The sequence below is a fragment of the Plectropomus leopardus genome, chromosome 8, assembly GCF_008729295.1.
Source record: "Plectropomus leopardus isolate mb chromosome 8, YSFRI_Pleo_2.0, whole genome shotgun sequence".
Lineage (NCBI taxonomy): Eukaryota > Metazoa > Chordata > Actinopteri > Perciformes > Serranidae > Plectropomus > Plectropomus leopardus.
In genome coordinates this window covers 3,202,632-3,324,910 of record NC_056470.1, presented here as the reverse complement: position 1 = coordinate 3,324,910, position 122,279 = coordinate 3,202,632, and the positions used below count along the sequence as shown (strand labels likewise).

Below are 122,279 nucleotides of genomic sequence, written 5' to 3'. Positions count from 1 at the left end.
GGGACCCTTTTTGAAAATTTGCATTCTGGAACAATTTACAGAATTTTCCACTTGTCTGAGCTCCAAACATGATATCACTTTATAAATATCAAACCCTTTACTACAATAGGCAAAAGAAAAAATGAAGAATAATAAAACACAGAATCAATTATTTCATCTCAAGCTAAATATGTCCTGAGACAACTTTTTTACAGGCACCACTGGCAAAATGGGACACCTTCAATGCTAAAATGGGAAAACTTATACAATGATATAGAAGTCAGAGATACTGAAGAAGAGAAGTAATTTAAAACGGTATTGTCTTCAAATAACACATATAATAACCCTTCACCCTTCTTTGCAATGTACTTTTAGGTCACTTCCATGCTTGAGCCAGCAGATGTAGCTTTGGTACTCGCCCTGCCTCTGACTGTTCTTGATACTCCAAAACTGTCCCTGTCATCTTGTCTTCAGTCCACTGGTTGTACGTCTTCTCTTGCCTTATCCTGGCTGTTGCTTCTCTTTTCCTGTCTTTAAACTATATTCTTATTTGTTTACTTATTTAACAAGTTATTTAAAACATTTCTATATGTAATATTCATTAACAATGCTATACATCTTAGTTCTGCACTCTAAGATTATGTCTCTCTCCTTTGTAGGGAAGAATAGCTAGCTAGAGCTTTTTGATTAAGGCTTGTAAAACATGGCAGTGCTAACTCTTCTTCGCTTAGTTCCAGCAAGCTAGCTGACATATTTAGAAAAAATATATTTGATAAAACTGATAAAAAATGATTTATCTGAATATAGCAAGTGTTTTATGATCCTCAGTAAACAAGTTTTTCCCTCTCAAAATGACAAAGACTAGTGTCCCATCCTGACAATAAAAGCATGTCCCATTTTAACAGTAGACAACTGGAAAAATGGGACACTATAAAAGTAGGCATTTTACAAAAAGGTAAAAGGATTTTGGAATTGATTCATGGTAATTTTGATACACAGTTATATACCATTCAACATATATTGGAATGAGAAAGTGAGTATTTGTTTTTATAATTTTAAAAGCTTAACAGGTTTTAGGTCAGAACTATGTCATGTCAATTACCAATGAGATTCTTGTATCAGGTGTCACTGCATGTGAAACCACGCCTACAAATATGATGTCATATCCGGGTGACCTTTTTCCTGATCATATACCAGTCAAGCAATGCATAGATACTGGTATTGGGTAATTTTGGGTACTCCTTGAAAATATAAATCATTGCAAAGCTTAACTGTCCCTTTTTGCCAGTATCCCATTTTGACTATAGTCACCCTACATATGATTTCATTATTGTGTCATGCATAAACAATATGCCCAGCCCATACAGGCTTACAAGACACCATTATTAAAACAAAGAGACCAGAAACCATATTAGAACAATAATATGATAACGAAACAAACCATCCTTTTCTTCCAGGTTTTTGCTACAAAAGTGACCAACTAATAAACATTAAAAGTGAAAACCATTTCATTCTGTCATCATCAGTACTCCAGGGGTGTGTCTAGAGTGGCCTGGGGTGTGCCGTGCCACCCTTGAAATCTGATTGGCCACCCCAGGTGCCATCGCATTATGATTGGCTATCTGCTCAGTCAGTTTGAAATGTTGACAAGTAAACTGAATTTTTGTTTATCAGTGCAATTCAGTCTTAAACCTGAGAGGCAGTAATGTACCAGAGTAATGTATAACTTGACTAATTTTACAAACAAATAAACTGATACAACTATTAAAAAGTTTGTTCTCACAGGGTTTTTTTTGGCACTTTATACTTTCTACCATACTATTTACTTTTGAAAGAAACAATTTCTTTCAAAAAGTATGGAAGCATTTGAATATGTGTGGTGTCACTCTGTAATGTTGTATTGGTAGTCTATTTATCTTTTAACATAAATTCTAAACAGGAATGTAAGACACCACAATGTTAGTAATTAAAGTAGGCATGGATAGTGGAGACAAAAATGATTAAATTAAAATCATGTTAAAGCCATGTTGATGCGGGTGCCCGCAGCAGCGCTCACACTTCATGCCACCCCTCCATACATCAGAGCTCCACTTGCGCCACCCTGGTAATAAACAGCTGGACACGCCACTGTGGTACTCCAAAACATTTCAGGGTTTTTAACACACACTTCATACATCAAAGGTACTCTTAACTCATCATAGAAGGGACGATGTACAAGAAAATCAGATTCATTCTCTGCTTCACCTAAATCACAAAGTTCACACAGTCTGTTTTCCTCCCAGATGTTTTTTAATCTGACAACTTCAAGAGCCAAAGGAAGGATTCCTGTTCTTAACTGAGCAATTAAGATCTCTGACTTCTTGTTAAGTTTGCTCTAAAATAAAATTCAGTTAGTTCACATAATTATGCTTGATTTAAATATACATTCTTAATTTGGGTTTTTAACAAGATGTCATTTAACCTTTTTTTTCAAATACAGCAAGTAACTTCTCTGTTATTGTGTCCACACTGCACAGTAAATTATTTTTTATAAATGTGCTGTACTTCAGCTTCTTCAAAGACAGCATGAAGCTCTGCAGCCCATTGAGAATCCTGCACTTTATTCCAAAGAAAAACTTTCTTATTGATCCTATTCTCCGACATATTGATGAAACGATTCCACAGTCTTATCATTTTACATGTCCTCCTTATCACTCCAGGAATCCAACCCATGTCACCCTGAGCAGCCAGTGAAGGAGCAAATTTATGAATGCCTAGAATGTTTTCTCGGCATTTACATAATGCTCTGCTTTGTATAGAATCTGAAATTGTGCTTTGTTTAAATCCCCATTTCCCAGCAGCATAATTCAAAATAGGAGAAACACCTGCTTCATAGAGTTGAGAGTAAGTGGAATATCCAGTCTTCACATATTTTTACATATTTTCACTTCCCTTCACTTGTTGAGGTTTTGTAATTTTATTTATTTATTTATTAGCATGTAATTATTTGGGGTTTCTTGTGTGGTTTTTTTTTTTTTTTTTTTTTTTAAATAATTTGACTTTGGGGTGATTTCTCTATTTTTTTTTAAAAAACAATTTTGAGTTTATTTTTTCTTTTTTAAATAATTTACTTTTGCTTTTAATACTTAAAGTGCACATTTTTCAGAGTAGGCCTGTACTTACTTTCACTGAAGTACTATTTTCAATGCAGGACCTTTACTTGTACTTTAGTATTTTCACAGGGTCGTATTAGTTCTTTTGCCTAATTAAGGATCTGGATACTTCTTCCACCACTGATAATGACTGAAAAAAACAGAAATACACTAGTATATGGAATATAGGAGGCTACGTGCAAGTGCTCATGTCCACAGAACAGCTGGATCTTCATTTTCAAGCAGTTTTTTTTCTCCCATTTTTGGAAGTGGGCGTTGCGGATGCAACATGACTACTGCAATACTAAACTTTCAGTGTTAGGAATCAATAAGTTACATGGAAACTAAAAAAAAAACAGTTTTTCTGATGTTATCCTTGTTTCTCAGACCGTTTATTCAACAGAAACAGAGAATGGTACACACAGACACACACACACACACACACACACACACACACACACACACAGGGGGGCAGAGGGGGCAGGCGGTGCTGGGAGACTTAACAGAGTCAGGAGAAGTGAGAAGTTGGCTTTCTCGCAGGGAAACGTCTGGAAAAGTGCACCGCTGGATTTACACCGGGACTCGCGACACGATTTTAACTTTAACTCGCTAAAATGAAACTTTCGTCCTTGCTGTTATTTTCTGGGATTTTAGTCTGTGCACTTTTTTCTCTAACAAACTGTAAAGAGCAGCGAATCCGCGAAGGTAAGTCAGGAACGAGACGGTGGTTGTGTGTGAAGTCCTTCAGTCTGCGTTGTCTGCACATGCGGGAGCTAATAATGCGGTAATAAAGTCTTGGTGTGTAGCCGTGAAGTTTGGGACAGTCCGGCTACTGTGGACTGAGGGAGACTCCCAACTCGGGGTCTCTGGTTGAGCTAAACCCTCTACCGCTGATATGGCCCTGCCTACCGACAGACAGAAATGTCAGTTAGAACCGTGAAAGAACGTTCTAGCAGGTTTAACGTTGGCAGCAAATAAACCATGAAGGCAAAATAACGTCCCTCTGTGTATTTAGTGTTAGCTACAGTAACAGGCTAGCTGATATACAAGCTGAGATTAAGTTAGTGCACGCGTTGTGTTTGGCGCTCGATATTTGCCGATAGAATGCAGATACAATTTGCAAAGGACATTAACTGCGCTATGCTATGACTTTTCTGTCGCTTTTCTTGGTTATAAAAAGAGTTTAAAGATGGAGTTTAACACTATGTCCCCTCTTTCCACGAGAGAGGCTGCGCTGTGTACTGAGGACTCCATGCCGCTGACGTGGACGGGCTGCGCGCTGCGCAGTTGGCTGTTAGAGCTGCTCTCATAGCCTACATGAATATTAGCTGGAGCCTATAGTTACTTTAATAGTAGAGAGATGGTGTTGAATGAAGCCTTTTTTAGCCCAATAAAGAACAACAATTTGACTTGTCTTTGTTTCAAAGACTTTGGAAATTTCCCCGAAACCATTCATGCTTTCAGGGAGTTACGCAGTCTAATTAATCATTAAAAAAATCAAGTATTGAAAATTTTCTTAAGAAAAAAATCAACCTGATTTAATAACAAAGCCCGTTGTTTCTTCTGCCTTAGAAATGTCATAGAAATTAGTACAGGGCAGAATACAGGGTAAACTAAAAGAGAGCGAAATGAATCTAATAGTTTGATAGATTTTATTGATAAAATCTGTTAAACTATCAGATTTATTTTATGGAGATACTTGAGGCCTAAATGAATGACAGTAGATATATCTTCCAGTGTTTCCCTACTACAAATGCACTGTTGTTATGACAGTTATGTTAAGTTATTGTTATGGATATGTTTATTAGGGGTGGGAATAAGTGATGAAGGGAACTGCTTGTGATTTGCAACCCTAGTCACAATACAATATTACTGTGATTTTAAATGTCTTGTGATATTCTTTATATAGCAACAGCATAGATTAAAGTATATTGCAAATTAAGGAAAATCTCTGTCAACATCTGATTTTGCTAGCAAGATAAAGTTTTCAGTCAGTTCATCTTACTTTATTTTTATTGCAGCACAATGTACGTATCAACTGTTGACCTGCAAAACACACACACACACACACACACACAAACACACTGGACAAAAATAAATGTATGTGTGTCGTAGAGGATAAAGGCCAAAAAAGAAGTCTCCATATTTCCTGTCTGAATTCCTCTGTAATGCTTTGTCTTCCAGAGAAACTCCTAGTTGTGACAGTTGCAACCGAAGAGACTGACGGCTTCAAGCGTTTCTTGAAGTCAGCTAAACATTTTAACTACACTGTAAAGGTAGGAACCCTGCTGCAATCAAAGTTACTCTGCTGCTGTCTAGCCTGTTTCCCCAGCTTCCATTTAATGTAATCATTGTTTTTTAATTTTTCTATGCATTTAAGTCTCAGAAATAAACCCCTGTTTTTATTTAATACAAAGTAAAACTTGGTAGATGAGATGTTTGTATTTTAGTTGCATAAAATAAGAATTTTAGGATGAACATCTTTAAATCCATCTCATGAAATTGCAGTAATGTGTGTGTTTGCTTTAAGGTTCTTGGTGAGGGTGAGAAATGGAGTGGAGGCAACTACATGTCAGCTCCAGGTGGGGGCCAGAAAGTTCGACTTCTCAAAGCGGCTCTGGAGGAGATGAAGAATAAGGACCAAATCATCCTTTTCATTGAAAGGTGGAGTGTCTTGACTAACATGCTGGTATTAGAAGAACTTTTCGCTGAACACTTTCTAAATAATACCAAAAAGATTTAGATTTGACAGTGTTTTTCAGCAGCGTGACTGTTGTGTGGTTGTGCGCTCATCAAGTCTCCACTGCATTGCTATGCAACAGCACAATAAGTCATCTTTATTTACTGTAAGGAGGAATGCTTGCAAAAGTATTGAGAGATGAGTATGTATTATCCTATCTTAAATGTAGCTGTTTGCCTCTTTCTGTCCCTAAGTGGGCAAGAGAAAACTTCAATACTTTGTGAAATATTCTTCTTCTTCTCTTCTTTCCTCTAAGGATGAGCTATATAATGGATTTTAATGTCATGTCTGTGTGTTAAATGCAGAGCAGAGTCGGGATGTGGTTAGCCAAGATTAACATAAATACTGGATTTAGGGGAAATAGCTAGCTTGGTTCTGTGTTAAGTTTAAAAAATACACCTACTAACAGCTCTGATTAATACATTTTGTCTGTTTGATTAAAGCTGTGGTAGGCAGAAATCTGGAAAAGGCAATAAGGCTGAATTTGAAAATACACCCTCCTTATGCAGCTCCCACGTCTGTAGTGTATGCAGACACTTTTTACAACAACCCAGTGTTTCCCTTATACCCCATTTCCACCAAAATCAACACCTGTACACAGGGTTTCTAAACAAAACCTGCTTAAAATAGGCTATAGACTGCTTTCCCATTGCCAGTGTAGCAGAGCTGTGTACATGGCTCTGCAGCAGTATGCTTGTCTGTGTGTATAGAGGTTGTATTTTTTGTGTGTGTTATTCAATGTCACAGACAGGCCAGAGAAAAGGTAAACAATAGAAAGCAGCATGAAGGCCAGTGAAAACATTTTGGCAGTTACTTCTCTTTATATATCTCTCAATAATATCTCTGTCTTTTAAACTTGTCCGAGTGCTGCTTGGGTGGAGATGCATGATATTCAGAGGTGAAGCATCATTACAACTCCTAGGTTAGGGAGCTTAAATTAGCATGCTTATTTGGGTATTGTGTTTATATCAATGCTGATCGAGCCGGAGGTGGTAAATTCACGTGATTACTGTAGTGTTGTTGTAATTGTATTTTCTTGTAGAGTCACAAAGATCACATTTTCTCAGCCCCTTCTAGCCACTCTCTGTGTTTATCAAACCCCAAATAAGAAAGGAATTAGTGAGATAGCCACCCCACTGTCCCTCTGCATAGCGTCCTGCTGCTGTTGACTGCTTCTCCAGGAGGAGAGGGGGCAGCGGATGGTTGGTCGGTGGCTATAGCAGACCAAACGTTATGTCGGCATCTGTAGCAGCTGGAATTCAACCAGTGCAAATCCCCCACTGCCGGGTCACAGCAGGGTGCTGGCCAGCTGCCCACTCTCCTCCCTTTGGGTGGTCTGTAACTCTGAAAAGTTAGACTGAGGGACACACTCAGCGTGTTTAAATGCACGATCAGGTCATTTAATTGGACCACCATCCTTGTACCAGTATACAAGCACTGTGAAAAAACTGATTTATGGACAGAGTATGTAAGTATGCCAGACTCCGCCACTTAAGAGGAGATATGCTGCCTTTCAGCAAGTTGCTGTAGAATGAATCACAATGTTTATTTACAATAACTTCAGGGTATAAAATCAGCGCAGAGCAAACTCTGCCTTCAAGAATTAGTTCTAAGCCACCTAAAAAAATCAATATCAGTTTTAAGTGTACGCTATATTTAGAATATTTTCAGTGCTTTACCTTACTGTAAGCCCTTACCGACAGGGATGTGAAGCTGTCCACTGAGAAAAACAGTCATTTATCCCCCTGAGAATGGCAGAACTGCTTCTCTACTGCTGCCTCCATCAGCTGTTGTGGAAGCTAAAGAGGAGACAATATTCAGATATAGTCAACACTTACACTGATATTTTTTTAGGTGGCTACAATATATTTTGTTGTCCACAGCAGGACATCATTTAAAAAAGTGTATTTTTTATTTTGGAGGGAACTGTCCCTTTAATTACTGTAATAATAGGAATATATGTGACTTGTATCAAAAGGCTGAAATCTGCAAACCCACTGCTGTGGTACTTAAACACAAACTTGTACACACACTGAAATGAAGAGATCATTCAAACACCGGTAAACACAACCACTGGCAACTTAACTCTCCAAATAAAGCCTGCTGGCATCTTATATTCCAACCCTTTCATTTGTCTTAACGATGTCACCGGCTTCACACACTGCTGAGCCAAACAGCGCAGTAAAGTTTGCTATTTTGACTCCCTGTTTCACACAGTTACGATGTGGTTTTCGCCTCGGGCCCCAAAGAGCTGCTCAAGAAGTTCCAGCAGGCTAAACACAAGGTGGTGTTCTCCTCGGAGATTCTGATTTGGCCCGACAGACACCTGGAGGACAAACACCCCCACGTCATCGAGGGCAACAGGTTTCTAGGCTCAGGAGGTATGTCCAGCCATGCTGTCAGTCACACAGCCGGAGAGGGCCACATGGCTCTGACACTGGGATGAAATTCATCTTTTCATACTATGTAAGTTTTTGCCCTGAATTATTCCTGCCAGGAGGTGCCTACTCACAGTATCTAGTCAAGGCAGTTCAATTTATATAGCCCAATTTAGTATACAAATACAAAATTTTCCAAAAAGAGCTCTATGGTCTGTACTGCTTACAACACCCTCTGCCCTCAGACTTTCCACATACAGTAGTATGTGTAGTATTTCCATAAAGCTCTAGGAATCAGAAAGGTTGGCTTGAGGTTGTAGCTTGGAGGTTAAAAATGGTTGGTGATGCTGAGTTTGATTTTGCCCCGGGCTAGAAACAATGGATCCAGCAGTTATGAATTAGCAGTTTTTATTTAACAGCAGTGATCTACAGTACATGCAGCCAAACTTTTGGTCTGCTCCGTGATGCTCTGTCACAGGTTGAGAAAATGTCTACTTTTACCCAGAAAGATGTTTGGATTGATGTGTGAAACAGTAATGTGTGTGTATAGACTCTGGATGTGGCAGCAGCAGAGAGACACCTCTCATGTGAGACTCACACACTAAGCTGACCTTTTTTTGGTGGTGTGTCCTGGACTCTTGGCATTAGTCGATGCGTGTTGGCTTTTTTGAATGATTCAGCATGTTGAATCAGCAGCGGCAGATTGGAAGTTCAGCTCAGAGCACAAGAACAGTAAGGGAAGTGAGGAAAGCAAACAGTCAACTTAAGTTAAGAAGGAGTGGCTTTGTAATTGTTTCTGTTATTGTTTAATCAGATACAGTATCATTGTGAATTTAAATGGATTGCGATAGGCTGAGTATTGCGATAACATATATTGAAAATTATTACCTTTAGTCAATTGAAATTATGTCCCCAATGGAAAACTTTGTAAACAACTGTTTCATCTAATAAGATAAAGTCTTTTTATTGCAGCAAATTGTATCTAGTGGACTGAAAAAAGCTGTTTATTTTATCACTTTACTTGTATCTAGAATATTTATAAGTCATATATTAAAAAATTGGTACTTGGCGTCTGTGCAATGATACATTATTGCCACACAAAAATAAAGCAATACTATGCTGTATCAATTTTCCACCCTCCCATTGTAGCTGCATGCTGTTGTTTCAACTTTAAGTTGAAACTGGCTAACTTGTGCCCTAAAGTCCTGTTGGTCTTCTGGTTTACCTCTTCCAGTGACAAATACAGATGACCGCCGCCTGCTGCTGTAGAGTTATTTCCTCTGCTGCAGATGCAGACCCTACATCAGTGATTCTCTGCTTACGGTCTGCAGGCCAAATCTGGTCCCTGATCGAGTGCTTTGTGGCCCTCAGTCATTTTCTAATTCACAATAAAAACAAAGTGATTCACAAATTGTTTTTGTACTTTTATTATACATAAGGTGCCAGAGTGTATAAAACAGCACCAAAACAGAGCTTGTTTATCAAAGAAAGGGCCAGTGGAGGATCCCCCACAGCCACTGACAGAGGTCCTAGCTAAGACCTTAATGTCCTAACAACCTAGAAATGTCCTGAAATTCTAGAAATGTCTTGAAATCCTAGAAACCTCCTAAAACCGTAGAATTGTCCAAAAATCCCCAAAAACGACCCAAAATCCTAGAAATGTCCTAATGTCCTACAAATTTTCTAAAATCGTAAAAGGTCCTAAAATCCAAGAAATGACCCAAAATCCTAGAAACCTCCTAAAATGCGAGATACCTCTGAAAAACTTTAAAATGTCCTACAATCATAGAAAAATCCTAAAGTCCTAGATATGTCCTAAATACCTAGAATTGTCCTTAAATCCTAAGAAGATCAAAATCCTGCAAATGTGGCCTGGCCTCCTGTCATTTTATCAAAAGTGGCCCCCAAGCAAAGCATGTTGAGTATCTCTGCCCTACATGCTTGTTAGCTGTTGGCTATAATCTTTGTGTTGTGTTCAAGGTCAACTTTTTGGCCTAGACAGGCAGTTCATTGGTCAGCCACACCAGTTCTTTGATGATGGTTTGATGCGTGTGGGCCTTTAGCAGAGCAGCGCCTTTGCTTGCACAGAGAGACAGTCAGGCTGACCATGGGAACTGTTGGGGGCATCGGGGCTGACTAGAGGGATACATGGGTTGCTCTGGTGTGACATTAGGGCACAAATATACTGCATCATGGTTAAACAACCCTTTCAAATAACAGGGCACATTGACAGAGCACCAGTGCCTGAAGGAGTAAGGCCATTTCTTTTTATAGCAGACAAACAGCAGGTCTTTAGTCAGCAGTTAGCTCTGAGCTGAGGCCATGGAAAGTGAACCTGGCAGCAGTCAGTAGTCATGGCAGTTAGAAACAGTAAACTTCACTTTTGCTTGATGTGCTAAACATAAACACAATAGTACAGAGCTCATAGGCATGGATATGGAAATAAAAATGTGTTTGATGAACAGATTTAGACCTCATTTCCTGGCTGTTTCCTGTGGGTTTGTTTGTCCCGTCAGGTTTCATTGGATACCTTCCCAACATCAAAGAAATGGTTGCTGACTGGACAGGAGAAGACAGTGACAGTGACCAGCTGTTCTTCACCAAGATTTACATTGATCCAGTTAAAAGGGTAAGATTTGTTACACCTCGCTGTTTACTTTAATGATCTGTCCTTTGTTTTATTTTGTGCCAAGGTCACATTAAATAGTAGGACTATCAATAATAACATTAACAATAGCAGTTTGTTGTAAAATTGTTATAGATACAGTCAGTATTTACGGGAACACCCACAAAACATCCCACCCTTTTGAGAACAAATGTAGAAAAATCCAGACTTAAAGAGTCTTTTTTAACCTAGATCCCATTTTTCCATTTGTTGTGTCTAAGTGACCAACAGGAACAACATCTTTTTAAAAATTGGTCCAGTATTGAGCGAGAGCAGTGGTTAGGCTGCAGTGTTAACACTAAGGGTATGTCTGCACTGTCAGTGTACGTTCACTAAAAGTGTTGGTTTTTGCCATTGACAGGCTCAGATTGTTAGTGTCGGGCAAGATGACTGAAAGGATCCCTATAGATGTCAATGTATTTCTTAAAGAGTAAAATCATTTTTGTTTAACCAAAAGCAGCCGTTGCTGTTGTCAAACCTACCAGACTCCATTCAAATAAACAGCAGTTTTGTTATTGTAAACACACACTTAATGTTGAGTCAAAAGAAAAAAAAAACTGACTCACTGACTTTGGTTTGGGTGAAATAAACCCTTAATTCTGCCTGTTGGATGTGAAAGTACACAGGTTCTATACATGCTAAAATTATTGTTTATTTAAATGGAAGTGGGTTTGATGATGGCGACTTCTGGTAAAACAAAATGGACCTAATACTTTATCCAAATAGTGTTAGATTGTTTAGCCACTGCTTAAAAAAGTAGTGAGCCCCCAAGGACCTACAACTCGCACAGGCTAATGGCTCTGAGTAACACCAGTGCTGCTATACAGTCTCGAAGTGAACATTCATTTATTCATTGTCCATTACCACCTGTCCTCGTAAGGGTCACTGTGTGGCTGGAGCCTATCCCAGCTGTCATTGGGCGAGAGGTGGGGCACGCCCTGGACAGGTCGCCAGACTATCACTGGGAAACAAACATATAATTATTTATAACATGCTAATCTGTTCCATCCTATCATTAGTGGCTATAGGGAACTCATATCATGGTAAATTTAATGAATAATATCTATAATGAATGTAATAGTGTCTGTTATGTGACTTTAAAAACCACAACATTTATTCAATTACAACCCGGCACCGGCACCGACTGTACCTATATGATTACTCTGTGATATTTTATTATATACCATAAGATTCTCAAATAGTGGCCTCATTTTCAGAGAGAACCAGGCTCATGTTTGAGACAGCCTGTCCTTGTTTTATTGGTATGTTGCATTGTATTTTTACCAAGAAGCCTCCCTTTTTCCTGATCTGTTCCTGTTTTCATTTACCATAGATGCAAACATAACACTTCCTCCCAGTTTACCTGATTTTATAAGTTTAGTTTAATGTAAATTTACTGATTAGGACAGCAATACTATTTCTTGTTAGTCTCATCTTGCAGTTTTTTTAGCTCTGTTAAGAGGCTGTCAGTGAGACTCAGCACTTTCTGCGCAGATGTTTCACACTTAAGGCCCTCCAGTAGCTCAGTTGGCGTATTCAGCTCTGTACCTGATAGGCTTTTAATTTGACACATCTGTAGGAAGTTTTTTTAGAAATTTATTTATTGATAGTAGTTTTAACAGTGGACAAAAAAAATATATAGCCTCATTTCCACTGCACAAAAAACTGCTAACAACAGCTAACATCTGGCTTTTTAATGCAATGAGACTGTTTACTGTCGACATTTACACCTGGGTCACATGACTAGTCATTGGTATTTATTGCCTCTGGCTCCAATAGCAAGTGATGGAAATGCAACACCCGGATGAACGCACTAATTTCAGCTCCTTAACCGGAAAGATGCAATGATGTGCCGCCGCACAATACTGTCTATCTCCACCTGAGCAATGCTCAAACATGGATCCAAATTAGTCAACACTGAGTTTGAAAGAGAGTCTGAGTTAGCAAGAGATATATGAAGGGAAGTAACCTTCGCAAAGTTTCCGTAGACATCTGTCCATGCTGCTTTCTAATGTTTCTAATGTTCTTTGGTCTGTCCGTGATGTTGAACGGATACATCAGAATAACCCACACACTCAAAGGCACACTCCTCTGCTACAGAGCCATGTATACAGCTCTGCTCTATTGGTAATGGGAAAGCAGTCTATAGCCTATTTTAAGCGGGTTTACCTGTGTTTGAAGTGCATTCACACGTTAATTTTCCTGGGAAAGGAGTATTAGTGTAATATACATTTCCAAAGTAGTCATTCTGACGGCAATACTATTTCTCATTAGTCTAATTTTGTAGTTTTTTGTTTGCTGTTAAATGGCTGTAAATGAGACTCAGCCCTGTCTGTACAGATGTTTCACATGAAAAGCCTTCCAGTAGCCCAGGGGGCATACTCACCCCTGTGCCTGGTAGGCTTTTAATTTGAAACAGCTGAAGGAAGTTTTTTGAGAAATTTAAGAATTTTATTGATGGTAGCTTAACATATAAAAAAGTGACTGGAATTAATTAGTGAATGAGAACAGTATAAGTTTAAAAGAGAATGTGTATTTAGCATATTATAAAGGATGACATGATTCTGTTGTTTTATTGATAGAAATAGTGCTGACAATGCTTGTACTGAATTTACCTTTTGAGTTAAATTCAAGTTATTTAATCCATTTCAGTTGTTGTTGACCCTCTTATTGACTTTCGAAATACACTGTATGTGGCCCAACACATAAAATTGGTTAAACAAGCAATATCACTTTGTATTTTCACTTCAAAATGGCAGGACGATCATACAGTTTGTAGACATGCATTAACTAGAAACTATCCCAGCACAACTTATTTCATGTATAGATGGTAAACAAGCAAACAGAATGGTTACCTAACAGCAGACGTTTCCCTTGTTTCCTGCAGACATGGCTACAGCGTAAAGCCAGAGGCGTAAAGTCAACAGTGAGCACCACCACTTTCAGAAGTGGTGGAATGTTTAATACTTTTACACAGATTTACATGATGAAAAAGTTGCATTTAACACATTTTTTTCTAAAATAACCGACTTGATGTGAGAAACAGCTGGCACCCAGCTATTTTTCACATGAACTAATCTGACCCCTTTTAAAAAGATTTTGGACACCCCTAACTCAGGGTCACTGTGACCTGGATGGCTGAGAATATTCTCTAAAATGTGTTTCCCTGTTTCAGAAATCCATCAACATCACACTGGACAGCAAATGCAGATTGTTCCAGAACCTCCATGGAGCCCTTGGTGAGTGTCTTGAGTGAGTGTATGAAGCCAACACATTGCTACAACTGAAGCATCCCCCAACACACCACGCCTATTTTATTGGCTACAGAGGTCCCACAATTCCATTCATAACCCAATGTAGGAGTCACAAATCTGTGCTTAGTACAGTACAAAAAAATGCATACAGATCAGTTACCAAACTACAGTGGCCAACCAAATCACCATGCAGAAAGAAGCATGCATCTACTGCCAGTTGCACTACTGTGCTAGCTGAGGTTACAGCTCAGCTGAGGAGGGCGCCATTAATGTTTGCACTGCAGACACAAGCACAAGCCTCTCATCCTTCAGCAGATGCAGTTCAAACATGAAACTGCTCCCAGCAGGGTCTGTGGATTATCTTAAGTAACCGAGTCAGGATTCTGGAAGGAGACATTGCTGTTGAGTTTATTAAATTTATTTATTTTCGGTGTTTTGAGCACCACAAGCTGAGTGCTTCTAGTCCATTGTATTGGAGAGAAGGCAGACATCTCTACAGGCGATATCTCCAACACTCTGCAGCTTACACCAAAACTTTATAGTTGATAAAAAGCACTAGAGGTAGAATGAAAAATTGATATGGGTTGAACTGTGCCTTTTAAAATGGGCAATGGTTGTTCCTATTGAATAAGTGGGTGCACAGTTTAACAATAAAAGTAGCTACAAGTCTTTCAGAAAATGTGCTGGTAACCAGTGGCTAACTTCCTCTCTGTCTGATCAGCATGGTGGATTATATGCTGTATCTCTGATACTCGATCACCTTGGAGGTTCCAGAGTTTACAGTGGCAGAGATTTAGCTGAGGCTGCATGTCTAGACATGAGCTGAACTCTCAGAGCTGTCTGCAGCATTTTTTTCTTCTGAGGCTGAGGAAGGAATTTGTTAGTTTACTGAGAGACAGATGTGACAACACCAGGAGTCTGGGGGCATGATTGGACTCCAGTCTGCTCCCATTAATCCTCACTATGTCTCTTTTATGAAAGGTAAAAAATGAAACAAAATGCCAATAACAAAATGGATGATAACCTATACAAAAATTTCATTCAATAGATTCAAATAAGCAACAAGAAATTGCGTCTTACATGTTCAAAAAGGAGCAGGAGGAAGTATCAACTTATTATTTTCTACCCCTTCTCAGCTAATCAGTTAATTAGTTTGTGGTCTTCATCTCTAACATATATACATACACTTACATATTTACACACACTGACTCGGTGTCAGACACTGATTTCCAATTAAGAAAATGAAGCCATAATTTTTCTCTCTTTAAGCCAGACTCCACTGAGAAAAACTGATTTAAGACCTCTGAACACAGGAGCTGCTGGTCTACCGCTGCTTCCATCAGTTTAGTTTGTTTGTCCTGACCTCACCTGCAGACTGTTATTGGCTTTGGGCCACAGACCACTGCCCAAAGGTTGCAGCACAGAACATCCAGTGCACAGTTATATGAGAAGAAAATCAGAAAATCCAGGCAGAGTGACTGCAGATAAACACACCGCAAGCGAGGGATTACTGCTGGATAAGTCCAGACTTGTTTTTGGAATATATTAGACACAACTACCATGGCCAAATACTTAACATGGTAGCCAGCCCCAGGGCAATAATCGGTGTGTGTGTGTTACCAGATGAGGTGGTGCTGAAGTTTGAGGATGGACGTGTACGAGCCAGAAATGTGTTGTATGACACCCTGCCTGTGATCATTCATGGGAATGGACCAACCAAGGTACTGACCTGTCAAACCAATCACATTGACCAATCACATTCTAAGCACGGTAGCCTCATAAAGCTAACCATCAGAGCCACTGTGGGCGAGATCAGCAGCTGATGTCTTCATTCGGTAAGTCCATTCGCTCAGTGTAAGTCTGAAACCAACAAGACACTTGTCTTTGTGTTTTGTTGTTCCTCATGCAAACAAGTTATTGTCAGCACATCATCCAACAGAGAGCAGCTGAATGAGGCTCTCATCAGATTGAAAACTTCAGAGAGGAAAGAATGATTAATTTACAGCTTTTAATAGTCCATATAGTAAGTTAGTGTGCTCCTGGGGCCTCATTACAGACGGGTATTCTGGCTGCTGCTCCTATCTCAGCTTAAGTTTCAAAAATAGGAAAATCCCTTTGCTTAACTCTGGGCTGTGTCCTCTCCTATCTCAGACCTCTTGTCTGAAACTGAAACCCAACTGGAACTGTAAATTTGATCCTTCAATCGGTTCTTGTCTCGTTGGACCTGTATCTGTCATGAATGTACACCAACTCTGTGTTTGATTAGAAAGTACTGGTAGGCGTGTATATAAACATTTTTCTTTTCTTTGTCTTGAGTGAGTGCTGGCAGTCTGTTTGTTTATTGTCTTTTTGTTTTTGTTTTCTGTTGATTTGTTTTTCTTTTTTGGTATTCTGTCCATTGTATTTAATAGTTGTAATTTTGTTTATTGAATATTGTATGAATTAAATTTACAAAAAACAGAAAGTACTTGTAGGCTACTCGGCATGAACAAGTTATCATATCAACAGCTCTCATTGGCCAGCTAGCTAACTATCATGGACAAGAAAAGACAGGCACGCAGTTTTAGCTATGAGGAGTTGGAGGCACTAATTGTGTCTGTGGTGTAGAGGAAAGCCCATCTTTTCAGGAAGTTTTTTAGTGATTTTTTTTGTGAATAACATGAAAACATATGGAGCAAAAACAAGTGATGAACAACTAGTCAGTACAAGTGACCAGGAAGGTTGGTTTTTTTAAGCATCACCCAGCTTGAGAAGCCGTTCAGTTAAAAATATTTTGGTGTTCATGTTGTTCTTTATCTTTAATATTATTGAGATACAGACCTAACAACAGTGCTGCTTCCATTTTAGGGAGTTCTGAATTTTAGGACAAAGTTGCCACCCTAACTTGGGAACTCCCTAACTCTCTAATACCCTTTCTCCAAAAAATTAGCTCTTGTTCTTGAATTGGATTGGTTCAGTATTTTTGGAACCTTGGTGCTATCTAGCAAACCAGCCCTCGTTTCCACCAGTTTTGTGTGTTGCACAGTGCACAAAGAAAGCAAAAAGTTGTGGCAAAATCACAGATCACATTGATCACGTGCGAACTTCTGTTCTGTTATTACAGATATTTGTTTTTACTCTACAAAAGCATAGACTAACCATTAAAGAGACCACTGTATGCCCCCCTCAACTTTTTCTTATTTGACTTCTCCAGCCTCTCTTTCCAAACTGTGGAATTTAACAAGCCCTCTGATGTCGTTATAGTTCCCACTTCAGGTCAAGGAAAACCTGCTACTGTTTGGTTTCAGCTGAGAACCAACTTTTTTTTGGTTTTGAACCAGTTTATTTTTGGTCAAAATGCTCTTAGCGATCCAAAATTAGGTGCATGAACCTGAACAGAACCACCTTTATGTTGGTGGACAAGGGTTGTTGTAGTAGTTAACTTCCTATCCTTAGATAAAGACAGGATATTTCCCTGAATGCAGTTTCAAACATGTTTCTGTAATAGCAAAAATCCTGAATGTCATCCTGAATTGAGAAAAAACAGGATTTCAGACTTATGTAGTTTGTGTAATGAGGTCTTTCTGTAATATATTTACAAAAAAGTACACAAAATTCAGAGTAGTTACTACTTGTCCTATGAAAAATTTGACTTCATTCAAATGAAATCAAACAGCGTATTTCACTACATGTCCTGTAAAAATGCCTTCTGTCAGGGCATCCAGTGGCTGAGTAGATAAAGCAGGCGCCCCATGAAAGAAGGCAAATGCCCAAAAAATAATCTTTAAAAAAAAAAGAAAAGTGAACTACTCACATTAGCTGTATAGTCTTGTAGTAGATCTTAGCTCGCTGAATGAGTGATCAAACAGGCTAATAAGTCTGCTGTAACACACCAGCCCGCCTACCCAGAGGGCTAGAGGAGCATTCACGATCCATCTGTTATTCTTCTTGCTAATAGTTATTAAAAAGAACATTGGTGTACAGTAGGCATTAACAGATTATCAGCCTGGCCAATTATCGAGGCCCTTATTTGGCATTTTGCTTACTATCTTTATCAGCGTTTTATTTTAATGATGGCTGATAAAGTTAATAAATGAAAAAGTGTGCGTAGTACACTCAACCAACAGCAGGATAGGCAGTCTCCAATACATGTCAAGAAAGTGTCACCATGGAAATAACTCTTATTTTGTAAAACCTCAAGAAGCTATTTTTATTCCTTATTTTTTTAATTTAAATTTTCACTGAACTTTAAAAAAAAAAGTTGCAGGGAACTTGCAGTATATAATGTTGAATGTTTCAGTTTTTATTAAAAATTTGCTAAAGGCATTTAAACAAAGTTTTGTGTTGGAGTTTTTTATATTCCAAATTCTAAATTGACAGAAACATTTCAATTTTATTGTAAATGCATATCATTTCCAAAAATCGGTTATAACTCTGATTAACCTCCAATAATCGGTATCAGTATTGGCCCTGAAAAACCAATATTGGTCAACCCCTTATCTTGTCTTGTCTTTTCTTGTCTTGTCTTGTCTCGTAAGTGCTGGAAGTCGGAGTCAACATGAACACATATTTGTTTTTCAGCTCCAGATCAACTACCTGGGTAACTACATCCCCAACACATGGACATTTGAGACAGGATGCACAGTGTGTCAGGAGGATCTGCACCCACTGACAGCTCTGAAGGTCTGTCATCACATCTCCTGACTGGATTGTCTTTGTTCCTTTATCGTTCCTTTATTTGTCTTAGTTCCCTTATCGACATTTAATCAATACTGAGAACTGATTTTAACTGTTTGAGGTGTTTTGTTCTGTTGAGGTTTGGTGCCAGTAGCAGTGATAATCCCTCTCTCCTGGATGTTATATGATGCTTGTGTTTTTCCAACAGGAGAGTGAGTACCCACTGGTGGTGATTGGCATCTTCATTCAGCAGCCAACCCCTTTTGTGACGGTGTTCTTTGAACGTCTACTGAAGCTCCAGTATCCCAAGAACAGACTCAAACTCTTCATCTACAACCAGGTAACAGCAGCAGCATAGCCACGCATACTCCTGTAGTTTGGTCTGTGGGATATGATGTGTGCAGGAACCAAAGTGATCTGTAGACAAGCCAGAACCGTGACAGTTTTTTTTGTACCTCTGTGCCTGTGTACAGTGCTACTTAGAGTCAACGGTGAGCTTAGATTTTGATGGTCGAAGGTCATTGCGACCATAATTTAAGAATTCATACACTAATTAAGACACTATCACATATTTTACCCAAATGTCTGATAGGGTAAAATGATGAAGTAATGACATTTTACATACAGAAGGTCAAAGGTCAACCTCAATGTGACATCTTAATGTTTTACAAACACTTTTCTGAACGTCATACTCAACCTCATATCTCAGGAAGGGTTAGGGTTTTGGATATGGATATATAGATATATTTGGATATGTATACAGGCATGTATACATATATATGCACAGCACATGAATGGGCCAGTGGTCCTCTGGAATTTGCCCCCTCTCACTGTATATATAGTCAGTTTTTTTTTCCTTTGTATCCTCTGTGTGTGTGTGTGTGTGTGTGTGTGTGTGTGTGTGTGTGTGTGTGACACTCTGCCTGCAACGTCCTGGAATGTATGATATTTGCCCTGTAAAGGGGTGCTTCTATGAATTGGCCGGTTGTCCATTAGTGTCCCTCTCAAGTCTTGTAAACTTGTAAATGATTAAAACAACAGACAACATAAAAACAGACTGAAAACAAAAGTTTATTAACCCCCTTGAAACTCATTCACTTGTACCCCTTTTTCTAAGAACCATTACTGAGTCATATCTGAGCACACGTTCACACACACACACCGCTGGAATCAATTTTAACAATTTGATACTGATGTCAATAGGAAGTATTAACTCACGTACTTGCAGGCAATGCAGCTTAACTTTTCATGGTGCAAATTTACCAAAATGTAAAAAAATAAAAATTTTTTTTTTTTTTAATTAAATGAAATATTTATTCTGACATTAAGGCTTTCCACTCTCACACACACATTTCGTCATACCTAGCTAAGACATTAGTGACCGTGTCAAAAGCCTGTAAATAAAGAAAGAGAAAAGCAAGCACAAAAAGGCAAGCATTTAAAGTGTTAATGCACCGAGGTGAACTTGATGATTTTGAGAGTCAAAATACACGCCTTTTGCAATGACACCATTGAAAAGCAAACAGAGCTGACAGTCATGTCTATAAAAAAGCTACTGGGTGTACAAACGTGCTGTAATGACGGGTTTTTAACTGTCATATCTGCTTATTTAGTGCTATTTTCAGTGTCTTAAGTGACTCACACTCCTGCTCTGCACTCTCTATCTGTTTATTCCTCTTTCCCTTCAGGAAGCTCATCATGAGCGTCAGGTCAGCTCCTTCCTGAAGGAGCATGGAAGCCTATATCAGGAGGTCAAGTTCATTGGGCCTGAAGAGGCGATGGACGAAGATGCCTCCCGCAACCTGGGCTTGTGAGTTACACTCAGTGATCAGCTGTATGATTAAATATTTTGAGAGAAACCGTGTTGCACAAAATCATATGTGCTCTCCTTTGAAATTCTGGTCATGAGAAAAAAAATGCCTGTGTTGAAGAATCAGAAAAAGCTCCATTAACACAGCCATAAAGAAGTTATGTGTGTTACTTTCAAATTGATTTGGTTTAATGTGCAAATCCTGTAGTGTTTTTTTCTTTCGAAGAGACACTGAGAAGCTGTCTGGTGATTTACTGAAGTACTAAGTACAGGGACACTGCTCTCACTTTAGTTGTACAAGGACCGGATGGCTCATAGCAACGACCCACAGCACCCCATATTCTTGCAAAAAACCCCACCCAGAAGACATAGTCATGGGCCATCTCTAGGTCCAAAAATCACACGTAGACCAGATGAGCACACTCCCAGGACTCCTCCAGCAGCCCTGCAAGGGTAAAGAGTTGGTCCACTGTTCCATGACCAGGACAGAATCAGCGTTACTTCCCTTAAATCTGAAGTTCAGAGCCTCCTTTCTAGCACCCTGGAATACACTTTCCCTGGGAGGATGAGTAGTGGAATACTCAGATAATAGGAGCACATCCTCCAATCCCCCCCTTTTTTTTAAAATGGAACCACCACTACAGTCTGCCACTCCACAGACACTGCACCCAACCTCCATGCAGCACTGAAAGATGTGTCAGCTGTGACAATCTAACAATGTCCAGAACCTCCAGCATCTTAGAGCGAATCTCATCCCCAACTGGTGCCTTGCCACTGAAATTCCCTTTGAATATCTCAGAGACCTCTGCCATGGATATGAGCGCAGGTTCTCCCAAGTCTTCAAACTCTGCTTTCTCCACAGAGATGCTGCAGGTTGTTTTCAGGAGATCCTCAAAGTGTTCTTTCCACCACTCAACAATATCCTCAGTCTTTTCAGCACTTCTCCTGAGACAAGCCCTGCGCTTTCTTCCTGGGGCAACTAATGTTTTGCCAGAACTTCCTTGGGGCCAACAGAGTGCCCTTCTCCATAGCCTCCCCAAACTCTTACCTCACCCTGGCTTTTGCTTTGGCGACCATCTTAGCTGCAACCCTTCTGGGCAACCGGTACCCTTCTGTTGCCTCAAGAGACAGTTGGGTCAATTAACCTTATTCAGCCTGATGGCCTCCCTCTTAGGTTGCCACCACGACAGGCTCTGAAGACCTTCCAATCACAACTTCTAGCAGCTGCCTCCACAATTAAGGTTTTGAACATGGCCCACTCAGATTCCTTGTCCCTAACCTCTTCCAAGATGCACAAAAAAATCTTCCAGAGGTGTGAGTTGAAGACATGACAGACGGAGGTCTCAGCCAGACACTCCCAGGTCACCCTCACTACAAGTTTGGGTTTACCAAGGTACAAGGTAAAAGGTAAAATCCTGCTATTTTTCTTTAATGTGGTTTAAGAAGAAATGAAATTAAAGTTGACCCTCAATCCTGCTACATCTTTTGGCATCGAAGGAGGAGTAGTCTCACTGCCTGGGGAAAGAAGCTGCTCTGTAGTCTGGTGGTTCTGCAGCGAATACTTCTATGTCTCTTTCCAGATGGCAGCAGGGTGAACAGACTGTGGCTGGGGTGGCTGCTGTCTTTCAGTGTCTTTTGGGCTCTGTGCAGATACCTCACTTCACCGAGGTCACTGATGCTCTACAGATGGGAACCAGTGATGTTCTGGGCAGTTTGAATCACCCGCTATAGAGCCATCCTGCCCTGGGCTATGCACGAACCATGCCATTTCGTGATGTTTCATGTCAGTATGCTTTCTATTGGTCCTCTGTAGAAGTTAACCAGGATCTTGCTCTGGAATTTAGCCTTCCTAAGTTTCCGTAGGAAGTAGAGCCTTTTCTGTGCTTTTTAACCTGGGTGGTGGTGTGTGATGCCCAAAATAGGTTCTCAGTGATCATAATTCCAAGAAACCTATAGCTGTTCGCCTGCTCCACCTCAGCTCCACTGATGTAGACAGGGGTGTGTGTCTTTGTGTCCTTCTTTCTAAAATCAACAATCAGCTCCTTGGTTTTACTGACATTGATCAGTAGGTGGTTCTCTGTGCACCACTCTGCAAGACTGTTGATTTCCTCCCGGTATGAACTCTCATCGTTGTTTGTAATACAGCCGATGATGGTGGTGTCGTCAGCATACTTCACTAGAGAGTTCTGCAGATGTCTGGGAGTGCAGTCATGGGTGTACAGTGTGAACAGAAGGGGGCTGAGCATACAGCCCTGGGGGGGGGCTCCAGTGTTGAGCACTAATGTAGAGGAGATGTGACTGCCAGTTCGAACTCTCTGGGGTCTGCATGTGAGGAAGTCCAGTTTTCAGTTGCAGAGTGTTGTACTGAAGCCCACAGTGTTAAGTTTTCCAATCAGCTTCATGGGGGAAATTCTGTTGAATGCTGAGCTGAAGTCAACAAACCAAGTCTGTCTGGCAGCCTTCCCCGCCACCTGATCCAACTCATCACCCGGTGGTAATCAGCTGACAGCTCGGCTCTTCTCTTCAACCAAGTGTCTAAGACAAACACCCCCAGATCTGATGATACAACAGCAAAGTCCATCATCAATCTTTGGCCTATGGTGCTGTGGTACCAAGAACACTTAAGAACCACTTAATGCTCAAAGGTTTCTTTCTGCTCACCTCAAGTGTCAGTTTAACACTCTCAGACTTCAAGCTTCATTTACTGTCATTGTACAACACAGGGCTGCACAAGGATACGTAGTTGATGTCCTCGTATGCTACACAAGAAAAACAAAAATTAATGGCTGAGTGTTAAGAATGAAAGTGACGCTTTTGTGCCAAAAAACTGCAGTTTTAGGCTGGCTCCAAAACGAGTCCATGCCTCATGACCTATAGACCCCCATGTTAACATACCTAACTTTACAGGAGAAATAAACATTTTTATAGCCTGGTCTTTGTTTCTTTAGCTAATTTCAACAGTCATGACAGTAGAAGGAAGGGGGACAATTTTTATATAATTCATACAATAATATCTGCTACAATGTTGCACTGTGTAATTTAAATTCAAAACTATGTTTGCGAACTCTACTCTCTGTACTGACAGTCCGCTCTGTGCTGGGGGTTTCTAGTCATTTCAGGTTTCTTTACAGGTGCTGTGTTGAAGTCTGTTCCCCTGTCGGTTCATGTTTTTCATATTAGACAGCGACTTCAAACTTCACTTTCAAATTAGCGATGTACCTAATCTAGCTGCCTCAAGTACATTTGAATCTCAGATTTTAGGGAATTGCAAAGACATCACCACCCTCAGCAGAGGAATGTGAAAACATCTTTCTTGTGACAAACTTTGCACAGGTACAAGTCAGTATAATCAAGGTCAGACATTTTAGGATAATTAACAGAAGAAAAACATGTTTTTAAGTGGAGGGGGACTTTAATGGAAACAGCAGGAGCTTGTGCACACAGCACAACTGAATCTATGCAAGCTGACAGGCAACAGTGTAGTGCCATGTCTGACGATCATATTGTTTATGTTTGCCCCTGAATATTACACAACATAACGTGTCTTTCCTTTGTTTCAGTGATATGTGCCGGAAGGATAATGACTGTGACTATTTCTTCACGTTGGATATTGAAGTGGTCTTAAAGAACGAGAACACACTTAAAATTCTCATTGAACAAAACCTGTGAGTATATTTATCACCATTACAATTATTCACAATGATCTTGTGCTAGCTGAAGTTGTAGGACTGCTGTGGGCACAACCACACATAGTGAATCTCTTCATTTCTGTTACTCTTATTCATTTGTTGATTTATGATTTATTTTGAGTTCTGTTTTTACTTAGTGTATATGGCCTGATGATATATGCACCAGTAACTTTATTTTAATTGTTCATTAGTCCTATTGTGGCACCGATGATAACTCGCGCTGGTCGACTGTGGAGCAACTTCTGGGGAGCCCTCAGTGCAGAGGGCTACTATGCCAGGTCTGAGGACTACGTGGACATAGTTCAAGGACGCAGGGTGTAAGTTCCTTAAAATTTATGAAGACTTCATGGGGCTTTTTAGTGACGAAAGACTTGAGATTTTATCGACAAACCAGAGTGAAGAACCACTGACAGAGCAGTCCAGACCACATTACAGAACTCTGCAGATATGCACCAAATCAAATCAAACCAATCTATAGAATTAACACCGTATGCACAGTGCACCTGATGACAGTGATCATGTGGTGGTGAAGGGCGATAACTTACAGCACACATGGTAAATTCAGCATTATCAGTACAAAACCTGTCATCTCACACTCAGCATTTATTTTCATCTGCTTGCACTTTATCAGTTTCAGTTCTTTTTCTGCTTTTTTGGTCACTGAGTTACTGTCAGTGAAATTCAGCACTTCCTGTAAGCATTAATGCATTTCAAACTAACCTCTTTCATTCCACCCCTCCCTACCATACCAACCATTTTTGTCCTTTTTTTAGGAGGTGATAGCAGGTCAGTTGAAGTCACATAGAAGTGGTTCACATCATCTGAAAGATGGAACCTGTAGATTAATTTGAGATGCAGCTCATCTCTGTGTGTCAAGTTTTTTTTAGCCATAAATCTGTCGTAAACATAGTGTTTTGGTTAGGCGCTTATCCAAACTTTTAAAGTTTAGACAGTGTGGGGGCTGGGAAAATTCTGAAGGAAGTAAATGATGAACATTTCCAAGCACAGTACTGTCTGACAAGTAGTTGTGGTAGTTTTGGGGTTAATACAATTTGTTACACAGATGTGGTACGAACTAAATGCATTTTTACTCGCTGGATAATTAATGAAAATGATCCAGAATCCCTCTACAATACCACATAAAAACACCAAGACCCAAAGGGACATCGCAAAAAAATCCATGCTGTGATCTTAGATCAAAAACGTTTGACATTTCTGTCAGAACTTCATGTTTTGGTGATTTGATGGTGAACACTTATGTTTTAGAACCTGCTGAGAAGCCACATTATTGTGGCTGTAAAGGTTAATAAGGTTGCTCCCTATAGGTCATTTTATACAGTAATGTCAAGACTTTAAAAAATGGTGTCACTACAGTGAATGCTTACTATGGAGACTAACATCATCACACATGAATATAATTGGGCTCACTGAATTTGAAAGAGTCACAGCTTTGCAGCCAGACATAATTTCTGCAATTTCAACGCTGTTTAGGGACCCCAGTCTGCAGAAATATTCAAACACAATAGGCAAAAAAACCACATTTTTACTGCACGTTTTTTTTTAAATGCATTGGACTAGCATAAAATGGGCGTTTTTGTGAAAAGGAGACTCATGGGGACCAATAGAACACATTTCATTCAGATATCTTGAGGTCAGAGGTCAAGCAACCCCTGTCAGAAGGACCATAGTGGTCATATTTAGTGGGTTCACCTGTCTTTGCAAAAACTGCATTCACACACTAATTTTGGTCGTATTACTAAAACATAATGAAGTATTCTAATGAAACAGGGAAAGTCTGTCTCCAATACAGGCCTGACTCTCTCTCCCTGGTTAAAAGTTTTCACTATGTAGCACCATCTGCTCCTGATATTCGATCCTGTTGTTGGGGTGTAAATGGCTAAGACTGTCTTGGTTTCTCAGGGGTGTGTGGAATGTCCCATACGTGTCCAGTGTGTACCTGGTGAAGGCCAGCCTCCTGCGCTCAGAGCTCCCAGACTATGAGCTGTTTAACTCTAACATCTTAGACCCTGACATGGCGTTCTGCCACAACATTCGCAGTAAGGTCAGTAAGAGAAAAACAGATGTGTGAAATGTGTGTCACTAGAAACCGAGTCATTTATAATTGAACCTGAATAACTGCATTGAAAAGCATAATCTAAACTGAATTGTAAATGTTAACTTGTCCATGAAAGTATTTGATCTGATGTGAATCTTTCTTTCAGGGAGTCTTCATGTATGTCACAAACATGCACACTTTTGGTCGCATCCTGTCGACAGACAACTATGAGACGAGCCATCTTCATAACGATCTGTGGCAGATCTTTGAGAACCCCGTGGTGAGAACATTTCAGCTGTTAGGATTACTGACTGCTGTAGTTTTTGTGATGGGGGAGCAGGAGTGTTGTTATTGGTTACTGTAATGGCAGTAATTAGGCAGTCCCTCCAGGATGTTGCAAAGTCAGCTTGTCCCCATGAATTCTGCGCAAATTTGTCCAATCAGCCCAATTTTACCACAAATTCAGCTGTTTAAAATGGGGAAATGTCATTTCAGAGTAGAGCTGCATCCATCAGGTTGATTTACTGAGCCCCTCTGTGAGATACCACTGTTCAAATAGTCTAAAATTCACCACTGCTGTGTTGGCTTATGCCGGGGCAGAGAGCAGGAGGAAAGCTCACAGAGACGTTCCTTCAGAGCTGCTTCAAACAGCAGCAACAGGCAGGATTGTCAGCGATCAGCAGTCAGCCCCCCTTCCCAGTCACCCCCCCCCCCATTACAAATACAAATAGATTCTACTTCACACAGAATACTCATAATAACAAATTCAGACTGAAATACAACATTGCAAGTATTTTTGCATTTTTCAATGGCCCCCACGAAAAATTGCAACTTGCATTTAACTTTTTTTTAGAAACGCTGCCATCTATAAATAGAGAAACTCCCCCACATTTGTCAGGTTTCCATTACAGAACTGCATTTTCTGTGTTTATGTGACTTCTCCTCTGGTGATAACATTCCAAGAAGTACAGTGAAAACATTAGCAGCTATATTTCTATCACAGCCACCGCACTAGCCGACATTATTTACAATCCAAGGCCACGTAGGCGTGTTATGGAGCCATAATGGAAAGGAAATCTCCTTATACGTGGGAGCGGCCATGTATGAGGGATTTCTGGGAGGTGATAGTCCACGATTTCAATTTGCAATTTTAATTTATGCAGTTTGAGGGTTAATGGAAACCACCTGCTGTCCTGCTCACTGCTGACATATTTATTGAATGAAAAAAACAATGTTTTGGTCTAGCTGACCTTCATCAGTTATTATGGCAGCATCATAACTTTTCCACAAATATATAAAGACAGAGACTGCCTCCATTTTTGAATCATCCAATCAGAGGACTGCTGAGAGTGACGATCACCTGAAGCTGTTAAGTGTACATCAGTGCACAAAGAATGTTGGACTTGTTTTTATTCTCCAGTTCTTGTTGGGAGCATGACAGAAAAACAAGGTTTTCTTACTTATTCAAGGTAACACGTGGAGAGTAATTAATATAAAAGTAATAATTTTGTGGGTGAAGGATTCCTTAAATCATTCAGGGCTTTCACCTACAAGCCCGAGAGCATGATGTCAGCAACAGATATCAGTAGTCTCAGTAATAACAGGACCAGTGCAGTGATAGGAGCAATGGCAGAGTGTTTTAATGCGGTTATAGTAAAAGTGAAGTAGTAGGAGTAAAGCAGTAGCATTGTCTGTCAGTACTATTTGACACGGTAAAGGTTCTACATGCAGCATATTAAGCAAATGAAGAGTTAAATGAGGAGAAATAACATTTGCAGTGTGTATGTGGTGTGTTTGTTTCAGGACTGGCAGGAGCGCTACATCCACGAGAACTACTCTCACATCATGAAAGACAAGCTGATTGAAACTGTGAGTTTCAGCGCACGTTGATATGAGGACATGATGTCTAAAGTGAAAAAGGTCAAATGTAGAGTGATGTTTTTCAACAGAGAAAAGAGAATCCATGCTTCTATTCTAACACACTGTCACTGCAGAGGACTCACTGTGATGTGTGTAACTGTAATGGAGCAGATGAATATATGATATGACTATGATATATGATATGGTTAAACTGTCCTCTGTCCCCCAGCCCTGTCCTGATGTGTACTGGTTCCCAATCTTCAGTGATGTTGCTTGTAACCACCTTGTTGAAGAGATGGAGCATTATGGGAAGTGGTCAGGAGGAGGCAATGTGGTATGTTGTTACCTTTTTGTTACCATCTTCTTTTGATTTGCGTCAGTGCTGTGATACTAAAAATTCTCCATAAATATTACTCAATGTCAGCAATAATAATAAAAATGCTGCATTTGAGCCCCATGTAGCTCACAGGAAACATGTTTAATAAAATCTTCTCCCTCATCAATATGAGTATTTGTTTAACAACTTGACATCTGGTGCCTAGCCGAGAGTCCTGTGGCCCCTCTGATTGTCAGATGAATACTTTAGTAAGTTTTGTTGATGTGTAGTTTATTTTTCTAAACTGATGTATTTATTGTCAGGACACCAGAATCCAGGGCGGCTATGAGAATGTTCCCACAGTGGATATCCACATGAATCAAATCAACTACGAAAGGGAATGGCACAAATTGTTACTGGAGTACATTGCTCCAATAACAGAGAAGATGTATCCTGGTTACTACACCAAGGTAAGACGTCTTAAACCATTACTGTCTCACATTCTCATGAGATGATAACACATCTGAGTTTAGAAGAATTTAAAATATTCCATGTCTCATTTTCACCAATACATTTTCTTAAACTGATCCCCTTAATTGAACTTCATTAGGAAGAAACTGTGTTTAAAGTGATGTTTTCTATAAACTGACACTGTCAGTAATTCTACTCTGTTGCAGCTTTGGTGCAGAGTGGACATTGCTGCAGTGCTTGTACTGCAGGTCCCACAGTGCACCTGTCAGTCCAATAGAGCAGCAAAGTGAGAAGAGTTATTTTTACCAGCTGAGGTTTCAGATGCAAAAACCGGGTTTATTTTTGAGTACAGATGAATCAGAGAAAAAACTACTAAAAAGGAAAGTAATCTTCTGATGATTGTTGTTTGGTTTTGAGATTGCATTTTGGCAACAGCACTTTTCCCTAAAGACTGTTTACCTGCCACTCAATTTGCTACTTGGACCACAAATGGAAACCAGAACATTTCTGATACCAAACATTTTTGTGATGAAGTCAGCAGTTTAAAGACACTGTTAACACTGTAAAAAGAAACTATTTGTCATAACTTTAAAAAGTTAGTTACTGCAAGCAGTGATGAACGGGCCCTGGCACCTGTGTGCAAGTCCGGGGTTCTGGCAGGGTGCTGGCTGAAGTGGTTGTTCATTTCTGTACAAATGTCTGTGAATTTGTACAGCAAACCATGTAAATTTCATATAAATTAAATGATAATTGTCTTAAAAGGCTTAGTTCCTGTTGCCAGTAGGGGGCGCAGAGAGTGTGACACGTAGTTGACATGTTGATGTCTTAAGGCAAGCAGCCTCATGAAGCATGTGATGTTTGGTGCCAGTTGGGCAATGTAAAGTGAACTTACAACAACTTCCTGTTTCAAGGCAAATAGTGCTTCTCCATGGCAACGGCATTCAAGAAAAACCTGTACTCTTCAAGGCATAATCAAGGTCTAAAGACTTTAAATGGCAACTTTGAGCAAAAGTTTTAAGTTGACTGAAGAAGTTAAGTTGAATTATTACAAAATCACCTCAACTTGTTTTCTCAAATTTAGTCAACTTACAATTTAAAGGCACTAACTTTTTTCAGTTAAAACAAATCATTTTTTACAGTGTGTTTTTCAGTATATTTGAGATGTGCTGAATAATGTGTGTCAGATGATGTTTAGGATAACTGACAAAGACTGTAAGCCATCAGTTGGTTGTGCTGACTAACATGTGTTCTCTCATCAGTGTTCCACCCCCCTGAACTTTGTGGTGAGGTACAAACCTGACGAGCAGCCGCTGCTTGTGCCTCACCACGACGCCTCCACATTCACTATTAACATTGCTCTCAACAGCAAAGACATTGACTACCAGGTAAATGGGAGCAGCTGGCAGGTAATAGCAGTTAGGATGTGATGATGCAGGTGATCTGCAGCTCTCTCTCTGCTTCTCTGCTCCGTCTCTGGAAGTGAATGCTGGAGCGGGACTCGAGCTGACGCGTCTCTGATTTGAGCAGGAGCTGCGATGGGTGTTCATGTGTACATACACACACACACTGCCTGCGGCCAGACCAGCAGTCTCTCTGCGAATGCTTGCATGACTCTTTTCTGTCTGTGTGTTTGCAGGCTCAGTTTGACTTGGCCTTTGTAGTTAGATATAAACCAGATGAGCAGCCCTCTTTGAGACCGCACCATGATGCCTCCACATTCACTATAAACATTGCACTCAACCAAGTGGGCCTTGATTACCAGGTGAGTGAGTTCAGAGGTCAGCAGAAATCTGACATATCCAACAGGGCGTTCATGGTTACTGCATCCTAAAAGAGCAGTTTGTCAGCACAAAGTGTTATTTTCTCAACATATGATCCTGTTACACATGACACTCTTTGTACAAGACAACACCTGGAAAAGCTAGCACAGGGACACTCAGCTGGCTCTGCCAGGGGACCACATTTGCAAAATGACAGAGGGCCGGTCCCAGCAGCCCTACATGTTTCTCCGAATTAAAGACATTTCTAGGGTTTAAGGACACTTCCAGGATTTTAGGACATTTGTAGGACTGTAAGAGGTTTCTATGGTTTAAGGACATTACTAGGATTTTTGCTACACTTCTAGGATTTTAGAACATTTCTGGGATTTTAGGATATTAGGATCTTAGCTAGGACCTCTGTCGGGGGGTGTGGGGGATCCTACACTGGCACTTTGCAAAATTAAACAAGCTCTATTTTGGTGCTGTTTTATCACTCTGGCAATGGCCACCGCAATCAGAAAAATGTTATCATTTCTATAATAATTCCACACATAAGGGCAAGACAAAACAACATATGTGAATTAAGTGGCCGCAGACTGATCAGTAGTTGAGTACACTGCACAGAGAGAAATATTTACAGCTCAAACCACACAGGGGAGCACAGAAGTTTGCCAGAGCATGGTGCTGAAATCATCATCATATCATTCAACATGGAATGCCATCATATTTCTGGCATGTTCATCTATGCCCCTGGTGTTTCAAACTTTCCATTTGTGTCATTTCTCTGTTTGTGAGTCTGTCTTCTTTGCATGACACATGAAGCTGAAGCTAGGAGCTTTGTTTTTACCGTTGCATCCATGTTGTTTCCCTGCATCGTCAATATACAGGACTAAACAATCAGCCGTTAGTCCACAGAGTTATTGGTTTACGCTACATGGATTAAAAATGAGAAGAAACAGCTGCTAATTCCTTTCTGTCATTTGTTTAGTGATTTAGTGATGTGATAATACAGCGTGTTGTACGTAGGAAGTCCCACTGAAGGCTTTCTGAGCATTGAACCTAACAAGTCTTAATATTACAGGCTTCCCGCCTGTAGACACTGAGATAATTCATCGAAAAATAAAGCCTCAGTTATTAAAATGTCTTCAGTCGATCTTTCAAAAGTCCTAAAAATGTTTAGAAATGGGAGATTATGGGACTTTATGGATAGTTTTTTGTCTTGATGTTGCATTTAGGGCTGAAACTGAAAATCATAAATACATATGATCGGCATCAAAGCTTCTATTAATCCATAAAATTATACACACCGACTGTGTTTCACATGGATGATTATTTATTACTATGCTTGTGCAAATGGCACAGGATGTGAAGAAGACACCTGGAAATCATACAAGACAAAATCAACCAAAAACTTGGCAACAAACACCAGATATTTCCCAGATCTGTTCTCCGCTTGTCTCTGAGATTTAAAAAGTCATGTTCTATTTGACAATAAACATTGGGGCAAAATGGTTAATTCGACTCCGGCAGTTTTCTGCCTGGTTGCCCCTAATGTGCCTCTCAAAGTGGTCAGTATTGTCAATCACAGCATGGTTTTATCAAAGAAGACATTCTGACTGTCAGAGCAAGAAAAAACACCAGGGGCCAGATGTGGAAACTCTGTAGATGGACGACTAAAACTGTGTGTGAACGCACAGAGGCAGAAACATACAGAAACATACAGAAACACACAGACGCGTTCTTTTCACCAGATTCATAAAGCTGTGTGTTTGCCTGATTCTGTTTTAGTAATCTCAAAAAATCCTCCCGGCTGAGCAAACCTCGGACCATCTTCGGCTTGTGCTGAGCCCCCGATGTTTACAACATGTGGCTCCACCCCTGATCCCCAGCCAGGATGCTTTTTCTTTGAAAAAGACTTTGAAACAAGAAAAAGGCTGTATGATTTGTTAGTGGTGGTTAAATGATTAAATAGCACCCAGTTAAACACAGTTAAGATGAACACATTGAGGATGTTGATGAAGAGCTGATCTGATGCTGATTTACACCATCAGCTGTTTTACACTGCAGGAGCTCATCAGCCTGTAACTGTGCATCCTCACAAACCCGACTACAAGAACCCTGTTAGACTCTGACACCAGGTCTTTGTGTTTCTACGGTATTTTGTAACCAGGAGACTTTACAAAAAACACCAGAATCATCTGCCGCTGAGCTTTCAACCACATCTCCCAGTGTTCATCTGACTGGTCTGCTACACCCATAGACTGTAAATAAAGATGGACGACACGCCCCCACTGACCCCCGCTATGCTGAAGTGCGGTTAAAATGTCCCCTTGCCATCTTGTGAGGGTGATGTCATTGAGAGCCAGTGACTGCGCAGTAGAGATATCCGCGGTGTCCGGCCTGTCTGGCCATGCGAGCGCACCCACTTTTTGTAGAATCTAATAACTGCTGAAAACTGAACTTATCATAAAAATGATCACTTGAACAAACATCAGGGTGATGACAGAAACCATCTTCAGGAAAACTTTATTTGTTGTGTGCTTTAAGTTTTTAGTTTGGCCTATGACATTCACTAACATGGAGGCGGAGTTTATGACCTATACCGCAGTCAGACACCAGGGGGCGATCCGGATTCAAAAGCCACACTTTGGGGAAACTGTCGTCATCCATCTTTATATACAGTCTTTATATACATTAGAAATATATTACCCAGTCATGATGGACAGCCCTGCTGACACCACATATATCACCCTCTGAGCAGAGCCCAAATTTAGTTTCAGGAACTCGTCCCTAAATCTAGTAACAAAGAGATAGTTCTGATGGTTTGAAGTTGGGTTGTATGATGTACTTTTTCTTAGTCAAGTGTGTTACATTCAGTTGATGTTAGTCGGCACAGTCCCAGTTTGGAGAAGCAGGCTGAAGTCTGAAACAGAAGCTAAGCAATGTACTGATGTGGAGCACCAAAATGTATTTTAGCTACCCAAAAAAATCAGTTAAGTTCCAAGAAGAACCCCATACATCCCCACTTCCACAGATCTGAACTATCCATCTAACATTAAATTTAGTCCAGGTCCTTCAGTCGAAAAAGGATGTTTCTGACAAGTTGCTCATGAAACTCACTAAACCTCGTTCAGTTTGTCAGAATTTTGGGAGGTTATTTCAAGTTTGCTAAAACAAGTAAAGCCAGCAGGTGCTCGTGTAGCTGTCAGCTGATGTGTGTTGTGTTGTGACTGCAGGGCGGTGGATGCAGGTTCCTCCGCTATGACTGCTCCATCCAGGCCCCCCGTAAAGGCTGGGCCCTCATGCACCCAGGCCGCCTCACCCACTACCACGAAGGCCTGCCCACCACCGCCGGGGTCCGCTACATCGCAGTGTCCTTCGTGGATCCCTGAACCTCCAAAGATGGCGCACATCACCAGCTGGTCCAGACCAACAGGACACACACTGGCCCGATCCTCCAGCACCACAGCTGCTCTCTGCAGTTTCTCTGTTCAAGTGGTGACCAGTTAGTTCATTTCTCTATGTCCAAAATATTTCCATCTTACCTAGATAAATATAGTTTATGACCCTGATGACCCTGTAAGCAGCAGAGTTTCAGCGCTCTGTGGAGCAGCTGCGGGATCACTGAGGGCTCCTGTTTGCTCTGGACTGTGTGCTGTGGATCAGATCGTTGTCTGACGCTGGACGTCTCTCAGGAAAACACCAGAGTTCAGCACAGATTTATTCCAAGTGTTTCTGAAAAACATAGATGTTGAATTTGACTTCAGTGAGTTACGCTGACTTCTTCTGTATCCAAACTTGATCTTTTCTCTTTCTTAAAGTGACACACCAAAGCCTGTTCAGCCTTTCTTATTTATTTTGTGAATATTTTATATGATAAAAGACACACTCCCAGATTTCTTTGCATTGACAATATATCTGCTTTTTGTGAGATTTCATATTGGAATGAATTTATTTTTTCTCATGCTCTCACTGATGTTGCTCAGTTGAGTCAGTAAAAGTGAAACATACTAACACTGTTATTTCTTGTTACAAGCCGTCACTGTGCTCTCAACACAAGCAGAATAAAACGGTGAAATGAAACAGTGTGGACTGTGATTATTATTTCTTTTTTTTTTTTTTTTTTTTACTTTTATACGTTGGCCAGTGACTGTTGACTCCTCCTGCTTAACCTGCTGGTCGGAGCATGAGTTTTCAGATATCGGCTCGGCTAAAAATAAGCCTTACTGTCTGATGGAGGACACACGTTGGCCTTCATCATGGCTCAAAAACTGACCTCCATCAAATAGTTTGGTTGTATATTATACATATTCAGCTGAAGCATCTGCAAATTATTTGGTAACAGTCTAGTGGATCCTTAAAAATCTGAAAAGGCATTGAATTCACTAATCTAAAAACTAGGCTTTAATTGTTATCAAATTGACTAAATCTTTCAAAGGTCTTAAAAACACTTAGACAAGGGAAGTAAGGCTTTTTTTCTGGCTTTTGTTTGTTTCATTGTTTTTGTTCTTTTTTGTGTTGTGTAAAGAAAAGACAAAAGAGTTAATGTTTATGAGTGACATGGATTTAAAGATTTTGGGCTTTAAATTATTGGAAGTATATTCATCTTCATGATAACATTGTATCTGTATTTCAGTATTTTTTGTGTAAGCACTGTTTTTTTTTAATTAAAGTGCACAATGTGAGCACAATACAGACTAAAAACTTCACATCACACACAACCTAAAAATAAAGACCAGAAAGGTAGATTTAACTCAGGCAATAAAAAAAATCATCCAAAAGAAAAATCAATTAACTGCTAAAAGTTTCTTTACCGGGTTTCCCAAACACCTGGTGGTTTTCAAACATATCAAACATAATTTTAGCAAGCTGGCACACATTAAGAGACGGACGAGAGAGAAAAATGATGAAAGGTAATAATAAGTTTGCCATCACATGACATCATGTGCAAAGATTACTGTAACAATTTCATTACACACAACAAAATTACATGACTTTCCTAAACTTTAAATGATTTTTACTTGTTCCAAAATTCAATTTTCCAGGTTTTCCATGACTGTGGGAACCCTGTCTGTACAATAAACCAGTAATGAGGATGTAGCACGGCAGCACCATGTTCCAGGTGTTAAGCTGAGGTTCCTTGTTTTACTGCCAGTTAATATTAATGCAAAGTTTAGTTCTGTCAGAATTTCAAAGTAGATCTCCATAATCACTGGTATATTTCAAGATCTTTATTTTAAAGAAGTTATATTAAAAAAAAAGTTTAAAAAAATGAGAGAGAAAGAGAGAGAAATGTGCGGGCACGATACTGAGCCAAGCGTTTGGTCTGTTAAAATAGAGAATATACAGCACATGGTTACAATCTAAAGCTCTACATGGAATAGAAGAAAAAAACAACAGAGCTTCAGTCATTTCAAATACACACACTCATTTACAACTTTACAGCCAGAATTCTACCCACTAACAATGTGACAGGTGTAACAACTCATTGAAGAAAGATCGAACAGTTGCAGTTCTAATAGCTCAGACAGAGCGCAGCGGGCTCATCACAAGCGGAAGCGGTCAGAGAAGTTTGGTGACTGGGGGACAGTGAGCGGAATTTCACTCTTCTTCACGGCCACAGGTTTGTAGTGTCTGATGGGCTGAGCGGCGTGAACCTGCAAGGGAACAACAGTCATGTCAGACAGGCTGCAAACACACAGCTGCACTTTTTACAGTGTATACACATACATATATAAATATATAATACGTGCTATGTTAGATTTAATGTATCATTTACTACTGAAAAAAAACAAAAACATTTTGAGTTATAAAATGAGATTAAATTTAACATAGCACAAAACAATAAATACTAGTAATTAATCAATTAACCCTTTGAAACGAGTTCAAATTGGCTTGAATCCTTTCAAAAGCACAGAAAGAAGGCAATGTGCAGCATAACAAGAAATGACCCAGAAATTAGTTAAATGTTGCAAGAATATAACCTAAAGTTAGAGAAAAAAAGAGAGAAAGAAAAGTAACAGAACAATAAAGAAACAGACAAAGTGCTAGAAGACAACAACTACATTTTAATTTCTGTTGTTGTATGTTTTTCCCTAGTTAATGATTCTCTCTCTTATTATATTTCAGATTTTTTGCAGGCTGCATTTTTTCCCATATTTGTGAAAGAAAACAAATTGCTCACATTTCAAAGGTTTAAATACTTGTGAAAGGTGTTTGAACGCAACACAAGAAAACCGATGTGGTTCCAGGTTTCAAAGGGTTAATATGTTAATCAGTGTGGCAGCTTAAGGATAAAATGAACAGAAACTGTTCATTTGAAAAAAAAATATTGTAACGTCTGGACAGAGAAACTAAAGCTGCCAGACTGAGCTGCTGATCCTCAGGGAGGTGTAACAGAATCCATCCCATCATACATCACAGGGCGTGTCGTCACGCCATGAATGTTTGTAATTAAAGTGTTTTGTAGTGACCTGTTCTTGGCGCAGCCTGGCGATCTCCTCCTTCTCCCTCTGCTCCTCCTCTCTTCTCTTCTCCTCCTCCATGAGCATCCTGTAAGCCTCCTTCTCGCTCGCCAGCCGCTCGTATTCCTGCCGCTCTCGGGCCCGCCGCTCTGTCGACAGCTCAAAGGCCTCCACAACTGTGGCAGGAAGAATGTGTTAGTGCTGCGACAGATGGTGGTAAAGACAACAAGACGCAGCAGTTCATGCTTCAGCCTCAGAGCACGAAGCTGCACGACTCCTCAGGAGGTCTGAAGACTGGCACACAGATTTCAGGAGCCCTTTTCACACAGAGGGAGCTATACGGTCCTACTACAAAGTCCACTCATGACGCCTCTTCCTTTTTTTAGCTGTCCCAAAAGTCACTTTTGGGACAGCTGAAGTGTATGAGAGGCGGAGAGAGAGGATGACATGCTGCAAAGAGCCACAGGTTGGAATCGAACATGGGGGCCCACTCTACCAGCTGAGCCCTCCCTGTGTGTAATTTAAGACAGAATGACGGCATTGCTGAAACAAAACAGACATGACGATTAACACAACAGTATCAGCCTCTGAGGAGGTATAACATGCGGGTCAGCAGCACTTTTTCAGCAACAACAACAGTAATTACAATAATGTCATATGGCGGCTGGTCTCCTCCTCTGTTCAGAGGGTAAGGAGCTCCCAGACCTCAATGTTTCTCAAATTTGCAGACATTTTTTAGAAGCGGTTCTTCTTTGAGTCAGCTGCTGGCAGCTTTTGAAATCTCTTGCGGCACACAGAAACACTTTGTCAAAACATCACTCTCGCCAGGTGAATTGTCCTTTTTAAATAGATACTATTTTAGTGCTGTTACTGCCTCTTTAAGGCGAGACAACTCTGTCATTGTACCTTGAATAGCAGTTGTTGGCAAAGCGGCTAATTCAAAAGGAAATAACAGTGGCTGTAAATGTCAAACTCGGAAAACAATGAGATTCAGGAGCGCTCTGAGCAGAGACCAGATCAGCTGCCACATAACAGAGATGGAAAATGATTGTGCTTGACGTGTTTGTTATTGATGCATATATCAGAAATCAGAATCTGAAATACTTTGTTCCCCTGGGGGGAAATTGCAGTATTATATGTTATGCACGAGGTGGTAGTAATTTGTGGTGCAGCTCTGCATGTCATGTGACTTACCCACTGTAGCCCGGCTCTCTTTTTTGGGCAGGAACGGCTCTTTATGAGTGACTTTGTTGGGCCTGGCTTTGAATACTACCGCCTCCTCCTCCCGTTTCTGCTCCTCTTTCATCTATACAAGGCACAGGAGTTATGCTTGAGTTTTAAGGTGGAGCTGATTATTGAGAATAAAACCGGTGACAGACTGTGTGCTACCATCTGCTCCCAGCGAGTGCTCCTCACAGCTCCCCGCTGATCCAGCAGCAGTTTGAAGGGCTCGGGCTTTGTGGGCTCCAGCTTCTTCTTCTCAGGGAGGACCACGGTGTCGAAGTCTGGCAGGGGCTGTGCCTTGAACTGTGGCACCTAGAAACATGGGAACACCAGAGCATGATTTAATGGTTGGGTCTTTCTTCTGGAGGTCTGAGGTAGGGGTTCACTGATCTGATATTACTCAAACTTCCCTGCTTTCAAAATAAAAGTCCTCTGACAACATCTGTTGACAGAATCCCATCAGTTGTTGACACGTTTCTCAATGTACAACTGCAAGGAATTTAGGGATTTCATCATTTACAGTCCATAATATCATCAAAAGATTCAGAGAATCTGGAGAAATCTCTGCACGTACACGGCAAGACCGAAAACCAACATTAAATGCCCGTGACCTTCGGCCCCTCAGGTGGCACTGCATTAAAAACTGGCATCATTCTGTAAAGGATATTAACACGTGGGCTCAGGAACACTTTGGAAGACCATTGTCAGTTAACACAGTTCGTCGCAACATCTACAAGTGCAAGTTAAAACTCTACCATGCAAACTGAAAGCCATATATCAACAACAACCAGAAACGCCGCCGCCTTCTCTGGGCCCATGTGAGATGGACTGACACAAATTGGAAAAGTGAGCTGTGGTCTGACGAGTCCCCATTTCAAATTGTCTTTGGAAATCATGGACGCCGTGTCCTCCAGGCAGAAGAGGAAAAGGACCATCCAATCTGTTATCAGCGCAAAGTTCAAAAGCCAGCATCTGTGATGGTATGGGGGTGTGTTAGTGCCCATGGCATGGGTAACTTGCCATCTGTGAAGGCACCATTAATGCTGAAAGGTACATACAGGTTTTGGAGCAACATATGCTGCCATCCAAGCTACGCCTTTTTTAGGGATGTTCCTGCTTATTTCAGCAAGACAATGCCAAGCCACATTCTGCACGTGTTACAACAGCATGGCTTCGTAGTAAAAGAGTGTGGGTGCTGGACTGGCCGGCCTGCAGTCCAGACCTGTCTCCCATTGAAAATGTGTGGCACATTATGAAGTGCAAAATACGACAAGGGAAACCCTAGACTGTTGAGCAACTGAAGTCGTACATCAAGCAAGAACGGGAAAGAATTCCACCTACAAAGCTTCAACAATTAGTGTTCTCAGTTCCCAAACGCTTACTGAGTGTTGTTAAAAGGAAAGGTGATGTAACACAGTGGTAAACATGACCCTGTCCCAGGTTTTTTGGAACGTGCTGAAGGCATCAAATTCAAAATGAGTGAATATTTGGAAATAAAACAATAAAGTTTTGCAGTTTCAACATTAAATATCTTGTCTTTGTAGTGTATTCAGTTAAATATGGGTTGAGGATTTGCAAATCATTGTATTCTGTTCATTGGAATTTGGGTTTGTACAAAGTAAAGAAAGTAATGTTTAAGTCAAGCCTGATGCCTTTAGTCTCTTCCACATGATGAGGTACACAGTTTATTCATTCAATAATGGTATGGGATCGGTATCGGTTATCGGCCGTTACACAAAGCCCATGTATCGGTATTGAGAGAAAAAAATTCAGATCAGTGCATCCCTCGTGTGGGGACACAGGCTGTAGTAGTACCTCTTCATTTTGCTTCTCCTCCAGCCTCTTCTCCTTCAGTGCCCTTCTCTCCCGCTCCCTGTCTTCAAAGGAGAAAGGACACACCTCCACGTGGTGGTTCTCCTGTAGCTGGGGCTGGAAGGGGAGTCCAAAGTGTGGCACTGGTGGGGCTTTGAACGTAGAAGGCGGTTTCACCTGACCAGAAAAGGGGGGATTGGGTTACTTTCGGTCAAAGAAAGGTCAAAGAAAATCAAAACAGGGATGTGGCCTTACCTCCTCAGTCTTGGGCTCCATGCGAACCCTCTTCTTGAGGGCAAAAGCTGGAGACTCTGGCACAGTTGGATGGAGAACTTTCTTGTCAGGCAGACCCTGTTGGCAGGAGGAAACTCTCTTTAGACTGAACTCATATGGAAATAACCTTCAGAGCCTCACAGGACTGACACTCACCACCACTCCCACCAGGATCTTTTTAGGCAGAGGCTGGGCTTTAAATGTGTTGGGCTTCTCTTCTCCCTCCTGAGGCTTCTTGGTGGCCTGTCTCTCATGCAGCCTCTTCTCAATCTGAAGCTCGAAGCCTTCGGGTACGGTGGGCTCTTTCACTGCTGGCTTCTTTAGGGACTCTGCACTCTCCAGAATCTTCCTGTTCAGCTCCAGGGCGTTGAACTTACACCTGTGATTAAAACACATTCAGTGCCACCGAAAATGCAACCTGTGAATGCTGGGACAGGAAGAAATTATCTATTCTATTTTGGAGTGTGTGCATCATAACAGACCTGTGGATAAAATTAGACTGAGGAACAGCGCTGCTTAAAGGGTCGAAACTGACTGCAGACGAGCCAACATCAGTCAACAAATGCTGTCCTTTCATTCTCAATCAAGATAATGTGGTAAGAACTGCTTTACCTTGTTTACTTCATTTCACTTAAAATTTAATTTCACTGTAGAGCTGCAAAGTGTATTGATCTGCCCACCCTTACAAGCGATCTGTTAAACATTAAGACTTGGATATTAACGAGTTAGGATATGTGCAAACATAACGCCAACCCACAAGGACTTTCAAGAAGGTGCTTAAAGGAATAAAAGAGGAAGGCTAAGCTGACATGTTCCAACAACTTTTCAACAGAAAACTGTAAAAAAAATCCTATTTTGATGCTGAGAAGCAAAATGACAAGCAGCTCCAGAAGTTCCGCATTGATATTTTAATATTATTGACATGTTGGTGCACGTTTATTGGAGTGAGCACAGCTGCATGTAGATGGAATTATTCATTTTCATTAGCCATGTAGACAGCTTTGTAGGAACACAGTCTTTTTGGTAAATAAGGGCAAAAACCAAGTAAAGTGTTTGTAAATAGTCAGCGGGAAATATCGACAAACATGCTGCTTGCCCATTAAATTAAAAAAAAAACAAAAAAAAACAACAACAACAACAACAACAACAACAACAGGTATCAACATTTTCTGGTATGTCTTGCCTATTTTATATCTGTGCACATGTGGACGATCACTGAAGGAAAAGGTTCTTACTTTTGAAGTTTCTCCAGCTCTTCAGCCTCCAGCTCAGCACTGCTCTTGACAGTGGTTGGCCGGCTCCTCTGGCGGGTCATCAGGTGTGGGGTGTGAGGCTGGGTGAGCTTCAGGTGATCACCCTTCGTTGGGGATGGCCCTGAAGAAACAGATTTAAAAAAACAAAAAAAAACAACACTTACACCTCCACTACACAGAAAAACACTGTAACGTCTTTAAAAAACACATGTGGGAGGGAGCAGCATAACATGTCGAGTATGCTACTGACATTGAGACATATTAATAATTACTATGTAAGAGATGATCATACTGAAAAAGGTATCAATGTCATGTGATATTTGATATTAATATTTGCCCTATATGCCATTACTGCTGGATATGCGTCACTAAAAAGCATATAACATTCAGCCAAAAAATCAAAGTAAAGTCAAGTGAAGTGAATAACATTGATCATCTCGTTACAATGCAATACCAGCATGTGCCACCAATGTTCAATCAGACTTGGGCCTGAAAAATTTAAGCTCAGGTCGGCTCCTTGATATCCTTATCACACTCTTGTGTCGTTCCTAAACAGTTTTTGTGCTGTGATATGGCTCATTGTTCTGCTGTTGGGGGTGGGGCAGGCCCTGAGAGTGCTGCTGGCATGAGGGAGGGGTTGTTACTTGGTCTGTAGCAGTGTTTGGGATGGTGGGGTGTGTCGATGTTTTGGCTGATCAGTGTACATTTTACTATCATTTCGATACAGAGGTGATTATTATACTCACTTTTACTATTAATATACTATTGTTAATATGGTAACATGAGTGATTGCTATGATAGGCATTGGCAATTCTTAGCCTGTGTTGATTTTATCTTTTTTTTTTTTTTTTAAAGGTTCTGTATGTAACTTTCAAAGAATCCTTGTTATTAGTGATGGCTCAGTCTGAGGATGTTAGGTGAACTTAGGTAAGCTTGCTTTCTATCGTGCACATCTGCTCACATGTGGCTGCAGAGGATGCTGACTGCAGCTAAATCCACAATTTGTTTCACATCAGTATTTTCTTTGGGATTTTCTTTCAGCATGGGCTGGCACTGACATGATGATATCATGTGATGAATCTGATGAGTTTACTGTTTCAGACCACAAATTAAACACCAATTAGTTTGAGCAGCTTCACACCTGAAAATAAAAAAATATATACAAAATTTAAAAAAAATTCTGTAACATAATTTGTCTGTGTGTGTGTGGTGGTGGTGGTGGTGGTGGTGGGGGGGCTATACAGTTCCTATAATTATATATTCTTAATATTCTTCCCATTTTATTATTATCCTTTTCGGTTTTTGATGTTACCTCCTCTAAAAAGCAAGAACGTGAATGAAAATAACTCACCTCGCTCTCGACTCCTGCGACTGTGTAGATGGAAGCGATCAGGGGTTCGTTTCTGGAACTGCTCTATCTGCTGGGCCATGGGCACGTAGGCAGCCGTCTCCCCACCTTTCTTGTTGCCTGTCGATAGGTTGAAGGGTTTGGGCACTGTGGCACCTTTTATAGCCTTTGCCTGAATTTTTTTTAATGTAAAGAAAGAACAACATCAGACAGTATACTAACTTTTACTGTCATGTTTTACACAAAATGAATATTTGCAGAAGCTATGATTTTTATAAATGTGTAGCTGTTTGCATTTTAATCCAGCTGAAGTAGCAGTTAGAGGAAAGCTGCATTATTGCACTTGCCTGATGTGTGCACAGAGCATCCAGTGACATTCACATGTTTTACGTGAAGCTTTACTGGTCTGAATCAGGTTTCACGTTAGCGTATGAAGCACTTACTGGGGAGGAAGGTTTGCGAAGCTGAGTGATGAAGTCCACGTCCTTGTGCGATGTGTTGGATGAGGTTGTTGCCTTAACACGGCTGTTTGTGTTGAAGTGGAATTCTTTAGGCACAGTGGCTGACAAGACCATCTTCTTTGGTGGTGGATCTGAAATAAAAGCAACCCAGAATGCCTTTTAGGAATTAAAGTCAACCTAAAGCACAACTTTATAAATGCTGCCAAATGACTTGTTAACCAGGAAAAAAAAGATGTTGCATGCGTTTATTGATGCCTCTGCACATGAAGTCAGTAAGAAGTACTCACTGCCAGCCAGAGCAGCTTTGTAGCTGGCCTCGTTCTTCTTGCGATGCAGAGCCACTTCCCTCTGGAGGTTCCTGATGCGCTCCAGCTCCTGTTCTTCAGAGCTATTTGGCCTGTTGGACACAATCATCAGCAAAAATAAATAGGGCACACTGGAGAGGTGCCCGCAGATCATAGCAGACCTCTCAGTCGATTGTGTTATCCCAAAACAAACTCTAGGAAGAGGCTGACAAACACTGGTTCCACTGGTGTTATAGACTCACTCTGTGTTAGCAGAAGCGGACGCCCGGGTCACAGGCCCACTCCTGGTAGTCTGCTGCACCTTTCTTCGAAGGGCACTATTGGATTTTCGGGCAACAAGAGTTCTGGAACATACAACTATAGTTTAAAACTTGAAATACAACAAAAGTTACACAAAGCAGGGCCTTTGACACGGTCACATATGTGCAATGGAACTGTAGATGGTGTAAAAAGGAACCCGTCTGTGCTGATACTGGACCTATACAGCGTTCAGGGGATTTTCAGGTCTGGAGGACTTGCTGCTGCAAATGGCATCTTGAGGTTACAACAGGACAGTTTGGAGACTTACATTTTGTTTTTCTTTGATGGTGGTGGAGCTGGAGAGCTGCTCATCTCTTTGCGTTTGGAAACCCTAAAAGGAATATATCCATGAGAAATATACACTTTTAATCTCAAGTATGGGTTAAACCCAAAAACACTTGATGCATTGCAGCATTTCCCATGATACAACTCAATAGCACTTTTTATTACACCCCCCCAATACTGCTGAACTTTCAGACATCATTCCCTGCTTTCTGTATAATTTGAAGTCTCCACAGCCCAAACCAAGAACAGAGCCACAGACATTACACAGCTGTCTCTACAGGTGCAATAATACTCCATGTAATAAGGCAACTCAACTTGATGTGTAAATTAAAAGTTGTGCTCTCAACTTTGAAACCAGCACTGGGGATGCAAGACATTGGATTTTGTTGATATTTTCTGACTCATTTTGGCTAATTGCAGATACAATATCTGTACATGTTTTTTCCACCTAATTGCAAAGAACAACAAATCTCTCCTGTCATGGTATTAACGAACTACACCTGCTCTGATCATGATGGCCTACTGGTGGCAGATGCCACATTTATTTTTTTAAATATACACATTTACTGTACAAAACAATAAAACTAATTTAACCATGGTTACATGCAAAGCATGCCATATTTCTTCTCGTGTAGAAAGTTCAAAACAAAGGTGTAAAATTCCTCTCACTTTAACAGGCTTGCATGATGCCTCCCTGTGTCAATCCTGACCTAAGCCAAAACCAGGGACAATATGACCTAATTCAACCAATTAAAACTGCATATTGGCAGAAAAGTTCTCTCTCTCTCTCTCTCACACAGGAATTCAGACAAATGTAGCCTCCTCTGCTAATGTACTTTGTCACATGGTGTAATACAGTTGGTTGCTTTAGTGCAGTTAATTATCCACACTAATGTGCAAGTATCATCAGGCAAGATTGTGTGGCGTTATGAATCAGTGCAACAGATGAATTTGATATGCTGTGTAGCAAAACAGAACAGTTGCACACTGTGGTATAAGTTTAGTCATCACAGGGACTTTACCTGCGTGATTGGGCAGGAGGTTGATTAGCAGTCTTCCTCTTTGGTCGAGCACCAGCCCGAACCGGAGATCCAGCACCCCATGATGTGACAATGTTTGGAGGCTGAGATGTGGATGTACTGGGACCTGAAATAGTCCATGTGGATTCATGTCATGAGGAGCACTCACTGTATAACCTAAGACTGCAGACTAATCTAGAGGACTAAACAAGAGTTCAGTTTAAAACAGTTATTGTCAATACGCAAAGGGTTCTTTTCAGTCTTTCCAGGTGATAAAGAAAAAAAATTACATTCAGTCTGAAGGCTGGCCTAAATGTCTTTCACTTACATATCTGAGGGTTCATTTACCAAAACATATAAGTTTTTATTTTTTCCCCCAAATCATGTTTTTTTTTGTGTGTGTGTGTGTGTGTGTGTGTGTGTGTGTGTGTGTGTGTGTGTGTGTGTGTAATATCAAACTGGTGTTTGTTTTAAGAATGCCCTTTTTGTTTTTTTGCAAGTGAACTCTTCAGTCATACTTGCAGTATTGACTTCATCGCAGTAACTTGAGTCACCAATGGAAGCCACTGTAACAGCTGTGAATCCAAGTTGACTGAAGCTGCTGTCTGCAGCAGGAGCAAGCCACTTTTCAGACCCACCTTTCAAAGCAACTGGGGCTGAGTAATTTTTACTCCAACTCTGACCTGGTACCATAATAAAAAAGGTAATTATGATTGCATCAACAGTAATTAACTATAATGCAATGAAAACCAACCAGTGTCCTCGTCAACTTGACTTGAGGGACCACAATGGCTCTTGGCAGGTCCGCCTGGCTCCGCCTGAAGGGTCCCAGGCCTCAGAGGAGTTTTCAGATGGCCATCTGCTGCATCTGTCTGTTGTTCTGCACAACAGAGACAGTCAAAGGTTAAAAAGATGGATGCCTTTTACAGATACTTTGGTTAATTTACCCTAAATAGTGTCAGCCTTTACTGTCATTTTACATTTTTGTAGCAACACTTCTTATGTTACATGTGATGCACAATATTGTATTTTTGCTGACAGAGATATATGCACACATTTTTCCACCTAATTGCAAAGAACATCAAGTCTCTCCTTTAGTGGAAGTGACATATTATGCCTACGATTATCATGATGGACCACTGGTATACAAACATAGAATACGCATTCATTGGTAAAAAAAGTTAAAACTTCTTAAATACAGGTTACATTTAAAACATGCCATATTTACTCTTATGTAATAAATTTTTAATTAAAACTGTAAAATTTATCCCACTCTAAAAGACTTGGATGACCTTCAATTTGACCAACAATAGCCAAAATCAGGGACAATTTCACCTACTGAACAAATTCATGTCGCATAATTACAGCATCATCTCATCTGCCTGTCATATCAGCAGCAATGTTCATTTTCAGCCAATGCTGATTTTTCCATTTTAAAGCTGTTGTGTGATAATACTGATGACATGCTGCTGATATTACCATGAATCCCTAGTTACATGTCAAAAATACTCCATATGCCTTTTACGCCAACTCTCATCCTGCTTAAAATCAACAAAAGGAAATAGCCCATCCTGACTGACATGGTGAGACAGGTCAGACTAACTAGACCAGCGCAGTCCTCCTGAACAGTTGGGTGGGACCACCTTTTCTCTACTTTGGAAACCTTCACATAATATCGCCAATGTACATATAGGCAATATACGTGTTCTGATTTGTAAATTTGAAAAGGAAGACATTCCAAAAGCTCTGAACCACTGATCCAGGCTGTGCACCAGGACAGCTACTGTGGGCATCACCAACATCACTCACTTCCTGTAGGTCTTTTTGTCTTCCAAACACACAACCACTTTGCTTTCCAAAATAAATGCACAGGGCTTTATACACATCCCTGAACTCATCAGAGATGGCAGCACTGTAAAAAGCGCACGTGAGGGCACTTGCCTTATGTGGTTCATGGTGACTGACAACAGCAACAAAACCATCAACAACAAAGATCTTCCTGAACATGGGCTGGCTTATGCTAAATTAAATAGGACTAAGGAAACATTGTAGGAAATCACATACATGTTAGCAGGGTGTCTGCAGGGAGCAAACATTTCAATTTCATGCTTTCTGAGATCTTTTCAGGACAAATATTAACTTAATTTGAAGCAGATTTTTGGAAAAAAAAATCTCATTCAAGCATTGCATGTAAGTATTAGAAAGGTGAATATATATGTGGCCCCATGCAGAGGTAGGCTTTGTGTAGGGATATGATTACTAGAGTGAGCTGGGTTATTCCACATTTTGCCAACAAGTAAGTAACAGCAACAACAACAACAGCAAAACAATATTATGTTCAGTGTTCAGTTTAAATATTTGAAACATGAGAACAATGAGCTTCCATACAAAAGTACTTCACTCATTTTGACAGAATAAATTAAAAGATGGATACGTGAAATTGAATGTGGTAACTAAGACTTCATAAATTCAAATTTAAGACTATTGTCTTTCAAGGCCTTCTATTTGTAAAATAACATACAAGACATTTGAGACCTAAAACTTGCAGACACCCTGGTTAAGTTGTTTCGGGATGTAACGTTTGTGGGCAAAACAAAGACTTAGAAAATGTTTACCAACGCTACTGTTTCCACAATTGAGCATTGACTTACTAGCAGGCGAATTAAAATATTGAAGGTTGGCTTACCAAACCATTGATCTTCGTTTTCTGCATTCTGCAGCTCCATTAAGTCCACTACATGGGACGGAGCGTCAAACTCGTAGCGTTCAGAGGTATCACCGGAGTCACTTTCGGCCATCATCTCGAGACGTGTTATTCGACAACCCACCTAAACAGGAAACCAATAAACACCGTAAATCTCAATTTAAAAGAGACCCCTGTGCTGAAGTCTGCGCCCATTTAACGTTTATCAACCAAGCTAACGTTAGCGACTGACTATAACTAACACATCCGATAGTTGTATTTACAGGCTGGGTGTGACGTTAACTGGGGAAAGCTTCACAAAATGGCGAATTCATTTTTGCCAATAAGAAATGCTAAATTGCTGTGGTAATGCAAGTTAACGTTAGCCGGGTTTATTGTTTTTTTAATATATATATATGAGATATACTACGATAAGGTATCGAGACAGATAAAAAAAAAAACTAGCTAACGTTAGTTAACGTTAAACAACTTTCCTTCCTACGTCGCTAACATTATATGTATCAAACTATCAGCTAATTCTAATGAACACATACATATCTTCTACAGTCCTTGCGCTATTTAAGTTAATAAACGTTAATTCTTAACACAGGTTGACAATTATCGATGTGACGGTACTACTAAATAAATAAAATACGCCGAGAAGTAAAGCTTACCGACACCGTCTGCTCCCGGAGCAACACAATCAAACTGCGAGCCGTTAGCGCTTAAATCGTTTCCTTTTGAAACAACCAATGGCTAACGTCATCGTCACCAGCTTGCTGCCTATTGGCTCATTCACATGAACTTCCTCTGACGTGATCACGTGATCAACAAGTTTTTTTCACTATCAACTTTATTGGGAAATGAAGAGTGGAAAACATAACAGACCGACAGAAGTCTGTAAAAAAAAACCCAAAACAAAACGTGAATACAAAATGAACTTGAAATCTCGTAAAGCCTACAGCGGTTATTTGTTTTAATTTTTGGTTTTTAAATTTATACATAGGGGAAATGTTTGGTTTGGATAGTCAGCTCTGGAAAGTTTGGCCATGAGCTGAAAGGTTTGGCTTTCAGAACATAAAGTTAGTCAAAATAATGAGTAAATTTATCAAATTGAATTGTGAAAAGTGGTTTCCATCATATTCAGTGAGACTGAACAATGTATTTGTGAAGTACAAAGTGTGGGCACATATGATTGGTGACAATTTACCCCACAGTTGCTTTGTGCATGATCAAAAATAAATAAATAAATGTACCAGTAGTTCTCTGAGCTCTCTTGCTTCAATGTCTTTTTTAAGTTTCTGCAAATGGTGATTAGGCTCAGTTGAATAAAACTGTAAAGCATTACAAAGAAAAGCCTATTTCTTTGACTTAGTTTAATATATATATATATATATATATATATATATATATATATATATATATATATATATATATAGAGAGAGAGAGAGAGAGAGAGAGAGAGAGAGAGAGAGAGAGAGAGCATACTTTGTTCGAATGTGATCACCATATCTTGAAAAATAAAATGTTGATCTGTATACCAATATTTTAAACAAGGCAATAAAGATGAAAAGACCTAAAAAACACAAGTGCATAAATGTTGCGCTTTAATTTGTCTCAATGGCTATGCTGACCCACATTGTCTAAAAATAAAATAAGGCATTCCTGCGCGGCAGAAAGACGTAAATCAAAACAATTCATGTTTTATTCAACATATCAACGTTTTTTACTGAAGTTTTTTTTTTCATATGTAACGCCTTTGTAATCACCAACATTTTGATCAGTGACTGTAATTTAATGACATTTTCTTCCCATTAGCTGTAAATGATTGCAATTACATTTATTTTGTAATTTAATGACTGTAATTATTTACAGTTACAACAATGCTTCCCATGTGAGGAAATGCTAAAACATGCACGTGTACTCCAGTTAACCCATTAGCACAGACAAGACATTATTCTCTCATAAAAAACAGAGTTGTAACCTTTCTATTTACCATTGGTTAAATCGGCAGTGGGCATACCATAATGACACTTTTCTATATGTTTACATAGAAACAAGAAAATAAGGAAGAAGATATAATGCAACTTTTTTCAGTGGGCGGGGTTAATCTTCGTGGCAGTGTCGGGGGCGGGACTGAGAGGTCCGAGAGGAAAACTAAAGAAAGCGAGGATCACCAATAAAACGGTAAAATTACCAGTAATAGACTACTCACAACAGGTATCTGCTTCGTTATTTTGTGTGAAAGGGTAGCTGCTAGAGTCGAGAGATAGAGTGCGGCCTAAAATGTGATGTGTCGATCCTGACAACAGGCCAGCTGTCTTGAAAAACTGAGCAAAGTTAGCAAGCTAATAGTTAGCTTCCTTAGATGGAATGGAAACTGCTGCTAGCCAAATGAGAATATAAGTAGAAATTAAGGTAACGTTAGGATTGCAAGTTATCTGCCAAGTAGGCAATTCATCAAAGGTTAAGTTGACAGATGACCGTTTACATTCGAGAAAAACAGCAGTGAGGAAGTGAAGTTATATAGTGCAGCGTAAACTTGGCAAATTCCACAGAAACGACAGGTAGCTAACAGGCTTAAACGCTCTGTTAGAACCATTTTAACTAACCTCTGCTAACAGTGGAACCACACGGTAAGCCATGTCATTCTCTGAAGCGGCCGTACAGCTGGTTATATAGAAAGATTGGCTGTACATGATGTCCTCTGAATAAGTAGGAGAACCATCCACTGAAATATATCATTGGTTTTACTAAATGTCATTTTTGACACAACGTTGATGCTTAACATATGTGTATCCCAATATAACATTTAGTAGTTCTGGATTAAAAATGACAACAACAGTCATTAGATAGTACAATAGATAGATTTTGTTTCGTAATCGACACATATTAAAGGGACAGTCCATCGCCAAAATAAAAAATACATATTTTTGCCTCTTAGCTGTTGTGCTATTTATCAATGTAGATAGTTTGGGTGTGAGTTGCAGATTGTTGGAGATATCAGCTGTAGAGATGTCTGCTTTCGCTCTAGTATAATGGAACTAAATGGCACTCAGCTTGTAGTGCTTAAAGTCTCCCAAAAATACATTTAAAATACTGATCAGCAAATGTCACCTTCCAGAATTCCTGAACTCAAGATAATCTCAAGATAAAACAATTTCAAGTAGAACCTATTTACTTTCTACCACCCGCCAACTGTACCACCGAGTTGAAGGAAGTGTACATACAGCTAGCTCTCGTAGCACCACTGAGCTAGCTAATGTTACAGCTCAGCTGCGGAGGACACCATAAATGTTTACATCTGACGCTTTCACAACACAAGCTTGTCGTCCATGAGTAGATGCACACTATTTGCACATATTTGTGTCTCCTCTGACAAAAGTTTTCATACAACAGTGTCCATAATATGTTTCTACATCAGGGCTATCCACACACAAAATAACTCTGGTTAAAAGTAAGTCATCACTGTGTTTTTTAAATCCCTGACCTGCCTGTACCTGTAAACATCCCATATCCTGTGTGTTAGTAAACGTCTGTGTTCTGCTGGGATTCTTTCAGATGGCTGCAATCAGGAAGAAAAACTGGTGATAGTTGGAGATGGAGCCTGTGGAAAGACCTGTCTGCTCATAGTGTTCAGCAAAGATCAGTTCCCTGAGGTTTATGTGCCCACAGTGTTTGAAAACTATGTGGCAGATATTGAGGTGGATGGTAAACAGGTAAGTCCATTATACTACTTTTTTTTATATTTACAGTAGTCTATTAACGGTTAATTGTGAAATTTTGAACCATATATATGTATGTATATGTGTATATATATATATATATATATATATACACATATGGATATGTAAGTATTACACTTACACTCACTGTCACAATGTTTTAACGATAAGCTCTTTTCATGTGAATATCTATATGCAAGAAATGAGCTCAAATTGTTTATACAAGCCTTAATATCAATATCATCATAGGTCCTACACCAACTATTTCCTCCTTGAAGTACAACCCCAATTCTAAAAAAGGTGGGATGTTGTGTAAAACATAAATGAAAATAGTATGCAACAATTTGCAAATCTTTTTCGACCTCAGTGCAAAGACAAGTTATAACTTGCCTAAACTTTTTTTCTTTGTAAATATACACCCATTTTGAATTTGATGTCTGCAACAAGTTCTAAGAAAGTCTGGATAGGAGCATGTTAACCTCTGTTACATCAGCTTTCCTTTTAACAACATTCAGTCAGTGTTTGGGAACTGAGGACTCTGATTGTTGGAGTTTTGAAAGTGACATTCTTTCTCATTCTTGCTCTATTAATGTCTGTTGCTCAGCAGTCTGGGGTATCTGTTGTCTTATTTTTAGCTTCATAATGCTCCACACATGTTCAGTGGGAGACAGGTCTGGACTGCAGCAGGTCAGTCTAGTAGCTGTTCTCTTTAACTACGAAGCCATGCTGTTGGACTGTATGCAGAATGTGTCCCATTGGAATAAGCAGCGACGTTTGTGAAAATGATGCCCTTTGGATGGCAGCATATGTTGCTCCAAAACCTGTATGGACCTTTCAGAATTCATGTTGCCTTCACAGATGTGACGTTACCCATGATGCCATGGGCACTAACACCCCCCCTATACCATCACAGATGCTATGAACCTTGAGCTGGTAACAGTCTGGACCACAGAAGTCAGCCGTATTTCGGTGTTTTGTTTATGTTTGGCTTTTACTTTGCTCTGCAGAGTCTGAACGTGCATTTGTAGATGCAGCGATGAACTGCATTTACTGACGAAGGTTTTCTAAAGGGTTCCTGAGCCCATGGAGTTTTATCTTCTATACAGTCATGTTGGTTTTTAATGCAGAGCCACCATGTTATCTGGTCCGGTCAGGAGACAGGATCTTTAAGTGTTGGGTTAAAGTTAATTACTGGCAACTGTGATCTTGCCCTGTTATAGGTGGAGCTGGCTCTGTGGGACACAGCGGGTCAGGAGGACTACGACCGCCTGAGGCCTCTCTCCTATCCCGACACAGATGTAATCCTCATGTGTTTCTCCATTGACAGCCCTGACAGTTTGGGTAAGATTTCCTCTTTGCCATTGCTGTTTTTCACAAGCATTCTGTTTGCATCTGCTCCGCGTTCAACATGTTCACCTTGTGTCTGATACAGAGAATATTCCAGAGAAGTGGACTCCTGAGGTCAAGCACTTCTGTCCCAACGTGCCCATTATTCTCGTGGGAAACAAGAAAGACCTGAGAAATGATGAGCACACGCGCCGAGAATTAGCTAAGATGAAACAGGTCAGTGAAGAAATTCATAATTTCTAATAGATTATTACTGACTAGTCACTATCTGATCATATAAAGGCAGAGGAAACTTGCAACCATATGAGTGTTGTTTGTGTTTGAACAAACTGAGCATGATGTCTTAAACTGGGTGTATTTTTGAAGCAGCAGCTGAAACTCAGCAGGAACTTGGTTTTTCAAAGAGCACATCGATCAGAACGTGATTAAAACTCAGTGGGCTTTATGAAAATGATCTGAAGGACTGCCAGAATCTTCCTCTTTTCACATTAAGTAATTACTCTGCTGGTGCTGTAGTATCCCATTCACACTGACACTGTAATATGACCATCTTACAGACAAGTGGCCTCAAAGTTTAGTGAAGCAGCTGTGTGCTGCCCTTTATAAAGTGCCCCAGGGATGACGTTTTTCTGTAGGTGGACATGCAAGTTAGCTGCCATAACAAGCAGGCTGTATTTTAACAATTATAGTGACTCTACTATTAATGAAATGGAAAATAATGAGATACATTGCAGATCTAGTTATGTTACAGAAAGGTAAGAATTAATCCCACGACCGGATACTTCTTTAATTTAGTATGGTACATGAGTCAGTCAGTCATTTTTTTCTTTTCAACAGAATCATTTTTTGAAACATCTCAACACCTCAATTATTTTAAAGTGATGTCAGCTTTGGCAAGTAGCGTGTATAATAAAGTTAGTCAAAAATGACATGTTTACACCGAGTGGCTGAGCTGTAGATACATCCTGTAACAGGAGTTAGTGGATGGACCCACGAGTATTTCATGTTAGTACCAACTGCTGTCATCAGCATAGACGTCATACATTAAAGTGAGTCCTCATTTTGACCAGCAATGGTCTGAACATACACTGTCATCCAAGTTTGATATTAAAATTTGGGGTTGACCTATATAGGTTTTTTAGGGCCGATACCAGTTATTAGTACTTAATACTTAATTAGTACTTAAAGCGCAGAAAAGGCTCTACTTCCTATGGAGACTTAGGAAGGCTAAATTCTACAGCAAGATCCTGGTTAACTTCTATAGAGGAGCTTTACTGACTTGAAACATGGCTTGTGCAAGGCCCAGGACAGGAAGGCTCTACAGCAGGTGATTAAAAGTGCCCTGAACATCACAGCCTAAAGGATACTGAAAGACAGCAGCCACCCCAGCCACAGTCTGTTCACCCTGCTGCCATCTGAGAAAAGATACAGAAGTATCTGCTTCTGAACCACCAGACCACAGCAGCAGTTTCTTTCCCCAGACTCCTCAACTCCTCCTTCGATGCCAGAAGATGTAGCAGGATTAAGGATCAACTTCAATTTCATTTCTTCTTAAACCTCGTTTAAGAAAAAGGACAAAATAAACCTACCTTGTACCTTAAACAGACCAACAACCGGTATTTGGAACCGATATGCATTTACAATAACAATGAAAATATTTCTGTCAAAATTTAGAATTTTACATATAACAAACTCCAACACAAAACTTTATTCAAATGCCTTTAGCAAATGTTGGATCAAAGCTGAAACATTCACCATCATATACAGCAATTTTCTAGCAACTTTTTGATAAAAATGAATAAATAAAAATAGCTTACTGAGGTTTTACACAGTGAAAGTTCCTCCCATGCTGCTGCTTTCTTTGCAAGCATAGCAGACTGCCTTGCCTCGTGTTAGTTGAGTGTAATACACACACTTTTTAATTAATTAATTATATTAGTGATCATTAAAATAAAATACTGACACAGATAATTGGCAACATGCCAAATATCGGCCCTGATAATCGGCCTGGCCAATAATCTGTCGAAACCGATTTTAAATGCGTTTTCTACATTTGTAAAATGATGTCGACTATTTTGGTTCATGATTTTCTTTTTTTTTTCCGCACAGGAACCAGTGAAGTCGGACGAGGCGAGGGACATGGCTAACCGCATCAATGCCTTTGGTTACTTGGAGTGCTCAGCAAAGACGAAGGATGGAGTGCGGGAGGTGTTTGAGATGGCCACCAGGGCGGCGCTGCAGGCCAGGAGGCGAGGCAAGAAGAGCGGCTGCTCTCTGCTATAGAGTGTCAGGTCTCACAGGATGGGGAGGGGGAAATAAACTGGGCCAAAAAAACCATCCCTCCTCTGTGTCTGCTTTGACCCAAAGGTGGACACAGATAAACGGGGCGGTATAGGGATCAGAGAGAAAAGTCAAACCAGACTAAAGGGGAAATAGAAAGGTCAAATGCATTGGGAAAAGGGAGTATAAGGTTATAGCTCTTAGCTTTCAAATAAAAATACTGTAATCTTGTGTTTAGGATTCATTAGACATGAAATTATAAAGAGAATGTGAAAAGAATCCTACTTTTTAAAGTGTGGGAGGGTATGTAGGCTTTCCAGTTCTCTGAATGGAGTGGTAAACCGTAGCTCTATGGTTAGTGGTTGAGAGCAGCTCCAGAGGAGACGAGGTGCGTCAGAGCACCCACGGATGTGTGCCTGCCTAACTAACTGTGGGAAGACTTCGTGGCTTGCAGTGTGACTCTGCTTGTCTTTTTTTTTCCTCCTTTCTTTCCCGGGGGAAACATAGACCGACCTAACATTATATGGTCCCATGCTTCTGTTTTATCAACCTCTACTATCTGATAATGTTCATTCATTTAAAAAGCTGAGTTTGGATAGTTAAGCATAAATACATGATTATCATGAGACATAAAGTCATAATAAAGTCATAATATTACAAAAAAAATACATGATTAAATTTGAATATTTTTAAGTTTAAGCATGTAATATTACAACTTTTCTTGTAGAATTACAACTTTATTCCTGTAATATTATGACTGTTTTTTCTCAAAATTTAGACTTTTTTCCTCATAATAGTATGACTTCATTCTCAAAACCTGAGATTTTTCCAATGTGGCCCTAATCCTCCTCCATGTCAATGAATGTAACACTTAACCCTGTGAAACCTTAGCGAATCTGCTTTTCTTTTAAAAACATGGGAGGAAGGCAATTAGCAACTTAACAAGAAATGACCAAAAAAGTGAGTAACAGATCTATAAAAAGCTACAAGAAAATTCAGAAAATTAGCAAAAATAACCAAAACAACAGCAACAACAAAAAGTCAAAAACAAGCAAGAAAATGGCCTGAAAAAGGTGCTAAAAATTAAAAGTTATAGATTGTGTAACACATTTAAATACATGTAATTCTAATAACCATAAATATAGTTTGTGGACATTTTTGCCTTTAAAAAATATTTTTCTAATATTTCTCTCTCCCTGTCCTTTTCTTAAACATTAATTTCAAGCTTGTTTTCTTGTTACTTTTTAACAATTTCTTGCAATTTGCTCATTGTGTTTTCCCACGTTTTTGAAGAGAATGAAACCTTTTTGTTACTCAACCAGTAGTGGGGCCTTAATTATCCTTAGCCACAAAGCGAAGTCCTTTATGTAAAACAGGTTTATTTTAGAGACAAGCCTTATTTCTAATTTCCTGTTTATGTATTTTTAATTATATTTCCTCATATTTTCATAAGAAGCCTTCCTGTTTTCCGATCTGCTCCCGTTTAAATTTGCTGTTAATGAAAACTTAACTCTTCCTCCATGTTTTGCTGTTGTCTTGAAGGAATAGTTCGGATTTTTGGGGTTGGGTTGTATGAGGTACTAATAAATAGTGTGTTACATTCAGTTGATGTCAGTTAGCACGCCCCAGTTTGGAGAAGCAGGCTGGAGTCTGACATGGAAGCTAAGCAATGTGCTGCTGTGGAGGGGTCCGCAACAAGATGAATTTTAGACACCTAAAAAACAATATTAATTTAGGTGTACACTATATTGAGAGAATTTCCACAGCTTTCCCTTTCTGTCAGACAGTCCATTCAGACAGGGAAGCCATGGACAACTCCAGTTCCCATTTATGCTCTCTGAACAGAGGAGCTGCTGATATACCACTGCTTCTATCAGTTAGTCAGTTTGTAATATTCGTGAGTTCGGTTAATCAAAACAAACACTTTTAAACCCCAAAGTCACACAATAACACGAACAAAGTAACAGATGGAGGCAGCAGTAGACCAGCAGCTCCTGTGTTCAGAGATGTTAAATTATTGTTTTCCTCTATAGAATCTGGCTTTAAAGAGAGCGATGAAATAGCTTAATTTTCCAGTCAAACAGAAAGGTAGAGCAGTGAAAATACTCTCAGTATTGCGTTTACTTCAACTGATACAATTTATTTTGCTGGTGAGATGTTTTTTAGGTGGTCAAAATATGTTTTGTTGCAGACTCCTCCACAGCAGCACAGTTTCCAAACTGTAGACATGCTGACTGATATCTACTGTAAGTAATATACTGTTTATGAAGAAGTACCCCATGCAATCCCACTTGAAAAAATCTGAACTATCCCTTTAAGAAATTCATAATGTAGATTTCTACAGCACTATTTTAGTCACTATAGCCGTGCCAGTCTCTCATTTTAACATAAATACAATTTGCACTTTCAAATTTTGCTGTTTTTCTGTTTTTAAGCTGCCATCAGTGAAATGCAACACTTAATGTGCAGATTTTACATTAAAATACTTCCAGCAGGTCACAGGATTTCCTCTTGTCACCAGTAGGCTTTTAATTTGAAACATTTTCATTAAAGTGTAGCATTTCATTTAAGATGACTAGCAATTTAACAAAAAATGCAACATGGAAGTGATTAGTGACTGAAAACAGTATTTCTGTTGGAGAAGTGAAACATTTAGTGAGTATGCTGTGAACAGGTTGGACGAGTGCTGGGGAAATGTACATGACTGATTTTAAGAGCCTCTGTGTTTTAACCCAGCCATTATTGGTCCTTAAGCCGTCATTGAACACTCCTCGTTATTTACATACTAGCTTTTATGTTGAAATGTATGTTGTACCTGTATGTCAGGGTGTTTTTTTCCACTCTGTCTGTTCACTTATGATGTCTACAACTATTCTTTTTCTGCTTCATATTCTGTTGTACGTTATTTTAACTACGTGATATTCTACTGGCTTATATTGTATTATTTGCACACAGCTTAAAACAAAAGGTCAGTGTGGTCTACACACTTTGAAAAAGATATGTCAAATTATGAGATGCAAAATTGAAAGCAACTCCTAAACGATTGGTTATTTGTAAGAGGAAATATGTTTTGTATACAAACGTATCCTCACATTCCTCCAGTTGTATTTTTTAATGTATTCTACAAGAAATAAATTGTGACTGAGAATGACCAAATCCTGTCACTGGTGTCACTCCTCATATGTTCTGTCTCTTAACACCATTTCAGTTGAGCTCCTTTCCAACAAAAAAACCCCAGCTAACACCGTAACATCTGGCTTTTGTATGCAATGGGAAAGGTTACAATCAGCTTTCTCACACGGGTCAAAGGACTCTGCAGTCATCACTGGGAAAAAAAACCCAAAACAAACTGGACATAGAGCCATGTTAGCCTGTTACATTGAGAGAAAGGAAAAAGAAATGGGTAAGAGTTATAACAAAACTTGGTGTCACACAATGAGGACTGAAGTTAATTGATGGGGATTGATATGTCTAATTATTAGGCTCTAGGTTCCATCAAATTTGCCCAGTGTGCTGTTTCAAATTCTCTCAGTGTGTATGTCTTTAGTGGCATCATGCCAAAAACTGGCATTTAAAGGGTAAAAATACTAGAGATTAACTCATTTTTCATAGTTATGATCAGAAGTGATGTTGGTTAAAATGTCTTGCTCAGTAAAAAAAACAAAAAAAAAAAAACAAAGATATACTGTTCTTATTGCAGTTTTTTTTTTTAAACTAGCATGGCACAAAAAAATGAATTGGATCAAAATCAGTGTTTTTGCAAATCACTGACGTGTCAATAAATAAATAAATTCAACATAGTATTTTGTAGGGGGAAAACAAACCTTTTTGTGTTTTTCTTTTTCATAAAAGCAACAATAATGTTATATAAACATACTTGCAATTTAAGGGTTAAAATTCTGGAGCTGAATTAATTTGTGGTGGTTATGATCAGTAATGATGTTGGTTAAAATATCTTACGCAATGGAAAATAATACAAGCACATAATATTTTTTAATTACAGTTAATTTTTAATCTGACACTGCTCAAAAAATAAAAATGCATCAAAATCAATGTTGTTGCTAATAATCGACACTGAAAAATAAATGAGTCCCCTTAGAATTTTGTAAAGGGAAAATAAAATCTTTTTGCATTAAAAAAAATAATAAAAGTGATGTCATGTAAACAAACTGGCATTTATAGGGTTAAAATTCTGAAAACAAATTAATTTTTGTTAGTTAGGATCAGGAGTGATGTTGGTTAAAAGATCTTCCTCAGCAGAAACTAACATAAACATACGCTATTTTTATTGCATTTTTTTGTTTTTAAATCTGACAATGCAAAAAAGTGTTGTTTAAAAGATTGAAGTCAGTGAAAGTGGAAACTGGTATTAATATACATTATTTAAATGGCAATTTTTTGGTGGGGTCAGTTTTGTTTACCACTGGAGAGATGGGAAATTTTCTCGTGAGCTGCAATAAGAAACTTCATGTTCAACTTTTTGCAGAGTTTTGTTGGAAAAACCTTTATCCCAAATCCAGCCCTCAGTTCACCAGTAATAATGTGAACTAAGCTCATTGACAGCTTCATGCTCCAGATTCCAGAGTCAGTGGAGTCTTGGTTTTCTCAAAGCAGAAACTAGGGACACAGCCGTATTTGCAAAGATGAATGTAAACAACAGTGTAGATGTGTGTTGTCCTCTGACAGCGGGCTCACTCCTCGGCTTCACTCTAACGTCTGATGGAGTCCTGTCACAAACTCCTGATAGCATGGCTCTGAAATGAACAGAGAAGATATCTGAAGTCATCATCTTATTTTCTAATTGATTTCAACAGCAGACATTTTGTAGATGGCCACAAACCTGAGTCTGGCTCAATAAACGAGTGTCTAATGAGGAAGTCCAAGACCACCATGGCAGAGTTGGGTTTAAAGTCATCAGTGGCTATCAGTTCCTTCACCTGAAACCAAGATGGAACCATCACAAATGACCCTTCTCATATTTTAGGTATATAAAACTTACCATTACCCCTCAAAATATAGTTATTTAGCAGGATCAGTGTTCAGAATACGTCAGAACTGCTGACCTTCTCTATGGGCAGGAGGTAGAAATCTTGCACCTCTCCATCTCCGACTCTGGGCTTGAACTCCACAGGAAGTTCCAGATCAAAGACAAACTGACTCTCTGCAAACAAGCCCTCTTCATCCTCATAGGTGTAGCTAGAAAAAACATTGAAGAATCAGAATTAGAATCTGGTTTTATTGCCAAGTACATTTACATATACAAGGAATGTGACTTGATGTTTTGGTGCAAAAAAATTAACATAAAGGACAGAAAAAAAATAGTGACTTTAAATAGAATAGAACATAAGAGAAAAAATATAGAAGCACTTTAATTATATAAAATTCCAAAAACAATATAAAGGACACAAAATGTATGTGCAAAAGGTGCAGTGGAGGGATCTGCCGCTGTCTGCAGTTTACCTGTTGTCTGTCCATGACGTAAAACGTGACACACCAAAACAACCCACACACACAAAGAAAGGCAGACTCATCTGACGCAGATACACAGCTTTGCTCTACAGGCAAAGTGAAAGCAGTCTATAGCCTATTTTTAGCAGGTTTACCCATGTTTGAAAAACCTACATGTGTGCTACTTTGGCGGCTTTCTTCAAAGCCAGACTTCACTGACAGAGACTGTCTGCTATAGTTAAGCGCTGACCTCTGAAAATTCATCGATACATTTTCTGTTTTTGTATTTTTAATTCACCAGAAGCCTGTGATAAAAACGTTTATGCCACAGTTCCACATAATATAAATACTTGGTATTCCTTAAAACATTTTTTTAAGTTTAAAATATAAGGAAATTCTGAGTGTTCTAAAGTAAATTGATCTAACTTTCCTTTGAATTTTCTCCACAACAGTACAGGTACAGGTACAAAATGTTTCTGATATTAGAAAACCTCTGAAAGAAATCATTGATTTTTACAGTATGATTTGAGCTGACTCTCTGTTAACAGTTATGTGCAGTGAAACTGTGTCATGGTCATAGTCAGGGTCTTTTTAACAGAAATCCATTGTTGTCAGCTATTTTATCAAATTAGGACTTATTCACAGATGGCTTTATTTGGTTTATAAGATATGAGAAATAATTGCTGAAAAGCAAGTCTTCCTTTGTCCTTTTTGGTCGCTCCAGGCACCAGTACTGCAATAAATGGACGGGCATCAGAGTCTGTGTTATTCTTTTGTTTTTTTTCTGATACTCAACCAATCCAAGGTGCAGACCCAAACCAACATTTTAGTTCGTCTCTCAATACGTTTTGACTTTTTGTCTGTGATCCTCGGCTCCAGGTCCACTGATTCTTGCTAAAGACATAAATCTGTAAAAACACCTCACAAACATGTAATTTCATTTAAAAAAACGGTTCTGCAAGTTCCTTAAACACCACTGTAGTTTTGATCAAACGTTACTCAAACAGGAGGCAGTAGTGCATTTCTTAGGAACTATATTCAGCTGCGGATGGATCCTTAATGTGAATGATTACGGTAATAAGGGGCCATGTCACTCAGTGCAGCAGTTTGGCTCACTGATTAGTTTAGTTTTGGACAAAAATTGAGCTGTATGGCACAGAGGAAGACAAGATAAAAGATATATCAGGCTTTGACACTATACTTGTTATATATACCATTCACTGCTGGTTTGGGTCATTTACTCAGGTTTGTTGACAATAATTCACCAGCTGTATCCTTTCACTCCAAGAATATCTTTTTGTTTGATGAGTGGTGATATCAAGCTCACCTGACTGTGGATACAGGATGAGCCTTCTCAGCAATGGTTTCTGGGATACATGCTTCCTCCTGACATTCTTTGACCAGAGTGTGTTTGATGCCAACCCCAGCAGCCAGACCACCTGCTGCCTTCAAAAAAAAAAACAACACATGAGCCTTCTTGATTCATTTCTGGAAAACCGAATGAGAAAAGATTTAAATTTAAAATGGTGAACTTCTCCTTTAATTCACATCTTTTACCACAGTTTGCTGTATGTACTTGCGCACCTTATGTAGAAAGTAGGTGGGTTTCCATTAACCATCAAATTGTGCAAATTGAAATTTCGATTATAATTCGCCTAATGGCAATTTTGAAAAAACTCCCATTTATCACAAATAAAAAGTTTTTACGCTTGCATGAGGTGGCATTTCAGGTAATTTGAAAAAATCATATTTTGCAAAGCTACAATGGAAACACTTTTTTTCTTTTCTAGGTCACATGATGCTATGGCTATGTGCTTGTCAGTAGGAACTGGCTGCCTCATGATGCAGCAGGAGCTACAAGAGCTGTTACTGCATCACATAACTCTTCAAAAGTTGAGCAGTTTTTAATCCACAATTTCTGAAATGTGAAATGTGGACTATCATCTCCCAGAAATCCCTAATTTGTGGCTGCTCCCACATATAAGGGGCTCGTCTTTCCATTATGGCATAACACGCCTACGTGGCCTTGGATTGGATATAATGACGGCTAGTGTGGTGGCTGCAATAGAAATAAAGCTGCTAATGTTTTGAGCAGCCATCACCATGCTTCTTGGAATGTTATCACCAGAGGAGAAGTCTCAGATTATCAATCAATAGAGACAGTTATCTTGCAATTGTGCTTTATCAACATTTCGAAAATATCACTGTAAATCTGTCATGGAAACCCACCTAGTGTCAGTGTACTCACCACATTGTCCAGCAGTCCAGGGAAGGTCTGTTTAGTCGCGGAGCGTCGTGCGAGCCACATGCTGACTTCCCCACTGTCACTGACAGTGTAGCCATTGATATGGACTCCATAGCGCTTCACCCCAAAAAGACCTGAGGTGTGACATCACAGTCAGCTCATGCAACACTAATATTAATCAAATATTATGGAGCTGCCGCTGTTTGTGCCAAACTTACTTGTAGCTGCTCTTTCCATCCACATCAGGGGAGGGTCAAAGAATTTTGACATCACACTGTACTTCTGAAAAAAGGTAGGAATGCTTCAGAATTACTGTAATCATGTGGTGTTACTGACAACACTGAGGGTCATTTTAGGTATTAGGGTGTGATTTTTACTATTCTTATTTTTACAGTCCAAGATCCAGTCCAGTTTAGAGGCCCTGACACACCAAGCCAACAGTTGGCCGCGGTGAACATCTGTTGTCGCTGTGGTGTGTCATGCAGTTTTGGCCCTTGCTGTCTTTTTACTACCGACTTAGCATGTTGAATTATCTGCGGCCTTGGAGATAAGAAACAGAAGTGAGGAAAGTAAACAAGGAGCTAAAGTCAAGAGGAATGAGATCGAAACTTAATTGTTGAATAAGGTCAGACAGCTGTTCTTTAGCCATCGAGCTCTTTAGCAGAAATGTTTCCTGATGCTTTGTGTTGTTGGTACATATGCTTTGTTCTTTCAGCATCAGGTTGTGTTGTGTTGTGTTGTGTTGTGTTGTGTTGTGTTGTGTTGTGTTGTAGATGTGCTAAGAGGTGAACCAGTGTCCGGTTTGCTTTGTTTATGTGCAAGATTTTGGCAGAGACATGCTGACTTGTGGCATTGTGACTTGTGCATGTATGCATGTATATATACAGTATATATGTGTGTGTGTGTGTGTGTGTGTGTGTGTGTGTTCATTTTTTGATAAGTTTACTTTTAATTAGTTACTCGATGCTATAAAAAAGGGTTTGATGGCATTACTGACATCTGTGTGTAACAATTGGTATATACAGTCTACGGTTCTTTATACTGTAGTTCCTTTATAGCCTAATGTTAGCTTTTTACTTCTGGTGACTGCATATTTAAAACCAAGGACCACTGGACTCAGTGACTACAGACCCGTCGTCTTGACCTCTGTGCTGATGAAGTCCTTTGAGCACCTTGTACTGTCACACCTGAAACACATCTCAGACCCTCTCCTGGACCCCCTGCAGTTTGCCTATAGAGCCAACAGGTCTGTAGACGATGCTGTCAGCCTGGCCCTCCACTTCATCCTCGAGCATCTGGACTCAGCAGGAACCAACGCCAGGATCCTGTTTGTGGATTTCAGCTCTGTTTATAATACAATTATTCTGGCTCTGCTACAGGACAAGCTCTCCAAGATGAACGTGCCTGACTCCACCTGCAGGTGGATCACAGACTTCCTGTCTGACAGGAAGCAGCAGGTGAAGCTGGGGAAGCATGTTTCTGACAGCAGAACCATCAGCCATGGCTCCCCTCAATGCTGCGTTCTTTCTCCTCTCCTTTTCTCCCTGTACACAAACAGCTGCAGCTCAAGTCATCAGTCCATCAAGCTCCTCAAATTCACAGACACACCACCTTCATTGGACTCATCTCTGGTGGGGATGAGTCCGCCTACAGGTGGGAGGTTGACCATCTGGTGAACTGGTGCGGCGAGAACAACTTAGAGCTCAATGCTCTGAAGACAGTGGAGATGGTAGTGGATTTCAGAAGAATTGCTGCAGCCCCCGCCCCCATCACCCTCTGTGACTCCCCAGTTTCTACTGTGGAGTCTTTCCACCTCCTGAGGACCAGCATCACCCAGGACCTCAAGTGGGAGCTGAACATCAGCTCCCTCATCACGAAAGCACAGCAGAGGATGTGCTTCCTGCGGTAGTTGAAGAGATTCAACCTGCCAAAGACAATGATGGTGCACCTCCATCATTGAGTCCATCTTCACCTCCTCCATCACAGTCTGGTACGCTGCAACAACGGCGAGGGACAAGAACAGGCTGCAGTGTATCATCATCATTGGCTGCCACCTGCCATCTCTCCATGACCTGTACACCTCCAGGGCCCTGCGGTGTGCAGGTAGAATTGTGGCCGACCCCTTCACCCCAATCTCTTTGAGACCCTCCCCTCTGGCAAGAGGCTGCGGTCCATCAGGACCAAAACCTCACGACTCAGTTTCTTCCCCTCTGCTGTCACCATCATGAACAATACATACAGATTCTGATTCTGATTCTGATTTCCTTTTAAAATCCTTAAACTGGTGTTCATATCTGAAGGTTATCCTTCTGAATAAAACATAAAAGTGTCATAAATGTTTGCTTGCCACGGAGCTTATTTTTCTGCAATGATCAAAAATCCAATGGAAAAATCCCATGGGTTTTGTTGAGAAAACCTGGGCAATGTTAACTTACAGGCGTCCATAGACAAAGAACATCATCTCTTTAACACTCTACATGGTTGGTAGGTCATACCAATATTGAATGTTGCTTGTAATTTTCTGTTTAACCTTAAATATTATTTCAGTTCGCAATTAAATAATAAGGAGGCCCAAGTCAGCAAAACCCTTTTTGTCCAAATCTATATTTTTTTCATTCTAAAGTCACTGGTCAATCTATTCATCCTTTGAAACCTGGATCAACATCAGTTTTCTTGTGCGGTGTTCAGATGCCTTTTAAAAGCTGTTTAACCCTTTGAAACCGGAACACTGGTTTGATTTCTTTCAAAAACATGGGGAAAAAGGCAGTTAGCAACTTGGCAAGACATGTTCCATGAAATTTCAAGAAATAAGTAGATTTGGAGATTAAAAAATAAAAACAAAAAAAAGCTAGGGGAGAAAATGTCCTCAAAACTGTATAATAATTATCATAACTGGATATTTAAAATAATTTCATGGAATCACTATTATTTTAAGTGCTTTTTTCAGGGCATTGACTTGTTTTTTGTTTTTTTTTTTGTTTATTTCTTTTTTAAAACTAACATTTTCTTTGTCTTTTTTTGTAAAAATGTCAGTTAACTTTCTTGTATTTTATTTTTTACAATATAGTTTAAATATAGTTCATTTAGTTTTTGGGTCAATTCTAATCAAGCTCCTCATTGCATTTGTGTGTGTGTGTGTGTGTACGTGTGTGTGTACGTGTGTGTGTGTGTGTGTCTCACCTCGTCTCTCCATCCTTTGAGGCAGGTCAGGGAGGGCTCGTGTCTGAGACTCTGCAGGACAGTGTCCACGGCCTCAGACCTGCGCTGGTAAGAGTCCAGGCTGGGACACAGGGTCACAGCGCCCCCCTGTGGCGGGCAGAACACCTCTGGATAGCGGCTCAGCAGTGCAGCTACATGAGGAGGAACCCAGCCCACTTGAGATTTGTTTATCTCAAACCGTAAGCACTTAGCACGACAGGAGCCTGTGGGAGCAAGATTGCAATGTTTAGTGAAAAAACAGCTTTTCATACCGTCGACCGCGTGTTGAATTCTCACTCAGTGTCTCTGTGTACCTGCTAAATAAAAGTTATTCATTCGGCGGATGAGTTGAAGTATTTTCTCTGACCAGGCACAGTTAGCCATTTCCTCTCTGTCAGCAAAGCACCTGTCAAGTACCACAGCAGTAAGTGCGCTTGAGTTCAACTAAGTGGACGAGTCTACTACTGTTTACACTGGACGTAAACACCATTAGTGAATACAGAGCTGGTCGCCATATTTTTCTCCCATCGGCCCGCTGTAATGCGCAGGTCTGCTTCTCCGTGGCTGAGATTGTTGCCTGAGACTGGTCTGCCAGGTAGAACCATAGACTATAACGTTATATTATAGCCTATAAGTATATAAAGATATATTTATATACAGTCCATGGGTAGAACTCCCTCCATCTATATAGATAGATAGATAGATAGATAGATAGATAGATAGATGTACTTTATTGGTCTTTAGCAGCAGGTTATTTTAGAGTTTTTTTTAGAGATAGGAAATAAAAAGTACTGGTGTAAAGGGCTTTATGTTTAAAACTTCATTTATATCGAAATGAAACGATGTTTAGGTCCAGGATATTACTTCTTTAAGGATATTTTGTTATTTCTTGGTTTTATTCAGAGATTTCAGAGAATAAAAGTATCATAAGCAAGCCCACAGAAAGAACAGGGGTTTTCAACATCTACATATTTAGAAATTATAGAATTTACTGGATAGATTTCATGCAAGATTTCATTCGATAGTTTTTATGGAACAAAAGAAAGTCATGAAGTCACACACTCCGGTACAAGCACCGGAAACTGGAAACTGGAAACTGCACACACTGTAACCAGCCAGAAACAGCTGAACATGTGGTACTTGACTGCAAGCATTACGGTAACCACAGAAAGAATCTTGTTCAGTCACTAAAGAAGGCAAAACTCCACAACTTTACATTAACAGGGCTATTGGGGAAATTAATAGGTAAAACAAAGCACGACATTATTAAGTTCCTGAGATAAACTGAGTTAGAGTCTATGTTTTTTATTTAGTTAGTTATTTTACTGTCTAATCGCTTGCTCCACTCCAGTTGGTGGCGGTAATGCACCGGAAAGTTTGTCAACCACCAATAAACCTCAAAGAAGAAGGAGAAGACACTCCGGTACAGCAGGTGGCGGCATGCACCGTAACGCTGCTGTGTTGCCCGCCAATATAACTGAAGAAGAGGAATAAGAAGCGGCAGCACTGCAAATAAACACAAAGAAGGAATGACAGAGTAAAGAACATGTAATGGTGTGAGGGTGAGATTCAGCCAGTAGTCTCTTAAATGTTTAAGAACCGGGAGGCTCCGTGTGTGTGTGAGATATGAAGGAGAGTCCTGCAGCTCAGCGGCTCTGTCAGCTGCTCTCTCCTGTTAGCTAGCTGTAGCTCCTAGCTAGCCTGTGTGTCGGCTAACACTCACACAGCCTCACTTTTTCACCACAAAAAGAGGAAACATTTACCAATTGAAGACGATTCTTTAATTTGGACAAACAGGTAAGATTTCTTCGCTGTCTGAAATAACGCATTCCTCTGTCCTGTGCGCTCCTGCACAGTCGGCTAACGTTCAGTGAGAGGGCTCACCAAACTGCATTCAAAACTCTTACAAACGGAAATTGATCTTAATGTATAGACGACATATACGGAGCCACCGCAAGATATTCCCAGGAAGACTACCGTTTTACTGTCAAGCAGCCTTACGGCATATATGCTATACACACAAGGCTGATTTCAAGTCCTTCACGAGACTCTAAATGTTTATGTATGTGGCGATAAGACGCACTGTAATGGTGTTTTCACACACACACACACACACACACACACACACACACACACACCTCAATATTAAGAAAGGCTTCACGACCTCATGTTTATTCTTTGGGGCCATCACAAAGCCGGTAAGTCACAGTGCCAGCCAAGTAGCAGTGGTCAGAATATGTTTGTAACTGCTTAACAAATGAGTTAACACCCAGCTACAGAAGACATTATATGACAGAAAATACTCCGACTAAATTCTTACCAGATGTAAATGTGTTTTATATATATATATATATATGCATATATGTATAGTTTTTTATTTATAATCTTCCCAAGAGCAACCAGGCCAAGAGGGCACCCTAACCCTAACCCATAAAACATGGTTACAACAATAAATACATGCAGACAAACACAAGTCATACATTACAAAGAGAGAGCACAATGTCCTCTTAAAATGCAAAACACAACAGTCAAGTGCATTAATATGTGCAATATTCAATTAGAGTAGCAATCACATTGACCAACAGTGCTATTTTCTGAAAGTGACTTAAATTCCCCCATAGTGATCAGCTCAGACAGTTTCCGGTCCTTCTCTAAGTTATTCTAAGTAGAGGGGAGGCATATGTAAAAGCTTTTTTGCCAAGTTCTGTGCAAACCCTGGGGACCATCTTTAAGAGAATACTGTGAGTGCAGTATTTTACTTGTATTGTGCCTTGTATTTTACAAGGCAAATCAGTATGTAGTTTTCTTCTGATTAGGCCCAGTTCACAGAAATGTCTATTCAAAGTGTGGATGCTGGTTATAATTTTGTGATAGTGGGCTAAAATCAGGAGTAGCTATTTCCTAATTGCTAAATTCAGTTGCAAAGTATAATACAATAAAATATAATATATACATTTCAAACTTTTTTTCTCACAAATGTGGGATTTTTTTAAAATTTGTATTTACAATAGCCTCGAAATGCTGTCTTACTTTTTACTAATTATTCAAGTCTTGGCCCCCCGATTCGATATTATCCCAATACTTAATTTCAATTACAATATTATTGCAATTTTAAAGATATTATGATATAAATTGCAATGTATTGCGATTTATTACTTTTTTTCAACTGCAAATTATGCCCCCAAAGGACATCATTTTTAACATCTGTTTTATTTATTCTACTTAAAAAAAAAAAGTTTTCATTCTGTTCATCACACAGCCATTTTTAATGCAGAGGTTTTTTGTAGTAGATTGAAAAAAAACAATTGATTTTATTAGAATAGTAGGCTACCAAAAGTTAGATTTTTTTGTAAAATTTAGAATTATTGTTATAAAAATGATACATGGCTTAGTGTATAGAAACAATATTGCCATGCAAAAAGATATAATATTTTGCTGTGTCGATTTTCTTTACTGCACCCTCACCAAGCAGTATATCAGTGATACTAAATCTGTGTCCTGAGGGCCAAATCTGGCATTTTTGAACTTCTAATGGAAATAAGATGACATACAGGCTTCATTTATTCAAGCAAAATTACCAGAGGGTCAGGGCTAAATATTTATATATTTATTCTTAATGTTTGTTGAGTGACTGGCCCCTAGCCTCCTGTCATTTTGCATTGGTGACCCCTGAACAGAGCTCCCACTCAATATTTCACATATTTCACATTACTGCCCTTTGCTCTCCTGAGTCTGAGTCGGTTTAATTTACCTCTTGATGGTATCATGTAAACCTGTATTCTTGTCATTAATCTTTTCCAGTCTAAAATCTGATGTTGATAACAGGGACTGTTCCTCTCTGCTGCCACGCTGTGTGCTGTGCAGCTCAGTCCGCCCTCCATGGCTTCATCAGAGGTCAGCATGCAGGAAATGAGCGAAGTTGTGATCGTCACCATACCTGAAGCAGTGGGCGAGGACCTCCCCTCTGTGGTGGAGGAGGATAAAGCTGTGCTGGTGACTGCAGAGCTGACCCCTCAGCCAGGGTAACACATACACACTACACACAGCTTAGTGCCAAGACATATAGTACAGTGTGTATTTTTTAAGGACTTTGTGCTGTTAGGTTTGCTGATTTGAAACTTTAACACCTTGTGGTTTTTCATGTGGTTTTCCAGGGAGGGCATCCTCACGGTAGCACCAGTGGAAGCAGAAGCTGAGACCAGCAGAACAGATTCACTGACAAGAGAGGAGGCAGTCATTGGTAATGTGACCTGCAAGACTGTATTACACTCTGTAAAATGTGGCAGATCAATAGCAGTCAATGGTTTTTCCCCTTTTGTCAGACTATTTCCAAGGTGAAGAATAAACTATCATGCTCACCTTTTAGTGTTATTTAAATGTAGAGCGGAATGATATATTTCAATGTAGTGAAGAGTTTATCTTTAATGTTCTTTAATCTTCTGTTGAGATTTTGTGAAGTAAATGAAATCAACAAATCTCAGCAATGGTACATGTTTCAGTTAGAGCGGTCTTTTCAGTGTATAATTCAAATCACACAATCATCTTTACAATGTTGAAAATGCTTTTTACATCTTTAGTTGTAGATTACCTCAGGGATGATGTTTTTCTGAAGGAAAGGATATGATACTTACACATGTTGTTCAGCAAGAAAATCTTTACTAATGAATAGGAGTGGGGGAAAAAATCAATTCACATAAGAATCTCAATTCTCGTTTTTAAGGATTCAGAATCGATTCAAAAATCCTAAACATAGATTATAGTCTATATTTACTAAATATGCCATTCAGAGGGATGACTCAGATGCATAGTAGCTCTTTTAGAAGCCTCAGAATCCAGCCTGGGAATAAGGGTGTTTTTACGGGACCTTGTTCAATAAATACATGATGATAGATCCGATATTGGGTTTCCTCTGTCCGTATTTTATTAATATTTCGATGATAAAAGTATATTAGCATCAATGCTAATCACCATATAGGCTTCCCATGGTTCCATGGAGAGGTCAGAGGTTTGTCATCTCGAGGAAACTGCACTGTGATTGGTCTAATCCTACTGTATCTATCACTCTGTGTTATTGGTAGCGACTCGTGCATTAGAATAAACTCTGGTAGCACCTATAATAATAATAATGAGACAAGGGTAAATCAGGAGACAGTGTAACAAGCAGCAGGGCCTCATATGGATGTAAACTCTGTGTTCACTGCAGGCAGAGCAGGCAGGAGAATCAGGGCCCTCTCTGAAGTGTCAAGAGTGTGATGTGGCCCTCTGCATCATCACAGAGAGGAGCACAGATAATACACAAACAACTGCAAAAAAATGATGAAGCTTTTTTTGTACATAATAAAACCTCCATAATTTCATACACACTTTGCCACTGGCAAACAGACTGGAGTAGATCCTGAAATTACACCTACTGTATTTTGAATCAGGAATCGTTTTGAATCGAGAATTGATTCTGAATCAAATTGTGACCCAAAGACTCGAACTTGATTTGAATCATGTGTGATTCACACCCCTACTAATGAAAACCACTTTCAGGATTTTTTAAGCCTAAATGTAATCACCAGAAGTAAAAAGCTAATGTAAGGCTATAAACAAACTACACTATGGCCCCATCACCACTAGAGGCTGTAAAGCTGTGTTTGGCACGATGGCATTCTGTAGTCTCATTTAGCCACTTGTCAGCAACTGTATTTTTAAGACACATGAAAGCTTCAAAGTTCACATTGGGGTATCTACTGACATGTTGTTTGTCGTAGAACAAAATGTGAAAGTCTCGTGGTTGTGTGAACCACAGACCTTAATTCAGGCTTCTGATCAAAAACCCAATCAAAAAAAAACCCACTGAATTTAAGATGAGAAAACAAGAGGTGCAGAAATGCTGTCATTTACAGATTTTGGGACTTGTTTCTGGGGTTCTGTATTATGATCAGATAAAAGAATTGACAGGGTGGCTGTGTGAGGGTGTCTCTCTGTCTCTGTCTCTGCAGTGAAGTTAACTGAGGAGGTGGATGTGGAAGCCGATGTCTTCTACCCAATCACCTGTGGAGATGCCAAAGCCACGCTGGTGTGGAAGAAGTTTGTCTGCCCGGGAATCAATGTGAAATGTGTGCAGGTACTCACTGTCATTTTGAAACAATAGAGTCTGTGTGAATTTCCCGTCATATTTAAAGAGAAACTTTTTTGTGTGTTTTTTTGCGTTTTTAATTTTTTTTTCCCAGGATTGAGAGAGGCCGTGACAGCTGCTGCAGGGAAATAGACTGCATTGTAAACTCTACGGAAAATTTAGCACCGTCAATTTACGTCCACTTAAAGACGTGTCTCACTGCTGAAAAGATAAAACTTTTCATAAAACTGGTCCGTCTCTGCAGCAGAAAGACACAAATACTTTTGAAATTGGTGATACATGACCAGAGAAAACCGAGAAAAAGGACGCTTTTGCTCAAGTACCAGAATGCACTGCACCACACTATACATGCTCCTGCAGGTGGATGACGTAATGCGTTCCCATCCATGTGAAACAATTGTGGCTGGCTGAGTAACAATGCTTTATTCCTTTTAAACAGTAAGCTTAAACATGTTTCTGAAAACATGCAAGAAATATGCAACTCAGCAACACAAGAAATATGCAATATGCAACTCAGCAACACAATCTTGATTTATATTTGATCAGTGCTGCCTAGTTTTACTTCATCATTTCTGTTGTTTCTGTTTTTTTTTCTGACTTGTTTTTATTGTGCAGGAAACAGTATGGCACCCAGTTCCTGCTGGCAAACTCTCGCTATTAAAGCGGCACTAAAATATGCTTCTAGAAACATCTGAGGTGAGAAATAGGCAGTGCAGTAACAGAATCTTGGTTTGCATTTGATTGGCACTGCCTGGTTTTACCGTTTGATCTTATTTCGGTTTGAATTTGAGAGACAAGGGGGGGCACATGCATTCAGGTTTACCACAGGTCATCTAAACATAATAAGTATCCCTTTAAAGTGATAGATTCAGATTGTTATTATAAGTGTTGAGAGTGTCTGAAAACATTATGGAAAGGGTCCCTACTGAGAAAAAAATGTTTTTCTAACCTTTTGCAGATGTGTTTGTTAATGTGACCACTCTGAAATCTCAGGGAAGGTGACTTATTGCAGGAAAAATAACATTCAAAACATTCATGAGTATTGGAGAGAGCAGTGCTAGGACGTTTATGGTGTAGCATAGTGTCATGTAAAACACTTCTTATAACAATCTGAGCCTGTCGCTGTCAGAAACAAACACGGTCAGTGGTTGTAAGGTGACGATGCTCTGTTTCCTGCAGGGATTACATCGCACGCTTTTCCTTGTTCCAGATACAGCTCTCTCTCAGTACTGGACCATTTTTAAAAATGTGGCTGTCTCTATGAGTCACTTAGACAAAAAACATGGCGAAATAGGGTCAAGGATGAAAAATACCGTGACCCCTTAAGGAAATCTAGATGAAGTGGATCATTAACAGCTTTTCTTTCCTCTGTGATCAGTTCAATGAGCAGCTCATCAGCCCCAAGGAGTTCGTGTGTTTAGCGGGGAAATCCACTCTGAAGGACTGGAAGAGAGCCATCCGCCTCAACGGCACCATGCTCAGGTCTGCACTCTTCAAATACTTGAACACTGAATTTTGGTTTGATATTATTGGATAGAAACCCCAAGTCTTCTTGTTTGTGCAACATTTACTCAACGAAATCTCCATTGATTTCAGTGGACGTTTTATGAAAACATCTTGGAGTTAGGAGGTTTATATACCTGTTAAGAACGCTGGTGTCCAAGATTTCTCAACTGACTTTTGGACTTGTTAAGTATTATTCGGATGAGAGGCATTTAAACACATCCTCCACACTGGATCATGTTGCAGAAATACAGCAGGAATTTGACAAAATCCAGTGTTTACGAATAATGCAGAGATGGGATGAATTTGTGTTGATAATTGTGATTTTTGAAGATTAATTAAGATGCATTGATAATTTCACGAATTTTTAAACCAAACTACATTTAAAAATGGATACTTCCATACTTTAATATAAATATAAACTATAAAAATGTTTAATTCATGTCTTTTTTTCCAACAATGCCTTTGTTGATTTTAGCAACAATAAACAAAGACATACACATACACACATACCTGTACATGTGTACACAAATACACATAAAAGTGGACTCACAGAAGATTAATACTAAATTAAAACATGAAAATTAAATAATTGAATGAAAACAAAATGAAATAAATACATAAATAAATGTAGGTTGAGGATCGTGTTAGGGTGATACACTTCAGTTTAAGTACATCTTATATTAATGTACAAAAAATACAGAAAACCTCTGACAGATTTGGATGTAGCAGAGGTTAACTTATCGTCTACCCCCTGGTGCCTTCATCCTGTGGGCTCAGTCTGTCCTCTCTAATTAACACATGAAGGGACCGCAGAGGTAGTGAAAGATAGTTGATTACCCATAATACCATCTGCCATTTTTCCTCAGGGCAGAGTCTTACCATTACTCTGATTACTGACCTTTTTTCATGAAAGAGCAATAACACTTTTAGCCAATAATGAAACCATTTCTACAAAATATTGTTTTCTCCTTCTGATGTTATGATTAGCTGTATGTAAGCCTCATATGAAAAGCTTTGGGCCCAGAGGTATTTGTATGATGTGTCCAGGATGCTCTCTCTCACTGCTTCCCCAAAATGTTTTTATCTGCGTACACCAAAAACAGGGAAAAAGTCTATCTTTTTATTTTCCGCATTTGGTACTTACCTCAGGTAGAGCACTGTTGTATTTTTAGGTGTGGAGTGTATGTTTGCAGCAGCCAATTATTCTGCAGTAATTTATGATGTGTGTCAGTTGTTTTATCATAATGGGAAGGTTTGGCAGCACAGTATTGCCTATTTTATATCAGTAAAGAATTTCAATATAGTTTTCACCACTGGCTGCATCTAAGGCGTCTGGGCAGGCTGACATATGTCAAAAAACTTCAGCCACTGCATCCATTTGAATATATTTCATTGGTGCTGAGACTATGAAAGGTCCTGTCCACCAAAGTGTTTTTTTCTGAGGCCAGGGTATTTTTGAATTCTTTTTGTAATACTTTGCAGTGGGAGCACCACGTATTTACACTGTTCAACAAGTGCTTCAAAAGCGCTGCTCTCGTCACTGTTGCTTCAGCCATTCAATCACAGTGATGGAAACCGCGTGCACCACTGCACACTGTATGCTGCTGCTAAATGGCCTTCTCTGTCCATCTGCAGACTCTCGCACTGGTTGGTTTTTATACACAAAAGTGTACTTGAGCTGGTTTTCTCTTATTTGTGTACATACATGTATAAAAAACAGAATCAATATGGCCTGCGCTCTCTTGATGTTGGTCCCCATGGTTCGCACAGAACTTGGCAAAAAGGTTTAAATATGCCGCCCCCTCTTCTTAGAATAACTTACAGAAAGACCTAAAACTGTCTAAGCTGATCACTAGCAGTGAATTTAAATCACTTTTAAAAGATGGAGAAAAAAGCACCCTTGGTCAATGTGACGGCTACTCTAATATTAATGTGTTTGTCTGTTTGGTGTTGCATTTTAACTGGAGGCTGTGCTTGCTCTTTGTAATGTGTGATAGTTGTGTTTTTCTGCTTGTATATATTGTTGCAACAATGTATAATGCTACCGTCTTGGCACGGTTGCTCTCTTTAAATCTCTGTGAGTCTTTTCCTTTTCTCTGTTAAATAAAGGATGTATACAAAAATACCACAAAGACAAACTGTCACACCTGACATGTATGTTCCAAGTGCTGAGCAACAACAGTTACTGAACCCACACAGAGCAGCAGGTCGCTCTCTCTCCCTGCGTGCTTCAGCCTTTCCCTCATATGCTACCTCGTGCCGACATATTTGCTTATGCATCTTATAAGTCTGGTTGCTATGATACGGAATATCTGCTGAAGTAAACAAGTCGGCACAAGGTAGAGAACCCGCTTAAGATAAGGAGGGGCCGAAGCATGTAGATGGAGAGAATGGACCTGCAGATCTGTGTGGGTTCATGAGAGGAAACATAGTATAGGCTATATACTTTACATGAACACATTTCTCCACCATTGTTGTTGTTGTTGTTGTTGTTGTTTAACACTTGAACATGTTAGATCTGACAGTTTGTCTTCGTGGTAGGCTAGTTGAACATTTTTCACCTCTTTTTCAGCTCTGACAAAGAAAAGCTCAACCAGCAGCACTCGGCACAGAGTTCATGCTAGGCGTCTCGTTGCACTGCTGGCATTTGTAGCATGGTGTAAATATGCAGCGCTTCCATTGCAAAACATTAAAAAACACACTGGCCTCAGATAAAAACACTTTAGTGGACACGACCTGTTAGCCCAAAGCTCCACTTAAACGCTTAATGTTCAGTGTCAAGACAACTCTGTTAATTACATTTCTGATTGATTCTCTCAAGGAAAACAACAAATGTGAAATTTAATATTGACATGAAAGAAACGCTTTGGTCAATGCCAGTGTTTCATTAGCATGTTGACATGCTTCCAGTTAGCATGTTAGCACGGTGAAGATGGATGTGCTGAAGGAGGCTCATCAGGGAGACTAAGGGTTTGTGATTTCAGGCCAGAGAAAAACCAAAGTCGTACACGGCTGTATAGATGATTATAGTGTGTGTCAGCAGATCTATAAAAATGTGTTTGAATGGTTGTTGTGCCTCAGGATGACACATGGCGGTCAGTCAACACTGTAGTGTATTCTGATATGTTTGATTTGACAGGAAGATCATGGACTCAGGTGAGCTGGACTTCTACCAGCATGCAAAGGTCTGCTCCAACACATGCCGCAGCACCAAGATAGACCTGGTGGGAACCAAAGTGTCCATCAGCAGCGATCATTCTGCTGAACTGGTTCCTGCCACCCCCTCATCAGCTGACTGTAAGTTCCACAGTATCAGCGGTCCTACGAGTTCAGGGCTCGTTCTGGTCTCAGAGCTGGAACTGTTAGAAGACTTTAAAATCTCTACAATCAGCACAGATTCAAGCTGGACACCCAAGATTAGTGTCACCAACTCAGTCTCTGAGCAAATGTTTCCCCTCTGTTCCTGACTTAGGATGTTGACTAATGGCCAGAAAAGTGTTTTTTTCAGGGTTTTTTGATGATGTCACAGTGAAGTTGATCTTTGTTTGGATATTTTCAGTGCTTCATCATTGTGTCCTATCAGACAGCTGTGTGAAATTTTGTCATACTTAGGCAATTAATTCTTGAGTTATGGCCAAAACATTTATTGTGTGGTCACAGTGACCTTTGACCTTTGACCACCAAATTCTAATCATTCATCCTTGATTCCAAGTGAAGATTTAATTTGTGCTAAATCAGAAGAAATTCCCTCAAGGTGTTCTTGAGATATTATGATCAAAAGAATGAGGTACAAGAGGTCAAGGTGACCTTGACCTTTGACAAAAAGAAACCCCAAACTCTCAGTAAATCTTTGACTCATAGTGGACATTGGCCGGGCTGTAGCCATAAAAACAACAATGCAGAACAAGAAAAGCTTCTGAACCATAATGGAAATCTGCATCAGAACCCAGAATAAATACAACAGCAGATGTAGACACACTGTCAGGGTGTAAGTCCAGTGATGTGGTTCACTGAGTGTTGTTTGCTATGTGTGTTGTAGTGAACGGAGCGGCAGCCTCGTTTCCAGAGGTGTCAGAAGAAACTTCAGAGTGGGTCACAGCCATCGGAGGTGATCAGAAACCTGCAGACACACTCACCTTCATGTGGAATGAGTTGGTTGAATACACTGTTGCATTCTTGATGATGTTAAGTATATATATTTGTGTGTGTGTGTTCAGAGGACTCTGTGGCATTCTGGCGTGCGGTGAAGGAGGCTGGACTGCTGGAGGAAGTGATGGAGGATTTCCAGAAGGAGCTGCAAGAGGTGTTAAAGGGATTACAGGAGAGAGTCTGTGACCCACCACTGCAGGTCAAAGGTTAGAAAAACACACACTCAGCACACAGAGAGACACAGAGCGCACTCTGACACACACACACACACACACACACGTATGTGTGTTTAACGATTGAAGACACAGCTCAGGGAGGAGGTGGGCTGGTACCAAGCAGCACCACAATGCACCATCCCCTGCTGTCATGGAAATGCATGTCATCACAGCTTGGCTTTGGCATAGCGCCTAACAAGTACTGACCTGCCCCGAGGCAAAAATCCATAATATAATCTTTTGTTGTCTCTAATTTTAAATGTCAGCATGGACAAACACAAAGTTGAATGTGTCAGAGTTTTGTTGTTCTTGGTCACATTAAACAAGGAGAAATATTCCAAATGCTCATCTGTTCAGGCAGATTAGGAGCTAAGAAATGAGCTCGTGTGCACAGCGTTTTCACACAAAACAACATTTGAAGTATCAGATGGCTCAGCGGGGACATCCGTTTTTAAGGGATCTGTGGAATTGCCCTTTAATGTTTAACATGGCTGTGTCCCATTGAACATGTTTTTTTTTTCAGATGCTGTTTTGCTCAACAATATAGTGCAGAACTTTGGGATGTTGGACCTGGTGAAGAAGGTTCTGGCCAGTCATAAGAGCCAGATGGACCGTTACAGAGAGCAGTACACTCGCAGCCTCGCAGGTCAGTACAACAGTCCTCAGAACTGTTGTCCCATCATGCTTTTGGGGGCTTAGAACATCTGGAGCTCTAGAGAGTGCAGTGGACTGTTGACATGTCTACCTCAGACAGCAGTCAGGCAGTTTCAGCTGATCAGAATGCGGCTGCCATGGCTGTAACAAGGACCAGAAAGGCTCAGCAGGGAACCACTGATCAGCTCAGCAAACTCCTCTGTTGTGTTTTTTTCTGTGTGTGCTGAATGCTTTTGTGGCTCATGAACACAGAGCTCTTCACCACACCCTTTTTTCCTCAGCAGCAGTTTGTGGTTTTGGAGTCACCGTGTGGATAATTGATCTATCAGATTGTCTATCATCGTACAGAGCTGATCAGTTTAGATTGATTGATGAGAGGAGCAGCTGTTGCAGAGTGAAAACAAACTTTTATACTCAGCACAATGACTGGTTAACTGACATTCTGCTGCTCCGTCTGTATCCAGAGTACGTTCTTCACTTCGAGAGTGTGGTGAAATGAGTAACTGAGCAGTAGGCTGTATATAGCACCCCTAATGACAGTCATGCTCCATTTGTTACGTTGCAACAAATGTTTTAATCATGGCAGGCCACCATGAATAAACGAATGTGTGAGAAACCCTGCTATTAAAAGTGCTACAGTATATAAATAAATCTGCATTGCCTAGAGAAATGACCCCCCTGCATTGTGCATGAAGGGGTTAATAGGAAGCCTGTGTGTGTTTGTACACTCTGCTGATGTGTGTCTCCACCTGTAGCTCTGGAGCAGCAGTGTGACGAGCACAGGAAGCGAGCCAAGGAGCTGAAGAGCAAATCCCAGCACCTCAACAATGTCCTGATGACCCTCACCCCAGTCCCTGCTCCCCCCACGCCCAAGCGCCCCCGGCTGACCCGTGCCATCTCTGGCCCCGCCTCAGTGAGCGCCACTTCCACGCAGATCACTCTGCCTCTGAACCAGCTGAGCGGCCTGCCGCTGGGCAAGGTGCTGACCGTGGCAGGAGCCCCTTCTGCCACAAACCTGGGTGGGTACACCCTCCTGACCTCCTCGCTCTCTGGGTCAGAGCTGGCGGCCGACGCCTCTAACCTGACCGTGCTGTCCACAACGGCAGGTCAGGAGGGCGCGGCTGGCGGCTCCACGGCTTCCACCGCCTTCGTTAAAGTGGTCGGCCCTCAGTTTCAGCTGGTGACGCTGCCGACCGCGCTGCAGAGCCTGGCCACTGCACAAAGTGGCGTCCAACAACAGGTTGGCAGCATCAGTGTGGTGGATGCCACGGCAACAGTTGCAGAGGATTCACAAGAGGAGGGCCAGGCTGATGGCGAGGAGGAATGTCAGCCAGAGCAGGTTAAAGAGCAGGACGGCGAGCAGCCGGCAGAGCAGCAGTGAGACGCAGCACAGCTGTTCTGTGTGGTCTCCCAGCTGGTAATTGCCTTTGTTTCACGAGTGTGGACCCTGGACTGAGAGATGGCTCAGGGCTCCTACAAGTCAAGCCAATTTCATTTAGAAAGCCGAATATCACAGATCACACTTCGCTACAAAGGGGCTGTACAGCATACAGCATCCCTCTATCCTCGGACCCTCCAAGATGATAAGGAAAAATTTCCCAATAATGGTCCACATTTTGACCTTTACTGATAATTTCATGCAGCGTTTTCATTTGTCCTTAAACAAAACCCATGAGCCTTCTGTGTAGATGTCCTTTAACTTTCAAGATCCATTTCTATCAGAGTGGCATCTGCTGTGAGGAGTGTGTCTGTCAGTAGTGGTGTTCCTGTAAATATGTACAATATATTTGATACCGCTGTTTCTGTAGGGATTCGTACCATATAGGCTGGAAAAAGGCAGTATTGTTCTGTTTGGTAATAAATGCTCAGTTTTCAAGAAAAGCGTGTATTATTACATAATGTCATAATAAATGACAAATACAAATTTTTATCTCAACCCTTAAAAGGAGGAGAAAAAAAACCTAAAGCTGACAAAAAAACGCTCCACTGATGCTTTTCTCCGGATGTCTTCATCTAATAGTTTGTTCAGTCATCATGTGACGGTGTCAGCAGTCATCACATGACACATGACAGGAGTTATTACAATCCAAACTTGTTGAGATGATAAAAAAAAGAGAAAAAAAACTTTTGCGACTTACATACACTAATATGGTAATTCCTGTTGAGAAAAATTATATTGTCTATTAACCCTTTGAAACCTGAGCAAGTGGGTCTGATTTCTTTCAGAACATGGGAGGAGGGAAGTGAGCCTTTTTTTTTAAAAAGATATTTTAGGTTTTTTTCCCTTTATTAGATAGTACAGACTAAGTGTGAAAGGGGGAGAGAGAGAGAGGGACTGACATGCAGCAAAGGGAAAAAAATTGGAATCGAACCTCTGGCTGCTGTGACAAGGACACAGCCTTTACATACGAGGCGCCCGCTTTACCAAGTGAGCTCCTGGGCAACATGGATATAAGCAGTTTACCAAGAAATTGCCTAAAATGAAAAGAAATGAATAAACAGTTACACCACCAGATGGCGCCACCGTCTAACCGTTAATGGCCTTTGTGCCACTCAGACTTTGCGGTTCGTGTGTTTGTCCAGCAGATTGAGACGCCTCAGAGCCGTAGCTTCAGAGCAGAGTCCACAGATTGAAGCTTCTGTTATCGGAGTCTTCAGAGAAACGGTCTCTTAAATAATGTGAACGATCACTCTATTTATTATGCATCATGGGGAATTTAGAAATGTGTAAATCCAGCTCTTAATTTCAGTGGAACGATTTAGATTTATGGACACAAACTTGGCAAAAGGTTGATTTTGCAGGATATGACCTTGTAAAAACTGTGAAAGAAATGGTAAAAATAGACGCACTGTTACTTGGAGGAAAATGTGAAGAATCGAGACACACCAAGGTTATAATATCTGTTAAAATCACCTGTATGGTGAAACAGTCTGACTCCTATTACAACTGCGTATTTGCTCTGACCATTTGTTGTAATGTGTCACCGTTTTGGTGCTGTGGCAGTGAGGGTCAGTCTATCCATTCAACATTCCAACATTTTAAATTTATCTTCATACTCACATCATGAGAAATATTCATTTCACATTATAAATTCGGGATAATTCTGTATAAAACAACAACAAAAAACACCATATATCTAATTATTTGACTAAATTTTCACCATTATTTTTACCCATCTCCTGCAAACCTACCTTTGCTTTTAATCGAATATGTACCAATTTTAGGATTGAGGACTACAATGTATTTAACTTTTTGAGTAATTTCAAAAAATGGGGAAAGGCAATGAGTAAGGAAAGAAGAAACGACTCAGAAATCAACAAGAAATTAGTATAAAGTACAAGAAAATTACCCGAAAATGAGTTTAAAAAACGAAAGAGAACGATTTAAAAAAAATAAATAAATAAAAATTCTGTAACATAATTTTAAAGACGTAATGATGATGATCATAAATATATGGGCTATCTCTCCCTAGCTTTTCCACGGAAAATGTCCTAGACATTCCTAGCTTTTAAAAACACTTTTCTAAATGTACTTATTTCATGCAAATTTTGGATTTTTTTATGATCAATTTGCTCATTACCCTTTTCCAAGGTTTTGGAAGAAGTCGCAATAAATTGTTGGTGGCGCAAAGGTTTAAAAACTTGAGAAAGAAGTCTGAACGCCGCGCAAGAAAATTGGTGTTGCTCCGGGTTTTTAAGGGGTTAAAATGCCAATCAGTGTATATTATTTATGCCGAATTGAATGGATATTTTATTGAAGACATATAATCTAGTCAAGTCCAGGTATGAGTCTATCGATTAGTTAGAAAATATTAAATCAAAATTCTGAATGGAGTTTAGCGCGATGGGACGGAATTGAGGCTGAAATCAGTTGCACAAGTAGGATTTTCTTTTACCTTGTTGGTCAAACAGGAAAGTGGTTTTATTCATGTTTTTATTAAACAAGCATAATTTATTGAATGACACACGGTGATGCCAAGAAGACAGAGATGAGTTGTTACACAGAAGGCAACCCAGTTAAAAGCATATAGGCAGGCATACGATACTGTTGGATACATGGCGGCATCTCAAGTGAACCTGCACCAGTTCTCTGTAGTTTTTCTCTCCGCAGGTTTCATCTATAAGCTCAAGTCATCGTAGGAGTAATAGGGCTCCTCCACTGAGCGCACAGAGATTTTGAAGTGCCGGCGCAGAAAGCCTCCGTAACGCTTGTCCCACTTCAGGTTGTTCAACTTTGGTCGGATCCTCCTCATGAAGCCCCCATAGCGCTTCTGCAGCTCCTCTGGCTCTTGGCTCTCCTCCGCCGAACTACTCCTCTTTGACTTGGGGCCGAATTTTCGTAAAAAGCCGCCGTAACGTTTAACATAACTATGGAGCATCTGGTCCTCCGGAGAGCCGTCTGCGTCCTGCGGCGCGTCTGCATCTCTCTCCACCAGCCTCTTCAACAAGTCCTCGTATTTCTTGGGCAGCGCCCCGGCCTTCAGGATGTAATTATCGCGCCAGGGAGAGGTGAAGATTTTGTTTTTGTTCTTGTCGATTCTCTTGATGAAGCCTCCGTAGCGTTTGACCAGGTCCGCCTGCTGGCTCTCCTGCTCACCCGCAACTTCATCCTGGCTGAAGTCCGCCAGCGCCGGAGCCTGCTCGCAGCTGTCCAGCTGCCCCTCACACTCCGCGCTGCACGGCTGCAGGCACACAGAGACAAGAGGATGAAACCAACATCTGTGCGCACACACGGGGTGTCACCACAGCAAGCTGCATGCTGCTGGAAGTCAGCTTTACACCTTTTTTTGTTTGTAAAATATATTTCTAAGGGTTTGGCATCAGCTTTATCGGTATTTATGAGTTAAATTTTCAAACCTAAAATGTCATGGGTCGCTGTATCCCATATTCTCGATAGCTTATCCTGCCTCATTATGGCTGCACATTCACTCAATACTCAACCTAACAAATTTGCTATCTTTAACTTTAGATAATAATAATAATACTACTACTACTACTACTACTACTAATAATAATAATAATCATCATAATAATAATAATAATAATTAAACAAAGTAAATGAAACTGCTAGAGAGACAAAATAATGCTTTTGGAAGTTTGGCACATGATTTTAGATTCTTGCAAGTAGAAATCAAAAGTTAAAATCAAATTTAGGCTTCTGCTGACTAATTTTAACATGAAAATCATGACAGTAATTGTCTCTCCTTTGTGCCTCAATGCGCTGGGTGTGAAGTTGTCTCTGTGCTCTTACCAGGCTGCTGAAGGCGGCGTCACGGCTGAGGATCTGCTGCATGCATTTCTGACACTGTGAAGAGCAATCTGCACGGATGGAGGGCGGCAAGCTCAGCATGAGCACCAGGACATACCACTCCATTCTTCACCAGATTCCTGACACACAGACACACAGACACACACACACACACACACACACAGAAACATGACAGGCAGTGCCGGTGAGTCTGGATCAGAGTTGCTGTGCCAGAATTCCTGAAATGACTTTACCTGTAGTACTGAAAAATACTCATTTCTACCTTTACTCTGTGACTCAAAACAGTCTATGTTATGGGTTATGTAGTCCTGTGCGCAATGCGTAATGGCGCCAAGTCCTCTTTCACCTCTTTGTAATTTAACTCCAAACAGAGAAAGCTGACATGCGGTCTGAACTCACACTGGAAAGACAAGAAAGTATAAAGTGTTGAGTCGGTACCTCAGGAGTTGGACAGATACTTCCAGCCGTATTAAGACTCGCAGAGGCGCATCTACCATCAAATGTCCGTCCTCCAGCTCTTCTCCAACTGTTTCTCCTGCGCGGTTCTCCGCCGCTCTTTTTATCGCCGGAGACTTGGCTGTGTCACCGCAGCGCATCACAGCAGCTTCTACTGAGGGACCAATGGGAGGGAAATATACTGCGTAAATATTCCCACCGCCTCCCGCTCCAGGAGTTTCTAACAACGCCCACACAGAGGAGGTATAGGAGCAGCAGCGCTGTGCGTCCCATAAGCACATCATCATCATCATCCTCATCATCATCATCATCATCATCATCATCACCACCATCATTATCATCATCATCACCACCAACATCACCATCATCATCATCACCATCACCATCATCATCATCACCATCACTATCATCATCACTATCACCATCACCATCACTATCACTACCATCATTCCATCTCTGGGGGATCAAACACTCGGCTGTAAATCATACTAACATCAATTAACAACCTTTTTTTCTCTTTTCCAGTAACATCTTTAAAATTTAACCTACAAAGGAGAAGAAGAAATCATTTTCAATTCAGACATGAACCGAAACCTCAGCTGGACAGAGAACACTAACATGAACAGGGCTGTGCAGAGAGCTTTAGAGGGCCAGGTGATCAAAGTTAAACAAGGGCACCTGGAACACCAACATATTTTACAGCACAACCTGTTGAATTAGAGCAGCCCAGATTCAAACTGAATGTAATACGGAACCTTACAATAAACCACATCACTATAAAGAATAGGATTATCACATCACTTTAATCAGCAGCGCAAACATTGTGGGAATTTGTGACACAAAAGCTATTACAGAGGCTGAGTACTACACCAATTGGTGGTAGTGATGCACCAAAACGTTGTTAACCAACTGTTAATAAACTTCAAGAAGAGAAGAAGAAGACGATGTGGTTGAGTTTCTCCAGTTATTCAGTTTATGGAGTTTGAAAACAGTGTGATTATGAACATTTGAAGTGCCATCATTGTTCTCACAGCCAGAATGGGAAATGTGACGCTAATAGAGTGAGGTTTTTTATTTTTAGATTTCCAGCTTTAAAGGAAAACAATTTATCTCAGGTTGCCGACTTAACAAACAGGCATGGCATGGCATCATGGGCAGCTTTAAAACAAACAAGCATCACCTTCAGCATCATTTCCTGACACATGCTCGTGTGTCGACAGCATTTTCACACAGGTAAGTTAAGTAAAAATAAGTTTAACTGTAATGTAATTCCTGTTAGCTCTGCTACACCAAATTATTTTAAAAAAACCAAACAATTTAAACTGCCCTTCATGTTTACAGCTAACATTAATCACCACGACAGAAGCTAGAAAAATATCTTGTTTTCTTGAGTTGAGAGTGAGGACACAGAGAGTGCTGAGTGGTCATTAGGTCACTTAACCTTCTTCTTTGAGCTAGCTGCTAACAGCTGCTTTTGAAATCTCCCACAGTGGGTCGCACACATGAAGATGTCTTTAAAACGTCACATCCACCCTGCCCATGGTCCCGTCCTGCTGGCTGTCCAGTTTATACTGACACTGTTTTGGCGCTGTTCCCCCCTCCCGTGGCAGCCTAAAGGCGAGAAACCACTCTGGCCCCTAATTCTGCGCTCATATATTATATAGAGAAGGGTGAGGGGACGTAACGGTGCAATATTCCCGCCTTAAACTGGCTATTGTTGGGTTGTTCCTGTAATCCAGCAATGTTAAAGCCTTATCACTTTTGTAAAGAATAAATTTGGAGAATTCGACATGGACTATAAAATAATTGAAGAATTTAGTTTTATTTGATTATTTTAGAATTTCATGACTTGTAGTTCTTGTAGAAATGTATCACTTTGTTCTAGGAGACACAGTAAAATCGAGCACATGCACGAAAAAACCCCAACATGTTCTCATCCAAGGTTGTCACATGTTACCGCTTTGCAGTGGACATCCGTGTTGACATATTACGTTTTTGGTATCTTTCTGCGTCTGCTGTTCATGAAATGGGTCACTATATACTAGGAGACATGGTAAAATCGAGCCCATGCACCAAGAAAATCCAACACATTGTCATTGCAGGTTGTCACGTGTTGCCACTTTGAAGCAGACTTCTGCGTCTACATATTACTTTTCAGCTATCATCTTATGTCTGCTCTTTATGATTGGGGATGGTGCTACTGTGATGTCAACAATTGCACATGGTGGGATGATGCTGCACACAGTAATTTTCGGCAACCAACCAGAATGTCAACAAACGCACAGGCTGGCACCTTAGATTAGGATTAGTGGAAGGAGGCACACGATCAAGTATAGAATAAACCCCCATTGCATTCAGACAAGAAGTAAAAACCAGACTCCAGACTGCTCCTAATATTACGTTGTTACTGGTAGAGTTTCAACCTGACGCTGTCCTGCAGCTGTCCCATTTGCACATGAAAGGTGGCTTTTGGCGTCATGATCTTACCCCAAATGTCAAAGCGGAGCTATTTTTGTAGTAAACAAAGTATTAAATGAGAATGGGGTGTAGAAGCTCAGTAAACCAAAAAAAGATTTTTATTCTGTGATAATGTGATATGAAGACATTTGGTATAAACATTTGAAAGAAAATATAAGCACGTTACTCATGGGGACAGAATTGTTGCTGCATGACAGGAATGAACCCTTTAGTGCTGATGCAACCAGGACAGTTTCATGTTTATCTGTATTCAACATCAACGGATGATCGTCTAACACCGTCTAATGGAAACATGAATACAACGAATACAGCAACACTTTGTCCTCAAGGTAAAAAACAAATTCAAGGTTTTCTCCAAACAGCAACAATAATACAGTACAGGCACAGCTTTCTTTACACTAAGTGCAATGTGCTCACACCTCCATTGCCTCTCAGCAGATCTACACCCACTGTATGTCATCTTTACATTCATGTGGTTCCTGTGGCCAGTAAATGCCTTCAGGCTGCTTTGTGTATGAGATAAGCAGCAGCGAGGTCAGCCAATGCTCTGTGTTGTACAGTGGGAGGACCCAGTGACATGACGATCAGGCCTCATTCAAAGATGAAGCCTTTTGCAGCTCATTGATGGACCAAGGTCTCCTTATTCTTGTTTTAGGGATGGAATGGCGAGAAACCTTGGGCATGGAACTGTGTGGAGCAACAACATACAACCCATGGTACAGTACACATGTGCTGCTCATTCTGGTGACAAGTCTCTTATGGGGATGAGGTTGATATTTCTTATTCCAAAGTAAGAAATAAGATGTCTTGGTACATAACATTCCAGTTAATATTTGATTCTATTTGCACATTTTGTTTCATTTCAGATACAAGTTAATTCTTCACTCAAAGATAAAAATGAATCTCTGTAAATACCATGATGATTATGTTCGACATGTCATCACTCACAACACTGTGAATGTGCTTTGCTCCTGCGGCTCGTGCAAGGTGCTGCTGCGCAGTACTCAGGAGGCTGACACCTACAATTAAAATGTATCTTTTTAACACACAGAGCACTCTCACAGCCCAACTGAGATTTTCACACACTTGTGACACGATTTAACCATGAGGATTTAGTTCGCCAGTACAGTCACTAGTTTATTTTCACACAGCTATTGAACACTCTGCTCCAGTGTGGTATTTTAAATAGCATCTGCCTTTACGTAACCAAAAAAAAAAAAGCATGACGTTTGATACAATGGCCTCAATCTCTAGGGTGCCAAATAATATATCGGAAGATAAGGAGCTCCCGAAAATCACTGTTCAATTTGTGTTCATTTACGGCTGCTGTTCTTTGTATTAATTGCTGACAGCTGCTTTTTAAATCTTCTGCAGTGTGGCCGCACACATAAACATGTCTTTCTTGCTTTACCTATTACACAAACCTCATTTCAGCGCTGCTACCACCTCTGCTCCCGGGTTAGAGGTGAGACTCAGGGTCCCCAATGGCGGTCGCAAGGCCTTCCTGATTTTAAGGGGTGTAAGAAAACTTTTTAAAAGGAATGTATATGGTAGGCGTGCTTTTGTTAGCTAAATTTAATCACATGCTGTTACAGTGTCATCCTACCATGTGCTTGTGTTGACATCCTGGCATCAGTAGCGGCATCCCAAAAGTGCCAAGTTGAAACGCAGCGGGTAATGATGTAATATAAGGAGCAAGAAGGTCTGTATAGGGGAAGCAAGAGGGGCGGTGGATGGGTCTGACAAACCCCAGTGTCATGTGGGAGTTCGCTGTTTACTTCCCATCTGAATGTGATTCTTTTTTTTTTTTACATGTCAGCATGTCTGTTTGTTGACTTTCTGGTGTTAATTTACATGTGCTTTTGTTGCCTAAACATAACCATGTGAAGCATAATCCCACCATGTGCTTGTGTTGACATCAGCATACATCAGGTAGCAGCATCCCAAAACATCAACAGCAGGCGCATAAGGATAGAGCGTAATATGTAGATGCCGAAATCCACTGACAAAGTGGCAAGAGAAGGCTGCAGAGACAAAGTCTTTCTTCTTGGGGAAAGAATCTAGACTTTCCTCAGAATTTTGGGATAAAAAGAAGAAAAGGCAAGAGGAGTCCCAACACTCACATCCCAAATTGACCCATATTGCCACTTTGCAGTGGACCTCCACATCTCCATATTACGCTCTAGGTATCATTCTGCATCTGCTGTTAATGTTTCAGGATGCTGCTACCTGATGTATGTTGATGTCAACACAAGCACATGGTGGGATTATGCTGCACATGGTTATGTTTAAGCAACGAAAGCACATGTAAACTAACACCAGAAAGTCAACAAACAGACATGCTGACACAAATGGTTCAGATAAGGGGAAGAAGGTAAGGTGTAAAAAAAAAAAAAGAATCAGATTCAGATGGGAAGTAAACAGCGAACTCCCACATGACACTGGGGTTTGTCAGACCCATCCACCACCCCTCTTGCTTCCCCTATACAGACCTTCTTGCTCCTTATATTACATCATTACCCGCTGCGTTTCAACTTGACGCTGTCCAGTGGCATATCATGCAGACGTCACAGGTTTCGTCTGGCCGCGTTTTCAACTGACACCATGCACAGCATTCTAAAAACCTTGAAGCTCTTGCATCATCAAGATTGCACACTGCTAAAGTCTAAGCACAATTCCATTGTTCTCACTCCAGCTGAAATTCTAAATCACATTTTTGCAAAACTCGAACCACAAATGATATCATTTAACATATTTCTTTCTCCTGGAAAACTATGGCCTTCAAAATGCCCAACAAGTTCTCATTCCAAGTCGTCACATGTTGCTGCTTCATCAGTGGACTTAACACTCTAGGTATCCTGCGTCTGCTGTTGATCCTTCTAGAGGCCACTACTGATGCCAGAATGTCAACAACAGCTTATGGTGGGATGAAGCTTCAAAAGCTTGTGGTTCTGTTTTAGATAACAAAAGCACGTGGCATTGGGGCGTCAACAAAAACACATTCTTAGGATTTGGCAACAAAGGCACAGATGGTTAGGTTTAGATAAAAAGGGCACATGGTTAGATGGAGAAGACATTCGCACGGGAAGCAAACATTGACCTCCAAGATGAAAGTCTAGGTTTGTTGGATCCATCCATCCCCTGCCCTCCCACCCTATAGGGACCTTTGTGCTCCTTTCACTATGTCATTACTGGCAGAGTTTCACCCTGATGCCATCCAGCAGCATATCATGTGGACACAAGTTCTGTCCAACCACATCACCATATCAGGTGACCTCTATACTGTATTGGGGGAATAAGTGGAGCACAAACAAATACATATCTGATCTTTAACTTCTTTATATTTGTGCACTGATTTCATCATTACATCTTCAGAAAGACGTGGTGGATTTCCATCCTGTGCTGTCATTGTTTGACACTCTGCTTTTCGGTAGCACCAGCCAGGAAGTTGTGCTTTGATGACGACATTCAGACCCAATTGTGTGAGATGTGACTAATCACTTCCTGGCCCAAAGATATATGAGTGATGGACACAGTTTGGGGATTCAGAGTTTGAAAAGCTCTTTTTCTGTCTTTCCCTGCAGTAAGTCAGCCTTCTCCTGCACAGAGGGGAACAGACCCTGAACACACTGAATGCAGCGTTTTCCAAAGATGACATAAAGTCATGCTCATGGATCTGCAATTGAAACATAGCATGTAGAACATAATAAGTATGATGGTTACCATGGTAAACCTTTGCTGCTGCATTTATCCAGCATCACTGTTTTGGAAGAAATCCAAAAAGAAAGATTTTTTTTTCTCAGCATGTCATCCTGACACAGAAGTTTTAACTGGACACACTGGACTTCATGCTTGGACAGATAATTTGACAAGTAATGGTTTGCATACAAGCTAGAATGATCATATGACAAGCCTACACCCATGTTGTATTTTATTTTTTATTTTTGGTTTGGTCCTTTGATGGACAGGACAGTTTTAGTGTGAAAGTGGAAGAGGGGGAGAGAGAAAGGGGGGCGACACGCAGCAAAGGGTTGAGGCTGGAATTGAACCTGCGGCTCTTGCGGTGAGGATACAACCTCTGTATATGGGGCGCCACTCTATCCACTGAGCCACCAGGCGCCCCATCCTACACCCATGTTTAACATGACAAATCTGGAGCGACATCACTATTCTTGCACTGCTTTCAAACACCTTGGTGTGATTTCTATCAAAAAATATGGCAAAAAAAGGCAATAAGTAAGTTGATAAGAAATGTTCCACAAATTGCAAGAAATTACTAAATTTTGAAAAATGGTTTTTAAAAAGTTTGGGGAAAATATCCAGGGAAAAAGAAAAAAGCTAGAGAAGAACAATATTTATTGCTAATTATCATAATTACAAATTTTAAATGTTACAGCATTATTTTTTGACACTTTTTAAGGTCATTTCCTTTATTAGTATTGTTTTCTTTTTTAAACTAATTTTCAAGCTATTTTCTCATACTTTTTACTAATCTAGCTAATTTGGGGGTTATTTCTTTTTTACGCCTTTTTGAAAGAATTTGTTTAGGTGCCAATCGTTTAAATCATTTCCTTAAACTAGAACTCAGTGTCTCCAAAGTCTAAACACAAAACTCAATAGAGTTAACAATTTTGTGAAAACTTTATGTTCTCCTTCTTCTCAAAACTGATTCTTTTCACCAAAATGATACACACAGCTGTCAAATGAATACCTGTTAGCATCAGTTACAGTTTTTTTTCATTTACTTGAACACATTCGTCAGCTCAGAAATTACTTTTCAAATCAGTTAACATACAGAACTGAATGGAACGTCTCTTGCCCAAAATGGCACACTTTGTTTTCAAAAGGCTCTTACTCAAAAAACATTAAAAACATGCAACAAAAGCAAAAATGTTTCATCAGACAACTCAACCGGTAGTCAAGAGTCAAAGAGTAAATTCCTTCACACAATAGACAGCAAAATACAAAAAACACCTATGACTATGAACCGGTTCAACCTTGCAATAACTTGCCTTTATGTCTATGCCATTTGGTGATACTGTAGGCTACATAATCTGTGCCAAAAAAGCAAGAAAGCGTATTACAGCATGAAATATATTCTTTTATCCAAAGATATTTTTTACCAGTCAAACACATCCTGCTGAACTCTGTTCCTTTTCTGAAGAAGATCTTTTTAAAGAAAGCTTTCTTTATTGATTTTATTTTTGTGTGGAAGTTTTTGCTTGTCTATTATCTATCATTGACATACACGTCAGACCTACAGTAAGCACCCAGACTAGGCACATTCAGACATTTAATACTGTGAAGCTTTTGTACTGCATTCTTCATTCACTAAAGAGTTAAAAAAAAGTCACCCAAACTCAGAAACAGTCAGATTTTTTTGACCTGGTCTTGTTTTCAAACTTAGCAAATTCAGAAAAGCTGAATTATTGCCTCCTCCTCTGCTTACTTGCCGTTTCCCTCTTTGATCCATGTTCACAAATAGCACCACAGAAGTGACATCTTTTCTAGATGGTTGAGGACTGACTGCTGATTGAGTTTCACACTGGTGCTTTAGAGATTCATAATTATGCAAGTAATTTCTATCAGTGGTGAACAGATGTCAGGTTATCCAACAGATGTCTATGTCTTTCTATGAGATGTGTCTAAATTGTTTTGATAAAGGGTGTGAAAATGAATGAAACCAATGAAAAACTGTCAACACATTTGCTAGAGAAGACTTCTGAGAAGGTGATGAGGAGGATCCATCGTGTGTTGGTAATCAAGAAAAAATATAGCAGAGGAGAGGATGTACAATGCACATCTGACAATCCAGTGAGCTTTAATTAGGCTGAGTTCTGAGAATACACAGATGCTATTTATTTGGGCAAAACTCACAAAAAAAGTAAAACAAAAAAAGCTATAGAGATAATGTGTACTATGTCTTCTGGTGCTCAGAATATTGCAATATTGCAAAAATGTGATTTAGATTCCCTATTTAAATTAAACTGTGCTGAGAGTTCAGCAGTCTGGAGTGCTGTTGTTGATGCATGAGCATCAAGTTTTCAGAATTGTGTGTATAGTCTTATCTTTTGTGTGTATTTGCAACATATTCTCATCCCAAGTTGCTGCAGCACATGTTGCTGCTTTGCAGTAGACTCTCGCGTCTAAATATTACGCTGTAGGTATCCTTCTGTGTCTGCTGTTGACATTTTGGGATGCCATTACAGACACCGGGATGTCAATGAAATCACATACGGTGGGGGGACACGACAAAAGCACATGGTTATGTTTAGGCAGCAAAAGCACATGTCAACTAACAGTGAGACGTAAACAAAAGCACATGCTTGCCTTTTGGCACCCAGATCTTACTCCAAAATCACTGCAAAAAAATAAGAATAAAGAATAAAAACTGTGCAAAATGAGCTGTTTTCCCCACGTTTGTGGTAATTTGGTGATACACTAATTGGAATACTGTTGAAGAAGAAAGCAGAAAAAAGCCAAACATAATGGTTCTTGGTTAAAACTTTGCATGTAGCAACTACTCAGGACATTTGCTGTTTTCTATTTGCTTATAATGCCAACAACAGAGGACTGACTGGAAATGAGGGGAAAATTGGCTAAAATATAGACTCAGCACCTTAGTTTAGCTTACTATTATTTATTTATATATCAGGGACAACATACAAAAGTTTCCAGATTAAGACATGTACATAAAAATGCACATGGCACAAAGTTGTCCTTTAAAAATATATATCAGTCAGACCTTTTGTAAATCCCAGTATGCAAATATTTTGAATAGATTAAAATGGGATCTCTCTGATGCTCAAAGAAATTAAAATAACACACAATGACTTTGAATTGGTTTCACTGAAATTTAAATAACTGAATACAGAAGTCTTCATTAGATGCACCAGTTTTGTAAAAATTCTGATTCTTAAGACTCAAAAGCATCAATGACAAAGAAAAGAGGGGTATAACAAAGATTGTTGCTGCTGACAATGTGATTAGAACATATTGCACACACAGTAACAAAATGTACATGTGTGTCCTGTATTCATATTTAAATATGGAAAAGAAGCTCTGTTGTACGTTATTCATCTGGGCTGTGTCCCTCTCCAAGGGCTCAAGCGGCAAGTGTTTGAGCATCACGTTATCTCCTTCCTAATGAGCTTTTGTCACTTTGCCGAAAGGTTCCTAAGCAACCTGGAGTGGGATTTCTCTTTGTGGCCCTCCTCTTTTCTTTCGCCTATGTCTCCATCTAATGCTCAGTGTAGCGCCGGTTGAAAAACCGTGTGACAGCGGAGGCCTCTGCATTGATTCATCAGAATCACAATCAGCTTTACATAATTTATTATTGTGTGCACATACAGTGTTGTAGTCGAGACCATCAAAACCAAGACCATCGACATCATTTATTTGTCACGTAGAAACAATACATAGTACAACTCCAGTGAAATGTAATACCATTAGCTCCTTTATATTTTGCTAGTCTTTTTTGCACCTTCTCACATCTTTGGATGCTCCTCTATAATTGTCCATGTTCCCAGATGGTTCTACTAATGCATGGTTTCTGGTTATGGAATGATTTAACTATCCACTCATCCTAACATCAACAAATTGAAATACTTTTTAACTCGGCAGCGCTGCACCACAGTTGCCTCTGCACAGTGAAATGTTATAGCAGTTATCCACAGCTGGAGGAACCCCACCTTCCCACAGACACACCAGTCATTATTCACCATAAAGCACAATCCTCCTCTCCTCCTCTCGCAGAGTCCTCTGCTCTGTCAGATCGGCATATAGAAAAAGAGCCACCTGGTTCAATGACGTTTTGTGGGATTTTGCTGAGTTTTGGTAAGTCAAAGGATATTAAAAGTCTTGATGAACACCTGGACATTGACCAGACCAGATGGTGTCTATTCTTCGCTCTCTTCCTTAGTGTTTACTGATGTTGAAAACATCGACCTGGCTAGCTGGCAGTCAGTTAGCTAAAAGTCGTCAGAAGGAGAATTTACAGGCTTGTGAGTTGATTAAGTTGTACAAGTCACAGAAAGCACCACCAAAGCAAAGGCTGCATGTCAGCTGTTTACTCTCCGGGATGCCGTTACCTTGATGTAAACAAATGTACATGGGGGGATGATGTCATGGTGGGATGATGCTGCCTGTTACCATGATGTCAACAAATGCACATGTGGTGGGATGGAGCAGCAGGTTCCTATGTTTACACAACAACACCAAAGTCATGGATGGTTAGATTTAGACAAAAGAGGCACATGCTAAGGTTTAGAAAAAATAAATAAATAAAAAATAATGTTACATGTGGATGCGGAAGCAAGCTTTTGCGTCAAACTTGTACTCTGAAAACGCTGACAGGGCAGTGCTATTTGACAATTTCACCAAGAACACATAATGGCGTGCATATTTCTCAAGATTTTAAACTCTCCATTTGAGGCAGAACCTCTTGCCAGGAAACAGGTGTACTGACCTATAACATTACTGAGCCTGCATGGGAAGAAGTCTTGTCTCAAAATAAATTCAGTGGGCAAAAGTTGTTGTTTTTTTGATTGCTGTTATTTTACAATCTTCATGGAAGGTATGAAATGGATGAGTGTAGCTGGGTTTTATGTATAGTCTCTAAAGCCCCTTTCCCATGGGCCAGAAAAGCAATTAACACAAACTAAAACCTGACTTTTGAGGGAAGACTGTCGGACTCTCTAAGAGAAGCTCTCACTGCTGTGTGAAAAGCCTCTGGAATAACAAAGAGACATGGCTTGATCACTTCTTAGTGAAGCTTTGTTCCATGTCACTTGGAAGCAATTTTCTCAAGCTTACATGGTTAAAATCCCCCTACACCAGTTTTAAGACTCCTTTAGCTCATTGTTTTGCTTTTTTCCTTATTCACAACTTTACTGTTTTGGTTCCATCTCAGTGCTCTCATCACCCTATGGCTCCCATTTGATATTGATTAACATGTCTAAAAATACAAATAAATTGTTGACTGTTGAGCTTTGATCCTTTAAAAATCACTTCAGATTTTTGTATGCTATCTACATTTTTCCACAGTTGCAGCAGTGGAGCATTGCAATCTGTCGTCTCGAGTCTTATTGGATTGTTTTTCATCATTAGGTTTATTTGAGTCCTATTAACTCACACCCTATCAAAAAGTGCTTAAAAGTTCATTACTGACATTAATCAGGAGTCCTCTCAGCTGCCTCAAAACCTCTCTGAGACTGAGGACCTTCCTTTGTAAATTACCTAAATTATGATGTTTGTTACGTTTATTGATGTTTTCTTGTGACCTATGTTGATTTTTGTCTCATTTGGTTAAATTATAAAAAACGGTGCTTTTATTTTGAAGAATAAGGAAGGAAAATACGTGTATGACGGTAAATATTCACAAGCGCTTCTTCCAGACGAAGGAAAACGTCATGCTTTTGATTACTTAGCACCTGGTTGAAAAGGGCACAAGGTTTGTCTGTGTTTATATGTCGTTTGTGTGCAACATTGAGTCACATTATAATGCCTTTTCTTAAAGTTTTTCAGAGTTTGTGTTGAGTAAGCCTGTATGTGCAGGCTTGCTAAATTGGTATATTAGCCACCATACAACGAAATTATGTTGTCATTGCTATTCTTTGGTTGAATTAAGCTTGTTATTAAGAGGAAATTCATGTTTAAGCTGTAAGATTTGTTTTGCAATAACTGCAGTTTGAATGTTGGAGAAAGCTTTTGAAACTACAGTTTATGTGTAATTTACAATTTTTTCTATAATAATACATCATAAATTATACAAAAAAGTGTAAAAAAATATTTCAGGTTAGATATGCTAGCTTACTACCTAGTACTCTATTGGAGATTGTCACTAATTGTTAAAAACGGTTAAAAAGGGTCATTTCATGATTTTACTTGAATAGCAAATTTAATTCATTTCAGATTTAAACTTTAAATTACAGTAAAATGTATTTGAAATGTGGTTAAATATTATTGGAATATAGTAAGGCTCAAAAGGATAGAAGTATGGTAATAATATTTTAAATTAGAATATTAAAGTAATATTTTTGTCATTTTTTTGTTTTCTTCCTAGCTCTTACGGTGTGGTTCAGAGCAATGTTTTGGAGCTACAGTGTCGTGAATAAAGATTCTGTGAACCATCAGTTGGAGAGTGAGACCATCATTCAACCGGGGATGCTACATCTTTTAGAACCAGCTACATATATGAATGAACACTTGAGGCTCCTAAAGTAAAGACTGACCTGTCCTGTATCTATTATTCTAACTCTGGCTCTACTTTAGCCCTAGGATATGGTCTGTGAATACAACCCAGATTTATATTGATTGATACACATAAAAAATTATTTATTGTGCTTTCACATTAAGACAGACTTTTGAAGACCTGAGTTTTAGGACGAAAGTTAACATTTGAAAGTTTTCTGTCAAATATAATTTTGCTGTAAAGCCCTCTCAGGCAAACTGTGTTTTGTTATAATGGGCTTTATAAATAAAATTGAACTGAACTGAACTGAATTGAATTGGCATTCACTTGACAGTAACTGTTTTTCCCTGTTGTTAGTCATGCAGCTGAGGTTGATTGACAATTCAATTAATGGCTTTTTCTTGACGATGCACATAGCGTGATTAGCCACAGCTAACATGGCCTTTAAAACAAACATCAGGATGCAATGGTGATAGAAAATATCTAAAAAATACTGAACAAACATCTATTATCATCACCCAGACTCTACAAATAACATTCAGCACAGAAAAATACCCTTCCCTAGAACACACTTTTAATTATCATCAGTCAAAAGAAATCTGAAGGGATCAAGGATATGTCACCTAAAGAGTGGGCCAGTATTAATCTTATTTAAAATCTTACAGCATGCAAACGCTCTCCTCCTCTGGGATGCTACGAGTTTCTGTGGCTTAGAATATGGTAAACTGCAATATGGTAATTATGCACATTGGGATCACTGACTCTCAGACAAACATATGGTTACACTATATACTATGTTATGATAGTGTTACCGTTGCAGATACCGAAGCCAGATATCTTCTTCCCCTGAACCACAAGCCCACTGTTGTTCAAAAAACAATTAAAACACATCAGTGAGCCACACTGTTGCACTGGGTGACATGTTTCTTCATTACCATAAACACACACACTGTAGTTTATTTTGACTCAATCCCACATTTGTCATCCTGCTGCCACAAATCCTCACTAGGGCACCACATGTGAATTAATCCATCGCTAAAAATAGCTCCCAACAATTGCCCTCTTTTTTGAGCAACATTTGTTGTATAGTGAGCAGCTGTTTGAGGTAAAAACTCAAATCAGCAGTTTTCATTTTTCAAAATGCAATCATTCTGTGTCAGATTTGGCTTTCTGTGGCATTAACGTGATGTTACTTACCATTGTGGGGGGGACATAGACCAAATTCGGCTTCAGTGTGAGTGCCAATATATTGATTACATAAAAACACTGCAACTAAATGGTTTAAATAAAGAATTGGACATAACTTGCTTTCTGTGATGCAACAGTTGGCCCCATTTCCAGTTTGTATTCCATCGTTGTATGCATATATACTCTAGCATATTCTTGAAACCATGTTTTTGACTGTTGTGATGTGACCTGGTAACTGACTGTGTGTATAATCAAGCTCCTGGTGACTGAATAGGTGCTCCTGTATGAGTAGCCTATATATGTGTGGTGAACCAGTATGCTACTTCATTCTGCACTGGGGAAAGTCCTACATGGACTGAAATGTATGCACTTTTTCCCCCTCATACACGTTTGCACTTTTTCACTGTCTGTACAGCCCTGCAACATGTGTAATACAGACTTTTGAAATACAGACCTCAGTCTGATTACTTTTTTTCTGTGTGTGAGTCCTTCTCTGATGACAGAAAGTCAGAAAGTACTGAGAGACCAACACATTCACATCCCAAGTTGTCACATGTTGCTGCTTTGCAGTGGACATCTACATATTTTGCTCTGGGCATCCTTCTGCGTCTGCTATTTATATTCCAGGATGCTGCGAGATCTGAGAGGTCAACACAAGCACATGGTGGAATTACACTGCACATAGTTATGTTTACGCAGCAAAAGCAGATGGCAACCAACGGTTGGATGTCATCAAAAACACATGCTGCAATGGATGGCTAGGATTAGGCAACAAGAACGGATGGTTCTTGAGTTCTTCTTCATTTCTGCACTGAAGAAGCTTCTTGAATAAAATGTGAAATGTCTTCAACAAACCCAAGCAAGTCCACTTGCTTATTATTTAGTGCCTAGAATTACCATTGCCACAAAAAATACAGCATGTGCATGAAAGTTGAATCATACAGTGAAGACAAATTAAACACTTGCAGTTGTAGTCCATGCAGTGCAGTCCTGAAGCAGATATTTTGGGCTGGTTTTAGACTTTTACATTAGCCATACCTCTGCTGTACTGTATTTGATCCAGATTCTCCAGTGTTTTACTGTTGTCTCCTAGTCGGATGATGACCTGTGGATATGAGGATCTCTGAGCACCAGCCAACTAAAACAGCAGCTTCCAGTCCAGCAAACCAAATAAGACACTGATGTTTCTGCACTGACAAGGCTGTGTTTGTTTCTGCTGTTTTTTCAATAAATGATTAATCCACTCTTTAGACTTTTCATACACATGCTCTCTCTCTCTCTCTGTCTCACACACACACAGACAGGGGGTTAACCAATTATGATGTACCGATAATTTTTAGTCAGCCTATTACCCTAAGCTTCTGTATGAGACTTACAGGGTTTTCAAATAACTCCAATGTAAACCTATCGGTGGCACTGATGTAGTAAAAAGAGCAAGAAAGTCCAAGTAGGGTGGGAAGGAGAGTGAGGTTGCGAATGGGTCAAACAAACACAGGACTTTCACCTAGTAGACCGCTGTTCATGTCTGAGTGAAATGTGTATTTATTTATTTATGTATTTATTTATTTATTTTACTAAACTATATGGTAACACCGCATGACAAATGTGTCACCAACCTCATCGCTGAACAATGTTGCCACTGAACATTTCTGCAGACCATGGATACATTACATTTTCACAATATTTGGTAACGGATACGTTGAAACTTAATGTTTCATGTTTATGGTTAGAAACTTCAGGACCCAGCCCCTATGTCAAGTTAGGCATCAACCTGGACTCAATTTCCTTTCAGGCATCTCTGCCTCTGAGAAATACAGTGCATCACTCTGCTTCTATGTCATGGTCTGCGGTCTGTTTAGTGTTTTATTTTCTCCCTCATGTTTCATGTCTTGTCTTCCTGTTTTATTTTGGTATCACTCACCTCTTTCTCTGTTCCAGGTTCCTGTCTGCCCTGCCCCCTCTTTGTTGGTGTGCACCTGATCCCTGACTGTGTTTCCCGCACCTGTTTCTCATCACGCCCCATTAGTCCTGCATATATTCCCCCTTTGTGTCTTGTCTCGTCGCCAGTTTGTTGATCCTCCTCGTCCACGTTACAGCTTTGGTCCGCAGCCTTGTCAGTAGCTTTTTGTGTTTGAACCTCGCTTGTTTTTTGACCTTGCTTTTTGCCTCTTGCTCTGGACTTCTCTGCTGGGAATAAACCTTGTTTCGCTGCTCTTACCTGGTCTGAGTTTTGCGTTTGGGTCCTACCTTGCTGCACCACAGTTCATGACATTTTATTGAAGTCAAGTCAAGTCAGTTTTATTTATAAAGCCCATTATCACAAAACACGGTTTGCCTCAGAGGGCTTTACAGCAAGTGACATCCCTCTGCCCTTAGACCCTCACATTGCCTAAGGAAAAACTCCCAAAAAAGAACGCCTGAAACGGGGGGTTGGGGGGTGGGGGGGTAACTATATTCTGGCAGAAAGCTACCTTTTCATAGAATCGTGCTGGTCGATGCATGCTATATGGAAATGTGTCTCTGGAAACATTTTCTGTCCTCTTGGAATGGTATTTCCTTCTCTTACAACAACTTCATCACCCACCCAGAGGGCATTCAACTCAACACAGACCCTGTTGTAGGTTTTGGTGGTTACTGCAGAGGGAGATGGTTTGCCTCCGCGTTGCCGTCAGAGTTAAAACCTCTTGACTCCAAGACCCAATCTCCTTCATCTGCGCTTCACAAGCTGTATCCTATCATTCCCTTGCCATTCTTTAGGGGCATGAATTATCTAGGAAAAGTCCATATTTGTGTTCTCCAATTACACTGTGTTTGTAGAGATCTTAAACAAAGGTAGATCTCATTCTCCGGCCAACATGCATCTTGTGTCTTGGTCCAGAAATTCAGACACCTGGCACACTTTGCACAAGATGCCCTTGCCATCCTTTTTTTTAAACATATGATTTATTTATGAGATTTTCAAGAAATTTTCATACAAAACTTCAAAAACACAATGTGTAAGGCCATACATGTCCATAAGAGATAAACTTGGCAACAACTAGACAAATAATACAGCAAAGCAAGGTTGTTTGTAGAGACATTCATAGAAAAAATGCATGGGAACAAGCAGTATAGTCTTAAAAGGTAATCATAAATAATAACTACAAGGACAACAACAGCAACAGGAAATAAGACCTGCTCAATGCAGATGTACCACTAGGACTGGAAAAGCAGGGTTAGCAGGCCAGAGGGTTCAAGATGGTGGTACAGTGACAGGGGGCACACCACCGATGGGGACAATATTCAACTGAATGGACCTGACATGTTCTAGGAAGGGGAGCCAAATTTTAGAAAATTTAACGTTGGAACCTCGAAGACAGTGTTTTATTTTCTCCAATTTCATAAAAAAAAGGGCGTCTTTTATCCAGTGAGAATGGGAGGGTGGATGGGGGCTCTTGCCCTTGCCATCCTTGACAGTCTCGCCCCAAGCACTCTCTCAGCCAACTTGACTGGATGGACATTCCCCCATCTGGACATCATGTCCATAAATAATTTTATCACTCAGTCTTATTCAGTCTAAAAAAAAGGTCCACCACTATCCAGACCTCCCTAGTTGGTGTCAACTCTTCATCAAACTGGTCCCTGGTCTCCATTGTCCTTCTGTATCTCATTCCCATGTCACAATGCTAATCAAAGGCTTGCGAGAACAGGAAGCCATTTTCACAGCTAGACGCTTACCTCTTATCTCTTACCCTCTCAGTCTCTGGATTTGGTCCACATACTCAGGCTAAATATCCTCTATGGTTACTCAACCCCAGGATCCATGTTCTTGCTGGCTTTCTTAGAACCCCTAAGGTGCTTTGAATTTGCCCTGACTTCTTCTGCCTATAATCCTTCTCAACATCTCAGTCTATCTGACATAATTTCTTTCCCTTTAAATCTGGCTCTACTGGGAATCTGTAATCAGCCTTGGTGGAGACAGAACCCCCACACTGAGTCCCCCTCCACCCATTCTTCAGTTGATCCTCCCAGGCCAGCCTTAAAGGTGTCATCACCCCCGTCCTCTTACATCTACTCACCTGTCCTCAACATATAATACATCTTGAATGCCCATTAAAACGTGGTCCTTGCTTGTGAATTTGATACCTGACCTAACTTCGACCATCATTACATAGTTGTATGAGTTGTGATGTCTAACGCCAATTTGGTTAACACTATTCTCACTCCTAGTTTTATGGACAGACTCTGTTGTAGTGATGTTTTCATGTTCCTAAATTTCAACAATTACTTAATGAGTATGATCTTTTAATCAACCCCAATGAAGGACAAACGTCAGAAAACTAGATTCAACATGTAATAAACGGGAATATTACTTTAAGGTTGTGCACAGGGGAGAGAAAAGAGCTGGCAGCTTGTACTGATGGTGACTTTCATAGATGGTTAAACTCTGCTTGTAAGCAAACTGCTGCTTCACTTGTGTTGACAGTTCTGCTCTGAACATTAATAATGCACAAATTCAAGGGTTAGGGTTAGGTTCCTCTACATGTCAAGATCCACATCTTCACATTTCAGGGACTGGACTATTTGGTAAATAAATCCCACAGGAGAGAAAAGAACCTCAAAGACCTTTGTTATTTTTATTATTATTATTATTATTATTTTGAATCGGTAAAGAATTTTGTGGCTTTTAAAGTGACATACTGAGTGTTTTTTTCTTTGTTGAAAATCCTAAAATAAAGGTTTAAGAAGCTCTCTCTGTCCTTACCATCTCAGAATTTTCATATGGCAAATCACATGAATAATTTCTGTTCCGTGGCATTTTCCCATCCAATGACTCCCTTACCAAAGACAACATCATTATGCTGGCAGACCAATTACTCATTGCTAATTTTTGATTTTAGCTACTGTTGAAAAGCTACTCTGGTTCTGAAGTGTTGCTTCTTTTGTGTAAATGTGAGGAAAAATGGACTCAGACCAGCAACCAGAGGACAAATTGGACTGGCATTTAATATCTTGTCCCAAACAATTAAGAAAGAAATACATGTAATGCAAGCACGCTCACAATGACAATGCAAAAATGGAGACAATCTGGGGACATAGCAGTCATGGTGCCGTGCCACTGCTCCAAAGGCCCATTATTCTAATACCCCAATAGTTTGAAAAATGTCCCATTGGACCAAAAGCTAGTTTTCCCAACAGCCCATTCCCAAAAATGGCCATTGCTCCTAATGCCCATAGTTCCAAAATCATCATCTCTGCCGTTCTTGAGAAGCCAGGTGTTCCTGCACCTGGTGCACCACTATTTCTTTTGCGTTTTTATAGAGTGGTGATGGAATATGTTAAGATTGGCTCAAGTCATTCAACAGGCTTTAAGGCCTGCCCAATAAATCCTGGACCCAGAAATGGCGCAAAATCTGTTTACTGGTCTATATCCAAAGTGCTGTAGTTCCCAGCCTTTTGTTTTAAACAAGTTGTTTTTCTTAATAGTATAATGCATTTAGAAAGAAATGGCTGATTTTACATCACCAAGAGTTTAATTGGCATGATCATCGCAGTGTGGTTGGCGCTGTTGTTTGGTCTGCACCTGATCCCAAAAGGACCAAACCGAATGGGCAACACATCACAGTTTGTTTCAGATGTGCACCCTGAGGTGTCCCGAAACAATCCCAACCATTGTGTGTACTGGCTTATATAAAAAAAACCAAATGGTTTTAACAAAAATAAACCTCAGCTCAGTGTTTATTTGAATGATTCTCACTGATAAACATCTCTAGTGCACAGTGAGAACATGAAAATGTGCTTTAAAAATGTCAAAAATTCCATTATCAGCCATGTGCAGGCCGATGAGATATCATTCTCTCTCTCACATACACACACACACATCTCTCAATGATGTGTGCAGTCCTGGGTTTTGTAAACGCTCCCCCTTCCTGTTTGAGCAGCCTTGTTTGCATTTACATTCCCCAGTAACCTGGAGACACCTGCATCTCACACAGAACACAAGCTTAATACTCCCACATGTTGCTGGACACACACACACACGCACACACACACACACACACACACACACACACACACACACACACACACACACAGAGTAAATCCTAGTGTTCTTATGTGTCGTGATTTACAGCATAATCACACAGAAACACAGATAGTAACCTTGTATTGTTTGTCTTGTGTTCAATGGCCATGAAATAATGCAAGTCCTCATCGTTTTTCCGTTTCCTTGCTCTCATGCAGCGACATGCTTGTGTATGACCAGAAACACACAAACGCATCATGACAGGATATCTGACAATGTGCTTGATGGGTAAACTCTCCCAGGCTTTTCCATGCATCATCATAGTCATCATCGCCACAAACACAATACCACGGCTCCCCACCACCCCCCACTGACTCCTTGGTGACGCCTTACATCTCCACCAATGAAAAAGACCTGTTTTGAGACAAAAGTGAGTTGCGCGTACAAGTGACAACGACACCGCCAACCTGAGCTCTACACTTTATCTGGTGTGAAGGTAACCATAGCAGCCATTGAGAAAAACTTCCATCACCACCATAAATAACCCTTCTTGATGGGTGGAGGACGACTTTACATATTTTCACCCTGTTGAGTAGAGAGACAAAGTGACTCACAGGGCAGTGGTGATATTGGCGGGCAGGTGAAAAATCTAAATGTTTTAATATGAGCATATTCTCTCATTGGCATCATTCTCCACTAGTACACGACTAATGATCACATGAGAGCATAACCTTTAGAGTTCAGGTTGATACTGTCGAGGCAGGGAATGTTGACAAGGCAAAATAATTTAAGGAAACCAGCGTCTGTATGATTACATCACAGGCGATTATACTTTGAACAATAAGGCAGCCTTGAATGGGACTGAATAAACATGCTCTCTATCAAACAAAAATGTGAAAAAGAAACCTTGACACTGATTAAAATGACGCTGGAGGTGGTAGATGGTCACAGCAGTGCAATATTACTGATACACTGCCATCAGAAATCCAATTTTATGACCAATATGGAGCCCTCAAAAACATGCTTTATTGATTGATCCTGCCCTAAAAAAGGGCTTCAGAAGTACATTTTGAAATGACAATGTCCCAAGAAGCATAGGACTCAACAGTCTGTACGTCAATATGAAATGATTTAACAAATTAAAACCTTTAGAAACGTTGCTTGAAATAGTAGGAATGCACGTATTATATCAAAGTTGAGTTTCTCATCAAGTACAAAAATCTGAGTGAAAATAAATGTTCCCAGCTATTAGAAAAGCGAGTTGAAAATAGCTTATTTTGAGGACAACAGCAGTTCTGCAGACTGTGTAGGTGTGGCAGATCAGGTTTTGATTGACCCCTCCTTGGATCCCAACATTGTCAGCTGTCTCTTGTCCCCACAATGACAGCCATGGAGCAAAGCAGAGTCGCCGTGGTACAGCTCTATCTGTTCCCACCCTCTGACTCTGGCTGCGTTCCTAAATGCAATCTGACGCTCTGCACTAAAATCAGAGAGCTTCTGTTGGAAGCCGCGGAGCTTTCCATGAATTAACGACTTGTTCATCACACATTCACTCTGTTCTGTGCTTTGCTGACAGAGCGGTCAGAGTGCGCTCTGACACTGAACAGTACATTCCAACAGTGCTCTGAATTTACCAACAGTCCATTTAGTGCCAGAGCGCGCACCCTATTGAAAGGAGCGTTGAGGAATTTCAGTTTGGCATGTTAAATCATTATCGACTGACAGCTGGCTTTGAATTCTGGATTGTCTTTATCCATATGACATTATATGGATCAAGGATAAGCACGCCCAAATCAACCCAGCTGCAGGAAACTGTGAAAAAACTAAAATGACAATATTTCAAATTTGGATTGAGGCTAAAGACTGATCATTTTTTATACTTTTTATTATGCATGTAAGACCCTTTATTACATATGAAGAAAGTTTCTTTGTGATTTGGGTTCCCAGAGGCTTTAAATAATGTTGCTGCTGTTGGGGGCTGGCTGCTGTATAGGGGCTTTAATGTTGGATGTCATGATGGCTCTGTGGAATGGATCATTGAATCGCCACTCTGTCTATCATCTCGCTTTGATTTATTTGCAGTGCTGGAGGAAAAGCTGTGAGGTTAAAGGGTAACTACACTCAAAAATATGTTGGGCCTTTTTTGAGTAATAAACTTGTATTTACTTGTGCCAGACAGCATGAAACCAATTACATAAAGATGGATGATACATGTCCACTTCCTCTCACTGATAGCTGCTGCCATCCTGCCATCCAAACAATTTGTAAAAAAAAAATAATGCACCCAAATCACATTGCATTTTGAAAGGCTGCCATGACTTGACCAATTATGTAACGGAAGTAAACTGCCCTGACCGATGACATCTTCCAGAGCTCTTGTCTTTGCAGTACTCATTTCATGTCCAGCATGAGGCAAAAAGGCAAAATTGATGATGAAGGTAATTATGATAACTTGGTAACAGCAGCAACAATCAACAACAAAGAAGAAAAAGAAAAAAAAACAGTCCTGCCATTATGTCCTGCCTTAATCTCAAATCATATGCTACTCAATTTGTTCAACTAAAACAGAAGAAACTTGGGCTCCAGAAAACGATAAGCACTCAATGAGGATCCTAGGGTCACTGATCAGCGATTATGACTTAAATATGATTGCCAGAGAGCAGTAATAGAAAACAAAGAAAGAGGAAGCAGAGCCAGGGTGGCAGGTCTGACTAACAGACTAAAAACCACCCCCGCTGGATCGGGCTGAAAGCTCTGCTACCTCCCCCTCCTCCCTGTCACACAGACTGGGATTTCAACTGAGCACAAGAAACTTGTGCTCTAGGAATATACACACTAAAGAGACTGGGATCACCAATCGGCTATTATGGTTTAAATATAAAGGTCAGGGAGCAGTAAAGACTAACACATCTTTGGGGTCATCAGGTGGGAACGTCCTTTCATCAGTGTTTCACCTAGTTGGTCTCACAACACCTCCAGCAGGCTAGGCAGTGAACTCTGACATCCCAAAGCCACTCCCCTAGTGCCAGCTCTCACTGCTCCTATGCAGCCCAAACAGCCCTGCCACCTTCAACAGACCCACTCCTAAATACCCTCACACTGGATTTTCTCCTGAGAGGACTGACTGGTGGATCTCTCCACCTGATCTCAAGGGGTTGTCCATTTAGTGGGTCCCCCTGCTGGTCCCCAACTACCATTGTTCCTCCTAATCCAAATCCACTGACTGTATTTAACTGCCTCATCTGACATTTCCCTCACTGTCTTCCTCAAACTCTGTCCCCGCATTACCAGTTCCCCCAGGAGAGAGGTAGCTGATCCAGCTACAAATCCCCTACATCCCACTTCAACTGTGTGAACCCTAGATTTCCATCCTTTCTGTTCAGCTTCTGCCTGTAAGTCTGTGTACCTCAGTTTCTTCCTTTCATAGGCTTCTTCCACTGAGGCTTCCCAAGGGACTGTAAGCTTAATGAAATAAACGATCCGTTGACTCACCGACCACAGCACTTTGTCAGGCCTCAAATTAATACAGACTATTTCCTGCGGAATAAAAAGCTTTCCTCCTAAATCTGCCTGCATTTCCCAATCACAAGGTCCCTCCAGGCGACCACACCCCTGCCTCCTCCCTGACTTACTGCCTCTATGTTTCTCCCCCTCACATACAAACTGGATATCTAAACTTTTTTTTTTTAAAACCTCCTGAATTCACGTGTCTTCTTCTCCCCTCAATACCTGCAGCTTAACTTCTCAACACCTGATTATGTCACCACATATACCGGCCCTGTGATAAACTAATTTTGCAGCTCAACAAAATGTCTCAAAGTTGCAGTACCTGAACACGATGGGCATGATGGGTCACTATTTATCCAGACCTTCAAGTTCTGGGGGGTTGGCAACACATCATATGTAGCCCCTATCAGAAATCTAATGCGGCTCTCCTCCATACTCCACAGGTCCCTCCAGCTAAGCTTCCTCCTCTCTACACTTTCCCAATTCAACCACTGACCCTGCTTAGCCTGATCCACTGCCTAAGCACCCCTTACAGTCTCCTCCTGCCTACGTACCTGTTCCACTACCAGTTTTCTTCTATCCTTGGAGCCTACTGTATTCCACAGCGGTTTGCCTGGCCCAAGCCCCAAGCCTCCCTGGTCAAATTGAACATTACCTACTATCTCTGCATGTCTAAGAGCAGCCTCTGTGCCCTGAGCTGCCACTCTTGGGTTCCATTTTCTCCCCTTGGAAGGATTTGGAACCAGACTCCTAACTATTACATCCTTACTCCCGGCTAACAACAACTCTGCCCTAACCTTGGTGCACTCCTCTGTTAAGCTAGATACTGGCAGCTGAAGTATCCCTTTCCCATACAATGCCACACTACTTAGACACCTGGGAGTGCCTAACCACTTCCTAATATATGAGCTAACCATGTAACACTGATAACACTGCTCTCTGACCTGTATATTTAAGCCATTATAGCTGATTAGTGACCCTAGTTTTGTTAGTGTGTATATTCCTGGAGCACAAGTTTCTTGTGCTTAGTTGAAATCCCTGTCCGTGTGACGGGGAGGACGGGGAGGTGGCAGAGCTTCGGCCCGATCCGGTTGGTTGTGCTCGTGCTGTGGCTGCACTGATACTGTACCCCCCCGCTTGCCCTGTTCGTGGTCTTGGTCCTGGTTGCGCCGATGATGTTATCATGCCTTTGGACACCTCCCTATCAATATATGCATGAGACTCTTATCAACACCCACAATATCATCATAGAGTGCATTTGATAATTTAACACCTATCGTTATTGTAATATGACACTTAATATGACGTCTGTTTCCACTATTGGTGTACCTCTCTCCCCCTCTCTCCCCCTCCCCCCTCTCTCTTTCTCTTTCCTTTTTGCCACAATTGTATTTCATTTGTTATTTACAACATCTGTTGTACGTCTGTCCATCCTGGAAGAGGGATCCCTCATCATCATCTGCCGCTCTTCCTGAGGTTTCTTCCTTTTTTTTCCCCCATTACAGGGGTTCTTTTTCTGGAGTTTTTCTTTGGGTGATGTGAGGGTCTAACATCCTGTCTCTAGCCTCTGCCAGTCTCTTGTGAAATCTGCCGTACTTATACATAATCTAATGTCCTGAAAATACCCTTTTACTTTTAGTTGACAACTATTCCTGGCACCCTAAAATACTCAAAAGCACTCCAAATAAGATTGTGTGGCACTGAACCAAACATGTTAGCCAGATCTAAAAATACTACATGCAGGTCTCTTTCTCCCTCTTGACTGCCTGAATCTGGTGCCAGATCATGCTAGTATGCTAAGTACCCTGAAAAACCTGGTATCCCCGCCTTCTGCAACGTTGAGTCTATTAACTCATTCCTTTCTAAGTACCCCGCTAATCTCTGCGCTACTACACTAAAGAAAATCTTCCCCTCTACATTCAGGAGAAAAATCAGCCGGAACTGGCTGATCGGAGGACTCCTTTTCCTTAGGGATGAAGACAGCCCCTGTCCTGCGCCACGCACTTGGGATAATTTGTTTCTCCCAAACTATTGCTATATGTTTCCACAAAAACTTAAAGATGTCAGGTGCACTTTTATAAACCCGGTGGGGGACACCATTAGGCCCTGGGGCCAAAGAAGCCTTTGCATGCCTAACCACTTCCCTAACTTCTTTCAACCTAGGTGACCTAACATCCAACTCCTGGATCTCTCCTAATGGAGGCATATCAGATGGAAGACCTCCACTCCTATTCTCCTATAAGTCTGAATAAGTCTTTCTCAAATATTCTTCAACCTCTAGCCTTGTTGCCTTAAGTTAACCCCCGTTTCCTTATTAAGCAAACCTTCTGCAAATTTAAAGGGGTCCCTAAAAAAGCTGTCCTTGCATGTTTTTTCTTTCTCCTCTTTTTCCTAAGATGCTCTGCCCTTCTAAGTGCTGCTATCCTGTCTCTCAACTCCTCTTGCAAAACACTGATTTCCTCCCTCTCTTCATCTGTAGCCTTTTTCCACTGTTTTCTTAACTGTCTCCTTTCCTTAACTAACTTCTCTATTTCTCTTTGCCATCTAGACTTGCCTAGCTGTACTCTCTTTCCCCTTTTTCTGTTATGCACCGCAAATCTCTCTTCACCATATGAGTAAATCACATCTCCCATCTTTTCTAACCTCTCAACCACATTTCCTCTAAGCCCACTTAAGATTACCAACAAGTCACTGTTAACCGTCTCCCACTCTTTACTATCATTTGCCCTTGGCCATCTAACTCTAGCCTTCTGCTCCATGGTTCTTTCTTTGGCTGGCCTGCTGACCTCAGTGTCAGCTGCATCCCCTCTCACTACCTCCTCCTCCTCAGGTGCAGTGTTACTGTAATTCAGATGAAAAATTCCACAAAGGTGTGGGGCCCTTTTCTGAAATACTTTCAGAGCTGTCAGTCAAAATTATTCCTTGTTCTTGTTGCCCACAGTCAGTTTATACTCTGTACCCCATTGCTTTAAAGCTACCTTTTACATATAATCTCTCCGCTCCCTTAATATCAAACCTGACCTCCAGCTCATATGTCATTTTTGTTCAACTCTGGAAATAGAAGACCATCCTATTTTCGATATTTCAGCTGTTGATTGGGGTTTGTGGAATGGGGATTGTGACTGGATTTAATGCTCTGTTCTTCATCATGTATATGCTCTGTTAAGTTGCATATCTGTCGTATACAGTGTGTAAACTTGATATAATTCAATAAAAATATTCTTGATAAAAACAAGTAAATAAATGAATAAATGAATAAACAAATAAATAAATAAATCATAAAAATAGACGGTTAACCTCTACCTTGCTTCACTATTTTAACTTAGCGAATGATGGTAGTATAGTAAACTACTTTTTTTGATGTTGTTGGTTTTGGTAATAGACTCAGTAGCCCTTCCTGGCTGACACAGACAGCTTTCTCACCTCAAAGCTCGAGGATCCTCTGCTGTGGAGCCAACGACAGACTCTCAGAATCCAGGTTGTCAAGAGGAGCATTGTACTAGTAAGAGTTTCACACATATGAATAAGCCCAGGGGTCCTCCTTTTGTGATCATGCAGTCATGTACAGCTCCATGGAGACATACGCTGTGAGACTGCACTCCTGTCCAATAATCTGCTTTATCTCATTTGATGTTAACATGTTAAATGGGAGGCCTTTGCATTCGCACAACACAACACAAGTTATGATTCAGTATACTGGGATGGATTACAATCCTACAAGTGAGGCGATATACTGTGTTATCTTTAAATCTAATTTAAAAAAAAACTGTCATAAAGACCACGCCACCAAATGCCTAAAATAAAATTATAATGTAAAAATAAGCACAAAATGAGCTAAACCATTAGTGCACCACCTGCTGTGAAAAAAGTGCATAAGCATTTAATTTGAAAACGGTTGTCAATGGTCCCTGCTCTCTGTCCTGTTTTTGAGTCCTTGCATATTGGTTGCGACATGTGACAGCATGGCATTTCACAAAAGACTCTACACAACTTGATGTTTGTTAGACATTGCACCTCAGAGTTTTTATCTTGGATTATTACATTGTCATTGGTTTGATCCTCCAGTCAACATATCAAAGTATCCTTGGGCAAGACCCCAAATTGCTCCCGATGCTGCGCCATCGCAGCATGAGGTAGCACCCTGTACAGTAGCCCCGGCCACCAGTGTGTGAATGTGTGTGTGAATGGGTGAATGTGACTTGTAAGTTAATGATAAATACAAAAAAGCACAATATGTCTTGATTAAATTCAGTCTTTGAAAGACTGAGGTGTGTCTGTCAATCCACAAAAGGTAAATGATGGCTTCGTAATATTGTGACCATGGAGGGCTATGTATTAGATGTGCTCACTCGTGTCAGAGGGCAAATATACTGCTGATACCACTCAGCTCTATAAAGATAATGCACGTTCTAATTCTCCTCCAGGACACTGGCTGACATATCTATCTCCCCTGTTTATCCGGGTGTATATTTGAGAAAGATAACAGAGAGTTTCCATTGCTGGGAGAATCACTAATAAATTATGCATCAGACAGTCACCTGCTTGACTTCCCACGTTTCCTTTGTGCAGCTCAGACACAGCGTGACGTTCAGACTTCCTGCAAGGCACCTAAAAGCATTTTGTCATTTCCTCTCCTGCAACATGGACTGGGTTTTCCTGCACACACAATCCCAACAAGATCACACCGAAATCCCTGCTGGATGCTGAGCAGCAGGATGTCATCTCTGCTGCATGCTATGCTGGCTATTTCAGTGTGTGACCCCACATGACAAAGGTCACTGTCAAACACTTTCTATCCTGTTAGAGTGAAATGAACTGTTGTTGTTGACGCTGGACTATAATCGTCCACAGTGAGGGTTTCCTTAACATTCTCAGGAGCAGTTCTTCTTTGACTTCATACACTCCAGATTTTTCCCCTTTGAAACCTTAGTGAATTGGCTTGATTTCTTTTTTTTTAAGATTTTTTTTTTAGCCTTTGCCTTTTGCCTTTATTTAAGATAGAAAAAGCTTTAGCATGAATGGGGGGAGAGAGAGGGGATAACATGCAGCAAAGGGCTGAGGCCAGAATCAAACTGTACATGAGGCGTACATCTGTTGTCTCTAACACAATTTTAAATATGTTATTATGAAAATGATAAATATATTTTTTACCCTGACATTTTTCCTCCAGCATTTGATTTTTTTCCCTCAAAATACACAAATGTCTTGCAATCTGTGGAACATTTTTCACCAAACTGCATTCTTTTTTTCTTTTCCATGTGTCTGAGAGAAATTTGCTCAGGGTTCAAAGGTTTAAATATTTCTGGAAGGCATCTGAAAGCAGCAAAAAAAAATAAAAAGATGATGTTGAATTGTGCAAAGTGTGTGCAAAGGCCTTTAGATTTAGTCTAAAGGCCTTTGCACACTGAGCCTGTTTTTTTTTTAAATTGTCGCATGTCTAACAATAAATACAATCTCTCGTTGTGTCAATTACATTGCACTCTGACTCCAAAACTTTTGTCCATCATTAAAGTTTTCGGAACAGGTTTGATTTTCTGTATTTTTCACATCCGGCAAAAGATTTTAGAGTTATTTGTACAAGAAACAGGGAAGAAAATGCGGCAGTAGGACACAATCAGTTAGACAGAGAGGAGTGCACTGTATCCTTTCATACCTCAGATGGCTCACTTTCAAAAGGTCAGATGTGATATTCAGGCAGATGATGACGATGAGGAGATGGATATGGACCACACAAGGACAGCCAAATGCAAGACCCAAGGATATATATATATATATATATATATTATATATATATATATATATATATATATATGTATATATCCCTTAAAGACATACTGTCAATCATAGTGTGCTGATTCGTATGATATCATACACACTGTGTATGCACAGTGTGTGCATTTTTGTAGGATATCATGCTATCCATTCTATGAGAATACATTGCTCTGAACAGGCTGTCTTTTAGTCATAATACATATGAGATTGGAGGCTCTCCACCTGAGATGGGTTTGTTTCTTATCTCTCTAACCCAGCAGAATAACTGTAACAAGTCCAGAGGCACATCCTGGGCCTATGACAGCTGAAATTTCTCTTTACATTTTTAGATTTGTCATGTCAACAACAACAACAACAAAAAATCAAATCGAACAACATAGTTAAAATTGAGATTCATATTCATGCACTTGTGGCCGATGCTAAGAAACAAGGTGCCACCTGTTTAATGCACCCACACAACGTTGGCATCATGAGCAATTTGGAGTTCAGAATCTTGGCCATGGATACAGTGTGTTTGGTCTGTTAAATACATATTTAAATGTTTTTTTCTTTTAAGGCTCTTATCATTTAATAGTGTTAGGAAGGCAAGTCTGTTGTTATTTTATTAAAGTCCATTGATATAGTTTGAGGCAACTGGAACTGTGCACATTGTGTAGGTGCAGCCTCACCTCAACACCACCTCACACTCTGCCTTTGGCACACACATTTTACTGGTATCAGTGTGGCTTTTTCAACTCAAAGCGGTATCTCCAGTGTCCATAGAAAACAAATGTTCATAAATATGCTTAAATTGCCCATAACTTCACTATTGGTTACATTGCACAAAACATGATAAAAACTCCAGCCCATTCTCATTCCAAACTCGTAAACTACCACTGCTTTGAGAGTGCTTGTCAGAGGAAAGCTGCCTTTCATGTCCGCATGAAATGTCACTGGACAGTGTCAGCTGAGAACACTGCTGGAAAGAACTGGTCACAGTTTTATTGTACGCTGGCAGGCGGCACCTGCTACGTCTGCATGACACGCACACTGACGACATCAGTTGAGACTGCAGCTGGACAGAACCTGTTGTTTATGCATGAAATTCAGCTGGACGGCATCAGATTGAAATGCTAGGGCGGGCAGAAGTCTGAATGTAATGTTCTTTTTCTATGCCTTACCATGTACCTCCCTCCCTTAATCATAACCATCCTTGACTTTATTGCCTAACCATCTGTGCATGTGATTGCTGACATCCCAGTGTTGGTTGTCATGTGCTGCTTTTTGCCTAACATAACCATTTCAGTGTAATCCCACCATGTGCTTGTGTTGACATCACAGCAGCTGCATCTCGGAACGTGAATAGCAGACGCAGAATGATACCTAGAGTGTAATATTTAGATGCGGAGATCCACTGCAATGTGGCAATATGTGACGACTTAAAGACGAGAACATGTTGAAGCCTCTGGTGAGCAATTAGTCATGTTCACATATTTAGTAAGGCTAATCATTAAGAGCTGGGCACGAATTGTGTACTATAGAATCATCGAATATGAATAACTACCCAGACTAAAAAAAACACCGGACTCCTGCATCAAAGTCCAGGGTTTGCTTGCTCATCCACCGTCCCTCCCAGCCTTGTACTCCTTATATTACGTTGTTACTGGCAGTGATTCAACCTAACGCCGTCCTGCTGCTTTTCATGCTGATACAGGTTCCGTCTGGCCTCCTTCTCAAGTGACCCTGGCTGTGGATGTGGCAGGTACCCTCTGCAATTACCATGCGTATAGTAACACCATGAATGGTTCTGTCTGTCTGCGTTCTGATGCCATCCTGCACAATTCATGCAGATGTAAAAGGTAGCTTTTAGCGTTAAGATAAGATAAGATTATTCTTTATTAGTCCCAGAGTGGGGAAATTCACAATGTTACAGCAGCTATGAGGTTTGAAGAAGTATAAGCAGCAAAAGAACAAAACAATATTAAAAAAAAATTACAAATATAAAAATAAAAAAATATTAAAATGTTAGAAAATAAAAAAAACAAAGTGCAAAAACATTAACATAAATAAAATAAAATTACAATGTGCCAACAAAAACGGTCTAGAAATATATATATATATATAAGAAAATATGTACACCAATTGCACATGGAGATAACTGCACTTGTTACAATCCAAAAGCACTGTCAAAGCGGTGGTATTTTATAGGTTTGGAATAACAGTGTTCTGGGGTTGCATATGCGTATTTACAGGGGCCACAAATACATAGTTGAGTCAGCTAACAATTCTATGTTGTGTGAGCCTCTGTGATTGAACTGATTAGTTGGCCAAAGTGAAACCTGATATTTTTAAGCACACATTAACATTTTAGCTGATATGACTTAGGAAAATGAGCTGAGGCAGCTAAAAATGCAAATCATTTTTTACAGTGTGGCTAAAATTAAAAACATATTCAGCCTAAAAGGAAATAAAAAAACAATAGGAGCTTTTTTCCTTTCCCCTCCCCACTACGAATTATTCGTAATAGAACTAAGGTTGGATGTTTCTATATCCCTGTATCCTGCTACACTCACTCTTGTCCATTACAGAATTGCGCAAAACTTAAGCAATATTTTTTGGGAGATGAATGCATGTCCACTGAGTGATGTTCTGCCATTTCTCCTCTGGTGATAACATTCCAAGAAACATGGTGATGGATGTTCAAAACATTAGCAGCTTTATTTCTATTGCAGCCACTGCACTAGCTGTCATTTTTACCAATCCAAGGCCATGTAGGCAGGCAAGCCCCTTACATGTGGGAGCGGCCTCGTATGAGGGATTTCTTAGAGGTGATAGTCCACAATTTCACAGAGGAATTGTGAATTCTAAACTTCTGGATGATCTGCTCAACTTTTGAAGAGTTATGTGATGCAATAACAGCTCTTGTAGCTCCTGCTGTATCATGAGGGAGCCGGTTCCTACTGACAAGCACATAGCCATAGCATCATGTGACCTAGATAAGAAAAAAAAAACTGTCTACAGGTTTGCCAAATATGGCTTTTTCCAATCACCTGAAAAAACACCTCATGCCAGCATAAAAACTTTTTTTGTGAAAACAGTTATTTTGAAATTGACGTGTTTGCATTAGATGTATTTTATATTAAGTGTAGGTGTATTTCAATTTGCGCAATTTGAGGGTTAATGAAAACCCACCTTGTGTGATAAAAACTGGTGGACAAACAGTCAAAATCCAAACAATTTTGTACTATTACTGTACTATCGGTGTAATTCTTATGTGTTTCTGTCATTTTGTGTCATGTGGGTAGAAAGAATCAGTATAGAAAGGAAAACTCCTTCGTATACATGAGAATATGAAATACAGACTTACAAAATAAAGACAACCATCAGAAGTTGGATGGAGGGTAATCTCACATTGACTGCAGTTGGTCTCTGTGCTGCATTCATAGACCTGTATCACCTCCAAATAATGATGAATTCACTACTGAGGAAACTCAGAACAAAAGACACCAATAGACAAGCTTCTCCGTGTCTCCATCCATTCAGTTCTACCTCAATTGTATTGGCCTTCCCGTTTCCGTGGTAACAACGGGCATCGAGATGTTGTGAGTGCTGCTGTGAGTCAGAAGGTAAAGTAAATGTCCCTGAAACTTGTGAAAGATATTTATCCGGGAGCAGAACAGGCAAAATAATACAGGCAGAACTCAAAACCTGCAGGCAGAACAGAGGAGCAGAGAGATGGCAAGGTCAGAGCCACACACAAACACACACACACACACACACACACACACACACACGAATGAATGTAGTATGAATATCCACCTCCACTTGATCACGATGCCTCTCTCTTACCACACACACACACACACACACACACACACACACACACACACACACACACACACACACACACACACTCTCTTCCCTCATTGTGCTTTAGATTCTCATGGCGCTTTGAGTCAGAAATGGTTTGGAGGACTTTAGATGAATAATTGATGTCTAAAACTATTTTAATATCTATACATGAACATTATACTGTTAACCAAACACATTTCAGGCTTTTTCATGCTCAGTTTTTTCAGTATGTCCTCCTGAACTCCCGAAACCAGCAGCTAGAGCCCAGATTTTGACTTGACTTGTGGAAGAGCTCTTGGGGATTACTGGACATCATCAGTCAAGTTATACTCATTTTTCTTTTGATCTCAGTATATTGATTTATACAACGCCACAAGAGGTCAGGATTGCATTCTTTTTCAGTGCTCATAGTCTCAGTTACTCTAAACTCATCACAGTGAGAAGCCTTGCATTGTGTGTAATGGTCAAAAAGAGGATTAGAGCATCTAAACAGCCTTAGTGTAGCTTAATTTTTAATAGATTACATTCTTATTTTGCATGAGTCTATCTATCTGTCTATCTATCTATCTATCTGTCTATCTATCTATCTATCTATCTATCTATCTATCTATCTATCTATCTATACACACTACACACACACACACACACACACACACACACCATTACATTATATATATATATATATATATATATATATATATTTTTTACTTAACTTCATTCATGACAGCTCCACCTTGACCAGCTAGAGCAGTAAAATGTTACACACACAAAAGCACATCAGTAATAACAATCAATAATGTTATTGTAGTATTGTATAGTGCTTTTCTAGCTTGAGTAGTTTGATGGAACTTGCATAATTTCCTCTGTGGCACACATCATGATTGTTAAAACATTGCTTTTCACAATCATGGAGGTATAACAAAATGCACTGTAGATTCTTTATGAACCTCTGTAGTATCACTGGCAGAAATCGACATAAATGTCTGTGCACCAAAGGCTGTGGTTTTGTCAAAATCAGAATTAAACTGAAAAAAACAAAAGTCTCGTAAAAATAGCAATAGGCTAAAAAAACATAAAACAAAAAAACCAACCTGAAATCAAAGCTGCAAGCAGCTCTCAAACATTTATGTACTTCAGGGTTACTGATCGGAAGACACTACTAACATTATCATTAAAGTGGGATGCTGAAGGTAGGTTCCTGCTTGGAGCACATGGTGCTGGAAATGACCTATTGTACCATTTACTGTGAACGCACATGAAAGAACACGCTAATTATGAGCTAGAAATAATGTATTGCAATTTTGTTCCACTTCGTGTCTCCACAAAGTGGCACTAGAGAACACAGCAATTACACATCATGTTGATGTATATCATATGTAGACCACACCTTGGCATTTTCATTTTGCTCAGGTCCGAATAATAAAAAATATGATTCATACAATATATTAGCAATATTTCTATCAATTGTGCTGGATGTAAGTATAGAAATTACTGACTAGCCTATCTATTGAAACTATGAGAACAGAAAATAAACAGAAGTACCTGAATACACAGCATTGGTGCAAGGAAACAAACAAAAGAAACTATGCTTCCCAACACAGCAACAAAGGCAGTGTCATCTCAAGCTGTACGTATAATGTTTCTCTGAAAAGAAGCAATACCTTATTAATAACTTTAGAGTTCACGCTCCATACATTGCACATTAACATCAAGCCGCAACCTGCTGGACTGAAAAATGAAACCAATATGGAAGTGTCAAATCAGCAGTTTCTCTACTCACTTAAAAGTAATTCAGGGGACTTATTACCACTACCTAATTAACCCTTAAGGACTGTTTGGTGCATTTTACATGCTTTTGATTCTCCATTTTTGATTGTCTGTGTTCATGCACATAGCTTAAAATTTTGGCAAGATCGTGTATTTTTGTTTAATTTGTGAATTTCCAGCTCAGCTCCCACAATAAGTCTAAAATACACTGTGGAAACTAAATTGTTACATTCAGACTGTTAAATGCAAAAAACATGCATAATTGAAACGCATTCAAACTGCAATTTTTGATCCCACAGCCAACACTTTATTATTTCTTGGTGTCATTCTGGGCTTTTGCCTTGAAATATATAATTTTTACTATTTTCCACTTGATTTTAACCATATTTGGCATATAGAGAAAATAGATGCTATTTCCACTAGGTGCACTGTCACAGTCAATGTTAATGTAAGTCATTGACATATCCCAGGCTGTGATAATCCAAATAAATAAATAAATAAAATAAATAAATAAATAAATAAAAATCTACTTTGCATATTGAATAAAACAAAAATATTGTGGCATCATAACCACCACCACCACCACCACCACCACCACCACCAACAACAACAACAGAAACAGGCATTTAAAGGGTTAAAATTCAGTAAATTAATAAATATTTGACATCTATGATTAAGACTGATGTTTGCTAAAAAATAAACTCAGTCAAAGCAGAAAATCATAACAATGTACAATAGTTTTTAAAGCCTGATTTTGAAATGCGCATTTTGTGCACAGAGCGGAGTATTTGACATGCACACAAAATAATAATTCTGTTTGCAGCTCTCAGGATTTCCTTAAACATTAGTAGCAAAAGGCCAAACATATTATACTGCAATGCATCTTACTCCATAAATAGTTCTTCCTTCTAAGGAAATTGAACCCCGACAAAAACCTCCAGTGCCATGTTGTAAGAAATGTACTCCATAGTGACAGATTTTGTCATTTCCCCTCTGCAGGCCAGTTGGCTCTAAAAGTGTCTGAACCTCAAACACAATAAGCAGTAAACCTAACAGGATGTTATCTGTGAGGCTGAAGAGACGCCTCTCCATTGTGACAAGATGGTATGTATTATTTTACCATCTCAAACTATTTTTTAAAGCCAGACAGGAATTTGAAGCATTTTGGGGGAAAAATTTATGATTGTTATTATACTGAGTGTTAGATTTTTCAAGTCTGTCTTGTATATGAAGTGTCTCAAATACTTTATTGGTATTTTTTTGCAAGTGGGGAATGTGATTGTTGCTGACTTACAACCAGTCCCCTATTTAAGACAACTTCTCATTTGACACAAGTTTGTTTGCCTGATGAAGGTCTAGCACTGAAACGTTGCGAATAAAAGTGATATTGCATGTTAGACAGTGGGTCGGAGTCCTTTCGCAGCTTTGTGCTTGTTTTTTTAGTGTCTGTCGGCGTGCTCGGGTACACACACGAATTGATGATGGCCAGTATACAATCGCTTGCATAAAGTAAGCAGGCTCTTCTATGAAAGACTTATATTGTTTTATGATGGTGTGTTATTGACCCTCTCAGCACTTGCAGACCAGGTTTCACTAGGCATGTGTTGTGCCCCATTGATATGACATAATATGGCGCCATGACTTCACCTCTTTTGACCCTCCTTGAAAGAAAGCAGTGAGCAGCTTTAATGCTGACTGGCTGACGAGCAGGTGGGAAGAAGGTGGAGGAGGAAAGTCCAGGGTTTGATGGCCATGTTCTCAGCTAATGCTGTCCAGCGTATCATGCAAACACAAAAGGTGGCTTTTAGTGTTGGGATCTTATGCCGCAAACACTGACAGACTTCAGAATGAAAACAAGTTAGTTCAACATCTCATGAATCAGTTGAGCTGTAACTTCTTTAATCCCCAGCACCTCTATAGCTGCCTGTACAACTGTCTTCATTCTGTCACTTTATTTCTGTAGTTGCATTCCCAAATTTAGTTTTTCAATGAAAGCAATGTAACTGATTTTATTCACAATCAGTGTGTATCCATTTTAGTCTTCTTTATACATGTCTATTTTTGTTTCCGTTTGACCATATTGAAAAAGGAACCTTCATTGCTCTATTAACCGCAATTTAAACTGTTATTCGTTGTTAAATATTTTAAATGGTACATGGACTGCACTTGTAAAGTACTTTTTTCTTGTCTTTTTGATCCTCAAAGCACTTTCACAGGACATGTCACATTCACCCATTCACATACACACACATTCACACAGTGGTGGATGAGGCTACCGTACAAGGTGCCACTTACTAGGTAGTAACCATTCATACGCATGCACACTCTGATAACGCAGCATTTGGAGCAATTTTGGGGTTCATTATCTTGCCCATGTTGACATGTCAACATGTTGCCTGGAGGAGCCAGGGATTGAACCTGCTGACCTACCGTCTAGAGGTCGACCTACTCTACCTCTGAGCTACAGCCGCCCGTTTTGCTCACGCTTGAAAATGATGGTCTACCTCAATGATTTCCCGTGTCTTAAATAAAGGTTTGAATGAATGAAACATGACATCTGACTAGCTCACTTTTCCTCAGTTTTTGAACTGTAACAGCATACCACCTGCTTTGTTACTTTATATTTCTGCCCCTCTTCAGCTTGACTCTGAACAGCAGCACCGTCATCACCAACATCATTTTTTAACATGTTGTCATCTTAAGTCTGAACATATTGCTGCTTTATCAGTGCA

The 122,279-nt window shown here is 40.1% G+C and overlaps 6 protein-coding genes across 9 annotated transcripts; 3 read left to right on the top strand and 3 right to left on the bottom strand.

Annotated features, from left to right (window-relative positions):
• The first annotated feature begins 3,604 nt into the window (after positions 1 to 3,604).
• On the top strand, positions 3,605 to 34,848 carry plod1a (procollagen-lysine, 2-oxoglutarate 5-dioxygenase 1a). 2 transcript variants are annotated; one of them, XM_042491528.1, is made up of 19 exons: positions 3,605 to 3,815; positions 5,295 to 5,386; positions 5,641 to 5,774; positions 8,068 to 8,231; positions 10,745 to 10,857; positions 14,069 to 14,132; positions 15,771 to 15,868; positions 18,708 to 18,809; positions 19,012 to 19,143; positions 20,492 to 20,613; positions 24,174 to 24,278; positions 24,494 to 24,619; positions 26,223 to 26,364; positions 26,525 to 26,638; positions 28,162 to 28,227; positions 28,448 to 28,552; positions 28,858 to 29,004; positions 30,265 to 30,390; positions 34,002 to 34,848. In XM_042491528.1, exons 1-19 carry the CDS (start codon positions 3,725 to 3,727, stop codon positions 34,155 to 34,157), a joined length of 2,199 nt encoding a protein of 732 aa, XP_042347462.1. In that variant the 5' UTR covers positions 3,605 to 3,724; the 3' UTR covers positions 34,158 to 34,848. The 2 variants fall into 2 exon arrangements, with proteins under 2 accessions (XP_042347462.1, XP_042347461.1); XM_042491527.1 differs by lacking the exon at positions 30,265 to 30,390 and adding an exon at positions 30,642 to 30,767 and having other exon boundaries at positions 3,608 to 3,815.
• Positions 34,849 to 35,900: 1,052 nt separating this feature from the next.
• Positions 35,901 to 48,908, bottom strand: LOC121947218 (targeting protein for Xklp2-like). Its single transcript, XM_042492168.1, is given in 18 exon segments — positions 35,901 to 36,422; positions 37,239 to 37,405; positions 38,424 to 38,535; positions 38,619 to 38,765; positions 40,269 to 40,442; positions 40,521 to 40,616; positions 40,695 to 40,917; positions 41,774 to 41,912; positions 43,143 to 43,311; positions 43,583 to 43,731; positions 43,888 to 43,997; positions 44,148 to 44,249; positions 44,474 to 44,536; positions 45,513 to 45,636; positions 46,260 to 46,336; positions 46,338 to 46,389; positions 48,196 to 48,337; positions 48,867 to 48,908. Coding segments are annotated over 17 exon segments (2,130 nt in total). The 5' UTR covers positions 48,311 to 48,337; positions 48,867 to 48,908; the 3' UTR covers positions 35,901 to 36,311.
• Positions 48,909 to 51,527: 2,619 nt separating this feature from the next.
• rhoaa (ras homolog gene family, member Aa) lies at positions 51,528 to 56,129 on the top strand. Its single transcript, XM_042492574.1, has 5 exons — positions 51,528 to 51,531; positions 51,754 to 51,911; positions 53,138 to 53,258; positions 53,350 to 53,480; positions 55,374 to 56,129. The coding sequence occupies exons 1-5, from the start codon at positions 51,528 to 51,530 to the stop codon at positions 55,545 to 55,547; spliced, it is 588 nt and encodes a 195-aa protein (XP_042348508.1). The 3' UTR covers positions 55,548 to 56,129.
• A 3,648-nt stretch (positions 56,130 to 59,777) lies between these two features.
• tpk2 (thiamin pyrophosphokinase 2) lies at positions 59,778 to 66,992 on the bottom strand. The gene is made up of 8 exons (XM_042492167.1): positions 66,750 to 66,992; positions 66,418 to 66,659; positions 63,456 to 63,519; positions 63,241 to 63,371; positions 62,320 to 62,438; positions 60,608 to 60,740; positions 60,385 to 60,481; positions 59,778 to 60,298 (listed from the first exon to the last, which is right to left on the bottom strand). The coding sequence occupies exons 1-8, from the start codon at positions 66,817 to 66,819 to the stop codon at positions 60,249 to 60,251; spliced, it is 906 nt and encodes a 301-aa protein (XP_042348101.1). The 5' UTR covers positions 66,820 to 66,992; the 3' UTR covers positions 59,778 to 60,248.
• Positions 66,993 to 67,907: 915 nt separating this feature from the next.
• Positions 67,908 to 80,996, top strand: gmeb2 (glucocorticoid modulatory element binding protein 2). 3 transcript variants are annotated; one of them, XM_042492704.1, is made up of 10 exons: positions 67,908 to 68,232; positions 70,300 to 70,457; positions 70,590 to 70,675; positions 72,423 to 72,547; positions 73,938 to 74,041; positions 77,205 to 77,362; positions 78,105 to 78,173; positions 78,283 to 78,420; positions 78,953 to 79,075; positions 79,839 to 80,996. In XM_042492704.1, exons 2-10 carry the CDS (start codon positions 70,315 to 70,317, stop codon positions 80,462 to 80,464), a joined length of 1,572 nt encoding a protein of 523 aa, XP_042348638.1. In that variant the 5' UTR covers positions 67,908 to 68,232; positions 70,300 to 70,314; the 3' UTR covers positions 80,465 to 80,996. The 3 variants fall into 3 exon arrangements, with proteins under 3 accessions (XP_042348638.1, XP_042348637.1, XP_042348639.1); XM_042492703.1 differs by having other exon boundaries at positions 70,261 to 70,457; XM_042492705.1 differs by having other exon boundaries at positions 70,237 to 70,457.
• A 2,153-nt stretch (positions 80,997 to 83,149) lies between these two features.
• Positions 83,150 to 84,862, bottom strand: pdyn (prodynorphin). Its single transcript, XM_042492610.1, has 3 exons — positions 84,791 to 84,862; positions 84,335 to 84,471; positions 83,150 to 83,765 (listed from the first exon to the last, which is right to left on the bottom strand). Exons 2-3 carry the CDS (start codon positions 84,455 to 84,457, stop codon positions 83,202 to 83,204), a joined length of 687 nt encoding a protein of 228 aa, XP_042348544.1. The 5' UTR covers positions 84,458 to 84,471; positions 84,791 to 84,862; the 3' UTR covers positions 83,150 to 83,201.
• Between the last annotated feature and the right edge of the window lie 37,417 nt (positions 84,863 to 122,279).

Bases quoted from the DNA above. Each gene is read 5' to 3' on its own strand.
- plod1a (XM_042491528.1), top strand. From the start codon at position 3,725: ATGAAACTTTCGTCCTTGCTGTTATTTTCTGGGATTTTAGTCTGTGCA. The intron at 8,232-10,744 runs GTATGTCCAGCC...TTGTCCCGTCAG, and splicing joins CAGGTTTCTAGGCTCAGGAG to GTTTCATTGGATACCTTCCC. The intron at 24,279-24,493 runs GTGAGTATATTT...ATTGTTCATTAG, and splicing joins ATTCTCATTGAACAAAACCT to TCCTATTGTGGCACCGATGA.
- rhoaa (XM_042492574.1), top strand. The intron at 51,912-53,137 runs GTAAGTCCATTA...GCCCTGTTATAG, and splicing joins TTGAGGTGGATGGTAAACAG to GTGGAGCTGGCTCTGTGGGA. The intron at 53,481-55,373 runs GTCAGTGAAGAA...TTTTCCGCACAG, and splicing joins AATTAGCTAAGATGAAACAG to GAACCAGTGAAGTCGGACGA.
- pdyn (XM_042492610.1), bottom strand. From the start codon at position 84,457: ATGGAGTGGTATGTCCTGGTGCTCATGCTGAGCTTGCCGCCCTCCATC. The intron at 83,766-84,334 runs GTAAGAGCACAG...GTGTGCCTGCAG, and splicing joins ACGCCGCCTTCAGCAGCCTG to CCGTGCAGCGCGGAGTGTGA.
- gmeb2 (XM_042492704.1), top strand. From the start codon at position 70,315: ATGGCTTCATCAGAGGTCAGCATGCAGGAAATGAGCGAAGTTGTGATC. The intron at 70,458-70,589 runs GTAACACATACA...GTGGTTTTCCAG, and splicing joins GAGCTGACCCCTCAGCCAGG to GGAGGGCATCCTCACGGTAG. The intron at 70,676-72,422 runs GTAATGTGACCT...CTGTCTCTGCAG, and splicing joins AAGAGAGGAGGCAGTCATTG to TGAAGTTAACTGAGGAGGTG.
- tpk2 (XM_042492167.1), bottom strand. From the start codon at position 66,819: ATGGCTAACTGTGCCTGGTCAGAGAAAATACTTCAACTCATCCGCCGA. The intron at 60,482-60,607 runs GTCAGCAGTTCT...TCTTGGTTTCAG, and splicing joins ACCTCCTGCCCATAGAGAAG to GTGAAGGAACTGATAGCCAC. The intron at 60,299-60,384 runs GTTTGTGGCCAT...TGTTCATTTCAG, and splicing joins GTTTATTGAGCCAGACTCAG to AGCCATGCTATCAGGAGTTT.